The sequence below is a fragment of the Cyrtonyx montezumae genome, unplaced genomic scaffold (assembly GCF_038088225.1).
Source record: "Cyrtonyx montezumae isolate F1298 unplaced genomic scaffold, pur_monq_1.0 scaffold_29, whole genome shotgun sequence".
NCBI lineage: Eukaryota > Metazoa > Chordata > Aves > Galliformes > Odontophoridae > Cyrtonyx > Cyrtonyx montezumae.
In genome coordinates this window covers 2,475,000-2,596,895 of record NW_027072033.1, presented here as the reverse complement: position 1 = coordinate 2,596,895, position 121,896 = coordinate 2,475,000, and the positions used below count along the sequence as shown (strand labels likewise).

Below are 121,896 nucleotides of genomic sequence, written 5' to 3'. Positions count from 1 at the left end.
TCTCAGCTCATAGCTGATTTTTCAAATAACATTGAAGACCGTGAAAGAAGAATATCTAGCAAAAGCATTTAGGTTTACTAGAGATATCCCTTACAGTGAAGAGAGTAAACACTTGTTTGTTTACTTTTCTAAATTATGTTCTTAGAATGAAGATGTGAGTTTGGTTTGCATGATTGGGAGAAGTAAATGTAATCCATACGTTTTCTTGCTTAATATATCTGTTTCCAGGAGAAAGTCAGCTAGTATTGTTTGTTTTCATATTTATTTCATCCATGTTTTATTCAGTGGTTTTATGAAGTGACAGAGTATGTGAGATTTGTAAGATGGCTTTCCATAATTTTTGAGCCCCTTCAGCTCAAAATATATCTTGGTGGCTTGTTCTGAACACCAAATTGAGTGGATACTGAGGGCTGAAAATCTCCATTTGAGCTTTTTGTAAAAAAAATACATAAATAATTTTAAAATAATCAGTTTATGGGTTTTTTTCTCTTTTTTTTTCATGTTTATTCATTGTCTTCTACTAAATAGTGTGCAATTCTTCATGTCATCCTGTGATTCCGTGTGATTCTGTGATCTCTTGAGGTGAATGAGATCTGTTTGCTTGGAGAAAACCGCAAGGATGAGGTCAGTATCTTGAAAAAACTGCCAGTTAATGTGATAGTGGTGAGCTGCTATCCAGTGCCTCCCTCTCAGTCACATAGAAGTAATGGAGAGTCTAAGTCTATCTGAGGTTCAGCTTGCAGAGAATTTATTTAACAAAAGGAAAAAAAAATCCTAAGAAAAATACTGTTTTCCTTGAAGAAAAACACTGTTTTCCTTAAAGAAAAACATGAAAAAGTCTTTAAAAAGATTAGAAATGCCTCTTTAATATTTCTGGTCTTGTAACCAAATAAATAGGAAAAAGCAAATTGTATTCATTTGCTGTGCTTTAGGCCAGCCAGATGTACATGCTGGTAGGCCATGTGCAAAAATTGTTAGGGACACAGAGCTATCTACCCATGTTACTTGGATTTTGTCCTACAGGTGGGCTTTTTTAGAATCTGATTATATTTCATCTGGTTTTGAATTTCACAACTTCTGTGTTATGCTGAGTAGAAATGAACATGCACTTTGTGACTGGCAAGCTATCTGTGTGGGAGAGTGGCAGCTGGAAGGTTGAAAACTTGGGCTGTGCTTTGTATAACCAGAGAAAGTACTGTGAGGTATTTGTAAGCTGCAGTGATCAGTTTTCTGCAGAAACATAATCAGTATTTCTTCAGAGGCTATTAAAGAATATTAATATGAAACACTTGCATAACTCTATAGTGTTTTAGATATGAAAAGGTTAAATCTTTGTCCTGAGCTTTGCTTTTTTACTGCTTAGTAATTATGTATTTACTAATTAATTTACAGTGTTCTTGAATGAATTGTTTGTAATAGTACTGTATTTAAATTTGTAGCATATCAAATCTCTAATTGCTAATCATTTCTATTTAAGCTTAATAAATGCAGTTAAATTTCTTAAGACTATTACTACCTTTATTCCTGTAGGTAACATACCCATGTGATTGTTTGTATTAGGATTGGCTTTATTCTCTCAGTAGCTTTTCATACTCCTTTCTCTTTTCAATCCGTAGATTTATTTCTGTAATGCAGGGTCTTCTGAGTCATTTCTCCTAGAACTGATTATCTTTGAAAGCAACAATGTAGGAATTTCTTTTGGGTTTTGCACTCAGTGGTTTTGAATAGAGTAGTTTCTACTTTTGCCTTTGTGCCTCAGCTACAGTATCTTCCTTTATCCCTTATCCCCGAACATGTTCAACCCTCGCGGCAATCTCACTGAAAAGCTAAATTCATCTTCTAGTAGCTTCTCCCAGTCTACAGAAGAGCACATCTCTGCTATGCCAGGGAGGCAGATTGCATTGTTAACCCTTAATTGTTACTTAAATAGATTATGCATTTTTCATGCTGAGAAGCATTTTATGAGATAGGTACAGGGTTTATGTAATACAGCATTTTGAGACTTAGTATACTAAGTCTGAATTAATTTTTGATATTAACTTAAAGAAGGCTTTGGTTTCCATTTCTTTCTTTTCTTTTTCTTTTTTTAATTTCATTTTTATTTTTAAAGATAGCCTGACTTTCCACTGTTCTTCTCTTTGCACTAGTATGAAGAGCGTATTAAGTTCTCTGCAAGTAACTTTTAATAATGTGCAGTTATGAAGTACTTCAGAAAGTAAACACAGCAAAGTAAACATAGCAATGAAATCTGTAAAAGAAAAGTTTGGAAGCAGTAAAATGCAATAAAAGAATTGTTAAAAATAGTACCATTAGATGCTACAAGGAATACTGAGATATTTCAGCTATTTCTGACTACAGAGACAGTCAAATTGCAGATTATGAATGCCTTTGCCATCACTTTAAAGATAGCTGATGAAAAATAATTTTAGGTCAGAGTATTGCTCTAATGAGGTCATGTGCAGCTATTACTACAAATACTTGAAGTCTTGTTTGTCTTCAAAAATTAAAGCATTGGCTTTTCTTTAAATGGAATAAATTTAAAAAGGGTATATGTTGCTATTTTAATATGAATGTATGACATAAGGAAAAAGTGTTGAATACTGTCTGTGTAATGAACATACTCTCACTGAGAGATCCATCTAAAAATGGATATGAAACAGAACAAAAGTTGTATATTCTGTCACTCTTCAAAGCTTTATGAGTTCATTTAAATGGATTGTAGTCCTGGTGTTCTAGTCATCATAAAGTAGGTAATTGCATTGATTACATCATGCAGATTAGTACAATTTAGGCCTTGCTCAGTTATTTTCTCGGATGTTAGTTAACCCAGTTGTTTACAAACTGTTTTTGATCTGGTCTTGGGACAGAACAAGCACGTATGCACTTTGTCAAATACAAGAAAAAGAAATTCCAAGGGTGTGGGAGAAAAACATTGCAAAATACCTCCAATATATTCTGGAAAATAAATTAGAGAATCATGTTTTCTCATTTTATGGAAATGTAATAAAAGACTTAATGGAAGCAGTGGATAAAATCTTAGACAGATAAAGGTAGAAATTCTTGTGACTAGATTTGCTGCATTTCAAAGAAGATTCCAAAACAATGATATAGAACTTTTGCATATAACCTCTTCGTCCTTGCTGTATCTTCTTAATACCTAATAGCCTATGTGTTTGTAAAATTAATTACTTTTGGAAGCGAGAGAGGATTTCAGTATTTTTTCAGAAGCTTGTGGTTATTAAAATCCTTTAAAAATACTTGACAAGGGGGATCAGATACTCTTGAAAGTGTAAACAAATTTTGTACAGAGAACTTAGTCCTGGTACTGCTGATTTGGATAGTGACACTAGCTAAACTTCTGCTAACTGCATCGTTGCATTTCAGAGCCGTCACACTTCAAAATGTGTTAATATATTTGCTGAGATTTGACTGAGTTTTTACTATTCTCTCCTTGTATGGAAAGGATATTTAACCCCCACTCCCTCCTCCCTTAAAAAAGAAAAAAAACCGATTTCTTCTTGGTTTCGTGGAAAATAAAATTGCATGGTTTTCTGTAACCTCTTTGAAGTTACTTTTAACTGGGAGTTGATTTGAGAATGAAAACCTTGGTCTTGCAAATTTTTTCCACCTGACAAAGACAGTTATATGCTCTAATTTTAGTAAATTATTGCCAATTAGTGAATTGCATCTCACTTGTGAATGTGTGAATGGATACTGCTTTGCTAACTTAGTGAAGATTTACTGATTGATAGAACATTAGAATTTAGCCTTCAGAAGTAACTTTGTAATCACTGATTTGTGGTATTATAAAATAAAATAATTTGTCTCAGAAGTCAGAAAAATTCCGAAGTAAAATGCTTTTAGGAATCTACTGAAAATACTCATGTTAAAACAAACGTGTTTAAACTCTGTGAGATTAGATTCTGTGAGATCAGTTTCTCTTTACGATTTCAGCATGAAATTTACATTTTAGTATACCTGATTGTTTATTGTCTCCTGTTTTCAACAGATTGGTGGACAGGAATATTCAGGTTATACAGATTATCATTTATCTACCATGAGTTCATACAATGTGGATCTGAACGAGAGAATTAGAGAACAAGATACTGTCATGGACAGAGGCCTGGAAACTGAAACTGAAGAAGAATTTGAGTCTGAGGATATTTTGGATATCCAACATGTAAGTGTTCACTTACAAAATATAAGTGAAAACATAACAGTTTGGACCGAATCTCAGACAACAGCAGAATTTGCACAAAATACTAACACACAGATTGATGCCACTGGAAAACTATTTTTTTTTTAAACCCAACAAACTATGGCAAGTTATTAAACCATTGAATCTTCTGAAATTCGTACTGATCAGCTAGAACTTGTGACTGTTTGGCTGTAAATGTGAAGAGTACAATGTGGAATCTCACATCCAAAACCTAGGTATTTAGTAGACCTAGCCAAAAACAGAAGATAATTTAGGGCTTCACAAAGTAATCTCCCAGAGTCTGGAAATAATGTGTGTATTTAAGTCTACTCATACCTCGCAGCTCTAGTCACTGCTGGAGCATAGTATACTTGTTGGGCAGCGTGGGGATCCAGAGCAAGGCTTTTCTGTTAACTTCAGAGAAGTGGGCAAATAGGGGAGGTTCAGAGCTGAAAAGCAGGTGTGGAAAACCAGTGGGAAATGATCTGAAAGTCTTACATCCAGGTGCTCATATAGATTTGTGCAGTTCATCTCACACATGAAGACCGTTCAAATAATGTTTCCTCATAAGGCCGTCACTATGACCTGCTTTGAATCCTTCCCTTCAGTGTCTTAAAAGAGTTAACAGTTTTGTATTGACTTTGTTACTTAGGAGATTGTCAGGCATCTCAGGCGTATGAGTCAGCAAGCCACTGAATTCATCCCACTAATGTAATTTAAGACAGTAAATAGTCTCTGTAAATTAACAATGTACTTTGCAATAGATTCTCTTCAATACATAGCTAAAACAAATATGTCAGTTTGATCTTTAATGGACTGACTTTACTGGTGACCATGTAGGGAATCTGTATTAATTACACTCACAGCTTTGGTAAAAGGTAAGATGAGCTGAAGTCTGTGTCCATGCATATTTTTATATCTGTATTCTGAACTGATGTTATTTTCCTTCATGTTAGGATAAAGAAGTCTTAATGGAATCTAGCTGCTTATTGACTATGGACAAAAGTTTAACATCCTCAGATACATCAGAAAGTGTCTTTGAGGAGACCACTGCAATTGCTGAAATCAATTCTACTCTAGGTAAAATGACTTTTTTTTTTAACCTGTACAGAAACATGTCTTTCTGCTTTTCTTTTCTATTTCTCATTCTAGTAGTGAGGAGTAAACATTTTCATTTTAAATGGGAAGGCATAACACAGTATCTGTCTGCTTCTTTTGCTCTATTTGGCTATAACAGCAGTGAATCTACTTGCTGTCACCTTTAAGAGAAAATAAAGTGGCTGTTCTCACTGAAATTTTTTTTTTTCCTGTAAGGAATTTAGTTGATCCTAAATATTAACAGTACAGTTTTAATACATTGTTTATTGTGTCTGTATATAATACAGTGGAAAGACATGGAAAGACAACAACATGGGGCCAGTAAGTGCTGTATTTTGAAATGGAAAAGCTTTGGTCACAGAGATTTATATTCAAATGTATGTAAACATGAAATCACCTTGTTTTCTGAGAATAGACAAAAAGATCTAAACAAGCTTTTCAGTTTCTTTCTACTGATTTTCACTTCATCTTAAGTTTCAGTATTTCTAAAAAATCAGATAATGAATACATTTATCTATAGTATTTTTAGAGAATTTTTGCTTTTTAACGATCTGCAATCTGCAACTCCCTGAACATACTGATTGGAGGTGCATTTTAGCATTAACAGGCACAGCAGGTTGAAGCAGTTTTTGTTGTCCTCTTAAGGTTCTTGGTATGACTGTCATGGCAGTGAGGCTTGGGTAAGCGCAAGTACAGGAATCACAGCCAGTTCGTGGAAGGTTTGGGGCAAAAGACAATGTTGCTCCCCTCCTGGCGTGGGCCTATGTGTTCATTTGTTTTGATTAAGAGTACAAGTGCTTTTTCTTCTTGAGGACTTTCAGGCATTGTCAGAGTGCATCTTAGTGTTAATTTTTGCATGGCTTCAAGTATAAATAGAGATGTACTGTCTGCAGAAAGCACCCTGACAGAAGCCCTTAAGCCCTTTTTGATAAAATGCTATAGTTCAGAACTTCCTAATTGGCTGAGATAGATGGCATGTCATGATTCATGATACTATAATATTGTGAGCACTTTTGTATAGAACATCACTGTTGACATTCCCTCTCAAATCATAAATAGAAAACTCCAGATATTGGAAACATCACGTTGTTTCATTGGTTTAATAAAGTCCCATTGCAAAAGTGCAGTTTTTCCAAGAGATAAAATGTGACTTCTACATACCAAAATAGAGATATGTGTGTATTATTTTGTCTAAGAAGCTAAGGGAGTAGTTTCTTGCAAGCAGCACCACCTTCTTATAGCTTGGATAACAGTGTTGATCAAAATTGCAAGTGAACACAAGGAGCAAGCACTAATAAGAGATTTTGTATTTCTGGAAGTTCGAAAAACACAAGTGAAAATCTTATTTAGTTTTGTTCTTTAAATGCTAGCAGTATTTTTAATGCTTTTTTTCTTCTCCTCTGAGACAATTGTATAGGCATGTGTTCACATGGTTTGCTGAATCTGATAGGTTATAGTTGCTTTCTAAACTTTTCAGCCAGTTACTATTATGCAGTCTGTGTCCCAAGGTCTATGTTCCTGGAGTAAAGTACTCAGATAGCCATATTAGTATATAAATGATTAGAATTTTCTCATATCAAAGCCTTTGGGGGCTTTGATCTGGTTAACTGTTGCTTTGGAGATCATTATCCTTCCACTCAGTCTGGACAAGATGATAAGGAATTGCAAAGATAGAACTCCACTCCCATTACTTGCTAGCTTGAGGTTTACAGCAAAAATCAGGACAGCCCAAGAGGAGTGCTCACTGTTTCTTCCTTCAGAAAATTCTGCTCTAAAAGGTATTCTTCCTTCAGCTGCTTTTTCTTGGAAGAAAAGGCATTCACATTCATCAGTGCACAAGAAGGAATGAAAACAAACTTGATAGTATTAAGACAGTGTAAGTCCACAGTGGTATCAAGGAGCAGAAGTCTGTTTTGGGTCCTCAGGTACCTTTCCCTTAGTGAAGATCAATCTTTTCCTGGAAGTGTCATAATGAGAAACAGCTGCCCTGCGAACTCATGTATGTAAGAACAGTCACAAAGACTTGTGAAAATAAGAGCCAAAAGCAAGTCACCCTTGTTTCCCTGTGATTGAAGAAAGGGAAGACCACTGCTGTCTCATTTCCCATTAGTGAAAGGAACACAGAGTTAAATGATGCATATAAATCAGGAAACGTAGAATCCTGCTGCACCACAGGTAGGGTTGTCATGTAAATTAAATAAAGGACTCTGTGTATTAGTAGTACACAGGCTATTGCAGAAGTCATGCTCTTTTAGGCCTAAGCAATTGGCTGCCTTAATTTTTGCAGAAAATTAAGAAATGTGCAGTACTGTTCCATGCTCATAGTTTATAATTTAATCTTTATTTATTTATTTATTTATTTATTTCTGAAAAGAACCATCACAAAATTGAGATTTGGCAAGTAAACTTGATGAACCACCCAGAGGAATTATAAAGTTAACTGTTTTAGGAATGATTTGATTATTTGTATGAGATCTATTTGATTTTTACTGTCTTTTACTTTTTTATATTCAAGCTGATATATGGAATGATGTAAGGTGAAATGAAGACACTGTGATTATGATTTGTAACTCCTGTCTCCTGTTGGAAAGAAGGAAATACAAGTAGAACAAGGACAATGTTAGGCTTGTTGACTTTGGCAGGTCATGTGACTGTCTTTTGCCTTCCCAGTCTGACATTACTTTACTTTCTCTTGTCACCCAGAGCTAGGGCTTGAAGAAGATATTAACTCTTACCTGTTTCATGACTTTCTCACTCTAGGGATGACAGTAAGTTCTGATGAAGGTGCCACAGGAATGAAAGTTTGTAGTGTCATCCATGGAGGGACAATAAGTCCTGATGGATGTTTTAGTGTGGGAGACTGCATCCAGCCTGTTAATGAAGAATCAGCCACTAACTTAACCAGTGCACAAGCCTGGGCCATGCTAAGGACATGTTCACCCACTGGACCAGAAATGAAGTAGGTATATTTAGAATATTAACTCAAGTAGGAAAAGTCTAATAATCAAAATTTGTTTAGATTCATGCATATTTTCAAAACCAAAATTTTATATGTTTTTATGATTTGTATTTATCTTTGAACTACCATTTCAGATTAATAATTTCCTATGAAATTACAGCTCCATGAGTTTGAAAGTTAAAAGCACTTCTGTAATTGGCTTTGGATGTTCTTAGAAAAATTAGTTCTGTGATTACTTAACCATCATCATTACTACCTTATCCTGGCTTTATTGAAGTGGTAGGATTTGTCAGAGTTTGTATTTCCAGTATGAAGCTGCTGAACAAATTAAGAATTTCCTCAGAGGTATTTTTGCTTCTGAAATGTTCACTATCCTGGCCACTGCACAAGTGACTTCATCAGACAGAAAAGATGTTTGTAATGAATTTTGTCTTTGGCTGCCATACTGGAAGTACGAAACCCGATGTTAATACAGAAAAGCAATATTTGAAAAAACAACTGTATTTCTGTGATTAACAGTGTGTTTAGTGAAGTCACTTCCAAGTTTTCATTAGTATATATGAAGGACCTGTTTCTCAAGTGCACTTACGTTTGTTCTTTGGAGCACTTCTTAAAATTTGAAGCATTTTATAGTCTTAAAAATCCACTTGCTTAATACAAAGGTTTCTTCTTGAGTTCAGTTTTTACTAAAAAGTTAAAATTCAGAAAGTGTATTTTTTGGTAGATGTCACAACTACCCATATATCTAACATCTAAAAATGAAGTGTTCCTGAGCTTATGGGTGGTGGTCCAGACCAATGAATGCTGGGTTTACAAGTAAAAAAATATATATATATGTTTTTTTCTGAAATCCATGATAACGTGGACTGCTAATGAAATTCCTGGAGCTGTTGTCAAAGCCTCTAATTATTTCAGGGGGCAGGTTTGAAAATGGTCAGTACGGTGTCAGTGTGTTGGCAGGTAAGTAGTTTCTGTCCATTCAAAATGGACTGCAGAGCTTTTCTTTCTTCCTTGGAAAAATGTTGGCTTAAAAGAGTCATGTCATTCTGAGAGAAAGCAGGCAAGGTATCAACTAGGATTGGTATGTTTAATTGTCTAACCTGTAGTGCATTTGGCATTAGGATTTTATACTAGCCTGCTTAGATACTAGGTCCTGCTTATATAGTGTATTACGTTTACCGACATTGCTGTTGTGAATATGACCAAATAGTGTTGATAAAATATAATATTGATTATTCTTGTAAGATTTAAAACTGTTATAATTCCAACTTCCATGACTGAAGTCAATTACTGTGTATGTCTCTGTCTTCTTGAATATCCAAATGCTACAGCATGATTTTTTCTGTGAAGTCTCTTATTAGTGTCAAAGTTACATGATGAAACAAAGATATGTCCATATTTTGTGCTTATCCTTTTAAAGTTGCTCCATTTTTGCTGTGTGATTTTAAATTTTGATTTATATTCTTAGTAGTGTTCCAGGTACAATTGTGATACCAAATCTCATACTAGGTGTGAACATTCATGTGCTTCACCTGGTCCTGCACTTTGGCCACAATAACCCCATGCAATGCTATAGGCTTGGGGCAGAATGGCTTGAAGAATGTAGAGAGGAAAAGGACCTGGGGGTGTTGGTTGATGCTCGGCTCAACATGAGCCGGCAGTGTGCCCAGGTGGCCAAGAAGGCCAACGGCATCCTGGCCTGTATTAGAAATAGTGTAGCCAGCAGGAGCAGGGAGGTGATCATCCCCCTGTACTCAGCTCTGGTACGGCCGCACCTCGAGTACTGTGTTCAGTTTTGGGCCCCTCACTACAAGAAGGACATTGAGGCCCTGGAGCGTGTTCAGAGAAGGGCAACAAAACTGGTGAGGGGTCTGGAGCACAAGTCTTATGAGGAGCGGCTGAGGGAGCTGGGATTGTTTAGTCTGGAGAAGAGGAGGCTCAGAGGAGACCTTATTGCACTCTACCACTTCCTGAACGGGGGTTGTGGTGAGGAGGGGGTGGGCCTCTTCTCCCTGATAAATAATGACAGGATGACAGGGAATGGCCACAAGTTGTGCCGGGGAAGATTTAGATTAGATTTGAGGAAAAATTTTTTCTCTGAAAGAATGGTCAGGCACTGGAATGGCCTGCCTAGGGAGGTGGTTGAGGCACCATCCCTAGCGCTGTTCAAGAAGCGTTTAGATGAGGTGCTAAGGGATTTGATTTAGTAGTTTAGTGGGTAGGGATGGTGTTAGGAGGATGGTTGGACTAGATGATCTTGTAGGTCCTTTCCAACCTAATGTATCTATGAATCTATGAATCTACTTCTTTCTGTAAGAACTTCTGAGCCATTCACATTCTAACAAGATTTTTGGCTTTCATTTTATGTTTATGTTCTTCACTGCATTCCCATGATTAGAATTTGAAGTGAAACCAGTATTTGCACTTCAAGCAAGTGAAAGACCAAGTCTTTTCACAGTTTCCAAAGAGATTTTGCAGGAAAAATGACAGGGCCACATGATTATGATACAAATCTACTCTATAAGCATAAGTAAACTTTTCAGAAATTTACACTTAAGGAAGAAAAAGGCATTGGAAAAAATACGATGGTAGAAAGGGGTGAAAACACCCTGAATCAAGTATTTGGAGTTAGGATAGCACTGTATCATGATAATCCTTCCTGTTTGCTGAGAGAAGTTCAGAGCTAAATAAACATTTTTTCAGAGCTGATGTAGTAAACCATCATGCAGATTTAGTGATCTAAGTGCTGGCCTTTCAAGTAAGCAAGCACTGAATCTTTTTTGGTATCAGCCTTGGAAAAGAAAGATGTACAGCCCCTCAATTGTGCTTGTAAGATTCCTTTTTTCCACACAGGAATGTGAAGTTAGTACCTTAATTATTAATAATAACAATGATTACCAGAGTGGCTCCAAAAAGTGATTTGAGGAGGAATGTTTTAATTACAAAGCTATGTTTCCATGACAAAAAGTAATTTGTCCCTTTGCTCTGTGCTCCTAAGATCTTACTTGGAGTACTACATCTGGATGTGGAGTCCTCAGTATGGGAGAGACACGGACAACAAGGACCTGTTAGAGCAAATCCAGAGAAGAGCTGCAAAAATGATCCGAGGGGTGGAACACCTTCCTTATGTAGGCAGGCTGACAGAGCTGGGAATGTTCAGCCTGGAGAAGAGAGGGCTTCAGGGAGACCTGAAGGAGACCTTTCCATACCTATGGCGGGGGCATATAAGAAAGCAGAGGACAGACCCTTGACTTGCAGAATCAAACTCTGTAACCCAGAGTTAGGTTATAAAGCAGGTATGCGTTCATTCAGCAGTGTGCATGTGCCAGGTGCAAGGGGGATCATTCTGCCTAGCTTGCATACTGACAAGCAAAAGCTCATTACATGTAAAAGCCAAGTCCATATATATTCAACAGATTTCCAAGAACTCCTTTGCATACTGTCCCTCCTCCTTGTGCTTGTGCCATCCAACTTGGGGGGGTGGAAGGGTGGGGAGGGAACTTCTCATGGTGGTCGTTGAATGAAGGCTCCTTGCTGTCTACCTTTTACCTCTTTGGGAGGGGCTCCCCTCTGACCGTTTCTGGGTTCTGCTTGCATCATAACATCTTATCTTTATTTAGAGTACTTGGTCTGTCTTATGTCTGCCCAGAGTCCTTGGTCTATCTTGTGCTCTTTCACTGTATCATGTTTTTACATTTCTCCTGTAACTGACTCCTGCAATTTTCTGCATCAATTCTCCCATTTTCTTTAATCTAGCAGAGACACCTATCTGCTAGATTATTTTATTATTCTCCTGAAGAGGATTTGGGTTTACCTTTAAGGCATTCTCATGGGCACTAATTATGGAAACTAAGATTGCTAGTAATTTCAATATTATCCAATTCTAAAAGAGCAATACAATAGAGAACATAAAACTAACAGAACTAGTACGAAAAGAACAATAATAGGATGACACAACTTATTCAGAATGCCAGTTGCAGTGGGAAACTGTTCAAATAATGCATTCCACCAGTGATGATTCTCATCTTCTTTTATTCGCTTTTTTATTTGTGGACTCTGTTTGTCTCCTTTGTGTCATGGTAGACTGAGCTTCAACCAAAATTTCAATCAAATCCTGATGTAACAATAATTGCTTCACTAATGAATGTGTTCATTCCAATAGGCACTGGTGACAATTTCTGAAACACTGTATGATTATATTTTATAAACTGGTGAGATATGACTGGTGCTGAATAAGAGAAATCACATCCAACAATTTTAATAAAATTAAACATACAGAGATTAGAATGATTCTATTTAACCATAATTATAATTAGTTTTATATAGCACGCCTACTATCAATTCATGGTCTTGTTTCTCTGTCTCTTCCCATTTTGGTAATACTTTCCTTAAAATTCACTAGTGCTATTAGAGAAGATTGTAAAGGTTGTCACAATTTTGTCAATTACTGCATTAATTTGTCAATACTGCATTAGTCGCATAGCTAATTTATTCATCAGCATTTCTGAATCAGTTCCATTTATAACTCCTAATCCTGTCCCTAATGCTCCTGTCAAGTCTCTATTTGTTTGTCTCTTATAAGGTACTTGTTCTTGGAGCCAGGTTGTCCAGCCCACAAAGGATATTTAAAAAAATAAAAAATAAAAAGAGGAGCATGCTGTCTGAATGTTGCAATTCTAGTTTCTTTAATGCAGCTGCCTTTCAAAGAAAAGTACATTATTTCCAACTTATTTTTGTAGAGTAAAATTTGTTGCATTCAATTGGAATGAAATCAATGAATGTAACTGGATGAGTGATGCATTTTCTTTTATTGAAATACAGCTTGTACTTGTTTTGGCTTTTATAGTGGCAGAGCATCCTTACGGACTTATTAAGGTAGAGCTTCCACAGCAGCATTTGCCCTGTGGGAGTTTTGTGAGCACAGTATTTGCACTTTGCTCTAACTTTACACATTTGGAGTTGAAAATAGCTGAGAAGTGGTTGTGATTGTTTGCTAAAATTGAAGAACTTCTGAAATCATAATTATATTCCTTTCCCTCTTTCCTCTCCATTATGCTGCTAGACTACATGAAATAGCTGTTCTATTTCTTGCCTGTTTCTTTGTAATCACGGAGCACACGTGAATCAGTGATCTTCCACTGAGCGCTTGTTTCCCACTGAATGTTAACTCCTCAGCATTTCAGAATGAAACATACTTTCTGTCAAGCACGTATCACTTGAAAAAAGAATGCCAAGGCTGAGAAATTAATAATTACAAGTAGGAGAAAAAGCCTTATAGTCTGACAGTGCAGACAATTTAGAAATTTCTGTCAGAAAAACTAGTGAGTTCTTCCTTTTCAGCATCCATATGGTGGATGGTAGGACACACTTTTGTGTATGTATTCTTTTTCCATCAGACTTAGTTCTTGTCAGACTTTGACCTAAGCTAAGCTGCCTGTGGGACAGTCGAAGGTTTCTGACACGACAAAGCCTGGTTATACTAGGGCTATGTCCTTCATTTGAATTGGCCTGTTCAGATCATAGTGCCTCTTTACCCATAGAGGAAATTTTTCAGGAAAGATTTTTCATGCCTAAATCTTCTTTGTTCCTCTCTCAGCAGTCTCTTGTGCCATTTCTCTTTCTGGCTTTCAAACCTGACTGAATTATAGCAGGGCTTCAGGAGTCTGTATGTCATTTAGCTGGTGGAACACAACTGTCTCAAGCTGACTGGATGTGCATGGTGATATGGAGGAAGGAGTTAGGCATAGGATTACTCCCTGCAGGTTACTTGATACACTGCAGCACATTTATATATCCAAACCCACACAGTATTTTTAACTAAAAGCATGGAAACATGGAAACCTGAAACACCTAGAGAATCTCTGTTGAAAGTACAAAACCTTTTGCAATTTTATCTTCTAGAAACATATTCAACCAGCTGTTATGATGATAATGATGCTTCTCACTTCACAGATGTTTTACTATTTGTCTTAGTGCAAGGAGTCTGTTTTGACTGAAACAGAATTATCTCTGTTACATACTTGTTGCTCTCAAAACGTCATTTACTTAAATGTGGTAACTGATAAAAAAAATCGAGCAGTTCAGCTGTCTAATTTGATCACAAATGCATAGTTTTCACAAGCTAAAAAATTATTTGATTCTTTATTTTCATCAACGCGGTTTTGGTGATTTTGAAGTCAGTGCCTATATGTCTTCAGTAATTTCCACATATCCACTCTTCACACCCACTACAGACATGACTAGAAGTCTTCATATTACTTTAAACATGTCCATTTTATTGCAAGCAGAAAGTTTATCTAAGTACAGAACCAGTTTGGAACAACAGTCAGAGGAAACTACACCAGTAATTTCTCCTTCATGAGCTGCCTGATGAGTCAAAAGACCTTTTTTCTCCTGTGGAAGTCTCAGATCTAACTCTTTGCATGTACTTTGTGTAATTCTGGATGTTAAGTTTTATTTTATAATTTATATTTTATTTTATATTAGAGCTGAAAGATGGTTAATTTTCTTTCAGAATAGACACATTTAAATAAAACGTTGATCAGAATAGATTTTTGGCTTCGGCTAGAAAATTTTTCTGACAATTTTTATAAAACTATTTTACAACTATTAGTTCTCTCCAGTAAAGAGACTGTGTGCTATCCAATCCTAAATTTCTTATAAATACCATGCAGTTTGATTTATGTATTGCCACAAATACTCAGTGCTTCTGATCTGAGAATTTGACATCGATATTCTATCCAAAATATATACTTGCAGAGAATTAGTTTTGCCATTCTTTCTGTTGCTTTCAAAAATTCATTAGTTACAGGCCAAAATATTCAATGACTAATTATTTTTTATTAATATCCAAAATCAGTAATGTTTTTTTAATTCTGAGGTTATCATTTTATTATAAGTAATAAATAATAATTAGTGGTTTTTATTATTAACAATAAGTAATTATCTTCAGCTTTGATTAAGCTCTAGCTTCAACATACAGGCTCTTTAAATCTGTAGTTGTTGGTTGATGGAACTTAATAGTAGAGATGAATGCTTTGGAAATCCCTTTCTATGATACATATGCTGATAGGTTTCTGATAAGGAAATTCTGGGTACGGATAGAAATCCTTGCAGAATTCTATTTCTGGTAGAAATATAGTACTGATGCTGACAGTATTCAGTACCTGAAATTTTGCATGGGACAGAAATTTTATTGTGTTTTTCAAGATGAATTTTATGTTCCTGTTCAGTGTCATGGAAATCTCAGAGCTTCAGAAGCATGAAGAGGGGGAAGGAGAAGAAAGTGAACTTCAAAATGCAGCTTTCATTCAAAATACAGCTCTCAGTAGCTGGAACCAGCCCAGAAAGTAAGTATAGATCTTGTACAATACCCCAAATTTTTGAAATCTGGGATACAGTTTAAGAGGAATAAGAAAAAAGAATTACTGCTTTTTATTTGTATTGTGCGTTACAGAAGTAATTCATTGCTGTTTTTTATTACTCTTGGGCTAAATCTCTGCGGTCTAATGCTTACTTAATTGCTTTGGTAAATTTGTCTTTATAGGTTTACTCTGCGATACAGTAAGAGGAGTTGAAGAGGATTCAAAGTTTTAATTAGAAATCAAAGTAAATGGAATCAATAGCAGTTACAACTTTCTGAATAACATTATAGATAACACTCACCAAAATAGAAAAAAAAAATCAAAGTTATTCTTGAATGTTTTTAAGTCATCACGACTATCTTGGGGTCTCCGGTGGTTGGCACTGTCACATTTATAATTCATATTTTTTGCTTCTTGTCTGTTAACAACAGGGTTGAACTTTGGAGAGAGCCTGGCGAGTCATTGGGGATCAGTATTGCTGGAGGACGAGGGATGGGGAGCTGCCTGAGTGGAGGGGAAGTGATGAGAGCCATCTTTATCAAACACATCCTGGAAGACAGTCCAGCTGGCAGAAACGGAATGCTGAAAACTGGAGATCGGATTGTCGAGGTACCAACCAAATGCTTTTCAGTTACAGTACCCCCAGCATCTCAGGAGTCGCTGAAATAGCTGTTTGCTCCTGGTCTGACCGCTCTGCGACTGATCGTGCTGGCACACCTCGAGCCGTACAGGGTGTGCTGCTGTGTTGCAAACACAGCAGCGCCATCTACTGATGTTTTTGTGCAGACAGTTTGAATTGTATTTACAGCCCGAAGCATAAATGGCTGTCTGTGTGTGCAGTGGCCTGCAGAGCTAGTAGTTCTACCTACATTTCATAGATCCAGAACGTAAAGGAAAAGGTTTGGTAAACTAGAAAGTTTTACATTTGCATCCTGGATAGCAACACAGATGCCTGAAGAACAAAAAATCACTAAAATAAGTGCTAAATTTATCTCCCCCTTAAGTCTTACACAGTCCTCATCATTCTTGTGCATTTTAGGAATAAAGAAAAGTGCTGTTTTCTTCATGATGACATGTAGAAAGATGAATTTAGTACAGATATAGGACAACAATATAGGACAAGATGGAAGATTTTCCAGTTTAAAACAAGTTACTTGTATTTTATGTGCTGGCCACAAAACTAATCATTATTTGTTGTAACTAAATATCTGGATTTTTATGAATGCAGTACTTGTCCCTGAGAATGGTGCTCGCAGAAGTTGATGTGGGTGAGCAAAATTAGTATGCAGTGTATATTCATGTGACTATTTCTGAATGGATGGTCTCATTTTTTTGAGTTGAGGCATTTTTAGGCTTTTCTTTATACCAGTGCATCTAATATTTCAGGCGTGGGAAGTTGCAGAGCTGTAGTGATACTGTTTATTCCTCACAGGTTTAGAACACTTTATCTCGTATTTATTTATTTATGATCTTAAGATGGTGTTAGCTACTAAGCAGCAGGGGTAATCCTCATTATGTAACTTTTTTGTGCAAGAATTGCCACTAACAAATAACCGATCTGCTTTAGCTTCTAGCTTTTACTGTGGTCACTGTGAGAATGCTTTACAGATGCTAACTTCACCATAACATATTCTTAGCTGAGATGGCAAGACAAACTGTTATACACAATGATACATCTGAAAGCAAGAAAAGAAGCGATCAAACAATTTTTTTTTTCATTAGTCATTCTTTATTTCAGAAGAGAGATGACTCTTCAGCTCTGACCTAAAAATTTAGCTTCCTGGGAAATGTCTTACAGCTGAACACATCTCTATATTAAAATGATGTTAATGGTTGTTAAAAAAAAATGAACTTATGAACTTATGAACTTATGATGTTAATGGTTGTTAAAAAAAAAAGGCTGAAAAGAAAGAAAAAAAGTAAAAGTACTCTATAATGACATAATACCCCATAATGAAAGTTTACAGCACTTAAAAGTTTCAGTTTTTAAATCTTATTAGATACTGGGGAAGTGTGTTATTGTCAGACAATTTACAGGAAGTGTTATTTAACAAATACTGCTGCTCTATTCATAATGCTGTATTTCTTTTATTACATTGTCTGTGGGAAAACATAATGAGCATGAACCATGATTGCAGAAGTCCCCCCCTCCCCCTATCCCCCCTCCCTTTTTTTTTTTTTTTACTATGGAGAGCATTTATTTGATGTCTTTTTAGTGCTCTGGGAAATCTCAAAGCTATGTGTAAGGGACATGAGGTGAAGTCATTAGAAACCTTTCTACTAGTAACAGAGATTTGGGCTTAAGTTTTACTTGAAGTTCTCTGATCAGAGTCTGGAGTTGCTTCATGATTCTTGCAGCTTCTTGTAATATTGAGGCCTTCCAATTACAGGTGGATGGAATTAACCTCAGAGATGCCAGCCATGAACAAGCTATGGAAGTCATACAGAATGCAGGCAATCCAGTAGTCTTTGTGGTACAGAGCATTATAAGCAGACCAAAGGTAAGCATAAAGAATATGAGAAGAGATATGGAATGTATTATCAAGGTAGTGGTGTTTGGGTGTGGGATATTTAATCCTGAATGTTCCCTCTTAGCTATTTCAGGAACACAGATTTGATTTAAATATTTTTTCCATTTAGAATGAAATTGATTTGGATTTGAAATTACTCTTCAGCATGCCATCCTCAAACTATTTTGAAAAGCCTCAAGAATAATAATTTCTTGGGGGGGCAGAGTAGGAGTCTTTACTAAAATCAACTCTTAGAGATTGACAGCATGTCAGAGGAGCGCATGCAGAAATATAAGATCTGTTAAAATATTTCCTGAACATTAATGAAAGGATGTAGAACTACATGGAAGGTTCTTGTCACTGAGCTGCATGGACATTGCAGACAAAAGCTTTAATACAGTTAGTTTAATCACTAGAAACTAAATTTCCTCTTTGTAGAAAGTCTGTTTAAGTTGCATATTTATTTACTAGATGTTTCATAACTCTGTCTCTCCAGCCAGAAGCTCTTTATATCTCTTCATCAGCTTCTGCTCTCTGTGAGCGGAAAACTACTAACTCATTTTATTGTCAGTCATCTAAGGAAAAGTTGCATGAAAGTGATCTGATGAATGCTGGATACCAATACTCAGGATACTACATTAAGGTAGTATTTTTGCATTTGCAGTGATGTGAACAAAATGGTCACCTCTGAATCTGTTGTCCATTGTTTGGGTTGGGAGTTATTCCATTGCTTTTCATATTTAGAGAATGCTCTGTTTCTTATTGAAGTTCTTGTTTTTTTTCTTCCTTTGCTGGTTGTTTTTTGAATGTTTATTAACAAGCCTTTGTTTCTCTGTGAGCAGAAACATTGTGAATGGTCTTTCCTGTACACAAGCTTTGCATTGTGATATTTTGTCAGTGGCATTATATTTATTGTCATCATCACTGAAATGTGCATCTATAATTCATAATAAGATCTTAAAAGGAATTTCCTGTCTTCATTCATGTGCAGTTACTCAGATATCTAACTGCCTGCATGCAGTTGCTATATTTAATGTAGTGCTGCAAGGCAGTCATTTTCAAGTGACATGTTGCTAATGAGCCATATTGGTCCCTTTTTCTTTTTTCTTATTTTATTTAGGCTACTGTTAGAGGTTAAAGAGGTCTGAAGCATACTCTGGAATATCTCAAATAATGCAAATGGATTGTGAGAAGCTAGTTCAATAATTTTGCTTGCAAAGTTATGTATGAAATCTGTTTTGTATTTATCCTGCAGCATGTACTTCTGAGTAAGAGTTAACCTGTCACCTAGATTATGGTCCAGCCATTCTGTTACATTCTGTTACAGCATTATGCTTTACAGTATTCATATCTGATATCTCAGCATCCTGAGTTTATTAATAAACAGAACACACACACATAAATCAAATCATTTATGCTGTGTTTTTTTTTTAATTATTATTTTGCAAAGAAAAAAAAAGAGGGAAAATATCCTTTATTTTTGTGTATGTTTTACTTGCTTGACTCTGTGGAAGAAGACATACTTCATGCACGTTGTTTAAAATATAACTGTGTAGACAAACTCAAGTGCTCCAGAGTTTAGCTTTGTGAGTACCCCAAATTAATACAGTACAGGTGCATAGATTAGAATTAGCACTAGCAGTTGCATTTTAGGTGCTTTGCCATCATGAAAAAAATATAGAAGGCATGGCTTTCAATTACTGTGGCTGATCTGTTTTCTCTTTTACTATGACTTGTTTTTGTGAACAAACTTTTCATGGTACTTATTTTAGCTGTGTAAAATTAATCAAGATACAGTTGATAATCTTTGCAGTGGCTGATGTATTGTTGAAAATGTAATAGAACCAGTACACTGATAAATTATTTTTCCCAAACTTTTCTTCACAAAAGATGACGTCAAGTGTGAGTTATATGTTTAAACAGAAAATCTTTTAATGTAGAGCAACTGCTTGTTTACTGTGAGTGGCTTGCCACTGAAGAGAGCTTGTTCATACAGATCTGTACCTTCTCTGTGCTGAGGACACTGTAGAACCAAGATGTGTTGTCTTATCAAATTATATTACATTTTGCTTTGCAAACAATATTTGAGGTTAAATGCTTAGTAGTCCATTCCCAATTTCAGAAATGGTGAACAGAACTACGTACTTTAAGAAAATAACTGCAACATATATCAGGATTAAATACCATGATGTAAATACGTTAGTTGTTGTTGTAAACCTTTCACATTCCATTTAGTATGTTTCTTATTTTCCAGCAACACAAGGCTTGTGGAAGCCAGATATTTAAACCACAGAGAGATGCACTTATTATGTAAATTATTTTTAGATACATATTGACTGTTTTCTCTTTCTGATCTTAAAATAGAATACAATACTAGAACTGCATAGCAGTATAAAAGATGTAAATAAAATCAAAGGATGTAATTTCATGTAAAATAATTTCTTTTGTTAACTAATAGCAAGGAACTATCTTACCCTGTATTGTTTAACAAGACTAGCTTATTAAAATAAAAATTCAGTAAATCACACTTTCCTGTGCACAGATACAAAGCGAGGTGTAAAGTCAGAGATGTCTAATATTACTATGCCTTATATTTTGCAAAGGGCACTTTGAATATTTTACCTTGATGCATAAATCAAAGAGTGAGAACTTGTGTGGTTTTCAAAATAAAACTAAGCCTAGATTTGTACTATGTTATTACTAAGAATTGCATTTATTCTCATCTAAGAATCTGCAGTTGTATAATTAAATAACTGATGTTGAAGTTTACCCCACATACTGAGATACTTGGGCAAAATTGTCGAAATACCACAGCAAGTAAATTTTACATTGCTTGTGCTGCTGAATACTACACTTCTTGCATTTCGTGGGCTAGGACACAGGAGGGTCAGGGTTTTTTTCTTGAGCATGCACATGGAAAATACAGAGCAGATGCTGTTTATCTACCCTTATGTGTCCATGCAAAAGTACCATAATTAGATCTCGCTTGATTAGCACAAACTACAAAGCAAATAAGTTTTTTTCCAGCAGTGACATCCCAAGAAGTATTGTCTGCCTTTATTTAATGGTGCTGAAAATACTTTTGCTTTTCTCCTTCAAAATTCTTTTAATGGAGCATGGACAGGATACCTTCATCTTTGGAAAAAGAATAAAAAAAATTGTGACAAGTACTTACCATATGTGATTCATGTTGGAGACAGAATTAACCTAACACAGTAATAAATAAATAAATGAATTCATTTGTGCATGCATTTCTGATTTAAAACAGTAAGTGACTGGGAGTGATTGCATCCTGTTTTTCCATGTCTCAGTCTGTTGGCTATCTTAAATGTAAAATAGATTTCTGTGATATGTGATATATAATTGCATGTACATTTTTAAAATCTCTATTTGTTTCAGCTATGAGGAAAGGAAGTTTAACATAAATGCTGATTTGTATCTTCTGTATTTTCAAAAATATTTCTGAAAAAGTTGTATGTTTTTAGAGAAAAATCTGTTTTTGCAGTCCAAGCATTGAGATAAGAATTGTCTTTTGTTATCTCTGTCAGTTTCTTTAGCAGTGACCAAAGGTTCATGTTCACTAAGAAAGCTTACTAAAGCAAGGTATTTAGTAACTCCTTAAATATATACATTTTTAATTTATAAATCAACATAATACATTTGCTGCAGTTAGTAAAATGAAGTTGAGTTGTTCATCAGTAACAATGTGTATTGCCAAAGGTACTGTATGAGTTGCTGATTTCTGTTGCTGTAGGAGGTGTCAAATCCAATTAGAGTTACCTTCCGTTGTTCCCCAACTAACACTTTTGCTCCCACACCATTCAAGGTTTGTCTTGATTCTGGTGAGGAGGTGATACTTCATGCATGTACTGTGCATTTGTACATGACCTGTGATACCTTTCAGAATCCTGCTTATTCCTCCGCCTGTGTGTCCTCTGTTCAAAGTGGTACTCCTCCAGATGCCATTTTTAGTATCTGCTTGTCTGTGATCAGTGACCCTGACAGCCAAATGGGTTCATGTACTATATGATGCTTTGCATTTTGAATAGTGCAGTGTGAAATACTGTGCCATGTCACACTATGAGTATTTCATGAATTAAAGTATTTTAGGTTTTTTTTTGTGTGTGGCTCGATTCAGAGAGCAGGAGTCTTATGTACATAAACTGGGGGGCCAGCTCAAATTGCTAGAGCTGTGTGTGTGACAGGCTGAGTTCTGAAGGCAGAAGGTGATCCCCTGTGTCTGAATTGCATAATAACACCCTTGGCCTTTTCCTTCATATCTTCAGAAAGAAAACATTACAGTGCTTCTGGAACTCCACTCTTTTTCATCCCTCCTTTTCACCCCTACTAAAGTAGAGTTCTGTCACCAGCTTTTCTCCATGCTGGTGTTAGAAAAAAGTACTTTTGCTGTTAAAGACTGGTATTTTCACTCTTCTCTGTTTCTGATGGGTAAAAATTTCTTTGTTGTAATTTTGCTGCATCAGTTGATGCTTATGTTTTAGAGTATAATTTCCAAAAATTGTAAATATTTTTGTAATACATTGTCTTAGACTGCCTTGGATTTCAAGCACAGGCATAGCCTTTTTTAATCAAATTTAAATCTAAACTGCTGGCTTGGGTGCCTTTTTAACATTTACTAGGCTTTTGATACTTAATGACTTCTTCATTACACTCCAAGCAAACTTTATTAATGAAAGGGTAGTCTTTTTCAAGCAAATGCAGAATGAGGGAACTGAAATATATCATTTATGTTTTCTTCGGGGTGTACAGAGAATGAAATTAACTCATTTTCTCTTTGAGATAAGTACTTTCTTAAATCTCAGTATCCCAAAGTTGTTAACTTTCCAGACTTTTCAACACTGTAAGTTGAAAGTAGATTGTTGTCTAAGGTGTATGTTGTTGTTCTGTGCACTTTGAGGTCTGATAAAGCATTTCAGTGCTTCTAATTCCTACAGACATTATCTGAAATGTTATTTTCAGGCTTGGTAATGGAGGATAGTGAAAACTGAAATTATGAGAATAGAGCTATGAAGATAGTATTAAATAAACACTCTGTTGCAGATATACTTATCAACAACTGAAGGGTATGGATAGCTGCATAATGATGATATCCTGTGAGGACAGGCTGAAAGTGCTGGGGCTGTTCAGCTTGGAAAAGAGAATGCTCCAGGGAAACCTGATAGTGGCCTTTCCGTGTCAAAAGAGAAGCTCCAAGAAAGAATGGCACAAACTCTTTAGCAGGGTCTGTGGTGACTGCACGAGGGGAAATGATTTAACACTAAAAGATGAGAGATTTAGATTGAATATAAAAGGTAAGATTTTTTACAGAAAGGGTAGTGAATTGCTGAAACAGGCTGCTCAGAGATATAGTGAAGGCCTCATTCTTGCAGACATTCCAGGTCAGGCTGGACAGGGCTCTGAGCAACCTGATCTAACTGTAGATGTCCCTTGTTCATTGCAAGGGAGTTGGATGAGATGACCTTTAAGGTTCGCTTCCAACTCAAACTATTCTATGATTCTGTGATATTCAGGCATGAATACCTTCCTTAGGTGTTTATCATGGATTTCTTCATTTTGGTTTTAAATTGTATTGCATTTTTGCACTAAGTTATTTGTTTCAGCTCCCTTTTCTCCTATTTGATTTCCAAAAGATACCACAGGAAAAAAAAATACATGTGGCAGGTTTTAGAAATAAAATACAGTATGAGTCTTTTACAAACATGGCAATAAAATGTAAGTCTTTAAAGATGCTTTTTTCTGACCTATAAAGTGGCTCATAAAACTTTTCTAAATTGGGCTTTAATTGTCAGTTCTGTTTGCTTCTGAATACATTTTGGTGTGAAGTTGTCTCTTACCTTGCCTAGTGTTTGTTTCCATCTTTGATCTCTTGCAGCTTTTCTGTGCTGTGTTACACATTTGAGCTTCCAGCTGCTTGGTATTTAAACTTCAAAGCCATAGTCATTGCTTTTTTGATGCTTTTGTACACTGTCTTGCTGTACACATAAGTCTGCATTTGCTTAGCCATTACCTTTTTCTTATTCTCCACAGGCTTATGGTCAGTTCGATTCAGAGCCAGACAAGACTTTGTTTTGTAACTTCCCTCTGCCTCCATCATCCATGTTTTCAGGAATAAGCTGTGATGTTTCATGGTCATCTTCCAGCCAAGCCTCAGAAGATGAGTTCAGTTACAGCTGGAGTAAGCCTATCCTTTGTGGTAATTTTTTTGAATGATCATTGCTGAATTAGGAATGTAAGGGAAAATATGAGGTATCCAGTTCGAACTACTTCATTCTCATGAGGTTTTTTATTTTTTATTTTTTGGTTGTTAAATATTCCGTTTCATGTTCAGGACTACTTCCAGAATTTCAGTTACTGTAGGTAACCAATGGCTGTGATATATAATATACTGATTACCTGATGGTGTTATTGGAGTAAAGATTATTGCCTCTAATGCAAATCCATCCTCTGTTTCCCACCTTTACATTTAGAAAAGATTACACAGCGCTATGGAAATCTACCGGGGGAACTACACATGGATGAGCTAGGGAAAGGAAAGACTGGTCTGGGCCTTAGTCTTGCTGGTAACAAAGACCAATCCAGGATGAATGTCTGTATAGTGGGAACCGATCCAAATGGTGAAGCTGGCAAAGATGGCAGGTTACAGATTGCAGATGAATTACTAGAGGTGAGTTTTTGCAATTTTTATTGAAACCAAAACATACAAACTTAATATGCACTGTAATAATAGATTCTTGCTGGTGTTCTTTAGTGGACTTGGAATAGGGGAGAGACAGAAATTTCTGCATCCATGGATTGCAAACTGTAGAAAACAAAATTAAAGCCCCTTATTCCATCTGCCTGGGAGTGCTCCAGATTTTCTAATTACTTCCCTGTTTACTAGAAGTATGATAGTATCAGAAGATTTATGTTGAATATAAAACAGAAGTCAAGTAGGAGAAATAGAAACAGATTTGTTTGTAACACGGACTCTTGACGTATTTGGGCTGATTTCTTGTAGCTTTTTGAAGAGAAGCAGCCACTTGTGTCAGAGACACTTCAAAACCAACAAGTTAAGTAAATTTTGATTTTTTTCTCATTTGACTGAGATAATATTCTGGATGGAGGAGTGCCTTGTCTGTTAAGCAAATATTGCACTAAGTGAAGAAATCCAATCAAAAAGTACAAGAGAGTTTATTACAAGTGTTATGTTTATTGTACCTAGATCTGTTTTACTTTATGTTCATCTAACTAAGAAATAAATCTAGTATTCCTCTGAAGAGGGTTATGGCAGTTTAAATGGATCCATAAAATGACCCAACCCACTTTAAATGTTTGCATGCCATTTCATTTTGATGAAAAATGTTGAAAATAGCTGCTCACAGTTGTGTTTTCATTATTAGATTGGTTCTGCTGCAGACTCTGGTGTTTCTTCTGACTTTAGTTCATATAAAAATATTCAGTATGTGGAACTCCCTAAGGTATGTGGTAAGAATTACATAGACACCAGCCATGTTTGTGTTAACCAGCTTGCATTTTTATAATAGAACCCCTCAAGGCAAACAAACTTTGCCTCTTACTTACTGGAAGTTAAACTGGAGATTTCTATAGTCCTTTTGTTCTTCCTTTCTCTGGAGTGAACCAAAACATTTCCTGATGTTATACCTTCCTTGAAAACCTGAGGAGGTTTTTTAACATCACATCAATTTATCAAGTGCTCTATGTCTCTGCTAGAAATTATCTCTTGATGTAACTTTAAATTTTTCAGTAACTAGCTGCTTTGGTTGAACACAGAGGGAGGTTGTATGATGATCCATCAGGTAAATCACTGCCTGAGTTGTTCCAAATAAATTAATCAGGAGCAGAGTGCGAGCACCAAATTTCTCACCCCCCAACCCCCCACCCTTCAAAATATGTATATGCTGAAACTGTGCTGATGAAAGAAAATGTCCAAATGTTTTCTATCAGTGAAGCTGCCCAGTGAAGTGCCGAAAACTGTCTTGTTTGGTGAAGATAGCTACATTTACTGGACATAAGAGTAGAGTATTGGTAAATAGCTTTTTCTTGTTAACTAGGACAGTGTCTTATGGATTAAGGTACCCAAATGATTTACTTCTTTCTGAAAACACAGGGGAAGTTTCACTCTCTCACATTTACTTATTTCAGAGGAAGAGCATGCATTTTTCCCTCTTCTGTATTTTCCATTCTTTGTTTTCTTCCTTGTGAATTTAAGATTAATTTGCTTCAGTCAGTAGTTTCCAAATGTTCTGTGTTGCTGCTAAAAAGGCTAATTGTTTTCCAGGATGCATTAGACAGGGTAGGTCAAGAGAGGTGATCCTTCCCTTCTAGTTTGTATCGGTCAAACTGCACGTGGAATATGTGTCATGTTTTGGATCCTTTGGTATGATGGAAATGTGGATATACTGGAAAGAATCCAACAAAGGGCTACCAAAATGATTAAGGAACTGGATCACTTCTATGAGGAGAGGCTGAGAGCTGAGACTGTTCATTTTGAACCAGTCCTGTAGGGAACTTATCAATCTGTATAAATAGCTGTAGGGAGAGTGAAAAGAGCCAGGCTCTTTCAGTGGTTCCCAGTACCAGGACAAGACGCAGTGGACACCAACAGGAAACCAGGAGGTTAAATTCAAACATCAGGAAGCACTTTTGTACTGTCAGCCTAAGTGGCACTGAATCAGGTTTGGTTGTTCAGAGTGGTAGTAGAGTCTTGTTTCTGGGCTATCTTTGAAAAGTGGCTGAACATGTTCCCAGACATACTTAAGCAAGAGGTTGGGCAAGAGCCTCCAGAGGTCCCTTCCAATCCTGAACATTCTCTGATTCTTCTTATTTATGAATTCAACAAATGAATCATGGTTGACCTTCAAAGTTTCAGAAGAAAGGGTTTTTATGTTTAGAATTACTTCAGATTTCTCTTGTTAAGCAATATACTGCTAACAGGCTGGAAAATCTGCTATTTTAGAAATAGTTTCATTTAAAGTAAAACACTGATGCATTGTGAAGACCAAAATTTCTGGGTTTTTTTTCTTTGTTTTTTTTTTTCCTTGCAATCTTCACTAGTCTTTTGTGAATGTATTCTAACATTTTGATGTATGCAGTACCTAACCATTTGCATATTTCTATTTACCCCAGGATGAAGAAGGTTTGGAAATTGTCATTAGTGAAGAAGACACAGTCAATGAAGTAGTTATTAGGAGCTTAACAGATAATGGTGCAGCAGCAAAGGTGTGAAAATATTTCAAATCCACACAAAAATAAAAATTACATTTTTTACTAGCACCCAGATTTTGTATTTCTTTTCCTATTTTATTATATTTTTATTATATATTATTAGGATGGAAGAATCAAAGTTGGGAATCAGATCCTGGCAGTGGATTCCATTCCTAAATATCAAGATTTATTACTAAATATCTTCCAGCTCACCAAACTCAATTTAAGCTCTGTAATGAATTAAGGAGGGCACTTTTCTAGTACCTTCCTTTTTACCCAGTAGGTAAAAAGGTGATTCTTTAGGCACAAGAAGATCACTTTCCATCTGTTAAAGGCCAATTATCAGAGTATGCGTCTTACTTTCTGAGAGTACTACTGTCTCTCAAGCAGTAAATACGTAAGCAGTGCTGAAATTGTCCGCAGGGAACTGGATAAGGCTTGAGAGAAAGGAGAGTCTGAGTAAGGTTTCATTTATACTGAAATGCTCAGGTGGATTTAATGCTTCTGAGACAGAAGTGAACTTTGAAGTTTTTTCACCATCTCCTAAAACTAGAACACGAGTTTGCTCCAATTCTGTGTTACATCTTAGTATAATCCTTTCCCTCCTGTAGTTCAGATAATATTTTCAATTTTTCCTTCCACCTGTGTTTCTGATTAAGGAGTTTGTATGACACTATTGTGCTTTGATAAAAAACTATGGCTTTCCTGGCATTGATTTTTGTGGGATCATAATTTGTCTCCATCCAGGCATTAAAAGACGACCCTAGTTTTCTGATCTTCCTTCTAATTGCTATAAACAATAGTGACTTTGTCTAGAGAAACTGTCCATAGGTAACTACATTGTCATCTGGTATATTTTGATAGAATTCTATAGAAGCTAACTGAATAACATTATTCAGGTCAGTCCCACAAACATCAATATTTATGCTTGTTAATTGACAAGAAAATCTGCAGAATAGTGACTTCTAGCAGTCTGGAAAATAGTTATTTTTCAGTATTTTTCTTTTACAATGGGAAGTCCAACTATGATTTTGGGGGTTGGACTTGATGATTTCTTGAAGTCCCTTTCAATCCCTATGATTCTATGATTCTATGTTATTCACCAACTTTTCTTTATATCATTCAGTTTGTCAGTCTCCTGAAGACATCCAGAAACACAGTGAGGCTTACAATCAACTCAGCAGTGGCAGATAGCCTGACTGCAGCGCCCGTCCCTTCCAGTTCTACACCAGCAGAGAGGAGGAATGGCCAGCCATCAGCAACTGTTCACTCTTTCAACTCACCAGAACCAGAAGCGATCAAAAGTAAGGTTCTTGTGTGTCATGTTTCACTGCAATTATGAGACAAAAATGAGGACCCAACTAGTAAACAAGTTTTGTTTTTTTGTTTATTTGTTTACATGTGACTTTCTTCTGAGCTTCACTTTATAGTACTACTAGGTTAAAGAGCAATCTAAATAAAACAGTGAAACTCCACACGGAAGACTTACCTCTTGTCTTCCCATTTGCCTGTTTGTAGAAGTGGAGGGACAGAGGGATTTCGTCTTCTGTCGCAAAGGCTGTGCAGTAAATGTTTGGATCATAGTTGTCTAAAATGAAGTGGAAGTCATTTCCTTCAAATGAAAGAGAAATTCATGGAACAGAGGAATGAGTGATGCTTTCTCAATGTTTAATAGCCAAGTTTGACTCTCTCCCTTTTGACTAGAGACAGCTCTGATTGATGATGGTTATTGGTTAAGCAATTCACTTGTTAGAAGCTAGTAGAGGTTTAGTTGAATAATGAACGTATTAATTTATATGTAAATCTCTGAAAGTATTACTGAGTCATACTTCTGTTGCTTATTATTATATTAATATTATTAATAGTATTGGTACACAATTGCATTAGTGTTAAGGAGACACCAGAGAGCTGAAGTCTTTCACTCTGTACATGTCTACTGCCTCCTTCTTCAATCTTCCACACCATGGTGGAACTAATGGAAGCGTTGTAAGCATATTTGGGTTATGATTGAAACTTGATTTCACCACTGTTTGTAGGAATGTACAGTATAACTCTTGAAAGACCTTCCTCCTTTTCATTCTCCAGCAGATTATATAACTTAATCCCCAGTTTTCTTCTCCCAAGTCTATCTTCTCCCAAGACTATCTTCTCCCTGCAGATGAGGGAGCACCGACACAGATTGCATAAAGAGTTGGTGGAGTCTCCCTCCTTGAAGATCTTCAAAAGCCACCTGAACATAGTCCTGGGTATTCCTTCTTGAACAGGGGTGTCTGTACTCTGGAAGAAACAGAAGTCTCTTCCAATCTTAACCATTCTGTGATTCTGTAACAGTTTCTGTGATTCAGCAAACAGTTTGCATAACAGAACAGATTGCATAGAAGCTTTACCCTTAAATAGTCTTGAGTGGTCTTCTACTTCCCTTCAGAAGCCAGACCTACTTGTTTTGAAGCGTATTGTTTATACAGAACGTATTGCTTGCACAGTACCTAAATGTCTGTGTAGTAGAAATGCTTATTTCTGAATGATGAAACCAACTTTTCATTTCAGTCGTAATTCTTTCAATCAGTAGCCCTTTGAAATGTCTAAAAAATGACTTAGATGCTTGATTTTAATTCCTGGAAAACTCTGTTTTTGGCATCTCTTTAAAGCACATGAGACATCAGTGATAGAGATGATGTTAATATCCTAGACGTCTTGTTTGCAGGTCCTTTCCTTTAATTAAATTATTACACAGTATACTCTCCTAGCATTCTTAGGTTGTTTATCTATGAAAGGTAGGGAAATGACAAAAAAGAAGGATCTTTGCCTCAATGTTTTTTTTTTTTTTGTTGTTCGTTTTGTTTTTTGTTTTGTGTGTGTGTCTGTGTATGTCATATCAGTGACGAACTTTGTTAATATCACAGATCAATTTCTACTTCAGATTATACGTTGACTAGAGGCTGCTGGACTACTATGCTTCACATGCTTTCTCATGGTACAGATCTGAGTCTGAGGTATAATATTTACATGGACCTTGACTTACCCCCTTACAGAAGGATTTGGCTAACATCCTTGTATCCATATATGTAGTGTGTAGTATTCACTCTGTTCATCTGTGATGTAGACTTGCTAATATAAGTGTTCAAATTACATTGTCTCAAGTGTTCAAATTATATTTGAATTTAATTATTCAAACTGTAAGAATGAAGTAGTACAAATATAGTACATTTTATGTCATACTATCTCAGTTAAGTCAAAGCTGTGGTCCAGGTGCTTAATGACACAGAAATCAGAAAACTGCTACTAAAACATGTGATCAGTTATGCACAGTGTGTAGTTTAATTATATAAGTCCCTCCAAAAATAATGCCTCCTGTTTTTTTACATGAAAATTACAATAGATACAAAGAACACAACACTATTTGATAGAGCAAATTCTGAGCTACAAAACATTATTTTTCAACATTGTCATTAACATCAATAGTCTAATAACGTCAAAATCTGCACCAGTGGAAATGACCCACTATTTCACAGCTGCTGTGATTGCAGTATCACTGGGAAAATGTTGCTCATACAGTCCATCTTCACTGTCCTGAAAAGATGGAATTCAGAAAGCAGTATATGATGGGTATGGGACAACAGTCTAGTCAAGATGGGGAATGTTCTCCATGTTCTTCAGACTGCTATGGGGCCTGTCACTGTCATGTTGCAAGAGAAAACTTGTCTTCTTCTCTGGCCCAACTGTGAAGTTTGAGCTTTCAGCTTAGTCAGCACTGTGATGGAGCTGTCAGCACTGATGGTTTGTCTGGGTTGTAGGAAATCTAGAATGAAGACCATTTTTCTATTCCAAAATAGACTACATCACCTTACTCACTGAGTGCTGTGTCTTGAATTTCTTTCTTCAATGGAGAATGAATGTGTGGCCATTTCTTGGACTGTCACATCCTGTTGCCTGTAATGTTGTGATCCAGGAAGTGGTCACCTTTGTCCTCATATTGGCTCCTGACAAATTTGCGTATTATGTTCTTTCTACTCCTGTGAGCATTTATGGGACTCACCTGGTGTAAATTTTGCAATATTCCAACACTGTCACATCCTTTCCAACAGAGTGAAACTGATATTCAGTTCCATACACAGTTCCCTGGTTATAATATGCCAATTTGTGCAGATAAGCTGATCAGCATTTTCTGATATGAAAGTTGTGCATGGCTGTCCAGAATATGGCATGTCTTTCACACTGTGGTCATGACTGCTGAAGTGCACTATCTACTGCCTCACTGTGCTCACATCCACTGTTTGGTTTCCATTAACATTCAGGAAGCAGTAATGAAAGCCAGTGGGTGCCTTTTTTTCTGCATGGAGGAATTCAATCCTGCACCTTTTCTTATTCACTTTCATGTCAGACACCATTTTATCAGACTGTGCCTCTGCTGCCATTTGTCACATGGCAAGAAAATGTAACAGAATATTTGTGGGAAGGTTTGACTTCTGTTATCATACCACCAACATCTGCCATTGATATTGTAGGCCAACATAATAAAATATGAGTAGCTGTCATAGAACAGGTGTGGAATACATCTCCAGTGATCAAATTTACAACAAAGTGATTTCTGACACAAGTATTGCTATCAAATAATAATTTTTTCCATCCTACTTGGGGATTACTTAGCAATCTGACTCCAAACATTTTTAGAATTGAGAGAAAGAATGGCTTTTTCAACTGTTCCAGAAGTATATCAGCCTTACTGTTATTAATAGTATTTCAGTCCTATTAATAACAATTAATTTCAAAAACTTTTAAAAACATATAAGAATAATAAATATCAGAAAACTGGAACTATTGTAGTGTTTTTGACAACTTTAATAGAAAAATTTTCTTAAGATGATAGTTCACCTTTTCTTCTTAATCTTTTGGCAGCAGCTTCTGAAACACAGGGACTAAGAACGGTTGAAATAAAAAAGGTAGGTTACAGCAACTGGTGTGGTAATAGTTTTTTTTACAGTGTGATCTCCAATGCTTTTATTTTTATGTAAAATATGTGTGACTAATGCCCTCAGATTTAAAGCAAAGGGAAAGGGAATTTTAATATGAGGTAATGGGACCTACCTAGTTCTACTTTTATCAAATGAAGTTAAATCCAGACTGAGTTTTACCAAACACGTGGGAACTGTACCGAATTTGCAAGTCTATTGTTTTGGATTTCATATTTGTCTTCATATGTATTTTTAATGGGTAATCTTTTACATGGCACCTGCCAGTTGTCATGTAAAATTCAGTTGACTATTGTTATTTATAGGAACATGAGAGCTAAGCTACAGATTATTTGTGTTTGTCTAAAATGTATGTTTTATTTGATTTTTCCTTGATTGCAGGATTCTGCTTAGCCATTCTCTTTATGCAGTAGGATCTGTTAATATCAGTTTATGATATTATTTATGATATCTGGTGGTTATGTAGTTTAGTGTTTTACAGCAGTGAGTAGCTAGTTTTGTTCTGATCTTTAGGAGGCTTATAGTAGGAGATTAATAATAAAGGACACTCAGTCTCATAAGCACAGTTTTCCCTGCCCAGACATGCTGATTTCTGTAAGTATTCAGTTTGGATAGAATAAGCTATAGGTGAGCCAGCAAATAATCACCTGCCCCTTATAGGAGGAACTAAATACTGTGCTCTCTGTGCTTTCCTCAAAAATCTTAACTACCCAAAGTGGCTTGAGACAAAGTCATTCTGATTTTCAGAATATAGGATTTGTATGATAAGTCTACAATTCTGTATATATTTTTCCTTCCAGAAAAAATTTAATCCTTTTTTTTTTCTTTTTTTTTTTTTCATGACTATAACAGACCTCAGGAGATTCACTAGGACTGAGCATTTCTGGAGGTGTAGGAAGCCCTCTTGGAGATATTCCTATATTTATTGCCATGATGCATCCCATTGGAGTTGCAGCTCAGACTCAGAAACTCAGAGTAAGTTAATCATTAATGTTATGGTTTCAGTGCAGGAGAGATGATTCATGGTGCTGCATTACAGCATGCTGAAGCTAGTTCTGGCTCCATCAGAATTCATTCTTCTTTAACTTAAGTGGATCTTATTGTAATACTGCTGATAAGGTATATAACAACCATAGTAATTGCTACATGCAGTGTTATGTAGCAATTAACATCACACAGTTCAAATTATTGGCTCTTCTCACCCAGCATCAAATCACCTTTAGGTATGCAGTGGATGCCCCCACCCTTCTACATTACCCACCAAGAGCGCCCAGGTCCTTGAGCAAAAAAAAATCCCAGAAGTGGGCATCCACTGCTTTCAGCTTAGTCTTTAACAGTCTGTTCTATCGTTATTTTAGCAGGTGATGGTGTATGATAAGGGATGTGATATACCCACTCAAAACCATTCTCTTTGGCTCAAATGTTTACAAGGTTGTTTCAGAAATGTGTCCTGTTTTCTGACTCAGTTCTTCCTGGGATGCCATGTCTCCGCAAGGCTTTCTTTTCAAAGCCCAGGTCAGTATTTCAGGTGGTGGCATCAGGCATAGGATTTTTCCAGCCATCCTGTGGTTGCTTCCATTGTAAGCATATGGCATTTGCCATGGTGAGTTAGTGAGGGTGTGATATAATCCATCTACCAGTGGATTAAACGCATGCTGTTTGGAAAATGTATGGTGTATTTCAGGATGAATTCAAACATATGATCTCTTATGATAATCTACTACTTCAACCTATGTATATTCAGATGATGTGCTTTATGTTTCCAGAGCGATAAGATCCATTCTGTAGATAACTTTTTTACTCTGAACACACTACAAGTAAACAAGAATTTGCAAGTTTTTATGTCAAATTTTCTACCTTTGTCTCAATTAATTGTGTAACTCAATGATGTTATGTATTTGAGAGAAAATAAGCCAAAAAGAGTTGCAATTCTTTCTGCTATGTGTCACTAGATTTAGTGATAAAACGTAGCTAAATCCAGATATCAAATCTGCTATTATCAAAAGAAAATGCCAAATATATCTATGCAGCTATACCTGTTATTGGTAGTTACAAATTCAAAATTTTCTTCTACAGGTTGGAGACAGGATTGTTAGCATCTGCGGAAAATCTACTGAGGGCATGACTCACTCCCAAGCTGTTAGCATCTTAAAAAATGCTTCAGACACTATTGAGTTGCAGGTAAAAAAATCTTTATTATTATCTAGAATATTTTCTAAACAGTATTTTGCCAGCTGTTGTGAATTATTTTGGTATCAGTATTCTCACTTTACTGACTTCTTTAAACTCATTTTACTGAACTCTGTCCCTAGGTGGTAGCTGGAGGAGATGTGAGTGTCATAACCGGCCAGCAGCAGGATCTACCTGTATCCAGTCTTTCAGTTGCAGGACAAACTTCAACAAGCATTTTTCAGGATGTTTTAGGGTCAGTAACCATATAATACACAACCTCTGTAGCCTTTTACTTCAAGTGGGACTTGGCATAAAATGCACACTAATTCTAGCAGATAGCAGGTGAATTGTTTGACTTAACGAGTCACACTTTTGGTATATGTGGTACCTTGTAGATCCCATTCTGCATTATTCCCTGGTGTGATTCACTGACACTTTTTTTCTGCTGTGCCGTGGAATTAAAATGTGACTTGATTTCTTCTCTTTAAATAAATCCTTCTCTCTTTAGTGAGCCTTGGCAGCTCAGATTTTGCTTAAATAGCAAAGTCTTTTCCACACTGGTACTTCTGTTTATTTAATGTGTTTTCTAACACTGGAATATTAAGAGACCTTGAACTTTTATATGGGCAAGGTATATGTACTACTTCTGGCATACTACAAAAGAGAGCAATGTAAACAAGAGTTGCCTCAATTTAGGTCATCAATTTGAGACATTTTTATTCCAGGAGCACAGAAAGAGAGAATGGGATTCTTTAGTTCCACAGAAGTATGAGGGCTTCCCTAAGAGTAATGCCTATTTTATTATTTTGGCCCACAATATCAGAGGCACTTTTTGGTGGTGTGGCAGTACAAGTTCTTGCCAGTATGTTCCAATATCAGTAACATTTTGTTGCCATTTTATAGATGGCAGCACTGGACAATCTGACTAGATGGCATCTGACATGGAAGTGCAAATGAAAGAAAGGTATGTCCTTGAATTCCTCCATGTGGAATAAATGTCACCCATTGACATTCAATGATGCTGAATGTTTTTGGAAATGTAATCACAGTGAGGCAGTGGGTGTTGTATTTCATTAGTGGCGACAGTGGGTCACCTCCACTTGTGGTTTTTACCGTTGCAGCATGCCAGCTCTTGTTCATTGTTGACAAAAATGCCTAGCTAAATGTAGTGAGCGTGTTGAAAAATAGTATTTTGTAGCTGAGAATTTGCTCTATCAGACAGTGTTATTATGCTCTTTGCTGTAGTTTCCACTGAAACAAATAGGAGACATTACTTTTGGAGCAACCTACACCCTTCAAAAGATAGAGCTTCAAATGTCTGTAAAGTCATGGTACATGTGTGGAAATGTACCTATAAACTGTCTATATGCACACACACATACAGATACACAGTTATATATCAGAGAAGCAATTGAACTTTGCAGCATAACTATGAACCTAATTTGGGGTTACAGGTTTTTTAAAGTATGTGATCATTATGAACATTTGAGATACTGGTAATGGATCTCTGTACCCACTGAGCACCATTAGTGCAACATTGCAGCAGTAGCCATCTTGTGAGCTGAATGGAAGCAGTATGAAAGAAGTATTTGAAATAGTTATTTAAATGTGAGCATTAGACAGAATTAGCATTTTGCATTTACAAGAATGGTCATAAAGATATTCATATTTACAGTGAAAAACAAGCAAAAATAAGATGTGTTGCTTAGCTAGAAAGGTGAAATGCTTTTTGTTGACACCATTATAATATAAATCTTTAATTGATACAACTTAGCAATATTATTTTCTATTTCATTAGACCTCCTCTGTACAAGACCATTACTCTGGATAGAAGACAAGATGGCCAAGGCTTTATTGTTGTGGGGGTATATGGCAGCCCCCGTGGAGGCTTACCAATTTGTGTGAAGACAGTATTTGCAAAGATAAGAATTTGTTCAGTTGATCCATTTATAAGTTCACAGCAGGTAGTTTCTTAAAGTATGACCTGAGTTTGAGATCTAGGGATCGTTAAACAGTTTTTCTTCACAGCTTTTTTTACCCAGTGAAAATTCTGTTCAAAACGCTCTTGCAGCTTTTGAAGCTATAGGAAGATTCAGAATTTCCAAGTGCATGAGACAGTATATGGCAGAACCTTTTCCAACTTTTAAAATATGAAATGTTCACATACTTCTTCAAGGGACCAATTTATTTATTTTCACTGAGAGTCTGAAAACTAGACTAACATGTAATATCTGAACTCATTCTGGACCTTTGGAGAAGTTCAGATACTGACTCAGCTTTGGAGCTTGGCCCCCATGAATTAGAAGGAGTCCCAATTCATTAAAAATTGTAATCAAGAATCCCAAATATTTGTGGTTAGTCGAAGTACAGAACTGGGTTTTGATTGCAGGATTTCTAATAGCAGTTGCTGAAAGCTTTTTCAGGTCTTAAAAATGTCATTGTGTTGGAATTTTAGAAGATATTAGCTAGACTGTTAGGATTAAAGAACTAGAAAAATCACGCAGGTCCAACTTCTAAGTGTTGTGAAAATTAGAGAATTCAGGACATACTGCAGCACTAGTAGGTTAATCTGGGATTGACTGTAGTTAAATCAGTGAGAACTGAAAAGGGTTTAAGGGGATTGGTACACTGAACTCATTCAAACAATAATGAATTCGTAGGAGGGAGAAGAAAAGAAATCGATGTCTGCAATTGCATTTTGTATTGTTTCAGTGTGCAGCAGCAGAAGATGGATGCCTGAAGAGAGAGGGTATCAAATCATTGCTGTGAATGCGCAGAGTTTAGAAGGGGTGGCCTATGAGGAAGCGGTTACTGTTCTGAAAATAACAAAAGGAACAGTCACTTTGTCTCACGAACTGATTGCCCAAATGTATAGTGTTAACAAGAGTATATTATTTAATTCGACATAGCAAAGAAAATGGAAATGTTTATATAACCTTCTTGCTCTTCCAACTTGTCAGGACTGTTACATCACTGAAGAATAATGACATTTAATCATATTTTTGTATGCGGTAGAAGTATTACTCTTACTGTCAAACCACTGGGGGATGGAGTTAAGTCATTTGTGGCAAAGACATGGATATTTAGCCTAGTAGCACGATAATGAAAACTTGTAAGCAAAATTGGAAGACGCTTTGAATATTTGAAATTTGCATTAATAGCATGGACATGTGCCCAGGGCTGCTTGCTACTTTTAAATTGCAGGAAGAGAGTGGGCTGAACTATGAGTGGTGGTGGGCCATGTGCGCCCTAGAGGGCACGGTTTGGACATGCATATCCAAGGTGGAAGAAGTTGATGTGAAGTGCTACTTGCCATTTTAAATAGCAGCAGAGTTAAAGCCCTTCTAGGACTGAGAAAGGCTACAACCAGACTGGTAGAGGGTTGAAGATTTCCTTCCAGTGGAAAACAGTGGAGAGCAGAAAAATAGCAGTGAAGGTCATTGCATTGGCATCAGAGAGGAAAGGAGAAGCAAGAGTTACTAACATTATTTAGGGGTTGTTAATTTTAGAGGCACAACTGTGAGATGATGTCCAATAAGATGTATCCATGTAACTCTTATTTGGAAAGCAGTGTTGTTATGGTTCTATGATTTTTGTTGTATTATTAATATTCCACATCATAACATCATGTGGAGTATTGGGAGTTAAAGAGTTAATGCTCCAGCTCTGTGGATCGTTGATAGTTCTGTGTGTACCTGTCTCAGAAGAGAAGAAGAATTGCATTCCCCAGAGGACTTTGCGATGCTTTGCATTTTTACATATTTCTGCCCAGAGGGAAAGATAAAAACTGTCTGCGGTCACGGGACTCTCTCTTCCCTTCGGGACCGAGCTCGGCAGTGGGTGTTTGTTGCAGCCGTCCGCCTTCAGCGTTAGCGTAAGGCCTTCGGTTTATCGGACACTCTCTCTCTTGCTCATTTTATTTGACTCATTTGCCTCAATTCCAATTATATTATATTATATTGTGTTATCTTCCTTTCTGATATCTATTTAGTAAATTAGCTTTCCTCCTCAGATTGTTGCCGCTATTTTGTTCCTAGGCCCATCTCCCTTCTTTTTCCCTTTCCCCTTTTCCCTTCCCCAGGGTGTGGGCCCGTGGGTCCCCTGCCTCAATTGTCACGGTACCGGGTCAAACTGTCCCGCAAACCGGTGACATTTTTGGCACCTAACGTGGGGCAAAACTAGCTGCCTTAGCCGGGCAGAGACATACTTTTAGAGTGAATCTCTGTCTTTTGTTAGGAAGCTTATCTGTACTGCAGGTCCTGTACGGCAAAACACGACCTTGAAGTCCAGGCGTACTGCCAGTTTTTCTGGGATATTTGTAAACTTTTCGGGTGCTGCCAGCTTGTTTGAGTAAAAGAAAAAAAAAATGTTTTTACTGTTTCTGTTAAAACTGCCCTTACAGGGATTGTATTTCATTGCTTTTTCCCTTTTAATGCTCAAAACGTATTGGAACTTGGTTGAGCTTGCCAGTCTGATCTATGGAGCCTGGTCCGTATATGACAAACTAAAAGCAGTGATGGAGGCACCTACCAAATACCTGGGCACCCCGACTAATGTAACAAACGATACCATGTTAACAAACCATAACAAGTGTGGTCAATAAATTTATCAATATCTTCAGTTAAATAAAAGTTAGTGTCCTCTTCAAAGCTTTCTTCCAAAACTGTGCTTTGTGAAACCATTTGCCAGTTGTCTTTGTCTCTTCTCCTTCAAACTGGATCTTCAGATTCTGGCATATAAAGCTCCTTGCCTAAGATTTACCTTCCTGCATAAAAATTCTAGTAGATCTTTTGAGGGAGGCAGATGTGTAGGTTAATTAGCATGCTGTATACTTGCTGTAGCAGTAAGAATGTTCATGTTGCTTAGCAAAAAAAAAATAAAATATATATATATATATATATCTATATATAGCAAGAAAGCCAGTGGATGTCATTTGTCTCCTGTTTAAGAGAACTGTCTGAATGCAGATGGTGGTCAGGCCATTATTAGAAGAAGATAAGGAAGAGTAGCATCTGTATTAGTGAGAAATGGAAACAGAAGTGTGTGTAAAGTAGTATAAGTAACTTGATAGCTATCTCTAACTGGATTAACAAAACAACAACAACTTTTTGTCTGATTGACTATTCTAGAAGGTATGCTGTGACAGGTCAAAATGAATACCAATGGTACCATTACTGGTTATGGTTGTCATTAAATTCTTCCGCTATATTTATTCCTCTGTTAGAGTGAGAAATGCCTACATTACAGCATGCGAAGTTCTTTTAAATAGTTTCCATGTTTGTAAAACAAGTAGCATACATATATTTTACTACTACTATTGTATCTAAAATATGTTGTAGAACTGTCTTTGATTAAGAAATAAAGTTGTTGGTGTGTTTCTAGTGTGTACTAGTGTTGTTCATTCTGCTTTGGAAGATTAATCCAAACTTTGTAAATATTGACAAGAAGTTATTTATACTGTTCTTTGTGTAAACCATAGAGCATGTACTAAAACTTGCTTTATTTGGATTTTAAGGTTTTTACCTTCACTCATAATTTTTTGGCAAATTAATGAGACCAGATTCCAAAATTATCTAGGAATGAATAAGAAGTTGCTTGGCTTGTTTAAAAGAGATAGCATTAATCATTCCTCAGTCTATTTTAAAAGCTGACCATTGGGCAGGGGACTTTCCATGAGGGATCAAAACAATTAGCTATGGAGCTTAGAATTTTATTTTTGGCGGTGACCCATGCTGCTGGTTCAAAGTACACTATCTCACTCAGTCCCTGTGACAGGACTTCTGTTGCATGACCACTATTCATTGGCTAATGTGGACTGGGCTGGGAGATGTATTAAACTTTTCAGGCTTAGAATGATTAGTTTTCTTCATTGTTATGATATTCAGTGCAGCTTTCCTATTGCAGGGTTATTACTCCAGGGTACTAGATACTGGGACCCCAATTCTATTAAATTTTATCATTTTATGTTATCTCTGTGACTTGAAGGGCTGAAGCAAAAGTGCCTGGTATTTTAAAGGCTCAAACCTGTTGTCTATTCAGATATCCAGTCCTTCTTTTAACTTTGCTTTCACTTATTTATTGCCAGTAATCTTTGAGCAGTGTTAATAGAAGAGTCTGTCTAGTTTTCTAAGTGGATCTGGTCAATGCATGAAATGATGCATTAATGAGAATGCACATATTTAATTCCATGCAAGAGTTGACATGGCTGCTTTCCTATTTCCCTGCTGGATTTTATTTCTGGTTTAGGTTTGTGGAAGAAATTGTAATGTTAATTCCCAAGTGGAAGAATGGATGGGAGTAGCCATTGAAGATCCCCTTCACCATCTAATGCTTCTTCATAAAATAAAAGATTACATACATTCTGTACACCCAGTCATGGACATGCCAGCTTCACCTTCCCCCCTCACCCCTCCAAAAAAGGGGAAAATGGTTAAAAATTAATTTTCTGGAGTGGTAAAAAGAAGATTTGTTGTACTGACTTGCAAATAATATGGAGGAACTTACTGTTTTTATATTGTTTTCCAAAGTATATTCTGCCTCAAACTGACAATGACATTGGAAAGAGGCTGATTTTGATCTCTACTTCCCTATATATTTTTTCTTGCTTTTGAAAAACAAATCTTTTGAAACATCTAAAATATCCATGTGCAGGGAGCACTTCTGTCTTACATGCCATTTGAAACTGCTAAGAATAGAGCTTTTTTTTTTTTTATTTCCTTACGGATGCTATTGAAACTCAGAACACTGCTGTATTCAGCATGTTTAACACCTGAAGTATGTGTAGAAATTGTTTTATTTCTTTCCAAATTGGAGACTGCATCTTCTCCTACAGTTGCGTAGATCTCGTCTTTAATGTGTTTTAATTCACAGCCACTGGTTGACAGGGTTATATGTTAGCTTGTGAAGTTGCACAAGTGATACTCAGGAAAATGCTGACAGTAGCAAGTTAGACTGATACATTTCTAACACTTGAGAGCAGTAAACCTACTAATGGAAGATGACAACTACGTATATTGAACTTACTTACTTTTTGCCATGTGTTTTCATCTTCTTATGCTAAAGTGTTCCACAGTATTAAATAATATATATATATTTATTTTCATGTAAAGGTAGTATTTGGATTACCAGCACCTTCTGGAGTTCAAGGAGGATTTGAATAATGCACTCACATGTAGGTTTTGATTTTTTGTGTGGTCCTGTTTGGAGCCTTGAGTTAGAGTCGCAGGTCCCTTCCACTTTGGTATAGGATCACATATTGCCTTGTGACGTTACCTATGTGACCATGGATTAGATATGAAGACGTCGCATAAAAAACCCACTTCTGCACTTCAAGCACAGGTAACATTGTTAACAAGATAGATCAACCAGCAAGTTGAACTTCTCCAAAAAGGTGACTGCTCCAGTGGCTGCCAGACATGGCAATAGCTGTTAGGACAACAGAGGTAACAAATAGAGGAGCCCTGCCCCCAGTCAGGTGGGGGAAAGGGATAATAGAGTGTACTGGACTGCATGGATTCGATGGCCTGACACATCAGAACCACAGAAAATATAAGGCATTGGTGGACACTGGTGCACAGTGCACTCTAATGCCCTCAAGTCCCCAATGGACAAAATTAATTTATATTTCTGGGTGACAGGGGGTTCCCAAGAGTTGACCATGGTGGAGGCTGAAATAAGCCTCACTGGTAAACACTGGCAAAAACATCCTATTGTGATTGGCCCAGGAGCTCCATGTATACTTGGTACTGATTACCTCAGAAGGGGGTATTTTAAGGATCCCTAAGAGATTCAGATCCTCCTGCTAGCTGGCTTTGCTATTAAGCAAAACAAAGTGAAAGAACCTGCACAGGAAATCCACTATCTAGGCATAAAGTGGCAAGATGGATATCAACACATCCCATCGGATGTGATTAACAAAATCACTGCCATGTCTCCACCCACTAGTAAGACAGAGACCCAAAGCTTTCTTGGGTGTAGTGGGCTTTTGGAGAATGCATGTGCCAAACTACAGCCTCATTGTGAGCCCCATTTATCAGGTGATATGGAAGAAAAATGATTCTGTGTGGGGCCCTGAGCAGCAGCAGGCTTTTGATCAAATTAAGCAGGAGATAGCCCCGTGCCGTGGCCCTGGGGCCAGTGCGGACGGGACAGGATGTAAAGAACATCCTCTACACTGCTGCTGGAAAGGAAGGTCCCACTTGGAGTTTGTGGCAAAGAGCTCCTGGAGAGACCCGAGGCCAACCCCTTGGATTCTGGAGTCGGGCGTACAGGGGGTTTGAGGAGCGCTACACTCCAACTGAGATCTTAGCCACATACGAGTGGGTTTGAACTGCTTCCGAAGTAATCAGTATTGAAACGTAGCTCCTCCTAGCACCTCAGTTGCCAGTTGTCATGGTTTTGTGGGTTTTGCTGTGTTGCTGATATTCTACATCATGACATCATGTAGTGTAATGGGAGTTGAAGAGTTAATGCTCCAGCTCTGTGGATTATCGATAGTTATGGATATACCTGTCTCAGAAGAGAAGAAGAACTACATTCCCCAGAGGATTGTGCGATGCTTTGCATTTTTAAGTGTTTCCGCCCAGAGGGAAAGATAAAAACTGTCTGCGGCCACGGGACTCTCTCTTCCCTTCGGGATTGAGCTCGGCAGTGGGTGTTTGTTGCAGCCGTCCGCCTTCATTTGATTCATTAACCTCAATTCTAATTATATTGTATTATATTGTGTTATTTTGCTTTCTGATATCTTATTTAGTAAATTAGCTTTCCTCCTCAGATTGTTGCCTCTGTTTTTTTCCTAGGCAACATGTGAGCCCCATTTATTTTCCAATCTCCCTTCTCCTTTTTCCCTTTCCCCCTTCTCCTTCCCCTTCCCCAGGGTGTGGGCCTGGGGGTCCCCTGCCTCAATTGTCACGGTACCAGGTCAAACTGTCCCACAAACCGTTGACACCAGTGCTGAACTGGATATTTAGGGGAAAGGTTCCCTCCACCCATCATGCTACTGATGCCACTTGGAGTAAGTGGATTGCACTGATTACACAGCGAGCTCGGATGGGGAACCTCAACCGTCTAGGATCCTATAGGTGATCATTGACTGGCCTGAAGGTAAAAAGTTTGGAACATCACCATCAGAGGAGGTATCACATGCTAAAGAGGCCCCACCATACAGTGAATTACCAGGAAATGAAAAGGCATTTGCCCTGTTCACAGGCAGATCGTGTCATACTATGGGAAAGCATCACAGATGGAAAGCTGCTGTGAGGAGCCCCACATGATGAGTTGCAGAGGCCACTGAAGGAAAAGGAAAATCAAGCCAATTTGCAAAGGTAAAGGCTGTCCAACTGGCCTTAGATATTGTTGAACGGGAGAGGTGGCCAGTGCTTTAACTTAACACTGACTCATAGATGGTGGCAAATGCTTTATGGGGGTGGTTACAGCAATGGGAACAAAATGGTTGGCAATGGAGGGCTATTTGGGCTGCTGAACTGTAGAAAGACATTGCTGCCTGAATAAAGAATATGGTTGTAAAAGTGAGTCATGTAGATGCTCATGCACCCAAGAGTCAGGCTACTGAAAAACAACAAAACAACCACCAGTAGATTGAGCTGCCAAAGTGAAGGTGGCTCAAGTAGACTTGGACTGGTAACACAAGGGTGAATTATTTTTAGCTCGGTGGGCCCATGAGACCTCGGGCCATCCAGGAAGAGATGCAACATATAAATGGGCTAGAGACCAAGGGGTGGACTTCACTATGGACACTATTGCACAGGTTATCCATGACTATGATACATGTGCCACAATTAAACAAGCCAAGATGATAAAACTTCTCAGGGGAAGGATGATGGCAGAAGTATAAATATGGGGGGTGTGGCAGGTTGATTATATCACCTTGCCACGAACTTTCGATGGTAAGTGTTATATGCTCACCATGGTGGAGGCAACCACTGGGTGGCTTGAAACATATGCAGTACCCCATGCTACCGAAACACCATCTTAGGTCTCAAGAAACAAGTCCTATGTGACATGGAACTCCAGAGAGAATTGAGTCCGATAATGGGACTCATTTCAAAAATTCTCTTGTAAATACTTGGGACAAAGATCATGGTCAGTTCCCCAGAGGACTTTGCATTGCTTTGTATTTTTACGTTTTTCTGCTCAGAGGGAAAAATAAAAACTGTTTGCATGTCAAGAGACACTCTCTTTCTTGTGGGGATCAACTCAGCAGAGGGTGCTCGCTGAGTACCTTCAGCGTTAGCGTAAGGCCTTCAGTTTATCGGACCCTCTCTCTTGCTCATTTTATTTGATTTATTAGCTTCAATTCCAATTATATTGTATTATATTGTGTTATTTTGCATTCCAGTATCTTATTTAGTAAATAAGTTTTCCTCCTCAGATTGTTGCTGCTGTTTTGTTTCTAGGCCCATCTCCCTTTTCTTTTTTCCCTTTCCCCCTTCTCCTTCCCCAGGATATGGGTCCGGGTGTCCACTGCCCCAGTCATCATGGAACCGGGCCGAACCAGCCCGTAAAACATTGACACCAATGATTATGATTAGTTGAGAATATACTTTGAAGAGGAGATGCATTACAGCTGAAAGACATAATACCTTAGCAATTGCATGCTTTTACCCCATCAGGAGAATGACTGTACTTATGTACTTTCCAGAGGAAATACTGTTCATGAGTATTTGTGTGGATTGTGGTACACTTCCAAGACTTAGGACTGGTCAACAAAGTATCACAGTTTGGTGGGATTTCATAGCTTTTTGTTATACCCCTCACCCTCAAAAGCCACAGATGTGCATTACTGAGAGATCCAAGTGTAAACCTTCAGGATGCTTTGTCAAGTTTACACTACAGCACATCAGGTAGAGACAGAAGAGCCTGAGTTTCGTGTTGGGCATCTTGCACGAGTATTTAGACTAAGCGAAATTAAAGGCCTCTGTTGGCTGTATTTTCAAGTATCTTCTCATTACAGGCATGCTGCAGCCACCACAGTCAAAACTTCTCATTATAAAAATGTAGTATCTTCAGTAGTTAACATGAAATGAGTTACTCCTTAGCTGTTCTGCTTTGACTGAAACTGTCATAGATGTGTTTCAGTTTGACAAGAAAAAAAATTGTTCCTTACTCAGAGAATGTGAATATTTAAATATGTCTGATGGAAGTAGAAGTGGCAGTGTTGTGCAGCAACATTATATCAATACAATCCTAATGAGTAAAACAGAAAGCATTCGCTGGAGTCTACAAAAGCAGCTGATGATAAAGATTGAGGCATGGGATTAGCGTTAGCCTTTGTTACTGTCACCAAGATCTGAAGATGGTTAATAGTGATACTGTTAAATCATTGTCAAGCTTTTTTAGTAATTTCACACCAACTGTTCTCTTTCTCCCAGATCCTGTACTTCATCCCAAGTGTAAAGTACCTGCAAAGGGCTAAGAGGGTGCTATTCTTCTGGTATTTTTTTCTTTTGAATGAATGAAGAAAAATAACAATTTTTCTTGGTTTTGCTGGATACATACAAAAACAAGTAGCAAAGGGAAGTATCGGTGCTAGAATTATCATAGGAAATACAAGCAAATCCAAACCCACTGCCTGATTCAAACTACTTCACTTTCAGTAGTTTGGGATTTAAATGTATGACACATTTAATGTAGTATGTTAGTGTTCTTCCATGGTGATTTTAAATACTGGATAAAAACAGCTACATCTGCAGCTTCTCCCTTCTGTGTAGTTCACTGCTTGATCTCCTGAATTCTTTAATGAGTGTGCATAGACTCCATAATTTCTCTTGCAAGTCCATAACATCTTGCTATAATGTCAATAAGGCCCAGCAGCATTTTGGAAAGGTTATTGTAGATTTCTGCCTGTATGAAAAATTCTGAATTTTAGATCTCAATCAGACAAAACTATAATACTGTTCTAGTGGATTTGTTCTCTAAGCACTGTGTTGGTTAGAGAGCTACACTTAGGCATAGCATGTTCTAGGACAATGGTAGGATTGCTTCAAAGTCTTGGCATTCTTGCGTGCACCGCAAATCTGACCATCTTCATGTTCAGTCTCAGGAGGTTTGTTTGTTGCTTTCTTTAAAAGTTGTTGTTGCCATTCCTTTTTTCATTTGTTCTGTAGTTTTAAAATCTAGCCTTCAATGTCTTGGTAGTATTTTGAAGACTTTGAAGGGGATCTGCCTTTTCTCCAGATTTACAGAGTAACAGGATTGGAAGGGATCTCTAGAGATCTTTGAGGTCAACCCCTGTGCTAAAGCAGGTTCCCTACAGCAGGTCACACAGATAGACATCCAGGCAAGTCTGGAATATCTCCAGAGAAGGACACCCAGGTCCTTCTCCACAGAGCTCATCTCCAGCAGGTCATTCCCTTACCTATACTGATGCATGTGGTTATTCTTCCCCAGGTGCAATACTCTACACTAGCTCTTGTTAAACCTTATCAAGTTCCTCTTCACCAGCTTTCTAGTCTGTCAAGGTCAGACTAGCCTATAATCTAGTTCTGTTGCATACATACACATTGTATAGAGTGATGCCGGAAAATCCGACAGAGTAACTTGACACAACAATGCAATATTGTCAAGCAGGTATTCCCTCTATTACAGCACTGGGTGCATGAGGGACCTCTCCACCAAACATGCACACTGAAGAGAGAAACGACTACACATTTAAAGGCATAACACATTAATATTCATTACATTCCAAAGATGGACAGAAATTCCAAAGTGAGTGACATCTCCGGTGGTAAATTTCCAGATGTTAAAGGGATTACATTATGTCGTCAGCAAATCTGCCTCCTTATCTTCACAGGCTCCCCCACTGAGTTGCAAACAGCAATTCCACTTATCTTCTCTGGACCCTCCATTGTGTTGTAAACAACCACCCCACCCACCATTGTGTTGTCCTTATCTTTATGGGACCACCCTTGTATTGAGTTGCAAACAGCAGCTCTCTTCAGGAGTACCTGTAGTTTTATGGTCCCTGAGTTTCTTCCTAAAGTTTCCTGTTTGCTCAAGCTATGATACCTAGTTTAGATTCAATCCAATTCAATTCCTTGATTCAAGAGACATCTAAGACATCAGTATACTCAAATTTCTTAGTGTAGAGGCAGAACTCGTTCTAAGTAAAAAAGTAACAGCATCATGTATGCGAGTTCCTTCAAAAATGTGGACAAACTCTTCTGAAGCTTTTACAGCTGCAATCGTAACAGAAACAGCAGTGATTGCCTTTGTGTTAAGTTTTGTGCCTGTCTAGCAAAACCTTTCCATTAAGTGTAAATACCTCCTTTCCAGGAAAGTAAATTACTTCAAACAAGGTGGGAACCTCTGGCTCTGAGCTGTACTTCCTATTATGACTAAGCATGCTCTTATTTCAGTATGTGCCTTATCTCCCTAGGGACAACTTAACTTTCGTTTCTGCCAAACTACAGCTGATATTTGTCCCTCTTAGGAAAGGCTTAACTTTTTGTAAATGATAGAGATGGAAGAAGAAAAACCAGAGAGAAAGCTGTCAAAGGCTTTGTGTGTGCTTGTGTATTCATATACATGAATATATATATATGTGTGTATATCTGTACTGTTAGATTTGGAGAATAGTACTTTATAAATACTAATTATTAGCCTGCAGATGTCTTTTTTTCAAGCCTTTTTCCAATGGAAAAATGTATGATAGGCCCTACTCTAACAATTCTTTTATAATCCATAGGTCTCAGTGGATTTTAAAAACAAAATAAATACTTGTTGCAACTTATGTCAGGGAGAACTATAGAGATTTTCTGTTTCTTCACGATTAGATTGTCACTATTATTATGTCTAGTGTTATGCTTTATAGTGTCATATTCTTTCAGCTTGCTGTGGATCAGTTTGCACTCTGAGGGCAATGAAATCCTATTGGAATTTAAGAACTGTTTAGGTCTGTGGCTACTGTAGAATCATAGAACAGCCTGGGTTAAAAAGAACGTCAGAACTCACAGAGTTTCTACCCCCTGCCATGAGCAGGGTTGCCAGCCACTAGACCAGGCTGCCAGAGTCACATCCAGCTTTGCCTTCAATGCTTCCAGAGACGGGGGAACCACAGCCCCCCTGGACAGCCTGTTCCAGTTCCTCACCACTCTCTGATTGAAAAACTTCCTGCTAATATCGAATCTAAATCTCCTGTTTGATGTGTTTGTTGGAATAAGAGCACACCACGAAGTATGAAAACAGTTCAGACTTCCTCACTAATAAAAGCTTTTTATTCAGGCACATGCCGAAAGTCTTTTAATGTGACTGCTCCTTATACATGAAGGAACTGAATTCAACCCATTTGATGGTGTGAATAGATGTAGCTGTGTATATTACAGACATTCAGATTTGAACTTAAACCTTCAATCTGCTGGGCAAAACAGCAAAGCTCTTTAACCAAGCCTCAAAGTTTCAACTCTTTCCATCTTAGTGTCACGGAGATGAACCAAGACGAATCTCAGGCAACAAGCATCAAGGAGACAAAGATATTTGCTAGCACCTGGCAGCCTATTTACTTTTCTGTGGAGTGAAAACAGTATCGAGCTATCCTAGACTGAAATTCCAGTTCAAGAGTGAATTAGAATTTGAGAGGGGAAATGTTCACCCATTTAGCACAAATAGGCCTGTGGGTAGCTACCACCAGCAATCCAGATAACACTGTCTGCCTGAGCATTTTTTTTTGTCTTTTCAAGATAAAAAAATAGATAGGTAGATAGATAAATAAATAAATGAAGTGTTTATGCAGTCAGCTGCTGGTTTCTGCTGAGCACATTTTGGTGTGCTTAGTCTGTGAGGGTCTGTCTTTCATACTCAGTCCCATACGTACACCTTGAAGTCAAAATAGACATAGAAAAAGGACCCAGATTTGTCCTCAGAGATTTGTGATGCTGCACTGGTAAGCATTAATTATTTTCAGTACTAGCCACTAGATAGCACTAGAGAATCAAGTCTCAAACATTGTGGGATGCATAGGCTAAACAAATTCAAGCAGCCCTGGAACAGCTGCTGAGTCTGTGATTATTGTTCAGCAGCCTAATACAAATTGTTCCAACAGGAGAGAGTTGCTTTAACTTCTAGTTTATTTACAATGTCTGCAGTGATGTATTCCCAGGCAAAATCATAGAGTAGTGGGAACAGTTATGCTACTCCAGCCCTCTTAAATAATTTTTTTTATTGACTCTCATAATATGTATGCTATAATGTTGAAGTAAAAACAGGCCTCCAACACCATACTCATAGCAATATATGCCTCCAAAAATTGTACCTCCAAAAGATATCCTCAACAGAATCTTTATTCAGAGAGGGCAAAAATTGCCTATGTCTGTCACATTCTGAAAGTTTGTTCTGGCCTTTGTAAAATTATTTAGCATTTGTAGGTTTCCAACAAGCATTTAAGACACTACTATCTCTGTAAGAAACCAGGAGTTGGTGTATTGAATCTGTTATGAAAACCAATGAAGACACAACTGCTTGCTTACTGATTACCTTTCAGTAAGCCACATATAAAGATATGCTTTTTTTTTTTTTTTCCTCAGAGAGCAAGAAACATAAAAATGTCATGAGGAAAAGTTATGGTTTATTGTCTTGCTCTATGCAATTTCATTGAATTTGCACTGCTCTTGCAAACTGTGTTTAAGCACAATTGATCTGCACATCCAACAATCAGGTTTTTTGACAGACCTGAGGAGTAAACATGGCTAAGCACGGTGCCATGCAAAATAAAAAACTTAAATAAACTGCTCTGGAAAAAAGTCATTTCTAGCTTTAGGTTCAAAATATTCTGCTGTAGGTGATGGCGAATTCTTCTGTTATTTGTTAATATGGTTTCTGCACTCAGGTGCCACATCCTACTTTGATAACAAGTCTCAAGAGTTTGTGGATCTCAAGGATCTAAAATGTGCAAGTTTGAGCCCTTGCATGTAGTAGTACATCTTAAACACTAGTCTTGCAGATCAGGTTTGTGATCAGTTCAAGGTATCTGGGTTTTATGGTTTGCTTCTAAAGCTAAACAGAGTGATAGTAAAATATACAGTTATATTTGGGCTTATTTGCTATAGGCATGCTTCATTTTAGGTATGTGGATTTTAAGGACAACTATAGTGCCTATTGCTGATAGAAGCTCTCAGGAACTCCCAGAAGATTCAGCTGATGCATGGATAAACTCTTCTAGCCAGTATGTTGTTCCATGCAGGAATGGCAGCCTGTTGTCAAAAGATGCTATCTTTGAGCCTTGATTACACATACAGCACTTCCAAAATACTGTTACTTACCAATCTGTAGAAAATGAAATTTTCTCAGCAGTGTATGAGAGTAGTGTATGTTCAAGTGTGGTGATTTAACAACACTAAAGACTGATCACCCATTTCTCCACAATTTAAAGGAAGATTCTAAAGTCCTTTTTCCTCTATGCCAGTCCCCCAACTGTAGCTTGGAGGGCAAGACCTTCTTGGTGATAAGAAGCAGTTATGCCACCATGGAGCTAAGTAAGGGTCGTCAGTCACACTTCCATCCTGCTCCAGACACTTGTTGCTAGTGGATAGCTATTCACAGCTGAAAGGCTAGCAAAGTAGTTTACCAACAAAGCCATAAGGTGGGCTAGCATTATAGTGCAAGTAAAGCAAATGGAGTGACTGATATTCTACCATACATCCTTCCAACCATTTTTCAACCCTTAAAAAAAACCACCACCAACAAAAAAACAAACGATTATTGCACATATAAAACTACATATGGTATGTCCAGATTTCTTCTATACTTCATTCTCAAATGCAACTGAATTTACAGAGTTTGTTCTGTGATTTCATTTTGCTCCAAATGCCAGTGGTGGGGAAGATGTTTTTGTAAGTACTTTGAAAGCATGTTTCAGCAAATCTGATCTTTATCAGATCCTGTTGAAAGGGCTGCACATTCTGAATAGTGAAGCAGGCCGGTTACATTTTAATCTGGGTTACACAAAAGATTGTTCTCAAAGTGGCACATATTGACATTGTTCCCACACACAATAATTTGCACCTAGGAAGTGGAAAGACCAGATTGTACATAAAACCTGTGTGCATGGGTCTGTGCATGTCTATGTATAAACAACTTTTTGCTGGATTCTCTTGAAACACGAATACCTTTCTGCAGTATCTTGGCTGCTTTGGTAGTATATTTTCTTATGTAATGGAATGAGGAGGGGGGATGAGTTGAGTAATTCAATAGCTTTATATGGAAGGAATCCTTGTTTTGTGACCCACTGTAAACGTACTGAGGATCTTGGAAAAGAGTTTAGAAGAGTAGTGGGGTTGTGCCCAGAAATGTGGGCATTGACTTTCCTTAGGAAACCCAAAGAGTTCAAGTTTTAGGCCATTACTCCTTGTCCTGTCACGATACACCACAGAGAAGAGCCTGGCCTCATCCATTTGCCTCCCACTTCCTTTAGATATTTATGAGCACTAATCAGATCCTCTCTCAGTCTGCTTTTCCCCAGACCCATGTTACTCAGCCTTTCTCTCTACACAGGAGAGGCTCTAGGCCCTTTTTCATCTTTGTGTCTCTCCTCTGGACTCCTTCTAGTAGATCCCTGTCTTCTTTTTTGAACTGGGGAGCCCAGAACTGGACAAAGTAGTCCAGATGTGGCCTTACCAGGGCAGAGGAGATGGGGAGGATCACTTCCTTCTGCTGGCCATACTGTTTTTAATTCACTCCAGGAGGGAGATTAACCATGTTTGTTAGTTAATGATGTTAAGGTTAATCTCCCTTTTAGAAGGCTAGATACATATGCTAATTTTCCAGATCCACCTAAAAGGGAAGATTAGCCATACAGACTGCATTGTCAGCACCGGAATCAACTCTAGGAAACTCATGTTCTATCATTTAAGAATCACTGGAGAGATCTGCTAAAAAATTTATTTTCTGATTTGCGTGAGCAGTAAGCTCAATCTTCCAATTGGAGAGTCACATTGGTGCATTTAGATCCCCAAAAGCCCAATTAAAACCAGGAAAGGGCACTACCAAAATAAAACAAAAGGTTACCTGGAATAAGGTTTTTTCTGAGGGGCATGCTGTGGCTTTTACATGTGATGGGGCTAGCAGAAACCAAGCATCAGATAAACTAAAAGTTGGGCAATGTTTAAAGCCAAGCTCAGTTACAGGGGCAAATAGTGTGTGTAATGCATGCTTTATAGGTAGGCTTGTAAGATAGGTGATGTAGGAAAAGAAATCTAAATTTCCACAGGGAAGAATTCCTTCTCCATCAGTGTAATTATTGTTTCACTCCTTGCTTTTTTCCGAAGAAGTATTATTACTACTTTAGCAGATAAAACCTGTAACTAGAATTAAGGCAACTGTAACAAATAGCTGCCCTTGCATTAGTGATTAAACCAAACAGAACAGATCTACTTTGTAAAGCATGAATTTACCAACTAGAAGTAACACACCCCTCAACATCTGCTCAGTGACAGACTCTGAGAGTTGTGCTGCATGCATCCCCTGGAATTACTGTTATGGACAAGTTATTGACAGCGTCCAAATGCTTTAAGGAACTATCAGTCCAGTGGATGGCATCGCAGCTCCTTGGTTTTCAAGAGTCCAGAGTGAGTACCCATTTTATATCCGAGTAAGTATTTTTAGGTCAGAGTTGTTGTGATTTAGGTCCAGCTACATAATTCAACCCATAAAAAGTATAATTTCATAAACTTTACAAACATAGAGACTTGTTCAAATCTCCAGTGAGAATAAAATAAATAAATAAAATTCTACTAAATACTTATTGGGAACAATCAGGATGTAAATTGCTGTAGAAGTTTGTTTGTTGCTCAAGCTACTGGGATGGAATTCAGTAGTTTATTTATGCTTTGACAAGGTATATCATACTGAGGAAATCAAGCACTTATGTGTAGGCAGTTAACATTTCTGGGCTTGACTTTGTGGAGATCTAACTGGCATAATGTTGTCTGATCAATACTTGATTATTTCAGGAGGCCTGGGGAGGCACTCCAGTCAGAATTAAACTGGAGACTGCCTTTACAAGTGCTTCTAAAGAACAGATTTATAGGGTGAAACTGTCATTTCTGAACAAAAGATAACCTTTTATTTTTATTTATTTTTTTTGTGTGTGTGGTTATTTCAGCCTGTTTCTCATCCGGCTCCTTTAGTTGAATGCCCTTTCTTTGCTGGGTTTCATTTGTTGTTTTACTGTGTCAAAGCTTCAAGCTTAGTCTCCTGCAAAATGTATCCAGTTTGGGTGATTCACTGCATAAGATGAGTTAGTATGGTCAGAGACATTCTTCAAAGGTAAAATCCTATTCCAGACTGAAGTGTTAATACTGAAAAATCCAGACAAAATTATATGTACTAGAAGTAAAATGTTGATTATACAGGACTGTTGTTAGCAATCAAAATCGCTGATTATTTTTAAAAACCGTTAACTATCACTTTTGTTATTAGGGTATCTGTTCCATAAATAGAAAGAAAGCACATTCAGTTGAGGACCAAGTCCTGTGTTTCATAGGAAATGTGTTTGCATGTGATGTGCTACCTGCAAATAGAGAGGAACTGTGCTGTGGCTTTAGTAAATCTTACGCTTTCCTACACAGATTCTTGTTTGAAAGACGAGACTTAAGAATGTGCTTTTGTCCTGTCGTCAGAATGAAAGCTCTCATGATTTATAACTGTAACAAAATGAATCCCTCTTCTATGCACAATTTTTAGGCAGGAAATACTAAACGGCATTTAGGAAATATAATTGAAACATAGATCTCCAGATCATGTAAAGTCTAGCTGTCCAAGCCACACTCTGGCCTCTGCAGGTTTACAAGTCAAAATCATGGACAATAAACAGTATCTGGGAGATTATATTCGCAGCTCTTTGCTGTGTGTTGAGTGTGCTGAGTCAGTTTAGATAGCAGAGCTTTTGAAGCCTTAAACAATTTCCTGGGACAGAAGGGGCTTTGGTCTGCTCCGGTGTGAGTGGATGCCCTCAGCACAGTGCTTAACCCTGCCATGTGCTGGGCTTATATCCTGCCTGGAAGTCAAGTTCTGTATTTGATGCGCGTCAGTATTTCATAGATCATAATGGCAGACTTGTGGTGATAGCCAGTAATACAATTACTCCCACTTCTGAATCACTTTGTCCTCCTAATCAGAATCAGCCGGGGTGTTTCAGGTAGCCATTGTGTGTTGCTGGGGATGTTTCTTGGGTGGCAACACATATTGCCAGCAGCCAACCAAACTGCATTCTCATTTGCTAGCTCAATACATATTCTGGCTTCCTTATCCTTCCTTCAGTTTTCAAGGCTTGTTAGCACTGTGTGTCTCTTTACTCTGATTAGCTGTGGAGGTATGGCTGGGACACTGCTAAGAGCAGTTTGTTTAGAGATCAAGTGAACTGGAAGAACCTCCATGAGATTGTTGCCTTTGTGATCAGCAGCTTTGTGTTGATTGTGTGTTGACATTGACACTTCACTTATTTGATGGAGACTTCACAGAAAGAGGAGAAATTTTCATTTTTCTTTCTGTTTTTACTCTGTGAGTGGTAATAAAACCACACTTCTTATGCTTTCAATTCAGTCTTTTTAATAGGCTAAGAATCAGGTCCTTGTGTCAGAAGTGTGAGATGTTTATACTACTTTAATAGTATTTCCCCTTATTTTGGTTTCTGTTGGATGCAAAATATGCAAACATATAATGCAAATTGCAATGTCTCATCATTAACTCACTTGAGCATGGAATGGCTGAGCTGGTTAGCTCTCAGAATACTCTACCATCCAATGGCCTTCTGTTGTGGTTTTGTGGTGTTGATGCCGGTATTCCACATCAGCGCATCACGCAGCAGTGAAGGAGTTAATGCTGGGGGAGAAGCAGAGGGGCGGAGCTCCGCACCGATGCAGGCGGCGGTCGGTGTGGGCGCGTTGCTCTGGGCTGCCGTGGAGGTTCAGCACGTGTGCTTCCCCTGCAGGTCCTCCTTAACGTAAGCTCACGGCTTTTGGGTTGGAAATTTTTATCTCTCTCTCAATTGTTCAATTTTATTATATTTAGTAAAGTTACCGTTCCTTCTCAGATCGTGCCGTTGTTTTCTTGTAGACCCATCTCTTCCCGCTGTTTCCCCCTCCCCCTCCCGGAGCGCGGCTCTGCTCGGGCGGCCGTGCGGCCACTGACGCAGTTTCTTTTTCTCTCCCCTCTCCCTTCTCGGTTTCCCTTGGGTCACTGTCACGGACAACACCGTGACACCTTCACAGATTCACTTGTTACAAACTTGAAAAAACTTTCCAGACTCAAAAGACTTTCAAAGTGTTGCTTTCATGAGCTGTCCAAACACTTTCTTTTTTAGCACCCTAAGTATTAATTTCTGTATTACCAAAGAAACTCCACTGTGTAAAAGAATGGTATACTAACACAGTGGTGGGTGTCCTGTCAACAGGAGCACATCTACAGGGATACTATACAGCTTTTGTACCTTGTCTTCTCCATATGCACTCCCTGCCCTGTTTTCCTATTAGATGGGTATTCCAGGTTCACAATATTACCAGGTTTACATTTGTTAATTACATTTTGTCACTTGTTATTTCTTATTCTATCTTGCCACCAGCCAGTTAGTCCTTCTGTTTCCAAGATGTCACACGACTCTACTTATTGTAATGACATGGTGATTCTCTCCAAGGCCTCTGTCCAAAGGACATGGGGGTGTCTGTCATGCGTTTCTGATGCCTCTTCTGACAGGCAAGTTCCAACTTGCCTTCACTTCCTTGGGCATATTGTACGACAAAATATTACAATATATATTCATACTGGCTAAACATAAATTGTTACTAGCTATACCAGTATACTGCTAATTAATTTGCAATCTTTGTTTCTAATCTCTGTAATGCTATATGACCGCAGAAGCCATGAAATAAATTTTTTATCTTGTTTTTATTCTGAAACAACATTCTGTTCCCACAGTCAGAGGGCTGGAGCATCTTCTATGAAGAAAGGTGACGGAATTGGGCTTGTTTAGTGCAGAGAAGAGAAGGCTCTGGGGAGAACGTATTATGGTCTTCCAGAACTTGAAGGGAGTGTATAAACAAGAGGGGGAACATTTGTTTATGTGGGTTGATAGTGATAGGACAAGGAGGAATGGTTTTAAACTAAGACAGGGGAGATTTAGGGGGGATGTTAGGAAGAAGTTTTTCACTCAGAGGCTGTTGACACACTGGAACAGGTTACCCACAGAGGTTGTGGATGCCCCATTCATGGAGGCATTCAAGGCAAGGCTGGATGTGTCTATGAACAGCCTGGTCTAGTGGTTGGCAACCCTCGCCATGGTATTGGGATTGAAACTAGATTATCTTTGAGATTTCAACCCAGGACATTCTATGGCTCTATGAAAAATAGAATAATAACTTCTGCTTTTCTGGTACAATACTCAAGCTACTTGATGCTGTTCATCCAGTACTACAGCTCGTCTTGGAGGAACAGGACTGTGCTACTTCATAAGCTGTGTGTTGCTTGCCACCTGCAGTGCTATTCACCATCCTGTTCTGCCCTGCCCTGCTTGGAGGGCATCAGTGTGTTGCTGGTTTAGGAGGGAGCAGAGCAGATTCCAAACAGCATGCTCTGAGTTGTTGTGTATGCAGCTTTCTAGTGACCTGTTTCAGAAGGAAGAGCTGGGAGCAGAAGCAACAACTTGAAGAACACCACCCAGTGACTTGAAAATCTAGAGATGGCCATCGGCAAATCATTACTTGCAAGGCAAGTAGAGCTAACAAGAAAACTGAGCTCGGTCACAGACAGTCTTAGCTGCTACCCACAATCCCACAGTGACAAAGAACTTAAGCTATCTCTTCCCACAATACTTATCATTTGCTGCACTTGAAGTGCATGAAGATGTCAGCATAAGCTCATCCATAAGAAATGGAAATGATGATTAGAAACAATAAAATTCATTCAGCTAAAGTCACCAAAAATATTCCAAAATGACTTTTAAAGAAATGATCATGGTAATGTTCCCTTGAGAGATTTCTTGGTATTATTATTGGTTTAATTTAGAATGTTTGAAGTGAGGAATTCTGTTCACACGATGCTTTCCTAACTTAGAGACCTGGCGTCTGTACATTCAGGGTCCCAAAATAATTCTGTCTCGCAAGAATCTGAATTCTTGTTTATCTTTATGTCCAGTGGGGTCACCAAATGTCTCCATACAGAAGAAGACTATAAAAAAAATCAATCACATGAACAACACTTTAAAAAGTTTTTAGATTTATTTGCAACCTAAGCTAGACAGATGAATTGCTCTTTCACCATACCTTTCTTCTCAACTTTCACCCCATTTATACCATGAATCTTACTCTTTTCAGGATCCAGAGTCTGGATGTTTTATTTTGCTTTTGTCAAGGTACTCATGTAAAAAAATGTTACTTCCCAGTCCAATGGGGAAAAAATAAGACCCTACTCTGTTTACCAATTGACACCACTGGAGCAAACTACATCCAGTTTAACAACAAAGCAAAGCACATACTGTTTTGGCAAGGGCCTTCTGAAAGATCAAATAATCATGTATGATGTCCTTCAGCTACATGATATGCAACAGATATGTGCACTCACTTGAGTGGGAAGTCCCATGCTACCAGAATGAATCCTGACTACAATGAGCCTGATTGCAACAGTCTTGTTGGCTTAAAGAGAGGGAGCTTTTCACCTTTGTTTCATGCAATGGTGACTTGATTATGGTCTCTGAGAACACTAGTTCTCTATTTAATGCAGTATCTGTGATGGATTAATAGCTGGAACTCAAAGCTACTTTTCCAAGGACATGCTGTTCAACATTTTATTCATATCTAGGTCTTTGGTTGCTAGCTGGATCTTAACAGAGGGTTTGATTTAATATGCCTGGTATATTCTGTTAAAGGGAGGTAATTACACATTCCAGGAAAGAGCGAAAAGACAAGTCAGTGGAACAGGCTAGAATTTAGTTTCAACTAAAGGAAAAAAAACCACAACTCTTTTAAATCAGCACTTGAAGTAAAGATGTAATTCATTTGTTCAGGATGGAGTTATGGCTTTATGTGTTACAGATAAATAAAAATAACCGGTGGGATTCAATAATGAATTTCCCTCTTAGACTCTGCATGGAGGAATCTTAATTAGTGCTAAAATAACAGGTCATTTGTTTCCATCACAATGAAGATGATAAGTTATTTTTCTGTCTGAGAAGTTACTTTATGCAGGAGGGAATATTGTGGTCTAGAAATAAAAATATCTTGATCTCTGATCTTGTTTGTTAGAGGTTATATAGCTTTTCCCAGATAATTATTTTACTGCATTGATGAAAACCTATTGAGCTGTTATTTCACACTGTGCTTTGAAGAAGAGGTCATAAAAGAATTTTCTGTCTTTCTCTCACTCTCATAAAATTGAGTACAGCCTTTTATTCTGACTCTATTCTCCTTTTCTCAGCTGAAGGTTTTAAGTGTTTTGAAAATTTTAACTTGATTCCAAATTAAAGAAGCTGCCTCCTCCTGAATCACAGGAAAAGGTACTTATCAACAGATTTTTTTTTTCAAACCAAAGTACATGGGGAATTGATCTGCTTTAAACACATCCATGCAATTTAAAGTGCTTTATCTGAGAAATATCCAACTATCTTTTGGAGTAGAAAAGAAAACTCAGCCCAAGAAATTTCATTCTGTGTGCTTTTTTTTTTTAATGAATTTTTGGGCATTTATGACCAAGATGTTCTTGTTTTTTGTGCAATCCACTGCAGAATGTGAATGTCATGTCACAAGTAACCAGTGATGCTTCCTACTCCCATTTCTTTACTTGCACTTGTTTTCCTGCATGTTTCTTTGTAAATGCATTCATTTCTAATTATGTTTAAATGAAGTAGTCTTGGCAGAGGAGGGAAATTATTCTACTGATTTCACATGCAGTCTGCTAATGCACTCAGTCTGAAGGTTTCTGTGTGTAGGATTTTAATCTACGTTTATGGAAGTGTTCCTACTTAATACTAAAACAGCACAAGGACCACTAGCCAGAGATTAGCTGTTCTAACCTAGGATCATACTGACTGCTGGAGACATCTAAAACATGACACCAGTTTTAGATCTCTGTCAGTGCTCAGCCTGCTTGCCTTATTTCAATATAGGGCTGAAGCAATGTTTAGGGTCTGATTTCCCATTAGTCTCAAGGGTAGTATGATGCCTAAATAAACTGATTTATTTTTGTATTTAATTCATGGAAACACTTAAACTTCACTGAAGTCTGTTAGCACATTCAAGTTCATACCAGTAAGCCTTGTTGATTACTCTTCAGTCGGTCACTGATTTTCTTCTCTCCATCTCCCTCTTTCTTATGAATCTTCTTACAGAACAGAACACAAAAGCCATGGAGACTGAGAGTGCAGCTATTAAAAAAGGAAAAAAAGAAAATCATGAAACAAAAAGTTAAGAGAGTCAAAAAAGTCAGTAGGATAAAAACACAGGCACTTCTACCTCTAGTCATTTTGAATGTGTTGTTCCTACAGATTCATATACCTTTCTACATACCCTTTAGAAATGGATTGCTTTATAAAATCTTTAATATAGTCTGAGTTGTCAGGCTATGCAAATAACACATTGAATTTTATTATGAATTATATTGTGAATTATGATTTTTTTCCTAACCTTTTTTGTGTGACCTTCATTTTGCAGTTCTAGAAACCTGAATTCAAATGTTGGTTCATCCTCTCATCTCAGTAAGAATATTATGTATTATGGACTGATTTCTGATGCTTCATATTTTACCAGGGAATCTCCTATTGCTTCCAAATACTTGATTTCCCCTGAACTGATGAACAAAATCTCAAATAGAATTTCTGCATGCATCATAAAATCACAGAATCATAGACTAGCTTAGGTTAAAAGGGATCATAAAAATCACCTAGTTCCAAACCCCCTGCTGTGGACAGGTCGCCCAGGGCACCATCCAACCTGGCTTTAAATGCCTCTAGGGATGGGGCATCCACAGCTTCTCTAACAACTTCTTCCAGTGCCTCACCACTCTCTGAATAAAGAATTTCCTTCTAACAAGTAATCTAAATATCCCCTTCAATTTAGAACCATTCTCCCTTGTTCATTCACAAACAGTGTAAGAGTCCTGTCTACATGTTCTCTCTAAGCACTAGTAGGCAACAAGGAGGTCACTCTGGAACCTTCTCTTCTCCAAGGTAAACAAGCTCAACTCTTTCTTCGCAGAGAGGCTCTCCAACCCTCTTACATTTTCTCCCTGGTTCATACAAGTCGAATAAGAAGAGGGAAAACATGTCTCAGGTATATTTGATTTAGATTTGGAAAAGTAAAGAGCAATTCAGCAACATATCTTTTACTTTGGGCCTATGGTCCGTATGTGCAAATGTTCAGCTACTGACCTTTCAGTGTTGAATAGCCTGGCCACTATAGCCACCATGTGAAGCTGTTACTCATCTTTGCATGAAAGCAAAATATCGACTAGCACTAAGTTCCACTCATATGATGGCTGTGACTCAGTTTGTGTCATGTTTCATTTGTGTAAGTATGTACATATATCTATGTGTGTCTATCTCTATTTGTATCTGCCTTACTTTCTAGTAATTATTCCTTTTCTTTTACCTTCATAAAGTAACAAATAACATCTGAGAGGTTAAACATACTTGCTTTGTTTCAGTAAAATGTTTTTTTTTTTTTCCTTCAAATTTTTTGGAAATCTGTATCAGTTAAGAAATTGTATTTTCCTTTCTTGGCTTAGTCACATATCATAGGTCAAAGCTAGAAAAGATTTTCTTCTTGTCTCACAGAATTAGCCAACAAAAACCTTTGCTAGGATCTGCCAAATAGTGGGTATTCAGAAACTGATTAAGTACTTTGTCTGTGCCGTTCAAGCATATGACTCAGGGACTTGTGTTGCACAACACCCACATGTGAATATGCACATGCAATACAAGGACAGTACTGTTCTTCTAGGATAGGAATTATTTCCTGCAGGTACTGCACTTGATGGATTTTGAAAAGAAGACTGGTTAAATGACAAAACCAGAAAAAAAAAAAAGTCAGAGTCCATGTGATAGAAGTGCTATTATTGGTGGTTGATTTACTCTAGCTTAGGGCCATCACATACATTATATTTGACAAATTAATTATGGAGGGTTATGCACACCTGTTTCCATCTATTCTATGGAATATTAATTCCAGTGTAGCTTCTGTTTAACTGGATATATATTAATCCCTTCTCAGAGTTGTTTTAGGATCTCCCCTGTGTTGAGGCATACTAATGGAATCACGTTATCTCGGTTTGTAACTAATTGAAGGAAATGTAATGTATCATGTTATTTCTCCTATTCAAACAACGGCAAAAATCTCCACTAAGATCTGAGGTTAAACTTTAAAAAAATTCAGCAGACACTGATTTGTTATTTTGCATCAAGTTGCCTTTAATACTTAGGCTGCAGACAGAAAAACGTTGATTTGCTTGAGCAAAATGTGGTGCAAAATGTATTTCCATTCTTTTGGGGATTTTTCTGTGTGGAACATTCAAAGCTAAATCCTCTACAATGAAATGCCATTGTTTTGTTTTGTTTTGTTTTTATTCTCTGAAAGGTAAAAACAGCAGTGACCACATTTTGCACTGAAGTACAATACCTCAGAAAAAAAAAAAAAAAAGCAAAAGCTGGTACTATATTTTAATGCATAGGCATAAACAAATCAATCTTCCTAAAAATAAATTACTGTTCCTGTACAGACTAGACAATCTGCCCTAGCATGTCTCAGGAATATTTCTTTTTTATTCTTTTTTTTTTTTTTTATATTTATGCTCCAACAAGAATGTTAAAAATCTGGAGTAGTAAATGTACTAATAAATCAGAAACAGAAAGGTTTTATTGCAAATCTATAGAAAAAGCTGCCACTACAGATACAGACAGTATGGATATGAACTATGTCACCTTTCCCCTTTCTATCTGCTGGACATTTATGCACATGCCATTTTGCTTATCAGGTGCAGCATCATACCTGCACATTGAAATAAGCCTCCCCCCATTCCAATTATGGGTCCCGCAAGACAAAAAGATATAGCAATGAAAGCATTAAGGTAGACAAGATCTGGAGGAGTATGTGATTTAATGCATGACTCCCAAATTTGTGTTTGGGCTGTGCTGTTGAGAAGATAACTCTCGAGGTTCTGGATTCATGGTGAAATTTTTTCTTATTAGGTCAAACACAGCAGTAGCTCAATCCAGAATGTGCAATACTTCTGGTCTGAGGTTTTGTGCTATGGCAGAAAAAGGTATTCATCATAGTCAGAACTGTTTGGAACATCTCTTCTTAAACTGCATTTGACAGCACAGATTTGGGCCTCTGTGTTGCTGGCTACTTTTAGGAAAGAGACTCTAAGCTGACAGCACAACAGGAATTCAGCTCAAACTGCTTCTTCCTACTAACCTTGGCTGCATCCAGCTGATGTGTGCTCTTAATGCATGGCCATTCAATGATGTGAAACACAGATAATGAGAGCTTGTTTTTCTCCTTTCAGTGCAATAATTTGAGTAAATATGATACCAGAATTCAGGAATCACACATGGAAAATAGTGTACTCTGTTTCTTCCTGATATTGATGCAGAGCATGTATTTTCTTTACCCTTCCAAGCTGTTTGGATTGCTGCTAATCTTTCACTTGAAGGATGTTTTTATGTTCCTCTCACTAGGCATGGATTTAGAGACATCTTTTCCAGCCTTTCTTGTTTGGGAAAAAATCTTTGAATATGGCACACTGCATTGCTGCCTTCCTGGCCCTGCAGCTGGCCTGGTAACCTGTTAGCTGAAAATAGTGTACATGCTTAATTTTAAATTCTTCCATTAAATAACAGATGATGTTAGTTCTGGCAAACTATAAATATTTGCTTTTAATTTTGAGGGAATACTTCTTTAGGGAAGCTGTATCCTGAACCTTCTTGCCTTGAGCAGGAATCATATTTTAAAGCTATATTCAAGGTCACAGCCCAGATCATGAGAAAATTGACTAAGAATTGACAATTTCCACCATGACACAAATGATGATAGTGCAAAGAAACATTCTTCTCTAGCATTGTTTGTAATGATGACACTTCTAACAGTGATGAAGCTTGTAGTTCATTCATCACAGGTGAATGAATGGAGGCTGCCTGGAGGACTGCAGGCATCTCCAAGGTATAGGAGATGTCAGAAGATTCTGGGGTGAGAAACAGAATGGTTAGGATAAGAAATAAATGGTGTCTTGCTTTTGGTCTATATCTGATGATGTTACTCTGCAGAACTTTGAACGTTACATAGAATTGTAGCATCGTAGAATGGTTTGGGTTGGAAGGAACCTCAAAGATCACCTAATTCCAACCCCCCTGCTATAGGCAGGGACACCTCCCACTAGCCCACATTGTTCAAAGACCCATCCACCCTAACCTTGAATGTTTCCAGGGAGGGGGCATTCACAGCATCTCTGGGCTAACTGTTCCAGTGTCTCACCACCCTCACAGTAAATAATTTTTTCCTAGTAACTGGTTTATCCCAACCCTCTTTCAGTTTAAAGACATTTCCCTTCATACTGTCATAACACGCCCTCATAAAATATAATAGTATAATATTTCTGATTAAATGCTGCTTACATGTGTTCATGTCATTGATATAGATTAGTTTGCTTAGTAGTAGGGATTAGTACATTATTTTAAGAATGAATATATTTGTTTACCAAAGGGAATCCATAACTGATAGTTTTAAAACTTTCCTTTTAAGCTTTAGTTGGGTGAACAGTCTTGTTTTTCCTAAATAATTTGCACTGGGGACATAATAGAATACTTTTATCTTCTGCCTCAATGATTTTGCCTCAGAAGAAGTACTGCAGTCACAACAAAATACTTGTATCTTTCGCCTCAAATTGTGCAAGGACAATTTCCTTGGGTTCCAAATGCACTGCTTTTTAAAAGTGGTTCTCTATGGCCTAATAAATAATGGAAGTCTTGCAAACTGGGGAAAAGGGGATGAAAGTGAGTCAAGGGATTCAGTGATGAAATTGACAGTGAAAAAATGGAAGAAGCATATGGGCTCTCGACTACCCTAAATAACACTGAGGGACAATAGCACATATCTATGAGTCCTTGAAAAGGAATTAATATGTATGCCACTGTACTTAATATGTATGTCTTAACTGTATAAATGTAGATCCTGAACTCTGAGAGAGCATGCTTGTTTGTCAAGTTACCTGGTACACATTTTGAGGAATAATGGAATGCCATTTTCTAACACCATGTTGGAGTACGAGACTTTTCTTCCTGGGTTTTGAACGACAACATAGATACATGTTCAGTGACCAAAATATGTTAAAATGTGTTTAACAAATTCATTCTTTAAGAAATTCATTTCAGGAAGAAAATTTCTAGGTTCTTACTGTCCTCAGAACATAAAATGAGACTTCCTTCAGCATGAGGGGGAAATCAAGATATTCTACTGGAGATGTAAGGAAAAGTAGTTTAACTTCAATTCTGAGTATGCTACATCTGTAAGGTTAGTTAATATATGGTGACTATGGTGCTATTTTTTTTCACGGGGGTTAGTAGAAACTAAACCTACAAAGGTATTGTGCATGTCATATGGAGGAAAAACAAAGATAAAGTATCCTTGAAAAATAAAATTTGGGATGAACAAAGTAAGGATAGGGAGTATCTGCAAAACAAGATGTAGAAAAAGCTGAGAAGTTTCGTAACAAGGATCTGGTCAAACAAACTTATCTTGCAAGTGTATGACAAGAAATGCTTGCTTAGCACCTGCATGTAAATTTTGTTTGCTGGACAGAACAAAGAGTGATAGACTTTACAAGATACAAAATTCCAGTTGGACAAAACAACAAACTCAGATCCCAGATTATAAAGTATGTATAAACAAAGCAAACAAAGGAGGATACCTACTGTGGGGATGGATGATAAGTGGATCAAGAAGAATGTGAACCCTGATTACCTCTGCCATTGGAGAAAGGGGGAAAGGCTCACTTACATCAGGGCACAGGGATAAAAGAGTGGCTGCATCTCTCAGCACACTGAGAGGCTCCATAGAGGTATGCCCTGTGGCATAATGGACTCTCCCTTTATTTGAATAAAGAGAGCTAAAGACTCTCCTGTCTCTTTTTGGGATAAAAATGATAAAGTAAGCTTTTAGGAGCAGAAATTTTCCTAACACCCTGGTATTGCCATGAAAGGACCTAATCCAGGTTATCCTGTATGTATCATTAAGGTCTATTAGTACTAACGGCTGACGACAGTTACAGTACTCATCTGAACAAATCTTGATGGAGAAGATTCAGCTTTGCTCTCATAAACCTGGAAGTGCAAACTCCTCATGGGACAATATTTGCTTCCCAGTATAGAATATGAGGTGTTGGGAGGAAGCAGAAACAGTGTGAGAGTGTGAGAGTGTGAGAGTGTGTCTGGCTTTTCTTAAAATTGGTTGCAACCATCTTTCATTAGTTATCCTGAAGATAAACATCCTTTTGTCTTAAAACATTTGACCGGGAAAGACTTAAGCAGATGAAAAGATTCCTCTTTTTTAAAAAAGGTAAGGGAGAGGAGGTTTAACCTGTCTATATTATTTTACTTATTCCCATGATTTGCTCCATTTGCTAGTCTATGGGATTGTTGACTGGAAAAGGGCATGCAAAGCAGGCCTTTGTGATGAACCAGCTTGACTAGTTCTTAGCTGCTGGGGCAGCCTGTTTGTGAACTCACCAGGGAGTTTGTGGCTCAAGGGGAGATACTCTCTGGAGCCTCCCAACAGATGTAACCCAGCTTTGCACATCACCTTAAACACCAGCCCTGCTGCAGGCGTCTGGCTTTCTCTAGCCCAGTCTTCAGTGACAATGACATGGTCCCTTGGGCATCTGTTTTAAAGCACAGAAGGCTTTGTATATGAACTTATAAAAAGCACGAAGAAGCATTTGAGCCAAGAGCTGAGATCACCACATGTGTTCAAAATAACAACAGAAAATTGCCATCTCTAAAGGCAATGGCAACTTAAAAATACTTTGAAGCAGCATAGTGAAAGATTTTTAGCTTGAATCAGGTTTTGGCTGCTGAATTGCAACAGCTATAACCATCTTAATGTTAGCATACTATTCTATTACTACTGATCTTAGATAGTTACTAATCAGCAATATACACAGGATTTAGGTAGATGGGATGCAAAAAATCTTCTCACTTTAAGAGAATATCTGCCAGAATTTTTATTCTGCTCAAGGTTGAATGGCTATTATGTAAGAATAAGAAAATAAATTTTGATGGTATAAAATTTCAGATCAAAAGTGTTATCCATTTACTCAAATATAGAAGTAAAAAAAAAAAAGAAATAAAAAAATAAATTTAATTAAATTAGAAAATAAATAGTAATATGATCTGTCTAAGGGCATTGGAGTGCCATGGAAAAAACAAAAAACAAAACAAAACAAAAAAAAAAAACCCCAAAAAACAACAAAAAAACTAAAATGATTTGGAAAACTTGAAAATATTACAACAAAATATTAGATTATTAGAAACAAGTCTTAAAAGTAAGCCTTGGATTTCAGCAAGTCCTCGAACTTAGGTAGTGGCAATCTCAGACGTGTACAGACTGTGGGACTTTGGGTTCCTGGCAGACAAAATCTTGACATGAGCCAGAAGTGTGCACTTGCAGTCTGGAAGGCCAACTCTATCCCAGGCTGCATCAAAAGAGGGATGGGCAGCAGGGTGAGGGAGATGATTGCCCCCTTCTACTCTACCCACTGTGAGGGCCCTACTGAACTTCTGTTTCCAGACCTGGAGCACCAGCACTCCCAGCACCAGAAATATGTGGAGCTATTGGAACTGGTCTCAAGAGAGACCAAGAAAATTATCAGAGGGCTGGAGCACCTCTCCTATGGTGGAAAGAGTTGAGCATTTTCAGCCTGGGGAGGAGAAGGCTTCAGGGAGATCTTATTGTGGCCTTCCAGTACACAGAGGAAATTTACAAACAGTAGAGACTTAGACTAGATGACAGAGGGAAATTCTTTACTCAGAGAGTGATGAGGCACTGGCACAGGTTTCTCAGAGAAGCTGTGGATGTCGCATTTCTGGAGGTGTCCAAGCTCTGTTTGGGTGGGGCCTTGGGCAGTCTGATCATCTAGTGGGTGAAAACCAATCCATGGGAGGGGAACTGATCTTTATAATCTCTTCCAACCCAAACTATTCTATGATTCTAAGCAAAATAAACTTTAGAATAAGCATTACTTTACTTAATTACAAATGAACTTAACTCATCAGTTGTTTCTGCAACACTCACTCCTGTCTTAAACTCTTGCAATGTGAAAAAAAGAAGAAACTGTCTTTTTAGACTTCTTTAAATTTCTGTGAGTGAGCAAAAATCAAGACATCAAGTATCACTTTTAAGAGCAGTAAGTAGAGAAACCAGTGCAAACACTTTAACTAAAGTGGTCATACTTGTTCCCATTATTCACAGAAATATGCTCCTTCAGATGTACACATGAAATAAGAAAAAAAAATTCCAGTAAGTTAAAGTGTTTTTCTTTCTTTTTGCTCTCAAACATTCAGGTTTAAAAAAGCATACAAATAAGCAGAAAAGGCTGTTTGTTGGTATGGAAATACTTTCATGAAGAGAAAAAGATGTTTCTTACTGCCTATAATCACACTGATGTATTTAATAGGTGGTGGGCTTGGGCCAGAACTCTGAAATACCTGATCTGAGTTCTTAATGAGGTTAGACTTCCTGCGTATCTTTTCATACCCAGCTGTTGAATCTTTTTTCTATGGAATTTATTCCAGTCCTTATGTTAAATTAAAAGATGAAGACTTCTTTGGAATTTCATCAGTGTGGAGACAACACATCAATATTTATGGTATTGAGCATATGTATTCATCTGGGAGATTCCTGTGTTCTCCTTCTCCTGAGTTGTCCTTCATACAGGTGTGCTAGCCATGCTTTATGTCTTGTGTCCTGTTAATACAAGGACATACTTGAGAGAAGTAAGAATGTTGGGAATAACCTTACACAAAATTCTTTATGGACCAGAAATAGTGATTTCTGAGATTCTCTGAAATAATCTTTTTTTTTTTATCATTATTCATCTGGGTATGGTTTTGTCTTTCCTATTCTTCTTCAAAAATGGGTTGAAGACATGTTCCTAAATTGACAGGGTGCAATGCAATACTTTCTTATTAGAAGAAAATGTACTGTGCTTGAGTGCTTAAATGTCCCCTCTGTATTATTCATTTGTACAGCTTTCAAAAATACTTTTGAGTTTTTCAGATCGAAATGTGAGAGAGAAATCTCACTTGCATTTTTGCATTCAGGAATGTGACTTGTGGTAAACATCTTCATGTTGAGGACAACAGTACAGACGCTTCCACTCCCATTGCTCTGCACAGAATAGAATAATGCAAGAAGCACCTACTGGTCATTAGGTGCTTGCCAGTAGCTGCTAGTGTCAGCAAGTAATTTCAGTGGGAGAATGTACTGGAAGATGTATGTTATGTAACTGTAGCACGGCATGCCAAACTCTTATGAATCAAGATGGCAATAGTTAGCATAAACATGAGAAAAGATTTTAATATGAGGCAGGAAAGGAAGACAAATATGTCCACAAATTTTTATACTAAAATCAAACGTGAGATCTTGGGAAGAATCTGCGAATAAGAGGGAATAACTTTTCCTAAGAAGAAAATATGCCAGAAGGCAGTATTTTCTGTGTTCTCATGACTTTCTGTCTCTTGTGATGGTCAAGGACAATTATTTATTATTCCTTAAGACTGTACATATCAAGTAAGTAACATGAAAGATTCTGAACGTTGCTGGCATCTCCTTAATTGAATATTGGAGGGACAAGTTTATGTGTGTGAAATATAAACACAAGACCTGCAAGACTGCCTACGTGTTATGGCAGATGCAAGTTTTAACTGGAAACATTATTTTTTCCTAAACTTCACCTTACTTCTGAAAATGAGCACAATAGCTTGACTATGAAAATTGATGGGCCCTTTACTCCTCTAAGCTATTTTATTCTGCTCTAAGAGGACTATGAGCTCATGAAAAGACTGGATCTTGGTGATTACATAGTCTTTTTCAGTACCATGATATTCATAAATCTATTGGATACTCATGTGAAAACATTCCTAAGGTGATATATGTACGTACCAATATATACGCCATGTGTATCAGATAATGTAATCTACCAGGCCACTTAAATACAAATTAAATACTTGTAAGTTGGAAATACATCCAAGAGGAAAAGTGTGTGGAAAATCTGTGTTTCTACTATGATGAATGGAAATACACTCCAATGCATGTTTTTTTTTTTTTTTTGTCCTGAAGATTTCACTACAGCAGATGTTGCTTATAAATATCTCTGGTCTTAATCCTTCTGAGTAATTCTGACTTGATGGTTTTATACAAAACCTCTAAAAAAGAAAGGGGAGATTTGCAAGAGGTACTGTTGATGATAGATGGAAGAGAAGAGGGTGTATGAATTAGATTGAGAAATAATGTTAAGAATAATTGTAAACAGACCTGGTGAATAAATGGAATCAGGGTAAATGTTGTGTTTGAATTTCTCACATGGGATTGTCTCTTTTATTTTTCATTTCATTCTAGGTGTGCAAAATCAACTTGAAACACTACAGAAATCTGACATACACTCCACAAAAGGTCCTTGTTTTACCCAAACAAAAAACTTCACTTGTAAACATGTGAAAAAAGTACTCCCATGGGAGCCATAGTGCTTACTGCTGTGCTATTATGGCAGTGCATCAGATGATTTGTCACTGGAGCCAAGGTTTCAAGGGAACAAAGCTGAAGTGAACAATGGAGAGCAAAACATGGGAGGGACGGTTAAGCAATAAAAATCAAAGTAAAAACAAGCTTTTATTTATTTATTTATTTTCCTTCTAATTCCGTTCAGTGATGATGGAGTTACTCCATTCAAACTGGATTTACTACTTAAGGGAAGTCAGGTCAAGTATGAATCAGTTTGCTGACAGTGTCAAGTTAATTTCTGACCTTGCATTTAAAAGAAATACAGCACAGTTGCATGTGCTAGGTATCATTAGCAGACAAGTCACAGCCCAAAGAAAACTCCTGAAGACCAGTGTGTTATAAAGAAACAGGCACTGTTTAATACGGATGCAGGAGAGGATCCTTCAATTTAATTGTGCACCCATCATGTTCCTAATATGCATTTCGATAAACTTGGAGAGAGGAGTGCAGTGGTCATGAGATTTCGACCCCACCTGTCTCCCACACACACGCTTTGTTAGTTAAAGATGGGGATAATCTCCCTTTTAGCAGGCTAGATAGATAAACTAATTTCAAGATGCACCTCAAAGCAAGATTAGCCATACTGACAACACTGTCAACATCAGAATCAATTCTAAATATTCCTTTTCTCACATACTAAAAATATAGTACAACTGACAGGTCAAGGAAAACTGTTTTGACTTCAGGTTATTTATATATTCTTTCTTGAAAACAATGGACTATCAAATTTACAGGGCTTTAAGATGGCTTCTTTTGTGTATCTACTGAACAACCAAGTCTTTTAATTAAATTGGCACTGGGGTTAGTTTGGGTTAGATTTTTTCCATCAAAAATCCAGCAACAGTTCTTGGGGCCCCAAGAGACAAAAGCTATGCAGTGGCTTTCAACCATAGTGTGTGGCAAGTGATACTCCAGGGGGGACACATTCAAGAGTCTAATGAGGATGTAAATAATTAAATGTTTGAAATGCATATCATCTGTCCATAACTGAAAGAACTGGAACATTTTTTCCTAATTTTTGTTATAGTCAGAGAGACTATACCATTACTCTAATTTTTTGAAGATGCTTGACAGATAAAGCAAGCTTTTAGAAATGCTTTGTCTGGATTTTAAAAATAGTCAGTAATTATTCTGAGGCAATGACCAAACTCCACAACAGGCTAAAGATTGTCTGTAAGTGTTTTTGCATGTTTGTTTGTTGTTTATTTATTTATTTATTTGTATGTTTGCTTCTTGTATTTCTGTTTGTTTATTTGTTTTTGTTGATTTGTTTTTGCTAGTGCTTTTTTTTTTATCACTGTTTAGAAACAGACAATTCAGTGAATGCAATTGAAGGAAGATTGTTGCCTCACCTTTCCTTAATACCAACTGGCAATAAAACAACTAATGGCAATGTTACAGAGATGAAATAAATGATGAATGAGCAGCATTCAAATGTTTATTATGAACTGAAAAGTTTGTATACATCTACTTCCTCAGTGCTATTGTATTTAATGTACAGTTCTTGCACTTGTTTTGAGAAATTCATTTGTACATTTTGTCTTGTCAAACTCTGTCAAGAGAGAGCTTCTCACACTTTTCTTTTTTTTTAAACCTAGATTGACTTATATATTTTTTCAGTTTAAGTCAACTTTTCTGTAAATGAAAGTCAGGTGAAATAGACACTCGGTTATTCTTTATACTCTCAGAACAACACTGGTGCCTGAGTAAGGAAGGCATGTCAGGGAGGATCTTCTAAAAGTGCAGAATTGTATACTTTTTAAAAGAAAAGAATTTATTCTCAGTGTGACTTTATTGAGCAAAGTTATAGTGGTCCGCAACACTACACTTTTTTAAAATCTCAGTAGTAGGTATCTATTGAAAATCCTCCAGCAGCAAGGCACAGAAGGAAGACTTGGCTTGAACAATTTATCAATTTATTGACCATAATGTGGATTTACTTCAGATTAGGTGAAATGACTTCAGTGATTAAAAAACTGTAAAAAAAAAACACACACACACACAAAAAAAGAACCCAGGAAAATTATTTTTCCCGGAGGTATTTACCAAATACACCAGATTAACCATTTTGGCTTCGAGGCAAACCAGTGCAGGACTTTCTCTTGGCTTCCATTTTTTTTCATTTTGCATACCAAAACTAAGCTAATTAACGAGCCCTTGATCTTGTCCCTGAACTCACTGCTCTGGCTGCATGGAGCTGTTTGAGACGCTGAGGCTGCTGGTTGCAGTGATTTGTTTGTTCTGCACCCACTGTGAACAGAGGCTGCTCAGGTTCCCATCTCACCCGAAGTGCCCCACTGTTAAAATAGCTGCCAAATAACCTCCTGTGTACTTTGGACAGAAATCGCTGTCTGAAAGTGTTTCTCAGTACCTTGTTTCTGTTTGTCTTGTTACTATAGCAACAATGAATTGTATTTCTACTGTTCAATTATATATCATGTTTTTTTCCCCATTAATGACCTTCTGACCCACTGGTGACCCTGGGAATATGAATTTTTGGTTGAAGATTGACATGATGGAATGCAGTAACTGATTTCATTTAAAATTGTTGTGTATTTTCCTCACCAAAAAAAAAAAAAAAAAAAGAAAAAAATAGGAAACAAGCCCCTTTTTTTTCCCCCCTTAAAAAAGAGGAAAAAAAAATAAGCTCAGTCTGGGAGAGAAAAGAATAGAGAAATATGCTTGGATTTGCATCTCATCACGCCTGCCATCTTTATCTAAGGTACAGCATTCCCAGAGTCGTCTCTTCAGCTTTTTAGGAAACACAGCATTTAAAAATAGTTTTGAGGAAAACAGCTAGCATTTGAATTATCACTTTTCTAAAATATCCATTAGTGTATTTGGTTTGTAGAAGGTGTATTTTACTGCTATCATATCAAGGCAACAAGGCTCTTGTTGTCCTTTGTGTCAGCGGGGGTGGGGGTTCTCTGTTGGTATCACCCAACTGACTTTATATATAGTTTTCATTATTGATAGAAAAAGCAAAAAAAGCTTCAGCTACTGCACATTTCTTTGCTCATAAAAATGCAAACAAACTACCTAAACGTGCCACAAGAACAGAGGACACTGAAGTGTCATCTTGGAGACTGTAGAATGAAAATTAAGTGCACTAAACTAAATGAGCAACTGGGAAGCTTTCTACAGGATAAAGCTAAAGAGATATGTATGTGGAACAAACATTTCAACTCAAAATTCATTTCGTACTGCAAATATTTAAGTGCTGTGGGGGATCTCATTTTCCTCTGGCCTTCCTTGACAGAGTTCTGCTGTGTGGGTGGAGAGGGGCTGGGTAGAAGAGCATGCTCTCCATTCTAAAGTGAGGGGGCTGCACAAAGAACAAGCCTGTCTCACTGCTGATATTTCAGTAATATTCATGCATGAAGCACAATGCTTTTTGCATAGGGAGTCATGGTGGCAAACTCAGAATTACCATTGCATGAACCTGAATTTGAATCTCTCTAGTAAGTGAAGGATACTTTCTGCAATATATAACAATAGCCCCTCCTGTCCGTACCCATTTCTTTTCTTTCTTTTCTCTATGCATCCAAATTGCATTGTGATATGTTATAGCCAGGATATTTAACATTACTTCGGTATATCAGCAGAGCAGCTCTGAAACATGTCTGAAATGTCACATGAAAACCCTACAAACAGTCAAACTGTAAAATGCAATCAGTAGTCTCTGGTCTTTACACTGAGAGAAAACACAGAATCATACAATTTTTTAAATGGTTTGGGTTGGAAGGGGCCTTTAAGATCAAGATTTAAGTAGTTCTCCCCCCCCCACCCCACTCCCTGCTATAGTCAGGGATACCTCCCTCTAGCTCATGTTGCTCAAAGCCCCATCCAGCCTGGCTTTGAATGCTTCCAGGAAGGGAGAATCCACAGCCTCTTTGGGAAACCCGTTCCAGTGTCTCACGACCCTCACAGTAAAGAATTTCTACCTGTTGTCTCATGATAAGACATAGAATATATGCCACACGTTAGGTGATTTGCTTTATTATTTAATTCCTGTAACAAAGCAAAGCAAATTAAAAAGAAACAATACTAGTGACCATATCTACTGCTGGAGCAGTGTTGTTGTGGGGAGTACTGAACAGTAAATTTGATGTTACTACATCTGTAATGTAGGTTTTATTACTGGGCTAACCGTGACACTATTGTGTTTGTACTGTGGCTAAATCCACAGAAAACAGTAGTTTTGCATTTCACACGTCACTGTAGCAGCTGTTCTACAAACAGGCAACTTGAGCAGGACAGAGCATTGTGCTCAGATGTGATTTTTCAGTTGTTTTTTACACACTTTTATGAAACTGTTAGAAAGAATATTTCCTGATCATTTTGGCTGCATAAAAGATTAAAAAAATTAAACAAAGCTCAGGTGTGGAGGTAGTTAATGACAGTCCTACTAGTGGGCTGTGGATTATAGCTGTTCTGCAGTGAGCCTCAGGGCACAACCAGAAGAGTGGGTTGGTAGCACTTTGCTATGTGCTTTGCTATGATATACCCATAGGAACACCTCCCACCATGCAGAAGAATGGAGCAGGAAAGCAGTTCTGCAGTTTGGAGGTTTACAACTAACCACAGAATCACAGAACTGTAGGGGTTTGAAGGGACCTCTAGAGATCATCTAGTCCAACCCCCCAGCCAAAGCAGCTCCCTGGACCAGGTTGCACAGATAGGCATCCAGGTAAGTCTTGAACTTCTCCAGAGGAGACTCCACCACCTCTCTGTGCAGCCTGTGCCAGAGCTCCGTCACTGCACTGGGATGTTCCCATGCAAATTTATGTAGAACTTTCTATACCTCATGAGGTCTGTGGCCATTTCCCCTCGTCCTATCACCATACACTGCTGAAAAGAGTCCAGCCTCATCCCTTTGCCTCCCACTCCTTAGATATTTGTAGATGTGGATCAGATCCCCTCTGAGTCTTCTTTTTTCAAGGCTGAACAGACCCAACTCTTTCACCCTTTCCTCATAAGGGAGGTGTTCCATTTATCACATTTGTCCTTTATCATATTTGTCTCCCTCCGCTGTACTCTTTCAAAGAGATCCCTGTCTTTGTTGTACTGGGGAGCCCAGAACACAGTACTCCAGGTGAGACCTGACCAGGGCAGAGAAGTGGAGGAGGATCACCTCCTTTGACCTGCTGCCCAAGCTCTTTTTAATGCACCCTGGGATCCCACTGACCTCCTTGGCCGCCAGGGCACACTACTGGCTCATGGCCAGCCTGTTGTCCACCAAGACACCCAGGTCCCTCTCCTTAGAGCTCCTTTCCTCTCTCTTAATGTTGTGTATGCAGGCAACTGGGTGCTCTGCAAGGGGACAGATAGCATGGCCATGCTGGGGTAGCATGGGCAGTTTGCTGCCTTTCAGGTTAAACGTGTTTCTTCGGGGAGAATTTGACAGCTTTTAATTTCCACTAGCAAACACAAACATTCTTCATGAAAAGGGGTGAAAATCTTCCAGATGGAAGCAGAACTATTACAATGTAGTTAGTAGCTCCTCTCCTTTTATAAATGCTAATGCTGCTTTACTGGGAGAAATGGAATAGCAGACAAACATTCTTTCCTTTGTTTTTACCATAGATTTCCCTTGAGTAAAGCATGATATTTAATAAAGTTGCAATGTATCTTCCACTGATTACACTGTGCAGTGAAGTAAGAGCATTTCAATTTTTTTAGATTTTTTTTCTTTATAACATTTATCTCCCTTTTTGAGGACATCAGGGACCTCTTTAAAAAAGTAATAAAAAGGAAATTTAAAAATAATGCCCTTTCACAGCCTTCTGGTGCAACCTTTGAAAAGGCACAGTTGGATGTGGTGTTCAGTATATGCTGCTGAAGGAAGAGGAAATTTCAGCAGGCCCAGAGGTATGGCTTAAAGCTCTCTAGAATAGTAAAAATTTATTTTAATATGACATCATATCAATTTGCTGCCATTGTCAGCAGAAATGCAGCTAGAGACAAGATGTTTGGATGGATTGGTATGCCGGGTACTGCCCTGTTCTGCATGTGATGAATGTTAGAAATGGGGCTTCTGAAGTACATTTTACTTTTTGGCATGAGGAAATCAGAGCTTGAAGAATTCTTTCTTTATATTCTGTATTTCCTAGACTGACAGCAAATGGAGCAACACATTGTTCTGTAAAGTGCTAAGTTACATCACCTCTCCTTTTGTTTTAAATATCTTACAATAACCAAGAACACAGCACCTCTCTTGAATGGCCAGCAAAACACTGAGTTGAGGTGCTCAATTCATTCTCTACTGACGACAATGTAAACATCCATACAACACCATATACCCAGAAGGTTTTGACTACATCCCCTTGCAGTGTGCATTGAGTGGGACTGTTGCCAGGACAGCGGCCAGCAACATGCCATGGTGAAATGCATGCTTCAACAAGCTGCTCCCTACCTAACCGTCCTGCATCTGAGCAAAGGTGAAATACAGCTAACACAAAGCTCTTCTTTGCATCAGGCTCTATTAGAGAAACAAAAGTATTTTACCAAGACGGTGGCCTGTGAACCTATCAGTTGATGACAGCTGTCTTACTGACAGACATTTTATTTTAAACTGCTCTACACTGTGCCAAACATCAGTGTGAACTAACGGTGGACGTGCAGGTGACCACTGCTGGCAGCAGGGGGCTGAGGCGAACCGAAGAAACTTGAATGCAGCCAGGGTCTGAAACAGGATTTTGTCTACATGAGGTGCTTCTACGCCAATATAGTTTTCTGCTTGTACTCATCCTGTTTGCCTGCTAATGCTTTCAACAGATAGAAATTTTTCCATACACGTGCCTTCACCCAACTCTCCTGCTTCTCTGAAACTGTAAACACTGTTTTTTCTTCCTCTCTGGTTCTCACATATTTAGGGGAATACAGAAAGAACAATTTCATCTATTAATTTATTGCAGAGAAGCAGATTAGTGGCTCCAACGTCAGCTGTCAAAGTCAGCGGTCCGACCTTTCAGAACGGTGACAACAGACCAGGTAGTATGTTAGGTTTAATTTGTGACATCAGATGTGTTCAGAATTCTGAGTTGCCTCCAATTCATTACCTTCAGTGATCCCTAAGCAAAAAACTGAGCTTGCAATTGTCCTTAAGTATGGCCTTGAGTTGGGAGCTGGGGCTCAGTTCTGCAGCTGATTCCTCTGCAGGGCTTTAGTCACACTCCTTTAAGCTATACACAGCAAACTGAGCCTGTAGATGACTCTTTAAGATGGTTGCAGAGCAAAACCAGGGCAATGTTAGTGCTCACAACTCTCTTCAGTGCTAAGAAAGGCTGAAGGAAGCTTTTCAGATGTCGATGGTGCTCTGTTTTACTCTGACCCTGTAACATCTATATACTGCTATACGTGACTCCTGCGGTATGTGACCCTAAGGGAGCTCTCTGAGCAGATCCTTCCAAGTACAGGAAAAATAACACTGAATTTCACTTCCCAGTCGCTTTTATCTTGTATGACCAGACCACAGCAATTTTCCATTATATAACTGCTTTTTATTAGTAAATATCTATGTGGTGTTGCTTTTGAGATCAAATCCCAAAGAGAGCATTTACTTAATAGACAACCCATGCAGCAACATATGGAATGGTCATTAAAAGGGATTTACATTATCTAATTATTATTAGCTCTCTGCTTGCCCTTCCGCACAGCAGATTAATCTTGGCCTGCAGTTCTGTTCCTCCGCTCCCAAAGAGCTCCTGTTTGAAACCAGGAACCAAATTAGAGCCGTGTTAAATCTTGAAGGGATGCAAGCTGATCCAATTCCAGGCAGGAAGTGCACATTTCTCAGTAGCCTTGAGTCTCAATCAGCCACCTCAGGAGTATATGGGTTTTGTTTCTCCTCCAGAGGATGGAACTAGGCACCTGTACAGCCTCAGTCCAGCCATGCAGAGGGAGGGATGGATGGAGGGAAGTGATAGCACAGTCTCCAGGAGCTGCCTCCAAAAGATCGGAAGTCTGTCCTGTGGAGCTGATATGCACTTTAGCAAAAGATACTTGCTTTCTGCAGTAAGTTCTGTAACATGTTTCCTTCTGATGATCTCGGAGGATCATTATCTCATACAGACGTACCTCAGCAGGCTATAGACACTTCATGTACCACTGCAATTGCACTCCAGTTTTGTTTTGCCCAAGCTTCCAATCTCCCAATAGCAGAGGATGCAGCTAGAGCAAGGTGAAAATTCAGCCACTGTACAACTTTAAATATGAACTTAACAAACATTAAAGCTTGAATTATTCTGGTAAAGGATTCAGACCTAAATTTAACATCTCTTTCTAATATTTTCTCTCGCTAACTTTTAGAAAAATTTGTAACTTATCTTATGCTCTTTGTTTTCTAATAACCTTTAGTTTAGTATGCTTTTTTGGATACAAATTATGCAAGATTATGGTGCTATAATTTAAAAATCACACTGTTTTTATGTCTCTATCTCACAGAAGTGAACAGGACCAGAGCCACTATAACTAAAGCCTGATGGTCCCAGCAAATAAAGTTAATACTACAGAATTATTCCAAGTAAAACTCTTTTTCATATCTTATGGAAAATTAGTGTCAAGTTTTTTTTTATATCCACACTTCAAATTTCATACAGAAAAACGAGAATCTCAGACCTGAGAAGTTTTAAAATACTTTTTTTTTTTTTTTTTTTTTACCAGAATGTCCTACTAAAGTTACCTAAAGAATTAAGAAAAACAAAAGAAAAAAAGATTCGTGTGTGCTATTCATTTTGTCCAACACCAAATTAAAATAATGCCATATGTTTTATAAATGATGAATTGATATTTATCCTGGCTTTTGAAGCAAATATAACAGGCCATATAAAATTCTTGGCAGTTTTTCACAGTTTGAGAAACCATTTGATCTTCATTTTTCAACATAGATGTGATTTTTTTTTCAGTCCCATATATAATGACTGTAATTTATTAAATCAAGCAAACATTTTGTAGTTCTTGAATATTACAGAAAGAATTATTGCAGGCTCCTCAGATCTGTTTATGCTGTGATCAGTGATCAGCTATAATATTCCATAAACACATAATAGACTCGGGCATTTCTCGGTAATGAGGATGACAGCTTGCAATGTAAAAAATGTGATCATATGGGTTTATATGAACACGCTTTGTTCATTAGTTGCTGGTATTTTGTTTTCACACAGTTCTCTTTGCACTCAAGCAACCACAAGGAGCTGGGTGCTCATATCCAGGAAATGCACTTTAATTGCCGCTCATAAACAGAACCACTGTGTAAAACAGTGATGGAAGCATCCTCTGGGACAGCTGGCATATGGAATTTGGAAGCCTCAGTAGTAACTTGCCTTGCTCTTGTTTATCAGTGACTTCGTCATTTGCTAGCTCCTGGACCCTGCCATGCCTAAAGGCTTGTTTTGGTGCCCCCAGAAACAGTTGATAAATGGTCTGTATAATTATCAGGTTTATCCCTCTTGTCTCACCTTTAGGAGATGTATGTGGAATTTATTCATTTTATTTTGCTGAATCCCATACTTGACTGCTGAAATCTCTTCTGGTTCTGGCCAGGGTGGAATTGCATTTTTTCACAACAGTCTGTACAATAATTATTTTTTATCGTGACCAAAACAGTGTTGCTAACATGTTGTTTTATTTGTTATGATAAGTGCTTGCACAGCATCAAGGTCTTCTTGGTGCCTCACAGTGTACCACCAGTAAAGGGGCTGGGAGGGGACCAGCCAGGACATCTGGCTGACTGACTGGAGGGATGTCCTGTACAGTACATAGTGCTTAGCAGTAAAAGCTTTAAGACAGAAGGAGAGGTGGGGTGGGACATTCAGAAGGATGATGTTACTGGTATGCCATGTTGAAGCCCTGCTTTGTGGTACATTCAACTTTTAGTTCAGCTATGTCAGTTTTTATTCTGATTTGCCTAATTTAGAAGGACTTCCACCTTCTTCTCTGAGCTGTGAGTGTTTAGCTTAGATTAGGATCAGTTTAGAACAAGATTGAACGCATTTATATTTTCATAAATTATTCAAAAGTGCAAAGATTTTTCCGCATAAATCTTTATGTCTTACAGATCCAAAGAAAAAAATGATGTTCTCAATCCTAGTTATTAGTGATTATCTAGTGAATATAAATAAACAAGGTGCAAAGGAAAAACTGACAACATTACTCTCTTTTAGGTAAAGAAAAAGTTCAGTAAGTATTTTTCCTACCCGAAAAGGAGTTATAAGAGAACAGCATGTGTAGTTTCTATACATGATATTTCCTGAATAGCACATTGTTCTTAACTTACTTCCTAGCTTGTTATCTTGTATCTAGATGACGATGGGCAGTTCCCTTGGCCTACAAAGCATCGTATTTCCATGCATGCTTCCTAGACTGTGATTCATACCACTATTCTTTAGTATATGGTTTAAATAGATTATACAGTCAGATAAATAAGGGATGGAAGAGCTCAGAATATTTGGTGCAGAAGACAAGCTGGTTAGTTAGCCTGCGGGATCTCACAGCTGTAGGGTTGGTGGAGATCCACGTCCTCTGGTGTCTTAATTTACAGTTATGGGCTCCAAGAAGCTGTTCATATACTGATGTCACTTTTTTCAGTTCTGAAGTCACATGGAGATAATGTAAAAATACAGTCCCCAGAATTACTTTTCTAGGCTATTGCTGCAATTGCTTAAGTAAACACTTTTTCAGAGTTGTTTCTTCTAGGCAGTGATTTACTTATTTATTTATTTTACACAGGTTTTGGGATGTGTAAACAGGAGCCTACCTCACTGACAGATTTACTTTCCGATGTATTGTGTAATAGCATCATAGTATGCAAATACACTGTAAAGACATCCATTATGCATTCATGTTTAAACTGGTTCTGTTGTTAAGAATCCTGAAAAGTCACTCTCTTACCCTTCATGAGCATGTTTGTACAACTTCACCTAAAGCACATTGCAACTTCAAAGAAGCAGCCTTTGAAAGGTTAAACAGAACAAGTAATGAAGATCAATTCATAAAGAAATCATAGACTCCCTAATCTGTTCCAGGTTACTTGTGTTTGCTAGCATCTTATAGGTTTGACAATCTTTTTAAGTCAATTTACCCAGCTAATTTTGACATAATGTTCTGTCGCCCCTTCAAGGAATCTGTGAAAAGTTTTGCATTTCCTCTGTGACAAAGGAAACACTAGGCATTCTTTTAGGATATGGCATAGTTGAGACAGCCCCATGGATAGTCCGAAGGACATCAGTACAAGAGTTTTCCTCTGAAAAGCCCACTTTGGAGGTTCTGCTGCTCTGAATTAGATAAGGGAAGTTCTGTACATGTATCCTGGAGCTATTTAATTTGAATACCTATGAAAAAAATACAGATCTTTGGAACTGATATTCAGCTTGAACTGACTTGAAATAACTTGTACAAGTTTTTTATGTTCTTTTTCTATGCTAAGATTGTTAAAATGTCAGGAGACTTAGTAAATTATAGAGCCAGATGTTTCTTCTGAGTTTGTGGTGGGTGGAATAATTAAACCTGGAGATCAAACATAGAGACTGATATTAAAATAAAAATATTTCATATATTGCAAAGTATCATTATGTGTCTCCACTAATGATCTTATGTCTTTTTCATTTTTACACAGAAGAATTAATTTTATTTAGGTTAATCAAGCTAACATTATAATTTAGGCAGGATTAAGGTGGTACATACTTTCCTTCAGCTAATAATATATGATGAAAGATAGCTGTACTACAATGAAAGTAGTCCCAAAAGGCATAAAATATGCAAGTAGTACTAGTTTCAGTGGTGTTATTCATGTGCCTAGAAACTGATGTAAATATATAACTGGCCTAGTATTACTGTTATCACATATCTGGAACTTCAGAAAATGTGGAAAAAGTATTTTCATAACAATATTTTTCATCTTCCAGTGTTTACAATGAAGTGGAACATGTTTAATGCAACCATGATGAGATATAGTGTTTGAACAAAGAGGGGGCTGAGTTTACCAGAGACTGATTCCTTTTCTCTATTAATTACCTAATGTGAGCACCTCATCTTTCATTTACTCTTGATGAAATTTAAGAAGTTTGCACTGAAACACAGTGACTAATGCAACAAAATAGAAGTGTATAGTTTGCTGGGATTTCTTCTATATTCACTTATTATCCTACTTTATGCAGTAGAGAGTCCTTACTTCTTCCTCTTCTTTGGCACAGGAGGTAAATAAAGATTGTACTTGTCAACATATAGCTCAGTGAAGAAAGCAGTATGTTTAAATATTACAAACATGAAAATAGAGTATTGAATGAGCCAGTACAGGATAGGGTACAAAAGGGGAAAAATGGAGAGAAGAATATTTTGGCATTTCCAATTTGGGTACACCTGTACTTCAGAATTTCTGGAGTTGCAGCATTAATGATCAAATTGTTGCTAAATGTGAACATGTCAATGTTCTGATACCAGAAACCTTCAGAAAGAAATAATATTTACTCAAATAATAGGCAAAATATTATTTCAGCTTACTTTGTTTTGAAGATTTTGAAAATTTAGACTTGCATCCCTGAAAATAATATTTATTATTTGAGATTTTGCTGTCAATTTTTCTGGGAAAATTATCAGAGCATGAATAAAAGAAACCAGATGCCTTAGGCATCATGTTTTTCCTATGAAGGACAGAAGACCTCAGTCATGAAAACTATGGAATGGATTGATTTCTGTAACTACAACTTACTAACTAGGGACTGATGGATTTGTTTCTTCTTTGTATGTTTAAGAGTAAAATACCAAAGCTTGAAACTAATTTCTGATTCTGGATTCTGCAAAATGGACTAAAGAACCATCTGTAGGAGAGTGACAGTAAAATTATTTTCTTTTCTTTTTTATTAGCAGCATGCCAGCTACTCTATGGTAAAGTGCAGTGAGAAAAAATGCCCTAAATCTCAAACAGCTTAAACCTGGGAAAATTTTTAATTCTTTAAGCTAGCCAAGGTACTTCATGTAGTTAAACTGCAACTGACATTTAAATGCAAATAATATCTTATAAAAATTACAGTAATTTACTAAAGCTCTAGTTTTTTTGTTTTTTTTTTGCTTGTTCTTTTTTTTCTTAGTCTACTAGCATAATGGAATTACTACTTAATAACATCCTTTTTTCACATGTTGAAATTATCATTTCTTCTCAGAGAAGTATCTTGGTGCTCTTGGGTACTGCTCTAAAGAGAAAAGAAAAAAGAAAATAAAAAGTCAAGGTGCCTTGTAAGATTTTCAGCACTAAGTTTGTCTTCTGGCAGGACTGGCAGCAAAAGACTGAAGGAAGACTGAGCTTGGCAAGGTGATACTTAGTGAAGGGAGAATTACAGGTGCAAAGGAAGATGGTACAAACATGAGGAAGCCACCTGTTACGTATGTATCCTTCGTTCAAAGTACGTGCACTCACTGTACAAATAGCTGTTGATGTCATCAGTGATATCTAGTGAAATGAATTGGAAGATTTGGTGATACAGTGAGAAAAATTTTGGTTTTAAACTTAAGAAGAGAGATGGAAATGCATTAGGATGTCTTTCTGAGGGCTTAGTGCTGCTAAGGCCAGAGTCTTTGCTATTTAAGAAATATCCTATAGACTCATTTTATGCACAAATCCCTTATATGTTCGCTGCTTGCAAGAGTGAGTGAAGAACAGAAAATACACTAGGCCATGAATTTGCTGTCTTTTTTTTATTGTTGATCAATATTGACCAGTAAGTTGAATTGCTTTCCTTAGTCCTTTCGCTGAGCTGAAATAAAATTTCTAGTTTTATAAGGTTATTACTTCTGGAGTTGAGTAGATCTAATAATAGCACAAAAAATGTAATATATACTTTGGCATGGAAGTCACTGTGATGAATTGGGGAGGAACATATTTTGTCATTGGAATCCAAACTGCAAGATATTAGGCTTTACTCCAAATTGGAAGCAAACTCAAGGTATTGGCATGTGAAACCAGTTAAGAGTCATTTCTTTCACAAGATTTATTTATATTCTTGACAATCTGTGCATGGGATTTTGCCAGACAGATCACACCTAGTGAAGGATCTGGGGAAGTGCCCACACTTCAGAGGCTAAACAAATCTGTTGAGCCAGGTAAACTTCACCTTCTATTGCATTTATATTAACTACATTCATATGAGATTTAGTTTAAATGTACATCGTAGTAACACATTGGAGAATTTGGGTCCAAAATGATCCAAGTGAATATACAAAGGAATAGAATTTAAATTCCAAAGGTTTTTTCTTTTGTTTATAATAGCAAACAGTGACAATTATATTGCCCTATGTCCATTGCTTTTCCTTTTTTATTTTTTATTATTATTTTTTGAATTTATTATTTTCTTTACAGGAGTTACTAAAATTATTTAGATATCTTGAACTCCCAGGGAACTGTACATCCTGTTGCAGAGGAGAACTGAAAATCTGTTTTCTTACTATGAAGACCATGAATCTTAATGCTTGAGAATGTTAGAAATATTCATGGCATTAATTTTATTCCACCTCAGAGGACGTCAGTAGTAGTATAGATAGTTCCTGTTTATGTCTGTGAGTATACAGGCAGAACTAGATGTACCAGTAATTTGGATACAACTGAGCCTTTGATTTCTGATCATTTAATTTACTGTAGTTTACTTGTCTGTAGAACAAGCATGATACTTATTTTATAGAAGGAAAACCCAAATATGTTCAAAATACAAATGTCTAAAATTTGCATCTTGCTAGTGGACTTCTTGGTGGCAGTGGCTTTTGAGGCTGCAGTATTCAATTACGACTGTGTGACTCTGCACTCACTTTCTGTAATCTTAACTGAGCTCTGATTCTTTCAGACTAAATACTCCTTTGGGCTCAGATGGTGAAGTTTTCGTCTTCTTTTAAGAAAACAGCAGTCTCAGAAGTCTCGTGACTCTAGATGATAAATTGAACATGTTTATTCTTCCATCTTTTATTCTGTCTGTGCCTTTCACTACATTAAATTCATAATTCATTTTACATATTATGAAATGCAATTATGATTTCCCAAACTGAGATTCACTGGCTTAAATAATGTGTGCCCAATCTGCTGCTGTTGCAGCAGTTCAGATTTAAAAATTCAGTTTTGTAGGAGAACAATGCAACAGCAAACTATAGTGTGCTAAGAGGAGGACCACAAAAATGATCAAAGGGATGGAACACCTCTCCTATGAGGACTGGTTAAGAGCTGCGGGTGTTCGGCCTGGAGGGGGAGATTGGATATAAGGAAATAGTTTTTTACATTGAGGGTGATGGAGCATTTAAGCAGATTGCAAAGAGAGATGGTGGATCCTCCTTCCCCAAAGGCATTCATGGCCATGCTGAACAGGGCTCTGAGAAACCTGTGCATTTCTCTCTTCATTGCAGGGGAGTTGGACTAGGTGACCTTTAAAAGTCCCTTCCAACTTTAAGGATTCTATGATTCTATGATCTGTATATACAGCAAAGCAAGGCTTGGTGTTATATTTTCTAAAACAAGATTTGTTTATCATATTAGCTGTCAGCGAATCACTTTTGAAGTCAGCATAAAAGCAGCAAAAGAAAAATTTGTCTGAAAAAAACTATTGCTGTAAGGCAAAGTCTAATTTTTCCATGAAGAAAAATGTAATAGTCTTCCTACATTTACTCTTGAACATCCTGAGTCTGCTTTCTAACAGAACTTAAATAAAATCATGTTTTCAGTTTATATTATTATGCTGGAGAGTTGTATAGGTGCTTATTATATTCCTGAGTGGGTGATCCTCTGCCAACAGCACATTTGCGACCCACATGGAACCAGAAATGACAGGCTCAGTTTTGCTTTTACTGCATGAAAGACTGCTATGATGCACACTGTGAAAATCTGGCTTCCATAAGCCAGGAAAAGTGCATTTGGAGACTTTGCACCTGACTGTTTACACTAATCTCTTGACAGCAGGTTCCTGGATTCTAGAAAAGCACCATATATGTAAATTTATAAAATGATGAATTAATTGTAATGTTTAACATTTTCTTTTATTTCTCCCTATAAACCACTGTGTATCTAGTATGTGAAGTTTTTATCTTCCTCTTTACTGGTCCAACTTTAGCTTTTTTTAGGAGTATTGTACTCAACTGCTTAGGAAGCACTGAACAACAACAAAAAATTATGTGGGTACAATCAGTATCTGGTTATACAAGACTCAAGAGGAATAGAATGAGTTTAATCTCTTCCTTGGACTACCAATTTAGTCAACATGTCCTTAGTACTTGAAAGGATTTTCAGAGGAAACATCTGATCACTACCAAATTGCATACCTGTGCTTCAGAATGAAAGCCCTGAGTATATGTTTTATATAATGTCTTCTATAATGATAAATAGATAGACACACTGGTAGATCTAGCTGATGACATGAAAGCCATACAGATCTATATGTCTGGATGTGAGTATGCTTGTAACTGTCTGTATACCTACCTATTTCTAGCTATCTAGAGATCTATAGATAAAGGTGTAAGGAAACAAATAGATACATAAATAGACAGACAGTTATTTATATAGTGACAGACCACAAAGCTCATTTTTCCTCACAAACCCTCAGAAATAGAAGATACATTTTTCCTAAGAGTTTCACACATTCATGGAAACAGTCAAAGAGTACATGAAAAATTTTAACTTTTCTCTTGCCAAAATTAATCTGTGATGACAATGGTGATTCTTCTTCATCTAAGATGATCATTCAACTTGTAAGATATTTTCTGAAAATCGGATACCAATCATGCTACCATTCTAGCCATATATTGACCTTGAAGACAATTAGCCATGAGTGTAGTCATATGGCCTTATATATACATGTACATAGTTATATGTACAATTATCCCATGTTGAATGAAAATAATGTACTCTGCAATGAATAAATTCTTCATAAAGCACCAGAGCAGAGAATTGATAAACATTAAAAAGCATCATTTATTCTAAAAAACTAATATTTTGTGAGCTATATAGGTATGCCCTCTGACTTTCAAGTCTCCAGATCAATAACCTTTTTCTTACGAAAAGAACTGCGATTAAGATTTAGTATAAATTTTACTGCAGAGATATTCAAGGAATTTGCAGGTTTAAGAAAAACCTGCTGAAGGTCAGGAGAACTATCAAAACCCATCTTTCCATGTCCAAAGTCTAAAATTCCTTTCACCTCCAAAGAATACCACTAGGCAATTTGTTTTGGGAACCAAGAAAAACAGATTTCAGTCAAGCAGGCACTGGTGAATCCTTTCAGTGAGGTGATGACTGGGGAAGTGACCTAGCTGTCAAATGATGTATCTCAATAAAATACAGGGGAGTACATCAAATACAGCTGCATTACGTCTGGGGATTTTGATATTTCTTTTGTTATGTTTTCCTTCCAGCTTAGTCAATAGGTTTATGAGGAAGGTGATTCTTGGGGAAACTCATCAATTAATTTCTCACTACAGTTGAAAAGTTACGTATCAGGGGTTTTCCGATTGTGATTGCTAAAAAACGTTTGGGAGAGGAGGGGAGTAGTGTTACAATAATGAAGAAGGGTGAATTACTGGGATAACAGATTTTCGTCTCAGGAATATCAAGTTAAGTCTTAGAATCTGGCCAGTGGTCCTCTTCAGAGATACAGTGAAGGATAACTGAGATTATGCTGGATAACATTCTGAGTAATGATTCATGAATCTTTGAAATTATTATATTCATCAGTAAATAACAACTGAATTTAACATAGCGAACTGGTTCATAGAGAGATTACTTACTGGGTAAATAATTTTATACTTCTCTCTCAGCTCCATTATGCATGCTTACCTTTTGAATTAAATCCAGGTAAAATCTAAATGAAAGCTTAGATGAGTGACAGCAGATGATGCACCAGTTGTGACAGATGATTATTTGCAAAAGAGTTGATAGGAATGAAGCTGGTACAATCCATCAGGATTACCAGAAAACTCATTTTGGTCTGAAATGACAGTTGTTAATGTTGCTAGTGTTTTTTTTTTCCTGTGCATTTTGTTTCTCAGCACTTTAGCCTGTACTACTTTAGCTGCCAGCATCAAGGGAAAAGTCATTTAAGAGGTCTGCTTATTTTTCAAATGTTCTTGCAAGAATCAGCACCCTCCTGTTTGCTGATCTCTTAGTCAATATCTGAATTCTAAACCAGTTCCAAAGGGAAAAGAACTTAACAGTGAATACTAAGAAGCAGCTTTTCAAAGCATGTGTTCCTAAACATGTCATAATATTGGGAAACACAGGTATGTGGTGCCTTACTCTTTTTAGCATGTTTGTTGTGTGTTCAAGGCTTATGCTCTTGGCTAGGTGTTTCATTGCACAGGAAACTCATCTGAATGTATAGCACCACTACCACAAATAAGTGGTGTTCCAATATTTCATGTGTATGGATTTTTAAAGCAGTGGTGAAAAAATACTTATGGCAGCCTGTCTGTTGGGTGTGCCCCAGTCATGCTGGATTTGGGAGCTCTGTCTATTAAACACTGCTTTCCAACAGTTCACAAACATGAGGTAGTAAGTTTGTGAAGTTAGACTGCTTCAGTGGATCTAATTAGATTCATGCTATAGTGGATAGATACTCTTCAGTGTCTTAAACTGTCTTGTTTTTTCATGAATATAAAAGTCACAGAATGTGTAAAGATCCACTGTCCTAGTGTAGATCCACTCTCCACATTCCTTGTGCTCATCACAAGTAGCTAAACCCACACTCCACTGGTATTCCCATTCTGCAATGTAAATCCCTTCTCAGCTTCACAGTGCTTCAGATGTGACAGATAGAGTACATCATTTCCTTTTTTTTTTTGTTTCCAGCATCTCCTTTTTCAGATACAGAAGGGCCAGACTTTAGCAAACCAATTTTACTCTTCTTTCAACAATCACAAAAAAGAATGGGAAGTAACTTAGTATTGCATCTTATTTTCCTTTCAATAACATCATTTCAAACTGAGTACAGGACCAACATTTTTTTGGAAGAATCGAATCCCACATTTAGTAATCTGTAATATTAATTGCCAATAATTTGTATATAATCTAATATATTCAAATATTGATCTTGATAAGTGACTGCTTTCCTAATTTTTTATTTTTATTAGAAATTATTGTCTTATTGTCTGTCTACCTAGAACACAGAGAGTTTTCAATGTCCATAATCAACATTTTGAGAGAATAAGCCCAAATAAATAATTGTTCTTTTTACTAGGCCATTTGAAAGGCCTCCTCTCTGCATATATTATGACTAGAAACTACTCTTAACCTGTGTTAACTACTCTTATTTTTTAATTATTATTCCTTAGTCCATATGTGAGACTATAATGTTTGATATATATATATTTTCTTGTCTCTGCAACTGAAATCTCCTCAGATTACTCATTTAGCTCTCTCTTGATTTTTTTTAATGGAAAATATATAGTAGGTGCATCAGTAGAAGAAACTGTCAGACACAAACTTTTTGAAGGAGTAGCTTCTGAAAAGAGGTTGATGGATGTACATCTCATTGCTGATCTGCAAAGGCACTGCAGACCTTTGCTGAACCATGTCCAGGATGACAAGTTACTCTCAGCCTTTAAATCTTGTGGTCTTGCTTGGAGAAAGTCACTGAGATTAGCACCTATAATAAGTGATTTATTTCAGGTTGGAGTGATTGTGATCCTTAATATTTCCTTCACCAGAGATTCAACTGGGCATCTCTCCAGCTAGTTAACTTTCTTTACACAGATGAAGCTAGAAGAAATCAGCTCCAGCTACACGGAAAACTGCTGTGTATAAGAAATGCAACCTGCTAATTTTAGGACCTATAATTCTAAGCCATGAGTAGTTGAGATGCCACTGAGGAGAATTCATGACTAAACTCTGGGGAACAGTTGAAAATTATTAGTACACTTAAGTGTTGGGACAATACATGGTATTGCTATATACCAGTGCTGAGCTAAAGGTGAAATGATATTGTGTTAATACAGGAGAAATACAGACCAGACAGTAACAAAGCAATCATGAAAACGGAATAGCCTGTGTTCTTCTGGAATATTTCAGTGACTGCTCTTTGATCTGTTACATACAAAAAGGATCTGAAAGAAGAGTGGCAGCAGCAGAGAGATTCTAGATGAATCTACACTTTTCATTCAAATTTGTGAAAAACAAACTCTGGCATAACTCAACAGAAAATTGGGCACAACAGTTCACAAAGACTGATCAGTGTCATGCTTCTTATGTACAGCTGAGGCTCTACCTTTGGATATTTGGGTCTGTACAGGTATCGGTTGGATTGCAAATTTCTGTAATTTTTAACAATATATGGTGGTCCAGTTATGAGTTTGCTGTAGAGAAAATCCTGCCTTTGTTCATTCTGCTAGGGAAGTGTGAAGTTAGGAAATGAGATGATTTGAATAATTGTTGTCTTAGGTTGAGAAAAAGCCTCTTTTTACTGCTGCTAGAAGAATAACTTTTGCTTGTAAAAGTAAAAGATGAAGCACTGACTTCAGGGAATCTGTTTGACCTCACGTTTTTTCTTTGCAAAGGTCATCTGACTCCTGTAGGTTTACAGCTGTGGACATCATACTGCCTTTGGTTTGCCTAGAAAGGTCATCCTTAACTAGACTACAGCAAGAGGCATCTCTGCTGTTGTGGTGCTTTCTTGCAGGCACAGATGTAGTGCAAATCATTCTAGCAGAGTATACAGTGACAAGTTTTTGGTAGTGGATGTCCTTCTCTCTGCACTGAGCTGAACACTTCTCTCTCAACACAAATAGCTTTAAAACTTACAGTATAGTAGAGGTGCCTGCTTCCACTGACTAGTGCTAACGAAGTTACTAAAGAAAAAAACCCTTTACCACTAATTAAACAGAGAGCTGTATATACCTATCAGAGTTACTACCATAGGTAAGAGCTAGTGAGTTAATTCCTCGCAAGATGAGAGGTACAAACTTCTCCCAGAGTAGCAGGGAAAAGAAATTTCTAGGAAGTTTGTAGATACTTCCAAGAGGGGGTGTGTTAGTGTGTGTTTATGCTGTTGATGGCAATCTGATATCTGCCTCAGTAAGGCTGATATCTAAAAATGATATCACAGGAGATTCTGCTTTAAATAACACAGTTCTCAGGTGTGTATGAGAAATACTGAAAACGTTGCTCACTTTCACTCAATGCATTATATGTTTTACCTAGAAAAGCTGAATTTTTTTATTATTATTTTTAATTTTTTTTTGTGCAGAAAGATCATCTCAGCACAGCAGTAAGAAAATAGAGCAAGAGAAGGTAAGTAACATTCATATTCAGACTACACTGTGGATCAGGGCTTCTTCTCTCAGCTTTAATTGATTATGTGCAATATAGAAAAAAATATAGTTATAAATTATATATACGTATACTACAAAATAAAGAAGAAAGTGGTTTCGTATGAGCTTTCTCACACCACTGTTCTGGAGAGGATATACTTGCAATCCTATGAAGAACTTTTCAAAAGAATCAGTTGGACTCCTTAGAAATATGTTAATTTATCAAGCATGTAAATGATTTTGAAAAGTAGGATCTTGACATATTAAATACATTATATTCTAAGAAAATCCAGTGTAAGACATTGCCTCTAAGCTAATCACAGATAATTTGCCTCAATCTTTTTACCTTCGTTTTAGAAGTGTGTGGAGACAGGACAAGGGGAAATGACCAGGAACTGCAGCACAGGAGGTTCTGCACGAATGTGCGCAAGATCTTTACGGTGAGGGTGATGGAGCACTGGCACAGCTGCACAGGGGGGTTGTGGAGTCTCCTTCTCTGGAGATATTCAAGACCCGCCTGGACGCCTACCTGTGCGACCTGGTGTAGTGAACCTGCTTTGGCAGGGGATTGGACTCGATGGTCTCTTGAGGTCCCTTCCAACCCCTATGATTCTGTGATTCTTTGATACCTTCTGAACTCTGGAAGAACAGCCAAACTGTAGTTCTTTATCTCAAATCTGAAAAATTCAGCAAATGCTTTAAGGGAAGAGCAAAAGGCATCCAACCACTTGTGAGTCATCTGAACATAGAAATTGAGGCTGTGCTAAGCAAATTTATCACTAAGCACAATTATTGCAGGTCCTGGTAAATTACTATATCATATAGCCCTTCCTTCCTGACAAACCTGTAATGTTTTCTGATTTGCACTTACTCTTCAGTATAATGTTAAAATATAATGGTCAGTAAGACTTCTCTTCAAACAAACCTGGTTTAAGCATTTTCACAAACAGGAAATTTTGAAATATCTTATTCAGCAATATTTGAAATGGTCCCACTAGTTGTCTTCATAGTTCCACACATACAGAACTGAAGAATTTTCAGTGCCAAACTGAGATATCATAACTTTTCAGAAAGAATCACTGCCTCTGTGTCTTAGCGCACTGTGTGATCAGCCAGTAATCTGGGACAGTTTTCCTATAAAACTGACATATACATCCAGTAGCAGGCAGGCCATAACAAATTATGTCATGTGGCCAGAAAAATTCAGTTGGAACTGGAACAAAAACACTTAAATCACTGTTCATACCACCTTAGTAATCTTATCTAGAAAGAGTGAATCAGGAAGAAATTATTCAGGAAATATTTTTCCTTGGTCACTTTTTACAAGGGATCAGATTTCTGAGTAGATGACAATAAAAGAGTTCCTTCTATAAAGAAGGCCAAAAGGTGGGCATTATTCCATGGTGTCCTACCTCCCAGCTCCCAGTCTGATTAGAAAACCTGATTTACGCTGAAGTTAAACAAAGGCTATGGAGGTAAGAATGAAGAGTAAACAAAGACTTCTTCTACTTCTGTGAGCAAATTAGCTTCAATATCAGCTGTTACTTCAGCCATTAAGCAGAAAGATAGACAGATAAAGTAAATGGAAAGAAGAACAAAAGAAATGTAATAAAACCCACAAAAGTTCACACATATACCTTTGAACCATCAATCGCAGAAAAGATAAAATTTTCAACCAACAATTTGACAAATTTAAATAGTTCTTGTGTCAAATCCCTTCAGATTTCTTCCACACTGGCTTTGGAAGAAATTTAACATTAGTCTTCACTTTCTTACTTTTTCATACTGCTAGCTTTCTTGAGGACAGGAGTGAGTAGTTTGAAAGGAAAGGGGGATAAGCGTATAATCCTTCTATATATGTGTGAGAATCACAGAACTGTAATATCATCAAATGGTTTGTGTTGGAAGGAACCTCAAATATCATCTAGTCCCTGTCCACCTGCTTTGGGATGCATTTCCACTCCGTAGAGGATGAGGCTGCCTAAGTCCCAATCCAACCTGACCTTGAACATCTCCAAGAATGGGGTATCCACAACTTCTCTGAGTGACCTGTTCCAGTTCCTGTTTGCCTTCAGAGTAAATAATTTCTTCCTAACATCTAGTCTAAATCTCCCCTCTTTTAATTTAAGCCATTGCCCCTTGTCCTATCACTATCAGGCTGTTCAACAAGCCAGTCTCCATTCTGTTTTTAAGCTACCTTCAAGTACTGGAAGGCCACAATAAGGTCACTCTGGAGCCTTCTCTTCTCCAGACTGAATAAGCCCAGATCTTTCAGCCTGTCTTCATAGGAAAAACATCAGTATGCTCTCAGCATAGAAGGCCACTAAATTGGTAAGGCATGATTTACTGTTTCTGAAGCGATGCTGCTGGTCTTGGATACCCTCCTCATCTTGCATGAACTTCCAGAAAGATCTGTTTCATGATCTTTCTTGGCACAGATGTGAAGCCCACTGAACTGTAGTCTCCTGGATTTTCTTTTCTGCCTTTCTTAAAGATGGAAGTGATATTTTGCTTTTTCTGCTTACCAGAAACTACTCCTGTCAGCCACAACTTTTCAAGTATGTTGGGAGTGGTTAGGCAACCACATCAGCCAGGTCCATCAGAACTCTGGGATGTATGTTGTCTGGTTCCCATAGACATGAACACATTCATTCTCATCAGGTGGTCTCAAACTTGCTTTCTTTTACAGTGGGAGGGTTGTATATACATAAATGCATAAAATATATATACAATTTATTATCTGCATCTGTTTGTTTTTCTGTCTGCCTAATTATCCAACTGTGACATACTTTAAGAATATGCACCACATGAATTTGGGCACTCCAAATAAAATAAACTCTAAAGTGTGTTAAAGTACTCTGTACTATTTCTTTTTCCTGTTTTTTTTTTTTTCCCTCTCAGTGATTCATTCTATGCTTAACTCCATAGTTCTAAAATAATGCAGATATCATTAATCAGGTTTTTCCCCCAACAGATCACATGCAGTAGTTAAATGAACTGTTTTGGAAAATAAAAAAAGAAAGAGCATAAACTACTGCTATTTATTGATCATGCACAAGTTTTCTAATAAACAGAGCTCTAAGGCAGCTGAAAAATGCTGATAAATGCTAGCATTAGCTCTCTTATTTCACTAAACTGAAGTGTATATAAATGAGCGTAAAACCAAAAAGCAAGGTTGCTTCATTGCTGTTCAAAGTTCTAACATAAATAACACTGTACAAGACAGAAATTTTGAAGCACAGGGAACAACATAATTGTTTGTCCAAACAGAACACTTAACTATAGTAAGCTTTTCCACAAAATTAATCTAGTGTTGAATGTGAGATTGTAGTTAGAGAACATTTGTGACTGAGAATGCTGAGAGCAGGATTATTTTCAAAAGGTTAATTGATAAAGCTGAAAAACTGCAGTGCACCCTGGGCATAAACTCTATTCTTACTATGCCTAGCAAACAAAAGCAACTAGCATAGATTTATGTTACACATATTTGAAATAGATTAAATCTAAGGAATGTATTTTGTTTTTCTTTGTCCCAGTATGATCAGCATGGTCAGTCATGCACAGTTAAATGCAGTGACAAATACATGAATAAGCAGCAATCTTATACTTTGGTTCTGAATACTTCAGTGCAAAGAGCTACAACTACCTGGCTGAATGCCAACAGAGAAGATAGGAAGCCTGGTAAAGACCTTTTGAAAAAGAAGGTGGTCAGAATTTTCTTTGGAGCTATCATACTGAAGTGAAACAAACTAATGGCTGGACAGTTGGGAAGAGAAGAATCTGACAAAGTTCAACAAGTGTGGAATCTTAAACCTGGGGAGGAATAACTGCATGCATCAGTACAGGTTAGGGGATGACCTCCTGGAAAGGAGCTTTGCAGAAAAAGACCTGGGAGTTCTGGTGGACAACAGGTTGGCCATGAGCCAGCAGTATGCCCTTATATCCAAGAAGGACAAATATATCCTGGGGTGTATTAAAAAGAACGTAGCCAGCAGGTCAATGGAGGTGATCCTCCTCCCCCTGTGCTCTGTCCTGGTGAGGCCACATCTGAAATATTGTGTCTAGTTTTGGGTTCCTCAATTCAAGAAAGACAGTAATTTCATAGAGAGAATCCATCAGAGCACAGCATATATGTCTAGGGACCTAGAGCATCTCCTGTATGAGGAAAGCATGAGAGATTTGGGACTGTTCAATCTCCTGATGAGGAGATTGAGGGGGGGGATCTGATCACTGTTTATAAGTAATCAAAGTGTGGAAATGAAACAGATGGGGCCAGGCTCATCTTAGTGGTATGCATCAATAGAAAAAGTGACAATGAGAAGAAACTGGAACACAGGAAGTTCCATAAAAACACAAGTAAAAACTTCTTTATAATGAGAGTGACAGAGCAATGGAACAGGTTGCCTAGAGTTGTTTTAGATTCTCTTTTTCTGGAGATAGTTAAGATCCATCTGGATGCCTATCTCTGCAACCTAATGTAAAAAAAACCTGCTTTAACACAGGGATGGTCTCTTCCAAACCCTATGGTCTTATGATTCTATGGAAGATAAGAGTATAAGATTAGTTACAGACTAAAATCTACAGCTTAGCTCATAGATGACTCCTTGATTGACAAAAAAAGTAGGTTTTCTTTTTTTGTTCTTTTCCCTTTTTTGTTCCAAAGAGTTTTTTCTCCTTTGTCTTCTCACCTTGCTGCCAAAATATAGTTCTTCATAGAGAGCTACATTTCATGCAGTTATAACGGCGTATGAGGGAAAAGAAAAATAATTTAACATATACTTTCTTCTATACCTAGCTAGACAAAAATTCTTTTGTCAGATCATCTTCTGTGACCACAGAATTTTGATATTCCTTCATATTCTGCTTGGTTTTGGTTATCATGAAAAGTTCTGAATGAGAATTTTACAGACACTTTGTTAATACTGTATTCTGGTTATGTATGAGTGTTTCTGGCAGTGATAAACAGACAGCAGAATAAAGCAAGTCTCCTAATCATGATAGTTGTGATCTTAATTTCTCTTGTAGTAAAAAAAAAAAAAAAAAATTACTTGGAATTAGTTTTCAGTGTTAGTCTCTTACTCTGCAGAAATTCAGTAATCTTATTAGAAAGTACATCAGACTTTCATAAATAATGATAAAAAGTTTACATTCGAGATGTTAATATGAGCAGAAGATATGCCCTTTTTCTGTTTATCTGAAGTATTTAGTGGTTTCAAGTTCCTATACAAATGTGAGAAGTTGGGATTCTAATACTATTTAAGATAGAATTGTGTCTGCATTGTTCACTCCTTGCATTCAAAAGACAGAAGATACAAACCAAAGATTAAAACTTTTAGATAAGAACACAGCTAGATGCCTTCTGTCTTGTTTCAAGATGAAGGTCAGAAGAAATATTATTAGGAAGGAATATTTTTTTTGTTGTTTTGAAAATCAAATGACCTCATGTTGAAAGTGGTTTTTCCCTGCTTTCATGTTTTTGATTACATTTTTTTTCTTCTTGGATGTAGGAAGCATTTTCTAGGTCATTATAAATTTCAGTGGGAACTGTATTAATAACAATTCTAAAATGTAATTAAAGTTTTTTTTCCTTCCAATTAATTCAGAACCTTAGTAAAAAAAATATGTGTCAAAAAAGAAACCAAAGTTGAAAGAATGAAGGTAGTGACTCTGATGAATATCTGATCACAGAAAGCCCATTTGTCATCTAAGATGAGAAGGGGGGATTTTTTTAACCATCTTTTTTAAACATAAATGACAGAGAAAACAAAACAAAACAGTTTTTAATGAGATTCCTTGGGGGGGGGGAACAAAACAAATCAAAACAACAAAAACTTTGGTACTTGTAATAATTACAGATGTAAATATCATTATAAAAAGTTAGAGTCTACAATGAAGTTTATTTAGATTTCTAAATCTTCTAATTCTAGTATAGAACAGCTGATGTTTATGTACCAAATATGTCCTCCAAGATGCCTGGCTGACTTCACCTTCTATCATATTTTTCAAGGGACTGATAATTGTCCAAAAGTCTGATTTTTAGACCCATCAGATCCTCTGCCTCCCTACCTTAATCCAAAATATAGGGCATCTATCCACAAATAGCTTGATCTCACCTTGTTATGATCAACTTGGAGTGCAAGGTCTAAAACGCTTGATATATCAACAGCTTTTGGACAAACTAATAATGCAATACCAGCTCTCAACAGCTGCTGAAGTTCCTTTAAGAAAAAGTTTTATTTTTCCTCAGATTTAATGCTGCCTATTTCTCCTGATGTCACGCAATAAAACTCAGATGTGCTGCAGTAAGTATGCTACTTCTGTGCACTGACTGTGTAGTCATTGACTTAAGATGAGAATTTCTGAGGAAAAAAAGGATGTATTTTCTTGGACTGTAAGTTCCCTGGCACAACATAGTAATGTTTTGCTGACTCAAAAGATAGCTGTTTAATAAAGCCCATTTCTGAAGTTTTCATGATGTAGGGATATAAATGTTTGGTTTCCCTGTGTAGAACAGATATGCATGTGGGTGTACAATGTAATTTCATCTCTCTTTTTTATGAATCTGAAGCAAAACACTAAGGCTGTTCAGCTCTAGTGCCTCTCCAGTGCTTAATATTTTCAAAGATAATTTATTGTTTTGATTATTTATTCCACTTAGCTATTTTATGTACATCCTTACTGCTCTGTATATATCAATGACTTACACTGAACAGGATACCAACAAGAACAGTCAGAATAAATGTTGGTAAATCAGTCAATCAATCAAATGTGCAGTAGTCACTTCAGTTGACAGATTTGAATGCAGCCTAAAATAAAGACTTAGGTCAATAGCTGTTATCATTTACCAACTGGGTGAGGTTTGATTTCACGGGTAGTGATTTTATCTTGCAAATATTCTATGAATACCTCTACAAAATAATTGCTTTGTGTACATTCTTAACAATAAAATCAGATGAATCTTAATATGAGATGTGAACACTGACCATATTTTAAAACTGATTAGCTCTTCTACTAGACCAAGATAGTCAGGATCCTTAATACTGAGCAAGTATAGTTTGTTTGACCAAGTCATTCTGTGGCTGAGAAAAGACTCTGAATGACTGTAATCCTTTTCATGGATAATTTTTTTAAAGTTGCCTGGTTCATAGGGATGCATATAAAATATTTATATTTCTTTCTACAAGGAAAATACATTAAAAAATGAATATATCCATAGATACATTTGTACCAAGCAGCATTAACATTGTTTTTGTAAGGAAAGAATCAAGATTTCTTCAAAGATATTTATATCTGAGAAACTTTAGAGCTTATTCAGACCTTGCCTCTACTCAGACATTTTTTTCTGTTTGTCCTTTCACTACTTGCTCGCATGGAGGCAAAGGATTTCATCCACATCAGTGCTTTTTCAGCACAGTAATTGCTGTGTCCTACATTTTAGTCTTGTTATTTTCAATGAATGCCCACATTTTTTTTTTAAGTTTCTTCTTTGAAAAAAGCTTTTTGATAACAGACGAGAAACTTCGTCTTTTGCCTTTAGTTTTCTAGCTGTGACACACGAAAATCACCATAAATTGGAAACAGGACGCAGCCACTGTCATTTTTATCCTTTTTAAAAGGCCCTTTTATCCTGACCTTGATGATTAGTTCTGTGCCACTAGAGAACACTGTTTGGATGAGTTGAATATGTAGGTACAATTTTAACTGCAATAATTAAAAGCGCGTTCCTTGTGCCCAGAATAGACAATACATGCAAAAAGATTTAGAGAAAATATTTTTGCATATGAACATTAATTGAAGAAGGTTTATTAATGGATGTTACTTGTGAAAATTAGAAAGAATTATGGTTGAAGGCTGTATTTTCAAACCACTGTGCAAAATAGAGGTCTTAATGTATGGGTCTGAATATATCTCCTCCGAGATTGTTTGTTTTTTCCACATTTTCACCCAAGTTCACTCTAAAGTCCTTCAGTCACCACCTGTCAGGCAGAAGAACAAGATTACTTTGCCCTTTGCAACAGCACAGAGGGCCAGGCTATGGAGCAGGCTGCTTCCCAACTCCTTCATGGCTATAGCTTCTCCTGATTCCCAATTTCCAAGTCTTGTTAAACAATCCTAAATGTTCCCACTGTAGTCCAATTGCTTATTATCTCTCCTATGTCATGGCATTTCATGTCTCTCATCCTTGTTTCTTAAATTAAGGACCATTTCACGAGTTTCATGAATTTCAGACAAAATTTCAGACAAAGACAAATCTTTCAGCTTTGGTTTTAGCTCAGTGCAATTACAAATCACCCTGCTGAGTGCAACCACAGAGTAAGCTAATATTTCTAGACACAAAATCCTGAATGATAAAAACAATTATTTCCTGCATTATTTCCCCTTTCTCAGAAACAGATGATAATCTCTTCATAGATTTAGACTAGCTTCTGAGCTCTCCTGAATGTTTGCCTCTCTGCTGCATATTTTCCACAACTAGGGAGAAAAAGACCTCTGATAAGTGCTGCATTATATATATATATATATAAAAGTACTCATTAAAATCAGGCTTCTCTCAAAGACACAGTGATGGAGAATTTAACTATGTCACATTCATATCATTTTAAGACTGCAATAACTTTTTTCTATACTGGAATTTTCTGATTTTCCTCTCAGGTAAGCAGAAGAATCTGAAATTTGATCTGCTCAGCAGACAGAGATTTGGCAAAGAACTGGGAAAGAAAAAGGGGAAAAAGTGAAAATGGAAAAGTTAGAAACCTTTTATGCTCTGATTGATTTCACATATATCTACTGCTTTAAATGCTGCTTCAAGAAACCTGACATCAAAATAGTTCTGTTTTGCCTATATCTGCAAATCTCTTTGACAAATCAGTCAGACAGACACTATAAAACTCAGGATGGATAAGCTTCTTCAGCAGTGGCATTTCTGGTATTTCAGTGTTTATATAGAGAGGGTTCAGTTCATGTGATCTACTGGAAAGGAGGACTGAGGCTGTGTGCTTTTCAAACATCTATTTTCCCACAGTGAGTTGTGAGTATTAAGTAGATAAAGGCAGGGTATGTAGAAACAGCATGTTTATTCTAACTATAGGATTTTTTTCTTGTTGTATTGTCAAGCCATACATCACCAAGGATGCAACCTCTGGACAGCTTAACACAATAATACTTTGGGAGAGTCTTTGAGTGAAGATCTTCTTTCTTAGCACTTGCAGGATACAGATGGTAGGAGTATTTTTAAACAAAACTTCTGGCCAAAAACCAGACAAACCAAAGCAAGTAAAAACCCAAGACTTAAATAAAAAGGAAACAAAATAGAAGTAACAACTTCTGGACAAAAACAGTTCTCTCATTTTGTGACACAAATTTCGTCACGGAGTAAGACTAATTGTGTGGATCTGTTACACCATAAATAAACATTTATCAATGGAAAACACGTGAGAGTCGCTCAAAATTACTAGTTTTGGACAACTTCATAGCCTATTGGCAGGCAGATGATCTTCACAGAGCTGAACAGGGAACAATTTGAGTGCATAAAGTTGTGCCTTAGATGGGGGCTTTTTAATGCACAGATTAAACATAATTTTAGGAAAAAATGTCAAAGATTCTTTCACTCTTTAATTCCAAGTACGACTTAGTAACTAAAGGCTAAACTTCTAAAGTGCATAAGTACTTAAAGATGCAAATATATGGATAATGATATTTCTTACAATTTGTAGCTACTTTGGCCTACCTTCATGAAGGTGATGAAGATTAATTTGATTAATGAAGATTAATTTGATTGGTCCTTGATTCCACTGAAATCTCTTGGAACCATATGCAAGATACTTCTCAAACTTGGACTGGATGGCTGTAGGAATTTTCACACACCAAAATTCAATTTAAGCATGCAAATAAATCATTATCTAAAAGGTATCACCCTTATTTCATGTAAAATGTAACAGACAATTGCCAGTGTGCTAATATATCAGCAATAATCTATTCAGATCTCTTCTATAATGACATGAGCATCTTGTAAGGTAGCTTTCAAATATGAGAACTCCATGATCTTTACCATTGGTTTTTGAGAGCTCTGTGGCTAACCGTGGAGAAATCCAGAGTACCAAGAATGTTTGAAAAGCATTGCTTTTAATACTAAACAGTTTTGATGAGTGCTATAGACTCAGTTTGAATTGCAATATGGGAACTAGCACCTCACTGTTTCGATGTACAAATCTACCTCTACCTGTATGCTAATGTCTTTAAAAAGTTTTAAATCACTTTTCTAAATAATAGATTATTTGACGTTTTCCTTAAGATATATATAATTCTGAAAGGAATATTTTGTCCATTCTGTCTAGAAGCACTCTGGGTGGGCTGATGTGGAACTTCAGCAGTTGCAACAACAAAATCCACCTGGAAATTTTCCGATTACTAAGGAAACAAGTGGAATTTCAGGGTATTTTAAAGCTATCTGTTCTGGAGTTTACAGATAAAGAGTAGTTTGCATTTCAGAAGTGTAGTATTTATTAGAAGAGACAAAGAACGGTATGTGCCTCAGGTAATGATTCTTGGCAGGACTACAAAGCACTAAACTGTGTCTGAAATACTGCTAGTGCTTTATACCATTAGTAGTTAGGTCAGTCATCAGTTTTTGGTTGCTTTGGACATTTTTTTCTTCTTGTTTGCCTACTACTCATTACTGTCAGAATCATGATTACATTCTTCATTCTTGACTCCAGTTTATTAAAGCAAATTTTGAAACATCTAAATAAGCAGCTAAGAGTTACTTTACAAGTGAGTTTAAATTGTTCCATGATTTTAGATGTGTTCACTGTTGATTTAGAGTTTCAACATTTACTGAATTTCATGTTCTCTAATCACTATTGATTGTTCACGTGACAGAGAAACAGCATAGCACTGTGCCAGGTTCTGCTATCTCAGAACTGCAATGACTTACATTACTTGATATCCTACAGAAAATACAGCTGAGAATAGCATCTCTAGTACAGAGATATTTTCATTCTGGAAAGCAGCAAAGTTGCTCTTACGAAGACCTCCACCCAATTTAGGGGGGGAAAAAATGCAAGTGATATTCAAGAACTTAGTTAGGAAAGTGAAATTCTGGTAGTAATACAACTAGATGATCACCAGCCTGAATTAACAAAACTTGTATTGTTACAAAAAGAAGAGACATGATTTTCAGACAAAAATAGCTTGGCAATATTTCTGAAATTATATTTATAAGATGGATCCCTGTTCCAAACCTTTAATTTTTTAATTTTTTGTTTTAGTCACGACCCAAAGGTGGACCATGATTTCTTTTAAGCACAAACAATTCCACTCAGATGCACTGCTAAAATGCATGTATTTATATTCTGTAGGGGAAAATTGTGAGGCCATATTTTATTCCCACTACTGTCTCATTAAATTCTGAGACTAGCAACCCAAGACTTGTGATTTAAGAAGCTGCAGATAGAAGAAAATGCTCAGAAGGAAGGTTATACAAAAAAAACCTTGTGAACAGAAAAATACCTCTTACCTGAGATGGATGAATAACACATTTAGTCTTTCATCATGTTGCTACATGATTGCCTCATGAAATGTAAGGCTTACTAATGAGCTTGGGTAGGAAGTAGGAGAGAATTTTGGATGTTATCATCTAGAAAATCTTGTTAGTCTTGTAATTTATTATATTTCAATATTTTGACTTGAAGTTCTACCATGAAGGGAGTTTCTAACAAGGTAAAGTTCTTTGAAGAGGTAGCAATGTATTATGTTAGTTGTTACGCTTATACAACTGACCTGCCCCGGTGCACTACTAGAAACTTGTGTTTCACTTGCTCCTTTTCAGAGCTATGCAAATAAGCACATTTTTACAGATCAAAGATATATTTTGTATGGGAAATAGATTATTCAGCATTACAGAGGATGATTAAAACATTCAAAGCTTTAGAAATGTATTATAAAATGTATAATAAAATAAAGATTCATTCCAGGTGCTCTAAAAGCAAGTGTAAGTGGAAATTGCATACCCATTTCTGTTTAAATCTGCGTAGGACATTATTAACATTACTCTGGTTTTGTATCCTCTTAGCTCACAAGGACTCTGTGTTGTAGTTGATTGATCTATTCAATCTATTTTTAATTAAAATTATTTGTTAACTTAGGCTTAGGCTTATCCCAAAGAATTATAGACAAAAACAGACATATAAACCAGTAGAGAGAAAATAAAAACTGACAGCTACTCAAATAGTATAAGTTCTCTTTTATTTTCAAGTTGTCATGAGTGTTTCAGAAGTGAGAATTAATGCACATGGGCATCCAAAAGACTGTTTCAATCCATAATAAATTTACATTGGAGCACTGGAGGTCTGTAATTTCCCTTCTGGCTTGATTTCAAAAGCTACAGCAAACCATTACACGGGAGTGAGCAAGGATGTTCTGCATTTGTTATTCTCTCTAACGTTTCTAAACACTCTTCCTTGGTGTATAAATAGTCCTGGTTTTGTTCAGACTTGCTGTAGTTGCAGTGAGGCAAGTAAATACACAATGAGCTTATGGGTGGTATGTTTCATGGGTTTTTGAATAATGATGATTTTGGAGCTGTTCTGCTTCTAGCAACAAAAATTAAAAAAAAAATCAAGTAAATGCCCATTGAATCTAAGTTGCTTTTATTCAATGACACTGTAAAATGAAATGTGCTCAGATGTCTGTTAACTCTGGCATGGATCAATTGTGATCCTTTTAAGCAGAGTCATTCCAATATATAGCATAATGCTATCTACGTTAAGAAGCTTTAGTGACTCACAAAGTCACAGTGAGGATGACAGAATAAGAAAGTGCAAGAGAAACAGTAAAGCACAGAACAGATAGTAAGACTGGATACCATTTACTATATATATTAATATCCCCTAATCCTGTACAAATGAGTAGGATTTATGTGACTACTGCCAGTTAAAGAAAATAATAATAACCTAATAGCCTTGCAGTTTTTTACACGTCTAGTAACTCTTAAACTGAACTTAAATGAAATTATTTGGGAAAGTTAAATGAAATTATTTGTGTAACTTTCAGGCCACAGGGTTATATTGTGTACATTTTGAAAGGCTTAAATATTGTTCCAAAGGAGAATTCAGAACAAAATTATTTACAATTTACTTCAAATCCCATTGGAGAAGGATTAAATTTCTTTAGGAAATGAAGAGTTTACCTTCTAAAACATCTCTTACTTATAGTTCTATCTTTGCTGCAAAGCACAGCGTTCAGTATACTAGCAGCATATTATTTATCACCATTATTTAAAGTGGAGGGGGGTGAGACATGCAGCATTATCCCAACCTAAAATTATCTTCAAAGTCCTCATGTCAGCTAGGTGTGTGGTATGAAAAATGGCAAACTGAACTACAGTATTGAGAAAAGTATTGACAGCTCTTCTGAGGGTTTTTCATGGTGGCGGAGTTAACATATGTGAATTACTTCAATGTAGAAAAACCTAAATACGTTTTATTAAAAAGTATCAGGATCTATTATTAAGATGAATCTTTGTCCTTACTTATGACCTTGCCTAAAACAAAACTGCTATACATATTTATAATCTAAAAAATCCTGCAACTGTTACTGCCAGTGGGTCAAAGAAGAATCTGTATAACTATGGCCACTTTCTTATTTCTCTTCTAAAACCACTTTTGAAGAAAGCAGTGCAGATAGATGACTGAAAGATGGTAGAGGAAAAAGAGGTGTCCTTCCTTCTTGGTGAGATAGCTATCAAGGAGAAGCTTTTATATCAGCAAATATTTTGATTCTCCCCTGAGTTAAGATAAATAGCTTCCATAAAACAACCTCTGAAAAACTCTCTTTGTCTAATTATTTTGAATAGGCTTGGAAGAAATTGGCAGGAGAATTTTTACTGTTTCTTGCCAACAAGCTGGCAGTAAACAGAAACGTTTGTCACTAAGAAAGGCAATGATGCTAAAATGAGGAATTATATCTATATTATTTATCATGCTCTGCATAAAAGTTTTTTTAATTGAATGAAAGACATGGTGAATGAAATATCAAAACAATTGGGGGTTGGGGGGGGGGAATGAGAGAGATTGAGGGACAGAGGAGGAGACTGATGATGAGTCTTGGAACAAGTACTAATATTGCATGAAGTACCTTTGTTTACACTCCCTGGTCTAAAGCAACCTTTCTTAAAATCTTGAATTTTGTGAGGATGAAAGACAACTGGACTAAGATATGGGAATGCAACGCAGCATGTTTATTTGTCTCCATTAGCCACAAGGACTCCAACTAGTTGTCTCCTTAATTATCCTTTATTAATTGGAGGAAATGTCCTCTGATTTTCAGCTGTGATAGCAGACCACTGACAACCATTTCTGATAGCCCTTCCTTTCTGTTCTCTATGTTCTTGCTTGTAGCCGAAGATTTGGACAACTGTCTTGGCTAATTGGGCCTTCAGTTGGATACATCAAAGCAATTTACATGCAAATATACATTAATAAAGCACTAATGAACAGGGAATTAAGTATTACAGCTTATAATTTTTAAGCATCCTTTTTACTGATTTGGAATATTGAACAAATGGTGATCACAATTGAAGACAGACAAATAAAATCCAGTATTAATTTACTATTTATTCATTACTTCACTTTCCACCATATAATTAAAATTATTAATGGACTTGAAAATAACACACTTTAACAGCAATTCAACCATTTTTTATTGCTTAGAACATTTTACTTTCTACTTGTCTAAATTGTTGAAAATAAAAGTCTTCTACTATAAGCATATGAAAAAGGATTAAGAACACCAACTTCTAGATAATAAATATTTTATAAAGGAAGACATACACTGACTTTTTAATACACTTTTATATGTGTATGGAAGACTTACAGAAATTTTTATTTCTCTTTTAATTGAATAATTAATAGAGTAATTGAGTATGGCATCCAGAAACAGATTAAAACTCTGATAACTTTATTTATCAAGGTTAGCTATTTAAATCAAATGACTTCATTTATATAAAATGCTTATAAAAGTGGTAAATGAAGAAAACTATTACAGAGCAGCATCCTAGTCAAGGCATGTACTGTATGCTCCCTGGTCTCATTTCTGAAGAACAGCTGTTCTTGTAATAACAATCTAATGCTGTTCAACATCAGAAATATTTTTACACTGAAGGAAGTATTGACGAAGTCTTCTGAAGTTCATTCAGGGGTTTAAGGTGTAATCAGAAGCTCTCCATTACTCCAACAGAATTACAGCTTGAGAAGAGACAGTTCTAGGGTGCAAAGCTGTCCCTATATAAGTAATATTTTTCAAGTTCAAAACAGATTTTTCACAATCTCAATGTCATTATCTCTTCTTCATAAAACAAGCTAATTCTGAAGTTTTTTCCAGTTCAAGAGAACAAAGCCCATGGAATGACTTAGTACCTATTTCATACAGCTTGACTAGATCCTTCATCTAAAATGGGGACATATCTACTAGGTAACACCCAGAATTAATTATATAATAACTAGCAGAGAGACTGGTATCTGTGTTATACCTTCAGTATTGACATCAGCAACAGCACTATCTATGGCAAAAATTCATGGTACTTCTGCCTCATGGCACTCTGTTTCCTTAACTATCTACCTCAAAAGATAAAAATCTTTCACTGACAGCGGAGAAGATGGAGCTCTGAAGAAGAATCTGAAGATTTCCCAATCTACACAGGAAAAATTAGTTTCTGAGCAGCAACATAGCACTGATGGTTTGACACTAAAAGTATTATTTATTTGAATTATTGTGTATCATTTGAAAAGACAGACTGCAATGATTTAGTAGGTTCAGGTGGCAGATAAATCACTCCACTGTTGATATATTTCTTTATTTTTAGTTTGCATTCACCTCCACTGTCCTCCTCTTGATCTCTTCAATGTTGTTTTTGTTTGCTTGTGTTTTTGTTTCCCTTTTTTTTGTGAAAATATGTAAATCTTTCCCACAAAGATACCTTGAAAATGAGATCATGTCACAAGTTAGTATCCTGTTAGATGATTTAGTGAATTGATACCTTAAATTTTTCATGAAAGAAGGTTCTTAAATTTTACCCTATATGTCCAGCTGTTCAGACTTCAGACTATCTTCACTGACCTTGTAAAATTTTATGCATTACTTTTAAATATGTCTATTGAGACAATAACAGTCTCACTGAATCTGAAAATATAAGGATACTTTTCTTCTTAATATTCACCAAGTTCTCTGCTCTCAGACTATATTAGATATAGTTCCTTGAATTTATTTTTAAATCAGAGGACACTTAGAATGAAGAAAACATGCTGTCCCTGAATGGCAATTTCTCATTTGTCTTTTAGACAGAACTTATCCATCAAACAAAGACTTCATTGACTATATGGTATGTTCTCAAAATCAGAACATGTGAGCTAAGATAAGAAAAATCTTATCCTGTATCTTCGTACAGTGAAGTTATCACCCTATTCTTCAGCTCTGTTTAAATTGTAAAAACAAATGTACTTCTATAAAGTACTGTGTTACTATTTAGTGTTTTTATCTCAAGCTTCCTATAAACATTTCTGCAACACAAAACTCATATGTGCCACAAAAATGAATAAATGATAGTGTTCATATAAGAGCTTTCTTGATTATACAGGGGCCACTCCATAACGAAGGAAATGAAGATTGCCCAACCAGACCGTATATTTCAATTAATAATGTGGAAAACAAATGACAGTAGGTATATGTAATGCAATTGTTCACTTAAACTTCTTTTATCTCTGCATCCCAAGAGAAACAGAGGATCTGATCAAACCAGGCCTGAAATTTTGCACACTGTGCTATTATAACTGAAGCAAGAGAGAAAACAGTTTGTACTTCCATTTTCCTTAAAAGAGAATGCAAATCCAAATGAACTTCATTGTTGGAAGGACAGTGTAAACAAATATGACAGCATCTATGCTTGCACTATGCTGCTCTGTGGGACTGACTGAGAATTTCCTTCCTCTGACCATCAGAATAAGAAGCGTGTAGTTTAATGCAATGTTATGTTGTGTTCTCCAAGAGATAGAATCTAGAAAAATGATGAAAATAGAGTCTTGATGAGACCAAGAGCAAAAATAGTAGTAAGCTTTGCATGGAAATATGAGTGCACTCTGAGTTTTGCTAAATATTGCCTCATAGATATAGCTGTATGCTCATACATGTTTCAGAACCTTTTGGATCTGGAGATGGGACTACTGGTCTGCCATGGTTTTATGATTTTTGGTAGGGGTATTCCACATCATAACATCATGTAGTGCATTAAGAGTTAAAGATTTAATGGTCCAGATCATTGATAGTTCTGGGTATACCTGTCTCAGAAGAGAAGAACTGCATTCCCCAGAGGACTTTGCGATGCTTTGCATTTTTACGTGTTTACGCTCAGAGGGAAAGATAAAAACTGTCTGCGGTCACGGGACTCTCTCTTCCCTTTGGGAAGGAATCAGCAGTGGGTGCTCGCTGCCGTCCGCCTTCAGTGTTAGCGTAAGGTCTTCGGTGTATCGGACACTCTCTCTTGCTCATTTTATTTGATTCATTAGCTTGAATTTGAATTACATTATACTATACTGTGTTATTTTGCTTTCTGATATCTTATTTAGTAAATTATCTTTCTTCCTCAGATCGTTGCCGCTGGTTTGTTTCTAGGCCCATCTCCCTTTTTCCCTTTTCCTTTTCCCCCTCCCCCTTTCCTGGGAAGTGGGTCTGTGGGTCCCCCACACCAATTGTCACGGAACCAGGCTGAACCTGCCCATAAACCATTGACATGGTCCAAGATCGCAAATGAGAAAAGGACAGAGCTGGTTACACACACACATTCAATCTTAAGGACCTTGCTTTAGGAACTATTCATTGGGACAGTAAATTACTCAATTACAAGGTTACCACACACATGCCAGGGCCCCATCCAGCTTGGCCTTGAATGTCTCCAAGGATAGGACATCCACAACTTCGACAGGCAATCTGATCCTGTGCCACACCACCCTCTGAGTAAAAAAACCATTCTCCTAAGATTTAAACTAAATTTCCTCTCTTTTAGATTAAAGCCATTCCTCCTTGTCTTATCACTATCAGACCACCTAAAAAGTCAGATCCCCTCCTGTTTATAAATTTCTTTTTGGTTCTAGAAGGTCTCAGTGAAGACTCCACATAGCCTTCTATTTTCCAAGCTAAACAAGCCCAGATCTCTCAACCTACCTTCATAAGAGAGTTGCTCCAGAACTTTGATCATCTTTGTCTCTCTCTTTTGGATTTGCTCCAGTAGCTCTGTATCTTGTGTTGGGGCCCCCACCCTCAAATGCAGTACTCCAAGCGCAGACTCACAAGGGCAGAGTAGAGGGAGGCAATCAATTCCCTTGCCTCACTGGCCACTCCTGTTTTGATGTAGAGCAGGATGCAGTGGGCCTTTCAGGCTGCAAGCACTGACTTCTGGCTCATGTTCAGCTTTTCATCCACAAGGAATCTGAAGTCTTCAGCAAGATTGCTCTCAAGGTATCCAGCCAGTCAGTATGTGTCTGAGATTGTCCTGAGCCAAGTACAACACCCTGCTCTTGGTCTTGCTGAACATCACAGTCTTCACACGGGTCCATTTTTCAAGGCTATCCAGCTACCTATGTATGGCATCCTTTAATTCTATTATGTCATCTGCATCACTCAGCTCAGTATCATCTCAAACTTGCTGAGGGTACACTCTATTCCACTTCGTTGTTTCCAAAGATGGTGAAGAGCACCAGCCCTCTTTTGGACCCCTGAAGGACATCACTTATGATTGGCTTCTGCCTGGACATACTTCTGTTGACCACAACCCTCTGGCATAGACAATCCATTCAATAGTACAACATTCTATTACATATTTCTCCAATATAGAGATAAGTATATATTCTGGGACCATGCCAAAGGCCTTGCAAAAGTCCAGGTAGATGACATCAATTGCCCTTGCTTTGTCTACCAGTGTCATCATTCCAACACAGAAGACAACCATATTTGTCAAGCATGATCTACCCTTGGTGAAGCCATGCCAGCTGTGTTTGAGAATATGTGAGATATGATAAAAATATACAGCAACTGCATCCTCATAAAGGAAAATATTTTCATTAAATGTGAAGTTGCAAAATGTCTTCAATAAGTATGAATGTACTAACATCACACTAATTCATAACCATAGAATCACAGACTTACAGTAATATAGAATCATAGAATTTTATTATCACAGACTCATAAAATTATAGTGTAGTTTGATTTGGAAGAGACCTTAAAAGATCATTTGATTCCAACCTTCCTGGCACAGGCAGTGATACCTTCCACTAGACCAGGTTACACAAAACCCCATTCAACTTGACTTTGAACATCACTAGAGGTGGGCCATCCACAGATTGGTTGGGCAACCTGTTGCAGACTTACAGCTGTCACAGTAAATAGTTTCTTCCTAATGTCTGAAGTAAATCTGTATTCTTTTTAAAGCCATGACATCATGTTTATCACTACATCCTCTGATAAATAACCCTCTAGCTTTCTTGTAGGCCCACCAAAGTTACTGGAGGCCTGCTACAAGCCCTTCTCAGAACAAAGAACTCTTGGAGGGAGTCTTATGAAAGCAGAGTGGAGGAGGAGAATCATCTCTTTAACCTTCTACCTACAATTCTTTGATGTAGCCCAGGGTATTGTTGGCTTTTTGGACTGCAAGTGCACATTGCCGACTCGTGATGAACTTTTCATCAGCCAGCATCTCTGAGTCTTCTTTGCACATGTACTGCCAGTCTGTTCATAGGTTCATAGGTTCATAGTTTCATAGGTTCATTAGGTTGGAAAGGACCTATAAGATCATCTAGTCCAACCATCCTCCTATCACCATCCCTACCCAACTACTAAATCAAATCCCTTAGCACCTCATCTAAACGCTTCTTGAACAGCGCTAGGGATGGTGCCTCAACCACCTCCCTAGGCAGGCCATTCCAGTGCCTGACCACTCTTTCAGAGAAAAAATGTTTCCTCAGGTCTAATCTAAATCTTCCCCGGTGCAACTTGTGGCCATTCCCTCTCGTCCTGTCATTATTTATCAGGGAGAAGAGGCCCACCCCCTCCTCACCACAACCCCCCTTCAGGAAGTGGTAGAGTGCAATAAGGTCTCCTCTGAGCCTCCTCTTCTCCAGACTAAACAATCCCAGCTCCCTCAGCCGCTCCTCATAAGACTTGTGCTCCAGACCCCTCACCAGTTTTGTTACCCTTCTCTGAACACGCTCCAGGGCCTCAATGTCCTTCTTGTGGAGGGGACAATGTGAGGGGCCCAAAACTGAACACAGTTTGTTCTACACTCAGTCCATTTGTTCTTGGAATTACTTCAACGCAGGTACAGGACTTTGTACTTGGCCTCCCTGAACGTCATGAGGATTGCATAGGCCTTCCTCCAAAGCTTGCCAAGATCCATCTGGATGGCATCTCTTCCCTCCAGCATGTTGACCATACCACAGTAACTTGAGTCACTGGAAAAACTTGCAGAGGTTGTACTCAGTCCTACTGTCCATGTCACTGACAAAGATGTTTGTGACCACTGCATCTATTCAGACTACTCTTTCCAAGAATTCCATCCATCAAATTTATGTCTTTCCAATTTAGAGATAAGAATGTCATGCAGGAGAGTGTGAAGTACTTTGAGAAAGTTCAGATAGGCAAGTCCAGGTAGTCTACATCTAACTGTCTTTTAAATGCCTTTCAAAGAAAGAAGTGTTCACTTTCCTGAAGTACTTTGTGGCATTTTAGAGGCCTTTGGCAATCATTCTGTCTTTTTTGCAATACCTCCAATCTATACCAGTGGTTGCAGGTAATCAAAATGTAATGCTTAAACTTCGGAAGGCTTTGTTGTTTTTTTGTTTGTATGTTTTTAAACTTATTCAATAAATCTACACTTCCAATATGTTAACCTCAAAGCATTACCATTTCTTTATATGTTTGGTATGTCCTTTACTGGTTAAAAAAGCCTTTCAAATATTTGGGGGAACATTCTTCCATATTATTTGTAATAGAATCTCAAATAATAATATTTATTTTCTACACATATCATAGGCATTCATCTGATCAGTGGTCCTTCACTGACAAAAAAGTGAAACCCAGTCCTGTACTTAATAAAACTGACGCCTTCCCACATTCCAAGTAAAGCTATATCAACCAACTCTCATTCCTTAAGAAATAACAAGTCTTTCCACTGTTAATATTAATCTGCAAAGTCTTTACAAGTACTGTTATTAAACTTCTTTTGATGCTTGCTGAGAACAGCTCAGAGAGTGGTGATTTTGCATTGCTCCATCCTCCGTTTTCAAGAACACAGTTATTACAGAGTTAAGTACTTTGAAGCAAGCCTTGGAATCAGTGCTCCTATGGCCAAATTACCTCTTTATAATGTTACTGTTCTCACTGCTTATGAATACATAGTTTCTAACTCACTGGGTAGAATTCTGTATTTATAATAGGAAGCTTTTTTTCCTCATATTTTCTAGAATTTCTTTTCAAGTACTATTTTTTTTCTTCTTCTTCTTCTTCTTCTCTCTCTCTCTCTTAACAAAATCAAATTGTCTATTTTCTCCAATGATTTAGTTTTGCTATAAGAATTACATAGGACAAGAACTATGAATTCATTAGTATGATGTAGTGGTTAAGACTCAAGCATGAGAACCTTCGATTTCCTGTTAGTCATAGATCCAGTCTTTTTGTGCCTCAGTCTTGCATTTGAATTAGGACAATAATAATGGAAAGTTAATTACATTTGAAATTCTGAGACTCTCTTATGCAGAAATAATAGCTATATATAAATTCTCAGAGTGTAGAACTTTTATGCTGTCATGCCTCACTGTCCCAAAATCGCGATATGAATGTGAATTCTCATGTTTCTAGGTGCAAGAAAATAAACTGGGCAAGAAATCAAAATATATTCTAGCCCAGGTTATAATAAAAATATAAATTAAAATGTAATGCTTTAAGTAGCAGTGTAGTCAGTAACAGAAAGAGTGGTGGACAAAAAAGACATTGGCCTCAAACACCATCTCATTTAACTTGTTCACTGATGAAATAAAAATAATGATAAATGGAATATAAATAGGATTTATAGATTATAAGGGTTGGTGTCGTAAGATTAAGGAAGAACACTAAAGCCAGTTGAGAAGTAGGAAAGGTTAGAAACATGGTCAGGAAATAAGAAAATGAAGTCCATTCTGGAAAATATGGAGACTATTGTATCTGTGGGGAAAACAAAACAAAAAAGCAAGCAAACAAACAAACAAACAGAAGACCCAACAACAACAAAACTACCTTGAAACACTGTTATTTAACACTGGAACGTTCAGACAAAATCCCTCAGGGTGACATCAGATCACAAATTACAAGGTATTTTGCAAAGGAACTCAGCAACAAGAAAGGCCAGTGTAAATTTAGACTGTACATGTAGAGGCACAGTACTGTGGACTAGTGAGCTGGTAGCTGTAGTCTGTGTGGTACAAAGGAGACCACTCCACAGATACTGCTTATGGTTAGATGCACCTCTGTGGAAAAAAAATTTTGGACAAATGCTAATTGTTTCTCAGAAGAGTGCTCTTATAAGCAGGTATGAAGGTATTCTTTATAAATCCTTCAGTGTCTCCTGAGTGGTTCAATTTTGCTCAGATTTCATATATATAACTATTGAGAGTAGAATTGAACTTCAGATGTGACATTTTCTAGCAGACTAGCTTAATCTCTAGACAATGTTACTCCACACTGAAATATTTAGAGACAAAGAAATCAAGGCTGGAACAGATATGAATCAGGATTTTCATATCAAAATTATATGAATAATGACTTCTTGAGGAAATTTTGTCTCATTCACTATGAAGATGAGGTTTAGGTGCCCATTTTAAGACTGGTTCAAAAACTTAAAATCATAAAATCATAAGCCAGCACTAAATCATGTCCCTTATTGCTACGTCCACACATCTCTTAAATGCCTCCAAAGTCGGGGAATCCACCAATTCCTTGGGCAGTCTGTTGCAATGTCCAACCACCCTTTTTATGAAGAGATACTTTCTTATATCAATATAAACCTCCTATATCTTGAGCATATTGAGACTGTTTCCTTCCATCCCATCAGTTGTCTCTAGGAAAAGATACCAAAGTCCTCCTTGCAGCAACCACCTATCAGGCAGTTATAGAGAGTGATGAATTTTCTCCTTAGCTCTTGTCCAGACTAAAAAACACTAGATCCCTCAGCTCCTCATAAGTTTTGTACCCCAGTCTCCTCACCAGTCTTGCTTCTCTACATATGCTTGAGCAACTCAATATCTTTCTTGCAATAAGGGGCTCAGAAGTGAAGCACAACATTTGTGCTGAAGTCTCACCAGTGATACATAAAAATGGTTCAAAAGTGCATGTTCAAAGAAAGTCAAAATAGACTCTTGATAGCTCCAAAATAATTATTATAGTTCAGTGTAAGTTATTAACTGAATTAGGCCTGGATTTGTAAACAACTTTAGTATGGTAAAGTTAACATAACTCAGCAAATAGTATTCAGAAACAAGCCAAGAAACGAAAGTAGATCTTTACCATAACTTTCATTTGGACTGCAAATACTTCCTGTACAGATTCATTTATCCAAATGATATCTACAGCTTATGAAGTCCAAGTTAATTCTGAATGTGATGGAATTTTACAACTAATAAATCTGTTCAGTCTTATGCTTGGTCAATTGATTAATATGAAGCTTATTGTCATTCTGAACATTACCACTGTGGACTTTCTTAGTGGGAAGATCTTTGATTTGAGTCATACAACTAGTCAGAGTTAAATGAGTAGCCAGTGCAGTCCTACAGGTAGGAGTACCAATGAACACTACTGAGCTCACATTTTTAAGCCAAGCAGAAAGAAAAGTATTTGGATCTTATATAATATTTAATGACTTCACTGTCTTTACCTTATTTAAGCACTTGCTAGACATTTCCAGACAGTGAGAATTTAAGATGTTGCTTCCTTTCTGCTAAGTTTTTTGTAATACTTTCCACTAATTTGTGTAACTGTATTGAGCATGTCATTTCCTACTGTTACTCAGTCCTTTTGAAAGCTGGACCATATACTCAGGTTTCTAGACATGGATTAAATTACTAAATTTTAGGTACAATTTTAGGCTGTTGACCTTTAGGAGAAGTTATTCAAGTTGAAAGCAAACTCTCACTGATGTGAAATCAGTAGTTAAGTTGTCTCTAGTAATACTGGAAAGAAATCAATATTCAGCTATTTATATCAATAAAGGAACTCTAACAACTGCATAAGAGATTTATAAGAGATTATTGAAAAATAATTAACTTCATACTCCTGTAAAACCACCAGGCTGCATTCCACAGGGAAACCATAAATTTGAACTTCACACATAGAAATATCTTGAAAAAAAACAGGACAAAAATTTCGAAGACACTGTTGTGCCAGATTTTTTTAAGAGGAGGGTGTGATAGTTTTCACTTCTTTTTAGCCAAGCAAATAATTTTTTTGGCTGTCTACACTGATGAACTTTATGATTTAGTCCTATACTTCTTTGAGATGCCAGCTCAAATACTTCTGTGCTAATCCACAAAGCCTTTCCTGTATAATCAGTATGGAATGTCCTGGAGCCGTTTTGCAATAAATCTTTTCAAAATGAAGTGAATATAAATTGATGTTTTTGTCCCAGTGCAATTATAGATATTCTAGCTCTTGATCAGCCCCTGTATACATTTAGACAGTTCTAAAAGAATTTATGCCATCCACACTATTTTACCATGAAGATATGATCATATTTTGTCAAGAACAACTGTCCCTGTGCTCCTTTCCTCCTCAGTGAAAGCAACAATCAGATCAGATAACCATTCCAAGTGTTTTTCATACTGCTGGGCTCCAGAGCCTAAATAGGATAAAGCTGAAAAGTTCAAATACATGTGTGTCTATATCCTGGGGATGCAATCTATTGTAATCAGTTTTTATTTTTTTTCAGCAGCCACTGATTCCTTCTGCAGTTTTCAATACTTATTTAATTCTGCAACCCCTTACATCTTCTTTTATTTTTTATTATTTTTTTAATTGTTAAATTTTTTATTTTTAAAATTTTTTATGTTTTTATTCTCACATTCTATTTGGTAAAATCCATTAAATATGATCCAGCTAACGATCTGAAAGTCCTTTTGCTTCACATTGAATCCAATGAGGATTCCCTTTCCAATCTGGCACCTTCACCAAAGAACAAAACAGATACGGTTTTTGGTAAGGATGAGTCACCTTTCTAAATTATGAAATTATACAGTGATGAGGATTAAACAGTTGGAGCTTGCAAGACAGTTTCTCATGTGAAATGAAAAAGATATTGTACAATAGAAATGTATTTGATCTGCACAATGAAAGTTTGTATCTCACTTCTGTTTTCTAAGAAGATTGGTAGCTTCAAGCCTACTGGCTTCTTCTGGATTTATGCTAATTGGATGCTCATGACCTCTGTTTAAGGTTTTATTTTTCTTACCAGATCCATGATTTTCAGAGGTTAAATGTCAGCCTCTCAATATCCATGTGCACACTGGTCATACTGTATAGGATTAAAATTTGGTGTAATGTATGCTGCTTACTGTCACACACTATTAAATCTATCAAATTCTATGGGAAATATATGGATAAATAAATCTAAACAAATATGTTATGGATAAATAAATCTAAACAAATATGTAGAGTAAAGCTGCTGATGAAAAACAAAACAAAACAAAACAAAACAAAGCAAAAAAACAAAAACAAGAAAGACTAGTCTTTGCTTGTTATAGTGTAATAGCTTTCCTAATCTCATCCTTAAAAAAATAGCAATAACAGCAAAAAAAAAAAAAAAAAAAAAAAGTTATTTTTTATTTACTTTTATTTTTATTTTTATTTTTTTATGGGGCTTATTTCCAGACAATTGACAAGTTTGCAAAGAAGCTAGAATATTCTAAGCATCTTAAACAGATGACATGATATAAAGTAGTACTGATATAGTTATGACTGAATGACCAGTATTTTCCCCTACTCCTGGCCTGAAGCACTTTTTCCACGTTATAGGAAGCCTGTTTGAAAGGTTGCCCTAGATTCTCACACCTCTTAAAATAAGTACTAATGCTTTAAGAATTAAAATAACTCATAGATTTGATTATCATTTTTTGACTGAATCCTAGTATGGTATCAATTTCAGTGACAGTACTGGAGAATGTTGCTACTTGATTATCTCTGTAAAGATTAAGAAAACAACTCAAAATTGAACTATCTTCCAGCAATGTGGTGATTACAGAGGCATTTCAGCAAATTAAATTATGAACTGGGGATACCAAGTGAGCCTTCAGGAGACTACTAGGTAAAGCTTCATTTGAAAGGAAAGAGTCTACTCTGTGCAAACTGGAAGTATAACCACCAAGACTTACTTTCCAATTCAGGCAGGCATTTAAGGACATGAATAGTTCTATTGAAATCAATGAGATTATTCACACACTTGAAGTTAACCACATATTTAAGTATCTTTCTGAAATGTACGCCTACGCTTGCATAGCAGTAGTAGGAAATGTTTGCCAAAGAGTGCCTACAAATCAGCTTTGTAATATTTGTTTGTAAAGTTTATCAGAGCTTTCCCATGAAATGTAGATCTGTCTACCTCACTGACTGGCAGGGTAGCTAAAGGTAAATAGGAAAAACAGATAAAATTGTCCCTTGTCTTGTTCTATAAGAACATTATGCTGAGATACAAAGTATCCTCTTTTCTACTTGTCAAGAGAGCCAATTTTTTTCTAGACTTGATTTTCTCATATCTGAATCATAAGTGATCTTATTATCTTCCTCCTGGGAAGCATTTCTAAAATGAAATTAAAGAACAAGTGACCATCAAATGCAAGATTTGCTAATGCTGTTGCTTAAATATGCCCTGAATATCCCCAAGAGTATTGTTCAAAAAAGCTTGAAAAGAAGTCCCCCTGTCACTGTCAGTGATAAGCATTCTGAGGTGAAAAGCTAAATTTGGAAGGAACAATGGTACATTCTTTCTCATTTAACTTAAATTTGAGCCACTAAACTAAAGAGATTTTTAAAAACATCAAAAGTCCTAATGTCTGATGAATTTCCAAAACAAGACTACCTATTCAATAAATGCACCAACTTATTCATCTAGAGAAAAAATGTTACTTTATATTGTGTTATATTATATCATGCTATTACATTTTATTTTATATGTTAGACAAAATACTTGGAACACAGAATATTTTACACAGTACACAATATTTTCCTTCATAACAGAGACTGAGATAACTATAGCAGAGAAGAGCAACTTGTCAGTAGAAAAATAAATGGTTCTTAATAAAGATATACAACTCCAGATGTGTTTATTTCAAACTGTACTTTGAATTTCCTTCATTACCACGGAAAGGAGATAAACCTTTGTATTTTATCTGTCCATATAGAAGAATAAGTAATTATTATTATTTTATCAATCTTGTTAATTAATTTATTTATTCATTCATGGAAAAGCCTAGATTTTCTTACTCACTTTTGTGATGTTTAAACACAACAGAATAATTTGTGTGTGTGTGTGTGTTGAGTGCCTACAAGCTGCTGAATCTTAAATAGAATACATACTCTTGCTGGATTAAGGAATTAGAGAATCTACAATATTTGACCCCACACCACTATTTTTATTTTTTTTTTTGCTAATGCTGAAGCTGTGTTTACTGTACTGTTTAACATAAACCTGAATTTGGCAAAACATACAGTAAACAGAGAAGGGAGGGTGGATTCAGTTGTGGCAGCTCTGTTTCCAAGACTATTTGTTCACTAAGTGTTAAAAGGGGTGTGATAGGGTTTCTTTCAGGCAATTCTCAAAGTAGAAAAGGAAAGAACATTGGGATAAGGGACAGAAAAAACAAGCAAGTTGTCACACTTTATGGGATTGGATTGAAAGGGAGCGACGTCTTCTGATTTTATGCCTTAATACCCCACATCGTGCATAAGCAATGAAACTTGCAGTGAGAGGTTTACAAAATAAATGAGACACAGTTCTCTTGCTATTTCCTGTCTTTCACGTCTGATCTTCCCTTGTGTTTGTGGTTCTCAACCAGTGTCTGGAACTTACTGTGAACCAGCATTTATTGTAACTGTACTTGTTATAATCCTTTCCCAGTTCCTAATCGTTCTCTCTACAGTTGTCTTCACTACTTATGCTTGCCAACAGCTTATGAAGTTTTGCATCAAATAATCTGACAGTGATGAAAATGTGTGTTCCTTTTCTAGGCCTGGTTGTGAGAAAACTCAGCAAAGCAAGCCATGAGTTTTATCTTAGAACGTGGCTTCTATCCAATAACATGTCAAATTTGTCAGAACTGTCTGACTGGAGTCCTTTATTATCACACACTGCTGAAATGATTTGCCTAAAGGGGAAACGGAGCATTAATATAATGAATGAATTGCACATTGTTCACGAGAGACTGTAATGGTACAGTCTTCTGTATTGTAAATTTCAGTAACCACCCCAGGCCCTATCTAATTAATATTCATGTGCATAAAAGCCTAAGAATCAACTCTGAATTGGTAGCAAAAACCGGTCATTCCTAGGATGCCTCACAGAATGCATTTCCCAGGCTAGATCATATACCTGTTTGCATTAAACCATAGCAATATGCCATTTTAATACTGTCAGTGGTTCCTCATGACGTGATAAAACTGACAACCAATGCTTTAAATATTCCTTTCACAATATCAAGATTAACATACACTTATAAATGTGGAGAAACTAAACAGAATTTTGTAGTCCTAATTACCATATAGTTTGTTTTCTATGAGAACTGACATGCTGCCTTGTGATCCCTATATTATTTTTGAAAATTTCTGTCTTCCTAGAACAATATTACATCTTTATTAATTAACAAGAGCTGAACAGTCTTGCTAGAATTTTGATGGACAAATTAATAAAGGGAAGAGGAACAATGTTCTGTAATTTCTTTTTGAAGAGAGAAAAGGAGAGCAACAAAAATAAAATGAATTATGTAGAACTGTAAGGAAAGTTTGGTGTGAGAGTGACTTTCTCAGTAAATCTACTTGAAGTATGATTTCCTATTGGGAAAAATAACATATATGAAATTATGTATGCTTATGCAAAGGTATAGAAATGTCAGCCTCTCAATAGACAGCTCAATTCTATCCATAGCACTGTGGATTAGCATTATTCAGTGAATGCCTTTCTAATCTGAAACTTTTTGAGGAGCTGCCTTTGTATTGGCTCTGATAGCCAAGCAATTTATAAAGAGCGAAAAAGGGAAGAGATTTTAATTCCTAAGCCATATGTTGGTAGAAACTGCTAAACCATTGAGAAAGAAGCTTGCACAAACCAAACTGAATCAAAACAAAAACAAAAAAAAAAACAACCCACCAGCCTCTACAGATAACATATCAAATTTTCTATCCTGTGTAAGAAAATCCATCAGGGCTCTGTGGCTTCCAGGACCTTTACTTGTGCATAGTTCAACAGCACCAGGCCTCTAATCTTCTGATTATTCAGATTATTCACTCCACATTTACTACCTTGTGCGTGTGTCCCAGTTCACCAAATAACTAAAGAATCGGAATGGTTATATAATCTCAAAGAAAATACTAAGAAAGTATGTTCCCGTTTGGAAATTCAAAGGGGTATTCTGAATTTGAATTCATTTCAGAGGATAAAGTATAATCATAATATTGTCATAGCTGTTACAACACACTTCTGGTTTCTGCAGTTGCCACAGTAATTTTAGCCACAGTGTGACCAGTGAAATAAGACAGAAATCTATAGGTTCACCTTAAAAAAAAAAATAAATATATGTATGTATAAAATTACAATAGAAAAGCCATTCTGAAACCTGTTTCTACTGGTGATAATGCTTCCTGAAGAAGCAGTTCGCTCTATGTGAAGTTAAAAATTAGTTGGTAGCTTCCCATACAGCACTATGACTCATTTTGGAAATGTGTGCTGATATCAGCATGTCACATGCCAGAAAGAAAGTGACCCAGCACTGACTTTGGGTAGCTTCATAGACTGAAGCAAATATTTACATTACTTCAGGCAATGGGGAGGTGGGGTGGCACAGTGAAAGCCATATTTGTCCTGAAGATTGTGTCACTGTTCCAAACACAGCCTCTCTGTGCAAAAAGCAAGGAACATTTTAATTGCCCTTATCCTCCCCCATCATCAAAATACTTTTAGGATTACTTGGCAGAGCAAACTGTTTGATAGCTAGTTGTTAGAAAACAAAAGACACTGTATTCCAGAGGGAAAGAGACAGTCTTTAGAGCAATGAAAATACTCAAAGATGCACAGAAATGAAGAGGTACTCCCTAACTTAATC

General features: G+C 37.0%; 1 protein-coding gene across 1 annotated transcript; it reads left to right on the top strand.

Moving 5' to 3' along the window:
• The first annotated feature begins 1,103 nt into the window (after positions 1–1,103).
• Positions 1,104–45,019, top strand: LOC136051220 (multiple PDZ domain protein-like). Its single transcript, XM_065740550.1, has 21 exons — positions 1,104–1,202; positions 4,010–4,180; positions 5,155–5,278; positions 8,057–8,255; positions 15,488–15,604; positions 16,051–16,228; positions 18,010–18,120; positions 24,178–24,325; positions 24,618–24,814; positions 25,148–25,198; positions 25,530–25,607; positions 27,277–27,369; positions 27,479–27,518; positions 28,431–28,658; positions 32,215–32,294; positions 33,177–33,299; positions 34,401–34,505; positions 34,637–34,749; positions 36,295–36,449; positions 37,239–37,365; positions 44,959–45,019. Exons 1-21 carry the CDS (start codon positions 1,104–1,106, stop codon positions 45,017–45,019), a joined length of 2,598 nt encoding a protein of 865 aa, XP_065596622.1.
• Positions 45,020–121,896: the final 76,877 nt, after the last annotated feature.

Coding starts and splice junctions, on each gene's coding strand:
- LOC136051220 (XM_065740550.1), top strand. CDS start 1,104: ATGCACTTTGTGACTGGCAAGCTATCTGTGTGGGAGAGTGGCAGCTGG. Junction 4,181..5,154: donor ATATTTTGGATATCCAACAT/GTAAGTGTTCAC, acceptor CCTTCATGTTAG/GATAAAGAAGTCTTAATGGA. Junction 36,450..37,238: donor TTCAGTTGATCCATTTATAA/GTTCACAGCAGG, acceptor GGATGCCTGAAG/AGAGAGGGTATCAAATCATT.